The 144,179-nt window shown below is 40.0% G+C and overlaps 3 protein-coding genes, 2 long non-coding RNA genes, 1 other non-coding gene and 1 pseudogene across 11 annotated transcripts; 3 read left to right on the top strand and 4 right to left on the bottom strand.

Annotated features, from left to right (window-relative positions):
- Positions 1-20,010: 20,010 nt before the first annotated feature.
- Positions 20,011-24,639, top strand: C1GALT1C1 (C1GALT1 specific chaperone 1). The gene is made up of 2 exons (XM_003823133.5): positions 20,011-20,526; positions 23,267-24,639. Exon 2 carries the CDS (start codon positions 23,272-23,274, stop codon positions 24,226-24,228), a length of 957 nt encoding a protein of 318 aa, XP_003823181.1. The 5' UTR covers positions 20,011-20,526; positions 23,267-23,271; the 3' UTR covers positions 24,229-24,639.
- A 13,392-nt stretch (positions 24,640-38,031) lies between these two features.
- Positions 38,032-46,521, bottom strand: MCTS1 (MCTS1 re-initiation and release factor). Of its 2 annotated transcripts, none has more exons than XM_003823136.7 (6): positions 46,175-46,521; positions 44,863-45,015; positions 44,246-44,343; positions 42,063-42,196; positions 39,341-39,408; positions 38,032-38,236 (listed from the first exon to the last, which is right to left on the bottom strand). In XM_003823136.7, exons 1-6 carry the CDS (start codon positions 46,183-46,185, stop codon positions 38,155-38,157), a joined length of 546 nt encoding a protein of 181 aa, XP_003823184.1. In that variant the 5' UTR covers positions 46,186-46,521; the 3' UTR covers positions 38,032-38,154. The 2 variants fall into 2 exon arrangements, with proteins under 2 accessions (XP_003823184.1, XP_003823185.1); XM_003823137.8 differs by lacking the exon at positions 46,175-46,521 and adding an exon at positions 45,555-45,855.
- An 8,596-nt stretch (positions 46,522-55,117) lies between these two features.
- Positions 55,118-95,651, bottom strand: LOC117977718 (uncharacterized). Its single transcript, XR_004668886.3, has 3 exons — positions 95,588-95,651; positions 56,135-56,323; positions 55,118-55,456 (listed from the first exon to the last, which is right to left on the bottom strand). It is a non-coding gene; the product is annotated as an uncharacterized LOC117977718 (long non-coding RNA).
- LOC134729786 (uncharacterized) lies at positions 56,359-85,293 on the top strand. Its single transcript, XR_010111215.1, has 3 exons — positions 56,359-59,745; positions 81,808-81,887; positions 84,467-85,293. It is a non-coding gene; the product is annotated as an uncharacterized LOC134729786 (long non-coding RNA).
- Positions 60,866-60,955, bottom strand: LOC112438655 (small nucleolar RNA U3; annotated as a pseudogene).
- On the top strand, positions 94,969-130,504 carry CUL4B (cullin 4B). 5 transcript variants are annotated; one of them, XM_008976739.5, is made up of 21 exons: positions 94,969-95,100; positions 95,846-96,388; positions 98,430-98,545; positions 109,220-109,323; positions 109,842-109,911; positions 110,942-111,015; positions 111,816-111,978; positions 112,257-112,346; positions 112,651-112,733; positions 113,427-113,494; positions 114,739-114,857; positions 115,903-116,095; positions 117,093-117,197; positions 117,695-117,805; positions 118,259-118,344; positions 119,434-119,541; positions 120,526-120,639; positions 121,881-121,986; positions 123,872-124,044; positions 126,213-126,365; positions 129,602-130,504. In XM_008976739.5, exons 1-21 carry the CDS (start codon positions 95,073-95,075, stop codon positions 129,695-129,697), a joined length of 2,703 nt encoding a protein of 900 aa, XP_008974987.1. In that variant the 5' UTR covers positions 94,969-95,072; the 3' UTR covers positions 129,698-130,504. The 5 variants fall into 5 exon arrangements, with proteins under 5 accessions (XP_008974987.1, XP_063457731.1, XP_063457732.1 ...); XM_063601661.1 differs by having other exon boundaries at positions 118,259-118,350; XM_063601662.1 differs by lacking the exons at positions 94,969-95,100; positions 95,846-96,388 and adding an exon at positions 96,566-96,692 and having other exon boundaries at positions 118,259-118,350.
- Positions 112,042-112,145, bottom strand: LOC112438611 (small nucleolar RNA U13). Its single transcript, XR_003027013.1, has one exon. It is a non-coding gene; the product is annotated as a small nucleolar RNA U13 (small nucleolar RNA).
- Positions 130,505-144,179: the final 13,675 nt, after the last annotated feature.

Below are 144,179 nucleotides of genomic sequence, written 5' to 3'. Positions count from 1 at the left end.
AGCTGATTTGATCTTGGTGGAAAAGCTTGTTAATGTGCTGCTGGATTCGGTTTGCCAGTATTTTATTGAGGGTTTTTGCATCAATCTTATCAGGGATATTGGCCTGAAATTTTCTTTTTTTTTTTTTTTTTTTGTTGTGTCTCTGCCAGGTTTTGGTGTCAGGATGATGCTGGCCTTATAAAATGAGTTAGGGAGGAGTTCTTCTTTTTCTATTGTTTAGAATAGTTTTAGAAGGAATGGTATCATCTCCTCTTTGTACCTCTTGTAGAATTCAGCTGTGAATCTGCCTGGTCCTGGACTTTTTTTTGGTTGGTAGGCTATTAATTACTGCCTCAATATCAGAACTTGTTATTGGCCTATTCAGGTATTTGGCTTCTTCCTGGTTTATAAAAAATAAAAGTAATTCATGGCTCAAGAAGAGTTTAATGTAATCAACTCAGAGATTTCACTGTGCATTCCTTCAGCTCTTTTATAGAAATACATTTATTAAAAAATGTTGCTCCACCCAATCCTATCCCTAAGGAATCATGCTTTTGAAATGTCAAAACAATCCTTTAACCTCCTTTATCTTTATCTTTGTTTCCTACTTCTCAGGCAATATCTACTCAGAGGAAAGTGGGTTACAATCCTATGGTGACTTAATTCCCTTAAAAACAGATGTTATGCACAGCTGGGAGTGGTGGCTCATGCCTGTAATCCCAACACTTTGGGAAGCCAAGGTGGGAGGGATCACCGGGGTTTGAAATCAGCCTGGGCAACATAGTGAGACCCCATTCTACAAAAATAAAATAAAACATATTTACTAGGTATGGTGGCTTGTGCTTGGTGCCTGTAGTTCCAACTACTCAGGATGTTGAGGCAGGAGAATCCTTTGGGTCCAAGAGGTTGAAGCAGCAGTTAGCCATGATCATGCCACTGCATTCCAGCCTGGGTGACAGAGCAAGACACTGTCTCCTAAAAAAAAAAAAAAAACAGAACCAGTGGTTGTGACATCCTGTCAGAAGCCTTTTGGTGACCTGCAAATCCCGTCTGAATTAAAACAAAAACAAAAACACCCTTTTTTTTTGAGGCAGAGTCTCCCTCTGTTGCCCAGGCTGGAGTGCAGTGGCATGATCTCAGCTCACTGCAACCTCTGCCTCCCGGGTTCAAGCAATTCTCCTGCCTCAGCCACCCAAGTAGCTGGGACTACAGGTGCACGGCACCATGCGTGGCTGATTTTTTTTGTATTTTTAGTAGAGATGGGGTTTCACCATGTTGGCCAGGCTGCTCTTGAACTCCTGGCTTCAAGTGATCTGCCCACAACCTCCCAAGGTGCTGGGATTACAGGCATGAGCCACAGCACCAGGCCAAAAAAAAAAAAGAACTTTTTTGAGATCAATTTATATTATATCCACTGAATGTTTTATCTGTTTGCCATATGCTATATAATCTTTCAAGTAAATCCAGTTAACTAAATAAGCATTACAGAAATCACCATAATTTCCTTTAACAAATTATACTGGTTCAGATATGCTCTACTAGCTTTTCTGACATGACAGTCAAACTCCTCAGTTCTTGACCTCTATTGTCACATAAAAATCTTTTAATTATGGATATTTTCAAACACACACACAAAAGTATAGAGAATCACACAATGAAGTTCCAGATATCCATGACTCAGCTTCAGCAATTACATTCTGCCAATATTAATCATCATTTTTTTATTTTGTTTCTTGGTTTCAAGGAAATTTTGAGCATTAGGCTCTAACTAGGAAGACGGCCATATTCACATTCTCACTTGAAATAAAGCTGTAACCTACATAACAGTTATCTAGAGTCTAAAAACATCCCTATTCCCATATTTTCCATCTCTAACCAACCTACTCTTCACTCCCTCTCCTCCCCACCCCTGAGCTGCAACCAAGATTTGTCCCAACCAACTAATCTAACCCTTTCAACTATGTAAATATAGGAGAGGAGGACTTTGAGAATAGATTTGCTCAGCACACTACATAAAAGGCAAAATTGCCTTCTGACAAGTTTATATCAGGGTAATCCCAATTTCAATTCGTTACTTCCTAGAAAAGTGAACAAATAACAGGATTAGAACAAAACTTATTTTTTAGCCCTTTACTTCAAAGATCTGTTTAAAAGCATGCCTAGGCCTGACATGGTGGCTCACGCCTGTAATCCTAGCACTTTGGGAGGCTGAGACAGGTGGATCACCTGAGCTCAGGAGTTCGAGGCCAGCCTGGCCAACATAGCGAAACCTCATCTCTACTAAAAATACAAAAATTAGCCAGGTGTGGTGGCTCACGCCTGTAATCCCAGCTACTCGGGAGGCTGAGGCAGGAGAATCGCTTGAACCCAGGAGGTGGAGGTTGCAGTGAGCTGAGATCGTGCCATTGCACTCCAGCCTGGGTGACAGAGTGAGACTGCATCTCAAAAAATAAATAAATAAATAAATAAAAGAAAAAGAAAAGCATGCCTAGTGTCTATGTATGTAAAAGTGGATGTTAGGCAAACAAGGCCAGAATAGCAAGACTCAGAGTGAATACAATGAAGGAGGATTAAGTTATAGATATTGGGAAGGGGACCAATAGCTCTAGGGTCCCTCTGGGAGCGTATGTCTCCTCTAATCTTCCAAACAACTTCAGGTATAATCTAATTCCCATATTACATATGAGGAAACCGAGAAAACTCAAACCTCAGGAGTCCTGTGGCTCAAAGCACCCAGCTTGGGAGAGTTGAAGGAGAGAACTGAATCTTATCTGACTCCAAAGTCATGTTCTTTCTACCTAAGTGGTAGGATCAGGAGCGCTAGACCCTCACACAGGGAATTGGTTGGGGTCTTCAGGACAATCCCTTTTGAGGTCTGAGCCTGAAAACAAATGCCACTTTGTAATGAGACTTTCTGTCTCTCTTACCAGATGGTCCCCTAAATTAGTTGAAGCCTGTGGGCCTTAAATATAAAACGGGAGGATGCATTTTGGTTATAATACAGCAGTTTGATTTAGTTACAAGTGTTATGCTTAAAATGGTAGAATGTGATTGACTTATGGCATTTTCTTTTTGAAGGATAGGACGGTTCTTTGTGCATGGTCAGCCCAACCCCTGATGGCTTGGCTGCTGTCCATAACAAACAGAACTACACCAGACAGACCTCAAAAAACAAGGGTTCTATAGTCATTTCCCTGAGACATCCCTGGGCCACAGCACCTTCACCCAATCTACACTGCTGATGTTGATTCTATGAGACCCACTGGTGGCAGCTCTTGCTGTTCATCGCTAGGCAAGAAATATTTCCTCAAGAAGCCCCCAGCTTACTGGAATAACATCCGCTCATTTCCTTCTTCAACATTAGCATTTACCCTATCCTGCCTGGATCTAGAAGCTGATCCCTCTGAACTAAAGATCTTCCCTTTTCTTCCCAACCGAGTGGGGGGACAAGAAGGAGATTTAAAACTTGCTTCTCTTTTACTCACATTCAGTATGACTATTTTCTCAAAATGTAAAGGCCCGTTCATCCAGAGCTAGGAAAAATACTGCTCTCACATCTAACTTTGGAACTGAGAAGTCAGTCTTTATTCAAACACACACGTTTCCTCCACAAAGCATGGCAGTTAGGGTGGAATGAAGGCAGCAGTGAAGCCTACTGAGGATCAAGCAAGGACAGAGAGAAAAGCAATGCTGAAAGGAAGTGAAGGGCAGTCTCTCTCAGAGAAGGCTGATGTGAATGGATCAACTGAGCCCAGGAGTTCGAGACCAGCCTGGCCAAGGTAGTGAAACCCTGTCTCTACTAAAAATACAAAAATTAGCCAGGAGTGGTGGCTCACGCCTGTAATCCCAGCTACTCGGGAGGCTGAAGCAGGAGAATTTCTTGAACCCGGGAGGCGGAGGTTGCAGTGAGCTGAGATTGTGCCATTGCACTCCAGCCTGGGTGACAGAGTGAGACTGTGTCTCAATAAATAAATAAATAAATAAATAAATAAATAAATAAATAAATAAAAATGAAAAATGAAAGCATACCTAGTGTCTATGTATGTCTCTCAGGGAACACAGAAGGTGCAATCAGAGGGTTAAGCAGGCACTAGTGAGAAAGATAAATTCATGGTTGAGGAGAAAGGGAGAAAGAACTAAGTATTGGCCAGGCGCGGTGGCTCATGCCTGTAATCCCAGCACTTTGGGAGGCAGAGATGGGCAGATTGCCTGAGCTCAGGAGTTCGAGACCAACCTGGGCAACATGGTGAACCCCATCTCTACTAAAATACAAAAAATTAGCCAGGCGTGGTGGCGCATGCCTGTAGTCCCAGCTACTTGGGAGGCTGAGGCACGAGAATCACTTGAGCCCAGGAGGTGGAGGTTGTAGTGACCCGAGATGGCACCACAGCACTCCAAAAAAAAAACTAAGTACCAAGCACTATGCTAGATGTTTGATATGCATAAAGTAAGGAGGGACTGGAAATGGGGAGGAATGTATGTATGCTATTACACTATTTAAGGCAAGAAGTGATGAAGGACTTAATAAAGTGGTGGCAGTTTGAAAAGAAAAAAAATGGATGCAAGATTCACTGTGAAGGGAGCATTGACCTGACAGCAACTGACTGGATGTAGAAGTTAGGGAGAAGGAGAAAACCAAGAGAACTTTGCATGTTCACAATAAGTAACTGGGAAGATAAGAGGACATTAATGAGAAAACAATTGTCAGGAGATGGATGTAGGTGAGGTTGATCAATTTGATTTTGGATCTATTTAATATTTTTAAATCTTTATTATGCAAGTTTTCAAACAGAGAGAAAAATAGAGAGAATAGGATATTGAAGCCCTATATACCCATTACCTAGCTCAACAATTATCACCTCAAGGTCAATTTTGTTTTATCAATCTTACCTATTCCTCCCCTTCCTGAATTAAACTTGGAACTTTTTTTTATTTTTTCAAATGTATGGTTTTTTTTGTTTTGTTTTGTTTTATGAGAGGGAGTCTTGCTCTTTCACCCAGGCTGGAGTGCAGTGGTGCGATCTCAGCTCACTGCAACCTCCGCCTTCCGGGTTCAAGCGATTCTCCTGCCTCAGCCTCCCGAGTTGCTGGGATTACAGGTGCACGCCACAACACCTGGCTAATTTTTTTTTTTTTTTTTTTTGAGATGAATCTCGCTCTGTCGCCCAGGCTGGAGTGCAGTGGCGCGATCTCGGCTCACTACAGGCTCCACCTACCAGGTTCATGCCATTCTCCTGCCTCAGCCTCCCAAGTAGCTGGGACCACAGGCGCACACTGCCACGCCCGGCTAATTTTTTGTATTTTTAGTAGAGACGGGGTTTCACCGTGTTAGCCAGGATGGTCTCGATCTCCTGACCTCGTGATTCGCCCACCTCGGCCTCCCAAAGTGCTGGGATTACAGGCGTGAGCCACCGTGCCCAGCCACACCTGGCTAATTTTTTGTATTTTTAGTAGAGACAGGGTTCCACCATGTTGGCCAGGCTGGTCTGGAACTCCTGACCTCGTGATCCACCGGCCTCAGTCTCCCAAAGTGCTGAGATTACAGGCGTGAGCCACAGCGTCTGGCCTCAAATTTATTTATTTTTTAAATTGACATGTAAAATTATTTATATTTATCATGTACAACATGATGTTTTTGAAGTATATATACATTGTAGAATGGTTAAATCCAGCTAATTAACAACTACAGTATCTCACGGTTAATCATTTTTTTTTGCAGTGAAAGCACATAACTTCAACTCTCTTTACGCTTTTCAAGGATACAATATATCCTTATTAACTATAGTAACCTTGCTGTATCATAGATCTCGTGAACTTATTCCTCCTATCTAACTGTAAATATGTATCCTTTGACCGACCACCCCCCAACCCTTCTCCCTGTTAATCCCCCCAGCCCTGGCAACCACTGTTCTACTCTACTTCTAAGGGATCCATTTGTCTTCCTGTGCCTGGATTATTTCACTTAATATAATGTCCTCCAGATTCATCCATACTGTCACAAATAACAGAATTGCCTTCTTTTTGGTGGCTGAATAGTATTCCATTGTGTATACATACTACACTTGACCCATTCATTCACTGTTGGACACTTAGATTGGTTCCATATCTTGGCTATTGTGAATAGTACTGAAATGGACATGGATGTTCAAATATCTCCTCAACATACTAATTTGATTTTTCTTGGATAAATACCCAGTAGTGGGATTGCTAGATCCTATAGTAACTCTATTTTTAATTTCTTGAAGGACTTCCATACTGTTTTCTGAATTGAATTATTTTGAAGTAAATCCCAGACATCATATGATATAATCCACAAACAATTCACTATATATTTCTAATTACAATTACATACAATTATCTCAACTAAAAACATTTTTTTTGAGACACAGTGTCACTTTGATGCCCAGACTGGAGTGCAGTGGCAAAAACACAGCTCACTGCAGCCCCGACCTCCTAAGCTCAAGTGATCCTCTCGCTTCAGCCTATTGAGTAGCTGGGATCTCAGGTGCATGCTAATTTTTTAAATTTTCTGCAGAGACAGAGTCTTGCCATGTTGCCCAGGCTGGCCTCAAACTCCTAGGCTCAGGCAATCCTCCTGCCATGGCCTCCCAAAATGCTGAGATTACAGGCATGAGCCACCATGCTTGGCCACCTAAAAAATCAACATTAAGCCTGTAATGTAATCAAATATCCATTAAGCATTTAAATGTTCTCAATCATTTACTTGTTTGTTTACAGTTGATTGTTTGAAATCAGGATCCAAATAAGCAGATTCACTGAACGTTGGATTCTATCTGAAACAGTCATATGGAGATATCAAGCAGGCAGTTGAAATTTCAGGTCCAAAACTCAAGGAAGACATAGAGGCCAGAAATATGGATTTGGAAATCATCCTCCCAGAGGGAGTAGTTGAAGCTATTTGACTAGATGAAGCTATTGAGTAGATATCATAGGGGGAGAATATAGCAATTAAAATGACCCAAGGAAAGAAATTTAGAATGACTGTATTTGGGAAGAAGAGAAAGAGACACCAAGAATGGGGATAAGGAGGGAATAATTTGAAAGAAATGAGAAGTTGAAAGGTTGGATTGGGTGCAGTGGCTCACGCCGGTTAATTCCAGCACTTTGGGAGGCCATGGTGGGAGGATGGCTTGAGGCCAGGAGTTTGAGACCAGCCTGGACAACATAGTGTCTCTACCAAAAAAAAAAACTATAAACAAACAAGTAAATGATTGAGGAAGAAAAGAAAAGAAGAAAAGTCGAAAAAGAAAACAAGACATTGGTGTTGTAACTGAAACCAAGAAATGAAATCTTTGCAGGAGGGAAGACCTGTTTTCCATCTAAAGAGCCTTGGGCTAGGACTTACTCCCTGCTCTATTGTGTGACTTTCTGGATGTGTTGTGTGTAGCAAATTGCCTCCCTAAGGCCAAGATTCTTCAGATGTAAAAAATGAATAAAACCAGTCTTTCTGGTTAAAATGCAGCTATGAGGATCAAGTAAGAATGCATGTGAAGAAGGCCCTTGTTGGCTATAAAGCACTGGACAAATATGAGAGACTGTTCATTCGTTAATCTTTATTATTATTTTTATAAACAATGTGAAAATGTAATTTAACTGTTGAATGGAGGATTTGAATATTGGAAAATTCTGAATTTGAGAGGCCGTAATTCTTCAAGAATCTCATGAGATACAATAGTTGGCTTTTATTGAGCATCTACCATGTGCTAGGCACTGTTTTAAACCCCCTACATACCCTACCTTATTTAATCCTCACGAAAACTTTATGAGTAATAATAGGTACTATTATTAATCTTGTTTTACAGATGAGGAAGCTGCGGTTGAGAGAAGCGAACTGATTTGTCCCAGGTCACACAGCTAGGAAGTGGTAGGACCAAATCTCAAAACCAAGTCTTTCCCATCTCAGAGCAGGATCTCTTAATCACAACACTAAGTTTCCTCTTTAAAATATGCCTTGGAAAATTAGATCACCATATTGCAACTCTAGTGAATTACCAATCTAGATATTGAGCATCAAAGACAGCTATCATCACAAAGAGAGACAACCAGACATTATGTGTCTCCTGAGTGAAACACGCACCACCCCCTATGAAGCAGTTTTGCCTTAAAAAAAAAAAAAAAAAAAGACCATGCGCGGTGGCTCACGCCAGTAATCCCAGCACTTTGGGAGTCCTAGGCCGGTGGATCACTTGAGGTCAGGAGTTCAAGACCAGCCTGGCCAACATGGTGAAACCCCATCTCTACTAAAAATACAAAAAATTAGCCCAGCATGATGGCGGGCACCTGTAATCCCAGCTACTCAGGAGACTGAGGCAGGAGAATCATCACTTGAACCTGGGAGGCAGAGGTCGCAGTGAGCCAAGATCATGCCACTGCACTCCAGCCTGGGAGACAGAGCAAGACTCCATCTCAAAAAAAAAAAAACCTGGGCCAAGCTCGGTGGCTCACGCCTGTAATCCCAGCACTTTGGAATGCTGAGGCAGGAGGATCCCTTGAGCCCAGGAGTTCGAGACCAGTCTGGGCAGTATAGCGAGACCAGGGAGACTTCGTCTCTACAAAAAATAAAAGTAAAAAAATAGGCGGGTGTGTTGGCACATACTTGTAGTTACAGCCACTTGGGAGGCTGAGGCGGGAGGATTGCTTGAGCCCAGGAATTTGAGGCTTCAGTGAGCCATGATTGTGCCACTGTACTCCAGCATGGGCAGCAAAGTGAGACTCTGTCTCAAAAAAATATTGATCTTGAATCTAGCATAGCCTTGAGATTAAGCTTAGTGTTGCCAGGTAAAATTCAGGATGCCCAGTGAAAAGTGAATTTCAAATAAACAACTATATATAGGCCGGGCGCAGTGGCTCACGCCTGTAATCCCAGCACTTTGGGAGGCCGAGGCGGGCGGATCACGAAGTCAGGAGATTGAGACCACCCTGGCTAGCATGGTGAAACCCCGTCTCTACTAAAAATACAAAAAATTAGCCGGGCATCGTGGTGGGCACCTGTAGTCCCAGCTACTCGGGAGGCTGAGGCAGGAGAATGGCATGAACCCGGGAGGCGGAGCTTGCAGTGAGCAGAGATGGCGCCACTGCACTCCAGCCTGGGCGAAAGAGCGAGACTCCACCTAAAAAAAAAAAAACAACTATATATATACATATATATATAGTTTATTTATTTGTATATATTATATATATAAATTATATGTTTATATGTGAACTATATATGTGAAATTTATATAAATATATATTTATATAAATATATATATATATTCATGTAAGCACGTCCCATGCAATATTTAGTATGTCCCATACATTATATTTGGGACATGCTTATACTACAAAACCATTCATTGTTTATCTGAAATTAAATTTAACTGGGAGTCCTGCATTTATCTTTGCTGAATCTGGCAACCCTACTTTACTTTTTATTTTATTTTTGTTTTTTTGAAATGGGGTCTCACTCTGTCGCCACAATGGAGTGCAGTGGCGCGATCATAGGCTGAAGTTAGCTCACTGCAGCCTCCACCTCCTGGGCTCAGGCAACCCTCCCACCTCAGGCTCCCAAAGTGTTGGGATTCCAGGCGTGAGCCACCATCACACCCAGCCCAGCCCTACTTAAGATCCAACTACCTGTTTATGAGGAACACAAAAGACAGAGAAATATATTAAAGGAACCAGGATGAGGCAATCAGCACCAGACTAGGTAAAGGTACAAGAAAATAAGGCTGGGTGCAGTGGCTCATGACTGTAATCCCAGCACTTTGGGATGCCAAGGCAGGAAGATCACTTCAAGCCAGGAGTTCAAGACCACTCTGGGCAACAAAGTGCATTTTTACAAAAAATTAAAAAAAAACATCTGGGTGCAGTGGCATGAGCCTGTAGTCCCAGTTACTTGGGATGCTGAGGCAGGAGAATCACTTGAGCCCAGGAGTTTGAAGCTGCAATGAGCTATGATTGCACCACTGCACTCCCGACTGGGTGACAGAGTGAAACCCTGTCTCTAAAACAAACAAAAAAGACAAACAACCAGATTTCTTCAATAAATAAATATCAAGGGGAGAAAGAGAGAGAAGAAATCTATAGACAACAGAGAACTAAGAGACACATAAACAATCACAATGTGAAGACTATTTGGATTCTGATTCAGACTATTAAAAAATCACATTTGTGATATTGGTAATTTGAACACAGACTGGATGTTTGATCATATTAAGGAAGTTTTTAGTTGTTCTAGTGGTATTGTGGGTTTTTCTTAAGAACTCCTTATGTCTTATAGAGATATACAGAAATGTTTGTGGATGAAATTATATAAATTTTTTTTTTTTTTTTTGAGACCGAATCTCGCTGTCGCCCAGGCTAGAGTGCAGTGGCGCGATCTCGGCTCACTGCAGGCTCCGCCCCCCGGGGTTCATGCCATTCTCCTGCCTCAGCCTCCCGAGTAGCTGGGATTACAGGCGCCCGCCACCACGCCCGGATAATTTTTTGTATTTTTAGTAGAGATGAGGTTTCACCGTGTTAGCCAGGATGGTCTCGATCCCCTGACCTCGTGATCCGCCCGCCTCGGCCTCCCAAAGTGCTGGGATTACAGGCGTGAGCCACCGTGCCCGGGGAAATTATATAAAATTATATAATGTCCAGGAGACACTTTTGAATAATCTAGAAAGGAATGAAATATGGGTACAGGTATAACTAGACTGGCTTTGAGTTGATGATGTTAAATCTACATAAAAAGTGATTTCATTATAATTTTTTTTCTACTTTTGTATATGTTTGAAATTACCCATAATAAAAAAGTTTAAATAATGATTAACACAATGCCGGATGTATTGCAAACACTTAATATATGTTTGCTGGAGGGTGAATGGGTTTGTTAATTAAAAAAAAAGAAAGCTCTGGTTGGGCGCTGTGGCTCACGCTTGTAATCCTAGCACTTTGGGAGGCCGAGGAGGGTGGATCACTTGAGGTCAGGAGTTTGAGACCAGCCTGGCCAATATGGTGCAACCCTGTCTCTACTCAAAATACAAAAAAATTAGCCAGGCGTGGTAGTGTGCACCTGTAATCCCAGCTACTTGGGAGGCTGAGGTTCAAGAATCGCTTGAATCCAGGAGGCAGAGGTTGCAGTGAGCTGAGATGGCACCACTGCACTCCAGACTGGGCAACAGAGTGAGACTCTGACTCAAGAAAAAAAAAAAAACCCTCAGATGGCCATCAAATAAAAAAAAAATTTTGAAATGAAATTACAAGCATGAATATGCCTGAACACACAAATGAGATTCATTTAAAGATTACACTATACACAAATGGAAACAATAATACATTCGTTCAGACAGGAGAGTTTGTTTATTGAACATGAACAGTTGAGAAACTCTGGGCAGAAGAGATACATATATTATAGGCACTTTATTAAAGTAATCACAGAAAACATTTTTAACCCTTCAAAAAGATGTTATGCAGAAAATTCACTGTAGATGTCCTTCAATATTTTTTATTCCAGTGAACTCTTGTGGAAAGCTGTCTTAATTTCCCAAAGGCATTTGGGCAGATTTGAGTGCTCACGTGCAAGTGAATCACTAATTACTAGAAATTAATGACCTCTCATGCTGAATAATGCATGCGTTTGATAGAAGAGCCTTACCCAAAATGCAGTGTCGTCAGTTTTTAATGCATTCTTGCCTTGCGTGCTGTGTACATGAAAGCAACCAAATTCAAAGCAACTCTCCCACACAAGGTGTAGCTTACTGTGTTTAAGGAAGTGTTTAGTATAGGTTAGTGAAATAAGCTCTCTATTTTATGCTTAATGTTCCATTATATGGATGTACCATAATGAACTCAAACATTCCCTTATTAATGGCTATTTCCCACTTTTGCTATTATAAACAAGAATATCCAGTTTCAATTTTCTGCATATGGCTAGCCAGTTATCCCAGCACCATTTATTGAATAGGGAGTCCTTTCCCCATTGCTTTTTTTTTTTAACTTTGTCAAAAATCAGATGGTTGTAGGTGTGAAGCATTATTTCTGAGCTCTCTATTCTATTTCATTTGTCTATGTGCCTGTTTTTGTACCAGTACCATGCTGTTTTGGTCACTGTAGGCCTGTAGTATCGTTTGAAGTCAGGTAACTTGGTGCCTGCAGCTTTGTTCTTTTGCTTAGGATTGCCTTGGCTATTCAGGCTCTCTTTCGGTTCCATATGAATTTTTAAATTGTTTTTTCTAATTATCTGAAGAATGTCACTGGTAGTTTGATAGGAATGACATTGAATCTGTAAATTTCTTTGGGCAGTATGGCCATTTTAACAATATTGACTCTTCCTATCTATGAGCATGGAATGTTTTTCCATTTGTTTGTGTCATCTCTGATGTCTTTGAGCAGTGTTTTGTAGTTCTCTTTGTAGAGTTCTTTCACCTCCCTGGTTGCTGTATTCCTAGGTATTTCATTCTTTTGTGGCTATTGTGAATGAGACTGTGTTCCTGATTTGGCTCTCAATTGGATGTTGTTGGCATATAGGAATACTACTGATTTTTGTACATTGATTTTGTATCCTGAAACTCTGCTGAAGTTATCAGATCAAGGAGCTTTTGGGCAGAGACTATGGGGTTTCCTAGATGTAGAATCATATCATCCACAAACAGGGACAGTTTGACTTCCTCTCTTCCTATTTGGATGTCATTTATTTCTTTCTCTTGCCTGATTGCCCTGCCCAGGACTTCCAATACTATGTTGAATAGGAGCAATGAGAGAAGGCATCCTTGTCTTGTGCCAGTTTTCAAGGGCGAATGCTTCCAGCTTCTGCCCATTCAGTATGATGTTGGCTGTGGGGCTGTCACATATGGCTCTTATTATTTTGAAGTATGTTCCTCTTCCTTACACCATACACAAAAATCAACTCAATGTAATCCCAGCACTGTGGGAGACCAAGGCAGGCAGATCACAATGTCAGGAGTCTGAGGCCAGCCTGACCAACATGGTGAAACCCCGTCTCTACTAAAAATACAAAATTCAGCCGGGCATGCTGGTGCATGCCTGTAATCCCAGCTACTCAGGAGGCTGAGGCAGGAGAATCGCTTGAACCCGGGAGGCGGAGGTTGCAGTGAGCCAAGATTGCACCACTGCACTCCAGCCTGGGCGACAGAGCGAGACTCCGTCTCAAAAAATAAAAATAAAAAATAAAAAAATAAACTCCAGATAAATTAAAGACTTAAATGTAAAACCTAAAACTATAAAAACCCTGAAAGATAACCTAGAAAATACTAAATGGCATAGGCCCTGGCAAACATTTCATGACAAAGATGCCAAAAGCAATTGCAACAAAAACAAAAATTGACAAATGGGACCTAATTATCCAAAGAGCTTCTGCACAGCAAAAGAAACTCTCAACAGAGTAAACAGACAACCTACAAAATGGGAGAAAATATTTGCAAACTATGTATCCAACAAAGGTCTAATATCCAGAAACTATAAGGAACTTAAATGAATGTACAAGCAAAAAACAACACCATTAAAAAGTGGGCAAAGGACAATGATATTGTTTGGCTTTGTGTCTCCACCCAAATCTCATCTCGAATTGTAATCCCCACGTGTCCAGGGAGAGACCCAGTGAAAGGTGAATGGATCATGAGGACGGTTTCTCCCAAGCTGCTCTCATGATAGTGAGGGACTTCTCACTAGAGCTGATTGTTTTAAGTGTAGCACTTCCTCACTCTTCCTCTCTCTCTCTCCTGCCACCATGAGGAGACATGCCTTGCTTCCCCTTCACCTTCCACTATGATTGTACGTTTCCTGAGGCTTCTCTAGCCATGCAGAACTGTGAGTCAGTTCCGGCACAGTGGCTCAAGCCTGTAACCCCAGCACTTTGGGAGGCCGAGGTGGGCGGATCACCTGACGTCAGGGGTTCAAGACCATCTGGGCCAACATGGTGAAACCCTGTCTCTACTAAAAATACAAAAATTAGCTGGGTGTGGTTGCATGCGGCTGTAGTCCAAGCTACTCGGGAGGCTGAGGTGGGAGAATTGCTTGAACCTGGCAGGCAGATGTTGCAGTGAGCCGAGATTGTGCCACTGCACTGCAGCCTGGGCAACAGAGTGAGACTGTCTCAAAAAAAAAAAAAAAAAAGAAGAAGGAAAAGAAGAAGTGTGAGTCAATTAAACCTCTTTCCTTTATAAATTATTCAGTCTCAGGTAGTATCTTTATAGCAGTGTGAAAACAGACTAATACAGACATGAACAGGCACTTCTCAAAAGAAGACATACATGTGGCCAACAAATATATGAAAAAATGCTCATCATCACTAATCTTTAGAGAAATGTAGATCGCAACCACAGTGGGATACCATCTTGTGCCAGTCAGAATGGCTATTATTAAAAAGTCAAAAATAGCAGATGCTGGTAAGGTTGTGGAGAAAAGGTAATGTTTATACACTTCTGGTGAAAATGTAATTAGTTCAGCAATTGTGGAAAGCAGTGTGGTGATTCCACAAAGGGCTTAAAACAGAATTATCATTTGACATAGCCATCCCATTATTGAGAATATACCCAAAGGAATATAAGTCATTCTACCATAAAGACATATGCATGCATATGTTTATTGCAGCACTATTCACAATACCAAAAACATAGTATCAACCTAAATGCCCATCAATGGTAGACTGGCTAAAGAAAATGTGGCATGTATGTACCATGGAATACTATGCAGCCATAAAAAAGAATGAGACCATGTCCTTTGCAGCAACATGGATGGAGCTGAAGTCATTCTCATAAGCAAACTAACATAGGAACAAAGAAAAAAATACCACATGTTCTGTTTTTTATTTTTTGAGACAGAGTCTTGCTCTGTCACCCAGGCTGGAGTGCAGTGGTGTGATCTCGGCTCACTGCAACCTCTGCCTCCCAGGCTCAAGCGATTCTCTTGCCTCAGCCTCCCAAGTAGCTGGGACTACACTTGTGTGCCACCATGCCTGGCTAATTTTTTTTATTTTTAGTAGAGACGGGGTTTCACCATGTTGGCCAGGTTGGTCTCAAACTCCTGACCTCAGGCAATCTGCCTGCCTTGGCCTCCCAAAGTGCTGGGATTACAGGCGTGAGCCACTGCACCATGCCTTTTTTTTTCTTTTTTTGAGACAGAGTTTTGCTCTTGTCGCCCAGGCTGGAATGCAATGGTGTGATCTTGGCTCACTGCAACCTCTGCCTCCCAGGTTCAAGCAATTCTCCTGCTTCAGCCTCCCGGGTAGCTGTGATTACAGGTGTGCGCCACCACACCCAGCTAATTTTGTATTTTTAGTAGAGACGGGGTTTCACCATGTTGGTCAGGCTGGTTTCGAACTCTTGACCTCAGGTGATCTGCCTGCTTTGGCCTCCCAAAGTGCTGGGATTACAGGCGTGAGCCACCACACCCGCACTCTCATTTATAAATGAGAGTTAAACAATGAGAACACATGACACGAAGAGGGGAACAACAGACACCAGAGATTACTTGAGGGTGGAGGGTGGGAGAAGGAGAAGATTAAAAAACTAACTATTGGGAACTATGCTTATTACCTGGGTGACAAAATAATTTGTATGCCAAACCCCCAAGACATGCAGTTTACCTATATAACAAACCTGCACATTACCCCTTAACCTAAAATGAAAGTTAAAAAAAAAAAAATACTGCTGGCTTGACACAGTGGTGCACGCCTGTAATCTCAGCACTTTGTGAGTCCGAGGCTGGAGAATTACTTGAGGCCAGAGCTCAAGACCAGCCTGGGCAACACAGCAAGCCCGTCTCTACAAAACATTATCCAGGGTGGTGGTGCCTGCCTGTAGGCCCCATATTTGGAAGGCTGAGGCAGGAGGATTGCTTGAGCCTAGGAGTTGGAGGCTGTAGTGAGCCATGATTGCACCACTACACTCCAGCCTGGGTGTCAGAGTGAGACCCTGACTCTAAACAAAAACAAAAAAAAAACAAAAACAAAAACAAAAAAACAATAATGCATTTGCCCCTATTTCTGTGGGAGAGATTACTAGAATGGGTTTGCTGGGCCAAAAAGTATGAACATCTTAATTTTAATAGATACTAATTGCACATGTTTTTTAAATTAGGGCTGAGATATGGAATGTTGTCTTAAAAAAACGCCATTACTGGCTGGGCGTGGTGGTTCACGCCTGTAATCTCAGCACTTTGGGAGGCCGAGGCAGGTGGATCACCTGAGGTTGAGAGTTCGAGACCAGCCTGACCAATGTAGTGAAACCCTGTTTCTACTAAAAATACAAAAATTAGCCAGGCGTGGTGGCATGCGCCTGTAGTCCCAGCTGCTCGAGAGGCTGAGACAGGAGAATTACTTGAACCTGGGAGATGGAGGTTGCAGTGAGCCAAGATCACATCACTGCACTCCAGCCTGAGTGACAGAGTGAGACTCTGTCTCAAAAAAAAAAAGCCATAAGTCAATCATCTCACTAACTTTATTTAAAATGCTAAGTATATGTAAGTTATTTGTCAAGTAAAGAGCTGGGTTCTTAGACAATTTCTTATTACCAGCGCTTTTGGTGTTGAAAATCCCATGGTTTATTCTGTTTCAGAGCATCTTGTGTCAATTTTGCGTGTGTGTGTGTGAGACGGAGTCTCGCTCTGTCACCCAAGCTGCAGTGCAATGGCATGATCTCGGCTCACTACAATCTCCGCTTCCCAGTTTCAAGCGCTTCTCCTGCCTCAGCCTTCCAAGTAGCTGGGATTACAGGCGCGCGCCACCACGCCTGGCTAATTTTTTGTATTTTTAGTAGAGACGGAGTTTCACCGTGTTAGCCAGGATGGTCTCGATCTCCTGACCTCAGGTGATCCGCCTGCCTCGGCCTCCCAAAGTGCTGGGATTACAGGTGTGAGCCACCATGCCTGGTCTCTTGTGTCATTTTTTAAATAATATTTTTTAAAATTACCAACCACTATAAGAAGCGCTGCTCTTATATTATTAATACTTCCAGTTTGGTATACAGTACTTTTCTATACTAAAAGAAGAATCATTTTATTTTTTTCCAGCTTTATTGAGGTATGTTTGACAAATAAATGTATACAATTAAAGTGCACAATGTGATGATTTGCTATATGTATACACTGTGAAATGATTACCACAATCAAGCTAATGAACATATTCATCGTCTCAAATAGGTGCCCTTATTTTCTAGGAGAAACATTTTATATTGCCTCTTCATCACAGTCTGAATTCTGAGTGTCATTTCTGTCCTTCCTGGTCCCTTTTTGCGAGGACAGACTGGTTCTCTGCATTCTTTGAAAGATATTTTTATTGGTATCTTTTCTTTTTTTTCTTTTTGTCCCTGTAATTTTAAGGTCCCTTTATTTGCTGGTCTTCAAATTCAAAATAGGTGCTGTTTATAACCAGTGAAACAATGCAATACAAGGATGTATAAAGACAAAGCTAATCATCCCCACCTCAACCTCCTGATGTAATCAATATTAAGAGCTTGCTAAGTATTCTTCCATAACTCTCTTTGTTCATACGAACAGATCAAACCTATGTGCACATGTTTGTTTCCACCAAAACATAATCATATAATATGCAGTATTCTGCAATTTGTTTCACTTAACTATATAGGTATATATACATACATACATATATATTTTATATAATATGTGAAATAGACTATATTACTTAACAAAATATAATGAAAATATTCCACGGTCTTAAATTCTTTTCCAGTTCTAAAATTCATTTTTTCTTTTCCAGGGTGCCCACTGTCAGAAATAAAATTCATTTTGGTATTCCTTTAGAAAACATACCACCATTATAATTATTAGTAATAAATTGTTTAATGTCTTTCTTCCCCACTTGACTGACAGCTCCATGAAGTCAGGGTACTTATTTTGCTCACCACTGTATCTCCAGATTTTAAGATAGTGTTGCCAGGATAGTAACTACCTACAATATATTTGTTCATTGTTTCAGAGTTCCCTGAAACCTTCAGTCTACTTAAACTAGGTCACTGACAACACTCAAATACATGTGTGTCTTTAGGAACTCAGGCCCGAGTAAGTCACCACTCAATTTTATCTTAATGGAACCTAGTAACAATACACTTTAAATAATTGTAAAAATTTGGGCTTTTTAGCAAAAAGCCTTCTGCCACAAAAATGAATTTTTTTTTTTTTTTGAGATGGAGTCTTGCTCACTCTCCCAGGCTGGAGTGCAGTGGCACGATCTCGGCTCACTGCAACCTCCACCTTCCAGGTTCAAGCAATTCTTCTGCCTCAGCCTCCCGAGTAGCTGGGATTACAAGCGTGAGCCACCACGCCCAACTAATTTTTATTTTATTTTATTTATTTTATTTTATTTTTATTTTTATTTTTTTGAGATGGAGTCTCGCTCTGTCGCCCAGGCTGGAGTGCAGTGGTGCTATCTGGGCTCACTGCAGGCTCTGCCCCGGGGTTCACGCCATTCTCCTGCCTCAGCCTCCCGAGTAGCTGGGACTACAGGCGCCCGCCACCTCGCCCGGCTAATTTTTTGTATTTTTAGTAGAGACGGGGTTTCACCGTGTTAGCCAGGATGGTCTCGATCTCCTGACCTCGTGATCCGCCCGCCTCGGAGTCTCGCTCTTTCGCCCAGGCCAGACTGCAGTGGCGCTATCTCGGCTCACTGCAAGCTCCGCCTCCCGGGTTCACGGCATTCTCCTGCCTCAGCCTCCCGAGTAGCTGGGACTACAGGCGCATGCCACCGCGCCCGGCTAATTTTTTGTATTTTTAGTAGAGACAGGGTTTCACCGTGTTAGCCAGGATGGTCTTGATCTCCTGACCTCAGGTGATCCACCTGCGTCGGCCTCCCACAGTGTTGGGATTACAGGCGTGAGCCACTGCGCCTGGCCAAAAATGAATTTTAAAAGACAGATCAGTGGCTCACAGCTGTAATCCCAGCACTGTGGAAGGCCGAGGCGGGTGGAACACCTGAGGTCAGGAGTTCGAGACCAGCCTGGCCAACACGGCGAAACCCCGTCTCTACTAAAAAAAAAAATAATAATAACCAGACGTGGTGGCGCACACCTGTAATCCTAGCCACTAGGGAGGCTGAGGCAGGAGAATCACTTGAACCCGGGAGGCAGAGGCTGCAGTGAACCGAGATCCCGCCATTGCACTCCAGCCTGGGCAAAAAGAACGAAACTCGGTCTCAAGAAAAAAAAAAAAAAGAGACACATCAAATATTTCGTGGAAAGAGAGCTCTGCACTCTTAATTAGAAGACCTGGGGGCCGTGCGCAGTGGCTCAAGCCTGTAATCCCAGCACTTTGGGAGGCCGAGGCGGGTGGATCACCTGAAGTCAGGAATTCAAGACCAGCCTGGCCAACCCCGTCTCTACTAATAATACAAAAATTAGCCGGGTGTGGTGGCGGGCGTCTGTAATCCCAGCTACTAGGGAGGCTGAGGTAGAAGAATCGCTTGAACCCGGGAGGCAGAGGTTGCAGTGAGCCGAGATCGTGCCATTGCACTCCAGCCTGGGCAACAAGAGTGAAACCCCGTCTCAAAAAAAAAAAAAAAAAAAAAAAGACCTGGATTCCAGTCCCACCTCTGCCATTAACTTGCTGTGTGGACTTTTGAAATTTCCTTATCCTTTTTAGGCCTGGTTCCTCAGCTGTAGTTCTAATATTCATTAATTCCACTAATATTTACTGTCCACTGCGTGCTGGCACTGTGGTTAAGTACTAGAAATACTGGGGTGAATAATAACAGCCAGTACTTTTTAGTAAATGCTTACTCTAGGCTTGAAATTTTGCTAAGGGAGTCATATGCACTATCTCATCTAATTTTCTATGAAATAGGCACTACTGTGACATTTTCTGTACTTTACAAATGAGGGAACTGAGGCACAGCGAGGTGAAGTAACTTTCCTGGGATATCAAAAGGTGTGGTGAAGACAGGATTGGATTCCAGGCAGTGGGGCTTCAGATCTCATTCCAGTAATAATAGGAAACCGTTGGTGTCATAATTACGTGACTATTTCAGTGGCTTGCGTTTTGGTCTCAGCCCAGGAGTACTGGGGGGGTGGGCAATATGAGGGTTCAAGGACGCAGGGGTACATCAGAGAAACCATCAAGAGGTCTGATAAAAAGCGACACCGGGAGCAAGAATCTCTCGCTCTCGCAATTTCCATGCCAGGAAGGTGAAATGGGAGGTGTCAGCGAGTCGTACGCACGGCCTCTTCTCTGGGCGCCCGTTGGGTAAAGGAGAGCGCCCGGGTCACGCAGGCCTATAGCAAGTCTCTGAACTCGGCAGGGGGCGGGGAGAAAGGGCACGCAGTGTGCGCGCAGCGGGCGCGCCGGCCCTTCCGACGCCTGCGCGGGCGGGCAAACGGACGGCTCCGCCCAGCCGCCGGCTCCTTTGCCCCGCCCCACTACCCCCGCCTTCACGGCGCTCGTTTCCTGGCCCTCCCCACCTTTAGCGAGACCAACGAGAGGACACCGCCTGCAGCTAGAACAGCCTGGCCAGGAGCGTAACGGAGTGGTGCGCCAACGTGAGAGGAAACCCGTGCGCGGCTGCGCTTTCTCGTCCCCAAGCCGTTCTAGACGCGGGTGAGTGGCGGGGCCTCGACCCCCACCCCAAGCGCACCCTGACTCCCCTCCCTCTCTTGGGGGAGGCCTGGGCCCCAGCCCTTTCCCAGCATGCTCCACGCGGGATGCTTGGGCAGGTGCAGCGGGAGGATTGTCAGGACAGGAGACCGAGAGTCTTCTTCCTGGGGGCGCTCTCTTGGTCCCTCAGAGGGATATCGAGGTTACCATGTCCTCCCTCTCACTTCTCTTCCCTATTTCGTCTTCGTTTTCCGTACTTCACCCCAACTACCTTCACCCAAAAAGGTTCATCTAAAAACCATTGGGGTAGTTTCTGTTTCATTTGTGCTCGTGTGCAGTTTTAAGTTTCCTTCTGCACAAAGTATCCTATCATATGCATCCCTAGTGTTATATTTTTTGCCTCTGTGATGGGGAAGAAATCTCCTTAGAATAATTTTTGCAAATTATTTTATTTAAAATGTGTAGACTTACTGAGTTTTGATCACTATTTTTGCAGCCAGGAGTAGGATCACCATCAGGAAGAATTCTGACACATATGCCATAATTGAGCAAAGAAACGTGTGAATTATGTATTGGCCAGAAATAATGAAAACTGCGTGACATGAAATACAAAAATCCTATATAAATTAATCTTAGAGTGCACCTGACAATTCTTTTTCTTTTTTCTTTCTTTCTTTTTTTTTTAAACAGAGTCTCGCTCTTGTTGCCCAGGCCGGAGTGCTGTGGTGCGATCTTGGCTCACTGCCTGCAACCTCCGCCTCCCGGGTTCAAGCAATTCTCCTGCCTCAGCCTCCTGAGTAGCTGGGATTACAGTCATATGCCACCATGCCCGGCTAATTTTTGTATTTTTAGTCGAGACAGGGTCTCACCATGTTGGCCAGGCTGGTCTTGAACTCCCTACCTCAGGTGATCCACCCGCCTCGGCCTCCCAAAGTGCTGGGATTACAGGCGTGAGCCACTGCACACAGCCGACAATTCTAATATTATGCCGAGCTTGTTTTCTGTCACTTCTCTTCTTGGAACTGTGTTTATTGACCAAGTTCTGTGAGTGACACAGGAAAGTCTTCCTGCCTCTTGCCCCACCCACCGCTCAGAAATTACATCTGCCAAGCTATTCCACACCTTGTCTTTCTGGTAGAAGTCAAAATTCCATTTCCTCTAGCAGAAAACCACAGGAGTGGTTTCCTTGTAGCAATATGGTGCTGTTGGGTGCAAAATATCAGTTATGGTCAACAGATCCCACTTTTTTTCCATTTGTATGAAAACAAGGATATTCAGTAACCCATTTATTAAACTCTAATGTAGTAGAAGCACTATGGCAATTATTCTTCTGTAATGGAAAAAAACCATTAAACTGATATTGAGAAATGTGGTTTCTAGTCCACTTATACCACTGTCTAACTGTGTGACTGAGTCAGTTATTTAACCTCTGTGGACTTCCATTTCCTCTCTGTAAAATGAGAGAAGTGACTGACATTGGGTAGTTTTCTAAGGCTCCTTTCAACCATAAGAGAAAACTGGGAAGTCTAAGTAGCTCAATAGATTGCTTTTTTCTGAAGATGGAGGGAAGATTGGAAAATTCAGCCTTTACTAGAATAAATGGTTAACATACAATTTTTTTCAACAAGTTTATTTAATGTCAGCTTTTAATTTCTTTTATTTATTTATTTTTTCTGAGACAGAGTCTCACTCTGATGCCCTGGCTGGAGTGCCGTGGTGAGATCACAGCTCACTACAGCCTCCGCTTCCCAAGTTCAAGAGACTCTTGTGCCTCAGCCTCCCGAGTAGCTGGGATTACAGGCACCCACCACCACGTCTGGCTAATTTTTTGGATTTTGGGTAGAGACAAGGTTTCACCATGTTGCCCAGGCTGGTCTCGAACTCCTGAACTCAAGGAATCCACCCACCTCAGCCTCCCAAAATGCTGAGATAACAGCCATGAGCCACTGCACCTGCCTCTTAATTTCTAATTGAAATAAAAGTGTAAATTTTTCCATTTTTACTTCCCCAAAGAAGAAGAAAATTCCTTTTGAGGAAATGAAAATGTTTATTAATGGGCCCCAGATATATCTATCAATATTCCTTTTTGATCCAAAAAATGTAACTTTTTATTATGGGCTTCTATTACATCAATAGTTGGGATACTGTATTGGAAACCATTTAGTTTTAGGAACAAAAGGGTAAATATTAACCTATATGGTGTTATTCTCAAGAAACTTGGTTTAGATTTACTCAAAACACTTAAGGACAGCAGCCATCAGTTAAAGAAAGCACTATGTTGAGAACAGAAATGTCAGCACAATACCATTGGTGATTTGCCATTTATAGGTGGTTTTATCTGTTCAACCCAAGGTTTTGGTGTAAAAGTTCACTGTATTTTTAGAGGTATTTAAATAATGCAAGCTTGTGATGTGAAATTCTTTAAAGAGAATGGTGGATGGATAACCTCTGTAACACTGGTTTCAAGGGTTTATTAAATCCCCATAGATGAAGTGCAAAACAAACTTCTCCATAGAGGAGTTGTTGTAAAGTTCCAGTTTATACCAAACAGTCATCAGATTCCATTGGAAGCTAAAGATTTTGAGAGCCTTTTGTACTATATGCAACTAACTTGATTTCAAGCTTGGGAACCTTTTTAAAAAAACATTAAAAGCAAAATGTAAGTATATAAGGAATACCAAATCAAATTTATAGACTAATCTTTTTCTATTAAGTATTTTAAGAGTCTTTTTCTTCTTTATAGGAAAAATGCTTTCTGAAAGCAGCTCCTTTTTGAAGGGTGTGATGCTTGGAAGCATTTTCTGTGCTTTGATCACTATGCTAGGACACATTAGGATTGGTCATGGAAATAGAATGCACCACCATGAGCATCATCACCTACAAGCTCCTAACAAAGAAGATATCTTGAAAATTTCAGAGGATGAACGCATGGAGCTCAGTAAGAGCTTTCGAGTATACTGTATTATCCTTGTAAAACCCAAAGATGTGAGTCTTTGGGCTGCAGTAAAGGAGACTTGGACCAAACACTGTGACAAAGCAGAGTTCTTCAGTTCTGAAAATGTTAAAGTGTTTGAGTCAATTAATATGGACACAAATGACATGTGGTTAATGATGAGAAAAGCTTACAAATACGCCTTTGATAAGTATAGAGACCAATACAACTGGTTCTTCCTTGCACGCCCCACTACGTTTGCTATCATTGAAAACCTAAAGTATTTTTTGTTAAAAAAGGATCCATCACAGCCTTTCTATCTAGGCCACACTATAAAATCTGGAGACCTTGAATATGTGGGTATGGAAGGAGGAATTGTCTTAAGTGTAGAATCAATGAAAAGACTTAACAGCCTTCTCAATATCCCAGAAAAGTGTCCTGAACAGGGAGGGATGATTTGGAAGATATCTGAAGATAAACAGCTAGCAGTTTGCCTGAAATATGCTGGAGTATTTGCAGAAAATGCAGAAGATGCTGATGGAAAAGATGTATTTAATACCAAATCTGTTGGGCTTTCTATTAAAGAGGCAATGACTTATCACCCCAACCAGGTAGTAGAAGGCTGTTGTTCAGATATGGCTGTTACTTTTAATGGACTGACTCCAAATCAGATGCATGTGATGATGTATGGGGTATACCGCCTTAGGGCATTTGGGCATATTTTCAATGATGCATTGGTTTTCTTACCTCCAAATGGTTCTGACAATGACTGAGAAGTGGTAGAAAAGCGTGAATATGATCTTTGTATAGGACATGTGTTGTCATTATTTGTAGTAGTAACTACATATCCAATACAGCTGTATGTTTCTTTTTCTTTTCTAATTTGGTGGCACTGGTATAACCACACATTAAAGTCAGTAGTACATTTTTAAATGAGGGTGGTTTTTTTCTTTAAAACACATGAACATTGTAAATGTGTTGGAAAGAAGTGTTTTAAGAATAATAATTTTGCAAATAAACTATTAATAAATATTATATGTGATAAATTCTAAATTATGAACATTAGAAATCTGTGGGGCACATATTTTTGCTGATTGGTTAAAAAATTTTAACAGGTCTTTAGCGTTCTAAGATATGCAAATGATATCTCTAGTTGTGAATTTGTGATTAAAGTAAAACTTTTAGCTGTGTGTTCCCTTTACTTCTAATACTGATTTATGTTCTAAGCCTCCCCAAGTTCCAATGGATTTGCCTTCTCAAAATGTACAACTAAGCAACTAAAGAAAATTAAAGTGAAAGTTGAAAAATATCCCTGAGAAAAAAAACTGAAAATTACTTACAAAATTGAGTAATTTTCCTGGAAGCGAATTTAGTGTCATTCCTCAGAGCATACGCAATTTCAGTGTAACTGTCTGTACTTCAGCCTGCAGATACTGACATTGGATTGGTGCCTATGAAGAATGTCATGTCATTTAATTGTGTTGTTTCTCAGTTAATCAAGCTCCCAGCTGCAATTTGGATAAAAATATAGTCCTGCTGGGTCAATGAGTTCTGTGGAAATTTGAAGAACTTGTTTTGGCCATCTGGCAGTTTCACTTACCTGAGTTGAATCTGTTCTGTATTTTGTTTTGTTTTGTTTTTTTGACACAGAGTTTTGCTCTGTCGCCCAGACTGGAGTGCAATGGCACAATCTCGGCTCACTGCAACCTCTGCCTCCTGGTTTCAAGCAGTTCTCTTGCCTCAGCTTTCCAAGTAGCTGGGATTACAGGTGCCCACCACCACACCTGGCTAATTTTTTGTATTTTTAGTAGAGATGGGGTTTTGCCATGTTGGCCAGGCTGGTCTCGAACTCCTGACCTCAGGTGATCCACCCGCCTCGGCCTCCCAAAGTTCTGAGATTACAGGCATGAGTCCCTGCGCCCAGCCTGTTCTGGATTTTGTTTCCTTGTACAAGTTCAGGGAATTTTCCCATGTTCACAGCTGTACCATATCTGTTTTCAGTGTGGAGGTCCTAACCTATCTACTTTGCATTACCATACCTTTTCCCAAATTTCAATGGCTACTCAGAAACTTAATCCAGTGGTAAATGCAATAGCTCCTCTACTGATAAATGTGTGAAATACTTAGAGCTGACTTGTTCTGCAATCTGGCCAGCACATGCTGTGAGTCCGCATAGAGTGTTAGAGCATGACATTTTAGAGATCAATATTTCTTGTAACTGGCCTCATGATGGTAATGGTCTCCCACAGCTTTAGCAAACCAGAAAGAAAATTTCCTTAAGATGGCCTTGGGCTTGAAGTTATTGATCCTCAGGGTAGTGTGTAAAACTTTGCTTTATTTCTGATTATTCTCATTGAGGGTTTTGGTTAAGATGAAGCGTTATTAGTTTTGAAGAATAACAAAACCCCTTTATGAAGCCCCCTAATATGTGGTCTCAGATGCAATTACTACAATCAAATCATGTTCAATGTGAGTACAGTAATAAACAGTATCTCTCAGAGTGTGACACAGCTTATGTGTCACCTTGCCCCCAACACCAGTATATTTAAAATTTTTCTATTGCATTTATCATCTTCACTTACATTAGTACATCAGAGTATCATCATAAACATGTCAGAATGCATTGCATTGTGTGTTTTGCTAATGAGTACTAAGGTAACATTGCCTTTCAAGCCAAATTGATGCTCTTGATTGTATCTTTATACATATTTTTTTTTTTTGAGACGGAGTTTCGCTCTTGTTGCCCAGGTTGGAGTGCAATGGCGTGATCTCGGCTCATCCCAACCTCCACCTCCCGGGTTCAAGCGATTCTCCTGCCTCAGCCTCCCAAGTAGCTGGGATTACAGGTATGTGCCACCACGCCCAGCTAATTTTGTATTTTTAGTAGAGACAGGGTTTCTCCACGTTGATCAGGCTGTTCTCAAGCTCCTGACCTCAGGTGATCCGCCCGCCTCGGCCTCCCAAAGTACTGGGATTACAGGCATGAGTCACTGCGCCCGGCCGATACTGAGTATTTTTTTAACGAAATGTTAGGTGTCTCAAATAATATGCTGTCTCTCTGAACTTACTTGCAGCCAGTCTTGCAGATAAAATCTGAATCAATAACAGAAAATAGTACTACTGAGGTTGTGGTTACAGATTTGATCACCATATATGTCTGTTAGCTTTACATAGAAAAATAATATATTCAGTAACCGAAAACAATAACCCTAACCCCACTCATGATGAGAGAGTTGGAAAAAATGGAGGTCTGATGGAAATTGATCGGGATTGTGAATATACTCTACATACGGCTAGTGGCTGTCATATTGGACAGCACAGGTCTAGGCAATTCTAAGTGTAAGATCCCACTCCTGGCTGAGATGTGAATAAGAGAAAACTTGAAGTTTCCTCTAAAAGTTGTATTTGTTTGTCTGGTTGTCTCAAATGCAATGGAAACCACAGCATGACTTTTAGCAGGCCCCAGACCATTGCCTTGTGTGAGTTCAATCACTGAATCTTCCTTTTCAAAAGTAAAACATTGGATCTGGAGCAAAATATAGATTTAGACCCCTTGGCTATTTTCTGGGGGCGGTGGGCTGGCAGGGGAGTAAGCTAAAAGGTTGCTTGTGTATCAAATCTGATTCATAATGCCCAGATTTTTCTATAATGCATTTAAACAAACTCAGTTATTGGGTGTTCTTAAAGCAGGGCATACCTGTAATAGAAAAGTTGCTGAAAATAGAGTCTAATGATGATGTACCGCTAATTTCCCTTTCATTTGTTAAGAATATTGTGTTCTGGCTGGGCACAGTGGCTCATGCCTGTAATCCCAGCACTTTGGGAGGCTGAGGCGGGCAGATCACCTGAGGTCAGGAATTCAAGACCAGCCTGGCCAACATGGTGAAACCCTGTGTCTACTAAAAATAGAAAAACTAGCTGGGCATGGTGGCGGGCACCTGTAATCCCAGCTACTCGGGAGGCTGAGGCAGAAGAATTGCTTGAACCTGGGAGGTGGAGGTTGCAGTGAGCCAAAATCGTGCCATTGCACTGCAGCCTGGGGGACAAGAGCGAGACTCCATCTCAAAAAAAAAAAAAAACCAATATTGTGTTCCTTTTGGTATGGGCTGACTTTGATGCACTCAGTACTTGCCTGAGTGGTTATGTGAAAAGCATATGTTTATAGAAGTTAGCTTTCTTTTGGCACACAAAGACATTCAGCAATGTTTATCAACTCCCCCCCAAAAAAATATTGCCCCAAATTTTAAAAATAACTATACTTGACAGTTTTTACAAGTTTGAAAAAAATGACAAAAAATAACTATAGTCAATAATTCTAATATAACCAAAAATAGAATACTATAAAGCATTTAAAGGGTAATGGGAAAATGACTTGTTTGGAAAGTATAAAATGATGACATAGTGTATCTCTAGGGTCTCTACCATAATAAAAAAAAATCCAGCTTTACTAGTGTGGCATCCATACACTATAATTTTCTTTGTATATATTGGGTATCTATGAGGTCAACAGTAGGCAGTAGGCCTGGTACTTTATGGAAAGCAGAAAGAGCCCAAACTCATAATTCATCATAGTCAAATAATCATTTCACATAAGCTTTGCATGAGCAATAAGACAAACTGTAATTTAATAATGTAGTACTAGAATATAGTGGTCAGCCCTTTTGTCTTAAAATTCCTGGATTTGATCAATGCTTTTTTTTTTTTTTTTTTTTTTTTTTGCCCAGGCTGGAGTGCAGTGGCACGGTCTTGGCTCACCGCAACCTCTGCCTCCCGAGTTCAAGCGTTTCTCCTGCCTCAGCCTCCCAAATAGCTGGGATTACAGGCATACACCACCACACTCGGCTAATTTTTGTATTTTTAGTAGAGACGGGATTTCACCATGTTGGCCAGGCTGGTCTCAAACTCCTGACCTCAAGTAATCCACCCGTCTTGGCCTCCCAAAGTGCTGGGAATACAGGCATGAGCCACTGCGCCCTGCCTGATAAATGCTATTTCTTCTAACCCACATAGTTCCCATTTCTTTAGGTTTCTACTGATTACATGCAAGAATAGCCACATTGGTTATGCCATTGCTTTGGAAATTTGGCAAAAACCCTAGCAGAAAGAGCAGGACTTAAAAATAAGACTCAGGTTTTAGAGAGATAAATAGGATAACTGCCTTTAATGAGTGACAGACTTCCATTAGAAAAAAAAATGCTTTGATCTAGTGAGTGAATGATACAGACATCCACCTAGTTACCCAAAGTGTTGAATTAATGGAAATATTCTAATAGTCAAAATACCACCCCTGTACCATCTGAGGGGAAGAGGGAAAAACTTCCTGGCTTGATGGAAGACTGAATGCTGGCACTGAGAATCTTTTTCATACTTACCACTTTAAAGCACGTGCCTCTAGCACGAAGCTTCAGGGAATACTGCCTTTTCTCCAACCCATCGCCGTCCAATAGATAAAATATGAGCCATATATAATTTCACATATTCTTTCTTTCTTTTGAGATGGAGTCTCACTCTGTCGCCCAGGCTGGAGTGCAGTGGCGCAATCTCGGCTCACTGCAAGCTCCGCCTCCCGGGTTCACGCCATTCTCCTGCCTCAGCCTCCCGAGTAGCTGGGACTACAGGCACCCACCACCGCGCCCGGCTCATTTTTTGTATTTTTAGTAGAGACGGGGTTTCACCGTGTTAGCCAGGATGGTCTCGATCCCCTGACCTCGTGATCTGCCCGCCTCGGCCTCCCAAAGTGCTGGGATTACAGGCGTGAGCCACCGTGCCCAGCCTTTAATTTCACATTTTCTAATAGTCACATTTAAAAAGTAAAGACACAGGTGAAATTACTTTTAGTAATATATTTTATTTAACCCAAACATATCCAAAATATTATCATTTCAATATATAATCAACAGGAAAGAATAGATAATTTACATTATTTATTAAGTCTTTGAAATCCAGGGTGTATTTTACAGTTACAGCACATCTTAATTCAAACTAGTCACATTTCAAGTTCTCAGTGGCCACATATGGATGGGCAGAGGCTACCATATTAGATAGCATAGGTCTAAGCAAGTCCAGAAGTATGAGACCCCCCAATGGCTAAACATGAATGGGAGAAAACTTAGTTTCTTCTAAAAGTTGTATTTATTTTTCTGATTTTCTTGAATGCAATGGAAACTGCAACCTGACTTTTAGCAAGCCCCAGGCCATCTCCTTGCATGACTTTAATCACTGGATTTTTCTTCCCAAAAATTAAATCATTGGATCTGGAGCAAAATGTAGATTAGGCCCCTCAATGTTTTTTCCCTTAAATTATAACTGAACCCAAACTCTTCCTGTCATTAATTTTAATATCTTTTTTTTTTTTTAGACGGAGTCTTGCTCTGTCGTCCAGGCTGGAGTGCAGTGGCACAATCTCGGCTCACTGCAACCTCCGCCTCCCAGGTTCAAGCAAATCTCCTGCCTCAGCCTCCTGTGTAGCTGGGATTACAGGCACGCGCCACCACGCCCGGCTAATTTTTTTTTTTTTTTTTTTTTTTTGTATTTTTAGTAGAGACAGGATTTCACCATGTTGGCCAGGGTGGTCTCAATCTTCTGACCTCATGATCCACCCACCTTGGCCTCCCAAAGTGCTGGGATTACAGGCGCGCGCCACCATGCCCAGCTAATTTTTGTTTTTTGTTTGGTTGGTTTTTGAGACGGAGTTTCACTCTGTTGTCCAGGCTGGAATGCAGTGGTGCGATCTCAGCTCACTGCAAGCTCCGCCTCCCGGGTTCATGCCACTCTCCTGCCTCAGCCTCCCGAGTAGCTGGGACTACAGGCGCCCACCACTGCGTCCGGCTAATTTTTTGTATTTTTAGTATAGACGGGGTTTCACGTTAGCCAGGATGATCTCGATCTCCTGACCTCGTGATCCGCCCACCTTGGCCTCCCAAAGTACTGGGATTACAGGCGTGAACCACCATGCCCGGCCTTCCCCAGATATCTTCAAAGCAACTGCTAGTCCTGCTTTTGCACATTACACTCTACATTCTCATTGCCCCACTTAACTAACCCTCCCTCATGTCCTTTTCTAAAGATGTAGAAGACTTTGAAATAGCGTAACATTTAAGTGGTCACAAATCACCTGGCTTGAAAGTGACTAATAATAGGAAAATCAGACCTCAGGACTGAGTTCAATTTCAAGATTCTCCCACTCCACTTTGCAGTCTAAGAGGGAAACAGAAAAACATTACTCCAGCCACACAAATATGATACTGTGCAAGTATCCCACTCTTACTCATTCAAATCCTACCCATATTTTCCCATTGTGGAACAGAGTCTTGCCAACTTATACCTCTCTCCAATAACCCATAAAGATGGTGATTTGAATTTGGGCCAAGATTTAACATTTTATGAAATACAAGAGGAGAGTTTTCTGCAAAACACAGGATTTGCAGACAAGGAGACTTAGGTTCAAATTCCAGTTCTGCCATTTATTACCTCAGAGAGGTCATACAACTTTCCTGAAGTTGTATGACCTCTCTGAGCCTTAGTTTCCTCTATTGTAAAATGAGAGTTAAAATCTACCTCATGGAATCATTGCTAAGATTAAGCAAGATATATAAGTAGAGCTTGTGCACATGGTAGGTACTTGGAGAATGTTATTTCTCCTTCCCTCTTACTCATCTGGACAAGTTTAACTAGAATTCTAAACAGTTAAATATGTATCAATCCTTTGTATTAAATATCTTGATGGTAAAATGTTAAAATATTGATGTGAATAACAGCTGGTATTGAATATTCAAATTAGGGGAACTCTTTCATTGTTTTAAGATAACATCTGTACATTTAATCTGTGCCATGCAATAAAACAGCTTTTCCTGAAACAGCTTTTTAAAAACTATTTTTAAGAAATTCATAAGTTACTTTTAAGAACATTAGCTTAGAACATCTTCCCCTTTCACAACAAATTAGACATTAGAGCCAAAATTGCCCAAATTGGTATAGTTTCTATCTCCCTACACTTTAATCAAGATGTTTGTCTTTATATCAGCAAAAACCGCTGCTTAAGTGAGATTCCTACATCCCAATAAATATATCTGGGCATTTGGTACTTGAGAGAGGATTGGGTTTGACAACACCCAGAAGCTAATGAGGATGTGCCTTCTCTCAGACCTTTGCATTCAGGAGCAAGAAAGCAGAAATACTTTGTGGACTCCTTTTCAGACACTTTACAAAATACAAAATTTTAACCTTGTGAAACACAAAATAAATGCAGGATAAATGTCCAAACATTTTAGCCCCTACTGTTTTTGAAACTGAATAAAGCCATGCTAGTGAAAAATATTTTCCAGTCAGTGCTTTTTGGAAGCTATTTAGTAGATATTAATTTGATGGGTTAGAGATTGCTATTATCCCATTAAATGAAGCTGTTTCTACTTTATATTCAAATATATTTCAAGTTGAACTTGCTTAAATCTAAAATGCTTACACAAGCAAACTGTGGAAAGAATTTAGTCACGCAAAAGAAAACTTTTTCTTAATCCTGGATAAGTCAACTCTAAGAAAGCTGTCCAGAGCCTACCGAGCAAAAAGGACTTTCCTTCCAGCCTCCTCACCATGTCCAATCTAGTCCAGATGTGAAGAGTCAATTTTGGTTTTAAACAAAATTTGCATGCAGCAGCATTAGAACTAATGAAAACAGTATCCAGACTAAGACGTGCATACAAAAATCTTTCACATCATGAGAAACTAAAAATTTGTTAAAACATCAGTCGGCAGGAACAGACATCTCAAGCTCCACTGATAAGGGAAGCAAAACTGGAACTACATGCTGCTTTTAAAAGTGTCTCAAATTTAAGCTCACTCAAGGACTATTAATAGACAGTGTCAAACTGACATGCAGTTTCATCATTAAATCATCTTATTGGTTTGCAAGTTTCCAAGCCTCAGGGCTTCATTATGCATCAGCATAGGACAACACCAGAATTTGGGGACAAAGACAACATCCCTTTTTGAAAGAGGTGGTAAGAATAAAAACAGGTTGGCCAACCTTGGAAGCCACCGCAGTATGGCTTCCCATGAACCAAAAAGGCAATTGAATTGTATTTGTTTTCAAGGCATACGTTTGGAAAAATAGCACTTTTTCCAAGCATGTGCTTAGTTAGAACAAATGATTTATTGCTTAAAACCCAGTCTTTTACTCACACGCTTGTGAAAATAAGAAGAAATTACCTATTTCACCATAGATTATTAAATGGACGTTAACAGTTATTGACAATCGAGTCTCGTGATAAGAAATTAAAATTATAAAGTAAATCTTCCCGTCTTTAAATTCTAGGTGGTAGAGTTCTGAGAACACTTATAATGAACTTTAAGGGAGTAATTGATTATGCCTTTGAAGTCTCCTATATTCACATATTGGCTGAAAGTAAAGCATTTTAAAATTGGAGAATGAAATGAAGAGCAATAACATTTGTTATATGAAAACTGTGGTTTTACTTTTAAAATGGGATTTTAAAAATGTATTAGTTGGGTCGGGTGTGGTGGTTCACACCTGTAATCCCAGCACTTTGGGAGGCCAAGGCGGGTGCATCCCCTGAGGTCAGGAGTTTGAGACCAGCCTGGCCAACATGGTGAAACCCTGTCTCTACTAAAAATACAAAAATTAGCTAGGTGTGGTGGCACACGCATGGGATCCCAGCTACTCGGGAGGCTGAGGCAGGAGAATCGCTTGAACCGGAAGACAGAGGTTGCAGGGAGCCGAGATCGTGCCATTGCACTCCAGCCTGGGCAATGAAGCAAGACTCCATCTCAAAAACAACAACAACAACAACAACAACAAATGTATGAGTTGGATGAGTTTAATTTTTTGCTTTCTGTTTCTGCCTAAAGATAAACCAATTTAGCATATATTGATATTAAGATGTCTGCCATATTTTGAACGTTAGCCTGTTGATTTACAGTCTTCCAAATAAGACTGATGCCTGAAGCTCATTTTTTGGTTAACTGCTTCTGTTAGTTGCACACCTTTTCCTACCTTCCTCTAATCTTAAGTCTATTTAGTCATTTGAAATATCAGTTTTCACCTGTTAGTATGACTAGCTATGTTTGCTATATTTCACAAATACATTTCTAAAACAATCCATTTAATTAGAATTGGACATTAATAGTGAGGCATGTCATTCTCTGTAACAACTAAGATTTTAAGTAGAAATTATTTCACTAACTCATCTTTTATTTCTCAAAGTATTCAAGGCTAAAATTTGGAGTTCTTTAATTTTCATTCTAAGAGGCAAGTATTAATTATACTAATGAGTTCAGATGTTATTTATTTTTCCTCCCAATGACCTATTCTTAATGAACATGGTATTATTAAGAGAAATTCCAGTGAATCATCTCCTGTATTTTTTTACATGCATAAATTATATTCCCTAAGGCCAGACTCTTAAACAGACAGATGAACCTAATAGTCTCAACAATGATTTAAAAACTGGCCCTCAATTTTCTTCATTCATTCCTGATCTCGTGGAGTTGTGGTCCTTTACTTGGTTTTAACACAGTATTCAACAAATTGTTGTTATAGTTGATAACATCTACTCATTCTTTTACCTGCCTTAAAAAGTGTAATAAAAGTATTCATACAAAGTATAAAATACATACAAGTATAAAAATGTATAATATATTTAATTTACATGCATCAATCTCTACAATGACAAGTATGATTTCTTTAGAAACTGATGCATACATTTTCACTGTTTTTCTTTCATTATATATCAGTTTTAGTGCATACTCCTTAGAAATTAGAATCATTTTGAGTTTCTTGAAGAGCCTTGATAATTATAGTCTCAAAATTAAGGAACCTAGATAAACAAAGTTAAAATATTTATGACATTTTGCTTGGGCATACATTCATATTTCCATTAATATATAATTGCTACATTATTAATAAGTGACATATTTATTATAATGAAACACCTCCACGAATTTAGTGAATTGTAATTCTTATCTCTTCCTCTGAAGTATTATACTTAGAAATACTGTATCTTCAGTTACTGATTTGTGTACGACGGGGAACCTGGCTGGATATCATTATTATTTGATATATGCCATATAACCTTCTGTTTGGGGAATATAAAATCCCTCAAATTGGAAATGTTCATGACTACCCATGGGATAAATCCAGCTGTTTTTGTTTGGGGTCCAGAGCATAAAAACAGAAAAGGAAAAATGCAGCTTCCCAACAGACCACTACCAAACCACCATAACAGACAGTCTGCTAGAAGAGAACTGATCAGGCCATTATGTCACTGGACAACAGGACAATCATCTGAGTTGGGATGCTGAATCACGGCAACTCCAAGACATCTGGGATTTTTTTTTACCCTCACATTGGATACAATCTATGGAATATTACTACATTTAGTTCATTTGTAATTTACAATTTTTGATGACTAAAATTGGAAAAGGATTAGTACATTCCTACTGGCTTTACATATTAGTATTGGGCTGTCACCATTACCCAGATTATTTAAAATGTAAATTTTCTTTACTCAATAGATTGGAAGCTCCTTAAAAGCAAGGGCTACTTCTGTATTATTCATCTTCATGCCACGTCACTTAGAACCTAGTAGATACTCAATAAATACCTATTGAGCTGAACTGACCTTGTCTGAGTAAAAGTGAGTCCAATACACAAGTTACTAGATTGTAGGTTGGTTTGACACAAACTTAATTTTGAAACTAAAAATGAACTAAAGACACACTGCCTGAGAGAAGCAGGCTCTCTATCCCTGTATTCCTATTCTCACGAATATAGGTAAACTAAGTTTCCATTAAGCACAGTATCTAAAGATGCTGACACATCTGCTAGTTTAATCTCTTTGAATTGCCTTTCATGTATGACCTAATGTTTAGAAAATGACAAGGATCACACATGTAGAGTGACATCCCTGATTAACAGTGATGAGCAGAGGCCTCAGACCCAGGGGAAGCAGAGAACATACATATTTAGTCCATATCACCAAGGCAACACAGTGTACCTCAGCACAGTAGAAAAACAAGCACAGATGTTGATGTTGAATATTTAAAAAGTGTTCCTTACACCCACTGTAACAGTGGTTAGACACAAAGATGAATTATTTCAAAAACCAAGCTATTAAAAGTTTTTACTTCTCTAATGTATGTATATGTGTGCTTTGCTAATACTCCATAGGCAGTCTTGGTCAAAAAACATTCTCTTAGCAACAAAAATAAAGGTTCAAAGTTTGATTCTGACATAAATGACTTGTATATTCTTTTTAAGAACATAAGGAGCTACAGGCCTCAAATAGGGTGCCTCCTCCCCCAAATAGGGAGACATCTGAATTTGAAGCCAGTAAGTCAGCAAAAAATGAAACTATCTGTTGAAGAAACCTCCCTGGGAGATGACTTACAAATGAGTTCCTGATGAGACTATTTATACTTTCGTGGACCAGGAATAAATAATATGGTAAGCTGCAGAATAAAACTGTCATAACATAAGGAAAACTACATGGAACTTGAAAAGGATATAGGAAATAAAATATCAGGGCACCTCTATGGGCTAGGAAAGAGATGAGATTTTGGCAGAGATAAGCATTCTAATTAATGATGAAGCAGGAAAAATTCTCCAAGTCTTACCTCAGCACAACTGAAATATTACCCCAATTTATCAATCTTCCTTTGCTCATACCTGTGTTTACCAAGTAACTTCCTGTTTCCTAATTGTTTACCATAGGCAGACCTATCACTATGAATTAATACATTTATATTCTAACTGGGGAATCTCCAAGTCTCTCAAGTTTCATCAGTGGGAAATGGTTTCTCAAGCTGAGGGTCAGACCCTGGATCTATGTCCACCTATGTTACATCCTGGGAGACCCAGCTGGAACAGCCAGCCAAATGATCTCTCTCTTTTTGCTATCCACCCTCACCTTTCTCACCAACTTCTAACTGTAACACAGGTCACCACAATCTTGTATATGTCTGTATCCATCTGAAAAATAAAATCACATGTCATATATTGGTAAACAACCAAATGAAGATGGCTAAGACACTAGAATAACAGCAAGGTTATTAGGAAGAAAAATGGTCTTTATCAATAAATAAATCCACAACTGCTCTTTTAACTCCCCAAACAGATTACTGTTCTTACTAAAGCAGGTCCATGTCCCTTATATTCCACTTATAGAAGATATACATTATTTAAGGAGTCTAGTAGGGACCCAAATCCAGATGTTCTGGGCATCTGTTTGGTATGACTTTACTCAAAAGAAGGCACTAAAAAAACTGAACCTGAATCTGATCAATCTTATTTGTTTACAGGATATACAGGAGGCATAAAAACAAGTTAATGACTTCACAGTGATACAATCAACAAAATCCAGAATATGTGTGGAAACTTTAAAGACAAAACAACTAGATTTCTTAAATAATTTAAGGGGGAAAAGAAAAGGTAACTTATAAATTAAACAGACTTCAATAAATAACAACCAAATGCAATGTATGAACCTTGTGTGGTACCTATTTCAAGCAAACCAACAGTTAAAGAGAATTAACAGTCTAGACAGTTGATCATATTAAGAAACAGTTCAACTTTTTAGGTGTGATAATGGTATTGTGGGGTTTTTCTAATTTTTAAAGATACATACTAAAGTAGTTATGACGCCAGGCATGGTGACTCATGCCTATAATCCCAGCACTTTGGGAGGCTGATCACTTGAGGCCAGGAGTTCAAGACCAGCCTGGCCAACTATAAAATATATAAAAATTAGCTGGGCACGGTGGCTCATGCCTGTAATCCCAGCACTTTGGGAGGCAGAGGGGGACGGATCACTTGAGGCCAAGAGTTCAAGACTAGTCTGGCCAACATAGCGAAACCCCATCTCTACCAAAAATACAAAATTAGCCGGGCATGGTGGCACGTGCCTGTAATCCCAGCTACTCAGGAGGCTGAGGCACAAGAATCGCTTGAACCCGGGAGGTGGAGGTTACAGTGAGCCAAGATCATACCACTGCACTCCAGCCTGGGCAACAGAGCAAGACCCTGTTTCAAAAAAAAAAAAAAAGAATAAAGTAGTTATGGATGAAATGATAGGATGTCTGGGATTTGCTTCAAAATAATTGGGGGGTGGGGAGAAATAATTGAGGTATAGATGAAATAAGACTGACCATAAACTGAAACTGGGTGATGGATATGGAGAGGTCCATTATACTATTCTCCAGACTTCTTAATATGTTTAGAATTTTCCATTGAAGTTTTTTTTAAAAAAGCAATCAACAAAACACACACACACAAACACACACACACACACGAGAATGAGCACTGCTGGGTCCCCTGGAGTAATAGAATAAAATTCCTAGTCTAGTTTCTAGCCCCATTTAACTAGACAGTTTCTCTAGAGGTCTACCATAAAATGGCAATCCATTGACCAAGTCCTGCTCTTCACTCTTATATCATTAGCCTAAGAAAGGACATTAGTTGTATGAGTTTGCTTACTTACCAGATACCTTTTAATGTCCAAGTTTGCTACCCAATTTTAACTTGAGTTTAAGAAAACTTAAAATAATTTCTGAAGCTAACAGAATTTTAGCATCTGGTGAATTTATTCAGCATAACCACAGGCATTATCTTCATGCTGTCACACACAGACACAAACACAGATACAGCACAATATCCATATTTAGCCCAAGTGCATTCCTTCTGAGGCTCATTTATATGTCTTCATATGCCACAGCCCATCATTTAAATAATGGATATTTTCAATGCCAATTCCTTTGTTGACTTTCTCACTGTAGAAGGAAAAAAAACACATAAACATACTTTTATGCATTTTATAGTCTTACTCGTGATAAATATAATTCAAAGTATATTGTTATTTTTTAATTATTAAGCCACAAGTAAAGAACTTATTGACATCACAATTACATTGTTGTTTATATTAAACTACATTACTCTGTGGCAGCTCATATCTAAAAGTGATTTTAGTGATCTAACTAGTGGGTCTATAGAACCAGAGTAACAATGTCACAAGACTAGGGGAATATCAAAGTGCTACATTAACCCTGAAACAAAATTAATACCACTAATTTGGTCATCAAATGGGTTCTAAAATTTTTAAATATACTGCCTATGTTTTGATAATATATCTTTACTAGTTCTCTAAATATTCTACATTTCTTGTACTACCAGGTCAGAATATAAGATACTGTGTGGTGGTGAGATATATCACTGTTTTTAAAACTAGCAGTAATGACCAGGTGCAGTGGCTCACACCTGTAATCCCAACACTTTGGGAGGCCGAGGTGGGTGGATCACTTGAGGTCCGGAGTTCGAGACTGGCCTGGCCAACATGGTGAAACCCCATCTCTACTAAAAATACAAAAATTAGCTGGACATTATGGCGCACACCTGTAATCCCAACTACTTGGAAGGCTGAGGCACAAGAATCGCTTGAACCTGGGAGGCAGAGGTTGCAGTGAGGCGGGATCACGCCACTGCACTCCAGCCTGGGCAACAGAGTGAGACTCCATCTCAAAAAAAACTTAAAAAAATAAAAATAAAAATAAATAAAATGAAGCTAGCAGTAAAACATCTTCCCTCCTCCCCCAATTTAAATGATACTAAATAAGATTCCTAAAGTACCACGTACACACATATAAAACAGCTGTGTTGGCACATGGGTTCTTTTCAGTGCTTAAGAAAGACTACAATCCTGAAGACAAAATAGGTTTCGTTGGCTTCCTAAGTGTTAGGAAATATCAGAAATGAAGCTTCTGTGCTTGGATATTTGTGTAATGTGGTATGCATGATAGCAAATTTCGCCTGTAATTCTGATGCTTCCTGGGTTGGTTACCCATATATCAAAAGTTAAGGGGGCCTAAAGTAAGACTTACATGTCTTCTGCAGACATCTTCATGACTCCAACACATAGAGCATGCTGTTTTCCTTCTGCCATGATAGCCTGAAAGAACACAGCTAAGAAAACTATTTATCAAAATGCCTTGGGGCCTCCCCATCAAGGAAAGGGTGTCAAATAATGATCATGTTACTAGTTAAGCCACTTGGAACCCCTCTTGTGTCTTCTCCTAGACCATTAACTCCTTGAGAGCAGAGACCTAGCAGAGTCTGTGGGTACACTGTAAATACTCAGTAAATGCTAAATGAATAAATCTAATAACCCCTTTTCTTTCAAGTCAAATGTTAATACTATAACCCCATGCTAACAAAACCAGAATAAGTCACACAAAAAAAGGAGTAAAATTTCTTGCACATAAATACTAAAAACTGTGAAATCAATAAATATTAATTGTTCTGATTAATTATTCTGATCACTGACTAGTGGGGATTTTTGTTTGTTCTTGAGACAGAGTCTCACTCTGTTGCCCAGGCTGGAGTGCAATGGCAGTCTTGGCTCACTGCAACCTCTGCCTCCCAGGTTCAAGCAATTCTCCTGCCTCAGCCTCCCGAGTAGCTGGTGCTACAGGCGTGTGCCACCACACCCAGCTAATTTTTGTATTTTTAGTAGAGACGGGATTTCACCATGTTGGCCAGGCTGGTCTTGAACTCCTGACCTCATGATCCGCCTGCCTCAGCCTCCCAAAGTGGTGGCATTATAGGCGTGAGCCACCATAGCCGGCTGTTTGTTTTTTTGAGATGGAGTCTTGCTTTGTCACCCGGCTGGAGTGCAGTGGCATGATCTCAGCTCACTGCAACCTCCGCCTCCTGAGTTCAAGCAATTCTCCTGCCTCAACCTCCCTAGTAGATGGGATTACAGGCACATGCCACCCCACCCGGCTAATTTTTGTATTTTTAGTATAGACAGGGTTTCGCCATGTTGGCCAGGCTTGTCTCGAACTCCTGACCTCAGGTGATCTGCCCGCCTCAGCCTCCTAAAGTGCTGGGATTACAGGCATGAGCCACCACACCCGGCCTGAATGGTGGTTTTATGTAAAGGCTGTTTTAAAATAATAGGTAAATTCCCAGTCTATCTTTAAGAGCCTGATATAACAGTTTCAACCTTTCTAGAAAAACCAGAGTGGTCTTGGTTAACATTTGAAGTTTCTGGAATGTTAAACACTGCAGTACATATTTTAAAAAGTCAAGATTCAGGGTACACAAGACCTCTCTGTACCATTTTTTTGTTTTACAACTTTCTCTAAATCTGTAACTGTTTCAAAATAAAAATTATTTTTAAAAGTAAAGACTAGGTACTAAGGAAATTTTCCATTCAAGGTTAACTCCAGAACTATAAATTTACCAACACTTAATAAATATTAAAAACAAACAACAACAACAAAAAACCCGTCCTCACTTTTCTCCCTTGATTTTCAATTCACTCAGTGTTCCAAATATGTGAGCACCTATTAGGTAAAAAGCATGTCAACATAAGCTGTTCCTAGAATATAAACATACTACTTATACTACCTCTTCGCTATAACTGCCCCAACAGAGAATATCATTTTTTTTTCTTATTCTTCTTAAACACACCCCTGGCCAGGTGTGGTGGCTCACACCTGTAATCCCAGCACTTTGGGAGGCCAAAGGGGGTGGATCACCTGAGGTCAGGAGTTTGAGACCAGCCTGACCAACATGGTGAAACCCTGTCTCTACTAAAAACACAAAAATGAGCTGGGCGTGGTAGTGGGTGCCTGTAACCTCAGCTACTCGAGGGGCTGAGGCAGGAGAATTGCTTGAACCCAGGAGGCAGATGTTGCAGTGAGACAAGATCGTGCCACTGCACTCCAGCTTGGGCAACAGAGCGAGACTCCATCTCAAAAACTAAAATAAGATAAACACACTCTAAAAGTAGTTTCCCTATTCCCACCAAGTACCATTCCTTTTCTATACCCGAGGCAAATGGCTACTTTAGCTATGATAAAGGAGAAGATGTTCTCCTGTCCAGAATAGTCACAAAAATCTATTTAATCCAGAAAATAGCTGAAACAGCATGGTAGAAATGGAAATAATGCCGAATTATTCAGCTATGTCATGAGTTGAATCGATCTTTAAGGACCATCTGGGACTCTGACATTTCTCTTTGAGAAAACGTGCTCTGAGGCCCCCAAACTCAACTTTTCAAATAGTTAATTTTCAAAATAAAAGTTGGAGGTTGCCAATATTTCCCACTATTCACTCCTAACACAAAATTGTTGCTTGGTAAGAGATACCTATACCTGGTGCCTAAATTCTTTTCCCTTTTGAGAGCTTTCACTCCAACGTATGTCAGTAAGTCAAAATGAACATTACAGTGGCAAGTTGATATCCAAAAAGCTGATCCAATTATATCATCTATATCCTTTCCCCTAGTAATCAAGAATTCCCTATTGTGTCCTAAGTCTGATAACAGTAGGCCCTGACTGGGCTGAAATGCAGCTGAGACTCTTCTGTAACTTGTTCTCATTTAACTTCTAAGAAACGACCTAAGATGAGATAATTTAGTAGCAACAAATAAAATTACTTTGTACAACTTCAAATGTAACCAGAAAGGCATGAGATAAGAGTAACAGTAACCTTCAAAAAAGTACATCTAATGTTCTCTTGGATGGTACACCTTTCACAGTAATGATAAGAGCACAATGAATACATTTTTCAGCAGTTTTAGCCTGGGAAGGATACAACAATGGTATCTACTGCAGCAGGGTAAAGCTTAGCTCCAGGAGAAGTTAAGCCTGGACACATGATATTTGCTCCACTGAGTACAAATTTGATGGCTCCTTTATCAACCTGCTGGTGTGGCAGGATAAAAGGATCTATAAGAAAAGAAATACAATATATTAATAATAAGACTAATGACTCAACAGAAAAAGGCAAAGGATCTGAACAGTATTTCCCCAAATTAATCTGACAGATACAAAAGAAAACTCTGAAACACTATCATTTGTTTACCAAATTGGTAATCTTTTTTGTTTGTTTTTTTGAGACAGGGTCTTGCTCTGCCACCCAGGCTGGAGTACAGTGGAGCAATCAATACCTCACAATAACCTTGAACTCTTGGACTCATGCAATCTTCCCGCCTCAGCCTCCCAAGTATTCTCCAAAAACCGTAATTTCAAAACTATGGTTTTTGGAGACTACTTAATATGCCCTGGGAAATTTTTGTGATATAATGTTAAGTGAAAAACGCAGAGTAAAAAAACGATTAAAAAGATCAGTGGTTACCTGGGGTTGGGGAAGTGGGGGGAGGAAGGATGAATAGGTGGAGCACAAAGGATGTTAGGGCAGTAAAACCATTCTGTATGATACTTTAACAGTAGATACTTGACATTATGTATTTGGGAAAAACCATAAAACTGTAGAATACAAAGAGTAAACCCTAATGTAAACTAAGGACTTGCGTTAATAATAATGTATCAATGCTGGTTCAATTGTTACAAATGTATCATTCCAAAACAAGATGTTATTCATAGGGGAATCTGAACTGGGGAGAGGGAACTCTGTTCTTTCTGCTTACTTCTTCTGGAAACCTAAAACTGCTCTAAAAAATAAAAGCCTGTTAATTTAAAAAAAAACTACAAGGGGATGAGGAGAAGTTGGTTAAGGGGTATAAAAATACAGGTCGATAAGTTCTAGTATTCGAGAGTACAATAAGGAAATTATATTTAGCAATGATTTACTCTATATTTCAAAATAGCTAGAAGAATTGTAATCTTCTCAACACAAAGATAAATGTTTGAGGTGACAGATACCCTAATTACCCTGATTTGATCATTACACGCTGTATAAAGGTATCAAATATCACATGTACCCCTAAAATATGTACAACTATTATAAATATATACAGGTGGTGGGGGATACAGGCACCACAACAGCAGACAATGTACAGCTATGACGTATCAATTTTTAAAAACTATGTAACAGAGAGCCCAATTTAAAAAAAAAATGCATTTACACACATCACAGGAAATACCTGGATGGAAGGACACTTAGTCAATGCTTTCCCATATATAGACTTTTCTCTATTAGGCAAATAGATACAAATATAAAAGATGAAAATGCTCACAATGCTTATCACAGTTTGTAAATACATATTTGTGTAATTATCTAATTGTTGTTTATTCTCCAAACTAGACTATTAGTTTCTTAAGGACAGAGACAATGTCTTTGCTTCCCATTGTATTCTCAGCACCTAGCTGAGTGCCTAGCACATAGTAAGTTCAATAAATATTTGTCTTTTTTTTTTTTTTTTTTTTTGAGACTAAGTCTCGCTCTTGTTCCCCAGGCTAGAGTGCAATGGCGTGATCTCTGCTCACTGCAACCTCCGCCTCGCGGGTTGAAGTGATTCTCCTGCCTCAGCCTCCTGAGTAGCTGGGATTACAGGCACCTGTGACCACGCCCGGCTAACTTTTGTATGTTTAGTAGAGACGGGGTTTCACCATGTTGGCCAGGCTGGTCTCGAACTCCTGACCTCAGGTGATCCACCCGCCTTGGCCTCCCAAAGTGCTGGGATTACAGGCGTGAGCCTCCGTGCCCGGCAATAAATATTTGTTGAATGAATGAATAAATGATCTTTCTTGGGCTTTCTGGAATGCATGAGAGAATCTGCATTTTTCAGATTTACCACAAGATGGGCATTCGTTTTAGTTTTACATCCATTATTACCTAGTACTAATAAATAATGAGTCAATTATCAGAAGTCACTCTAAACTCTTTTTGTGTCTTTCAATATTCCCAAATGCATATTTCTGTTTTTCTCCCCCAGCAGTGTCTTATCTGATTAAATGCATATTTCTTACAAGACTTTACATTTGAATATTGCAATAGGAGTAAAATTTCAAAAAATAAAAATAAAAAAACCTTACATTTGTGAAGTAATCTTAGGGTTGGATAAAAAGGCCCTTCTCTTTGTCTAAAAAAGAGTAATTCTCCATTTACTGTAAGGATTTCTATATGTTCATGGCTGTAAGACAAATGTCACAAAGTACCAAGTTAGATATTTCCTTTCAAAAATTCACAATATAAAACACGCATATACAGTGATAAACTTTCTTAAAAAGTCAGTAAAAATCCTGGCCAAAAAATATTGTTTACATTGTTTTTACTATCATGCAAGTCCAGTAGAGAAAAAAAGAAAAATATTACCTGCTACAACCAATTTTATTTCACATTTTATTAATTCCATTGTTAGGTAATTCAATAAAACAATTCTCTAAACAACAAACTGAAATAAATTAAATCCAACTCTGAACTAAAACATTTAACTCTTTACTAGAACAATCAATACACAAAGCCACATTTTTTCAGGGACATAGAAAATCTTTGAAAATACAAATATTGGAGTTTTAGAGTTATTCTGTGTCTACCCCATTATTAATCTATCAATAGTTAATCTGAAAATAATTCCATTTAGTATGAGTGCAATCTAATCATTAAATATTCAGCTACACCGAGCTTTACACAGACAAAAACAAAGACTTACCATCGGACTATTTTGACAGGATCTTTCTTAGGCATGATTTGATTAAGCCATGGTTCAATACCTGGAAATTGCTCTATCAATTGATTCTTAATACCCTTAATAACTGAAGTTTTCAACTGGATGCAGTTGGACACATTTTCTTTTTCATCAAATCTGCCAAGTAATTTTTGCAAGAAAAGAAAAGGCATTTCTAAGTAGAGGTATCAGAATACCTAAAGGTACTGTTCTAATTAGTCATTTATTCCCAACCAAGTATTTAGATACTTAATTATGAAATAAATTGTTCTTTTAAAAAAAAATACCATCTCCCTTTTACTCTGTCCAGCACAAAACCAATGTCTTAATACAATATTGAAATAAACTGTCAAGTATACAGCAATTAGCTGGGGTTAGGGGGAGGAATATGAGACATACTTTGCACCATAATCTGTAATTAGCTACACAAATGCCTTTCCTGGAAAATCTTATTCAATTCTACCCAGGAAGAAACACAGGCTCCCACCAATAATAAAACCTGAGATCAGAAAACAAAACCCTCAATTCTTGAGATACAGAAGACCAACCCAAGCATAACATAGAAAATCGGCCCCTGCTAGGCTATGTAATCTGCTGAGATTTTTTTTAAGTGATGATAATAATGATTTCTAAGATCCCTATTCGTTTTTGCTCAAAATTTCATGCACAAAACCCACCTTCCTTTGCCCATGTTCCCCCTTTGCTTTTTGCGTCTACCAAATCTGGAAGGCAAACCCACTAGTAGGTTCCCAAGGAATTTTTGTCTTCCTTACACTGAATAGCCTATGGGGCAATCGTTATTTTCAAGGCAAGGTTAATCTGGCAGCTAGGCAATAGACATGACAGGCCGCTTGCTTCCTGTCACCCAGACTCCTTCACTCCCATGACCCAGGAAGTCAAGCCTTCCTTTATTCAGTTCATAACTAATAAACATATGGCAGTGAGCGCAGGGCTCCCCTCTCAGCTACAGAGAATATGCCTCTAAATCACAGTGCACGGATGTGATTGGTAGAACCCTAGGAATGGAGACAGAATTGGGGGAGGGGGCAAAAGAGAAAGAGGGGTAAGGAGAAAAAACAATGGGAGTGGAGGGACTGAAACCCAATTAAGGACTACGGATGGAAAGCTTAAAGAAGTGTTCAAGTTGGGAGTGAGAGCATAGTACTATAGAAAACCTTAGGGAGTCAGGATGGCAGGGGCGGGGGAGAGAGAAAGAGGATCTTAGCTCTCGCCCTCTTCCCCACCCCCACCCCACCGCCTTTGTGAGCAGCCGATGGAGGCCACAGCATGTCCTTACTTCTTGAACATGATCCAAGGTGAAGGGGGCGACGATAGGGAAGGGCCCGGAATGGGAAAGAAATTGAATTTGCAGGGGTCCGGCAGATCCCCTCACACGAGGAAGGCCGGCACTGACAGTCGGAGCTGTAGTCGTTATCCGGAAAACGAGAGCCAGCCGCGCTTTACGGCTCTCAGTCAAATCTGACTACTTCCGCTCCTCTGGACTCCACGTAGGCGCTTTTGCCGGCTCCTTTTAGGCAACCGGTTCCTCAGCAGTTGGAGGTAGCTGAAAGGGCGGGACTTGAGAGGGAAGAAGTGATAGAGCAATTGCAGGAAGAGAAGAATGGAGGGGGCGGGGAATCAATCAAAGTAGCATTTATGGCACTTGCGTCAGTTACGGGTTCCTCAAAGGGTCAAGATTCTTCCGTGCTTCGTTGCTACCTATTGTCAAAGTAAACGATTTTTTTAGAGGGAATGGTTTCTGTCCTGTCTGAGGCAACCGAATGGATTGGTGCTTACCTACCAGCATGATCCAGGCAACCCTCATGGCTTCATGTTAAAGTGCTGGTAGGATTGCCAGGTTTAGCAAATGAAAATACAGGATGCCTATTTAAATTTGCATTTCAGGTAAACAACGAATATTTGTTTTCGTGTAAGTATACCTCATTAATATTTTGGATATACTTACACTAAAAATATACAGCGCTTGTTTAGCTGAATTTAATTGAGCATCCTGTTTTTTATCTTATAACCTTATTCACTTGCAACCGTACGATGCTCCCAAAGTTTTTTGCGGGTTTTTATTGAGACAGGGCCTCACTCTTGCCCAGGCTTGAATGCGGTGGTGCTATCATGGCTCACTGCAGCCTCTACCTCCTTGGCTCAAGGGATCTTCCCACTTCAGCCTCCCAAGTAGCATGGACTACAGGCACACACCATCATGCCCGGTTAATTTTTTTATTTTTATTATTATTATTATTTTTGTAGAGACGGGGTCTATGTTGCCCAGGCTGGTTGCAAAGTCCTGGGCTCAAGCAGTCCTCCCACCTTGGCATCCCAAAGTGCTGGGGTTACAGGCGTGAATGACTGTGCTCCCGTAGAATAATTCCCATAGAATTATTACAGAAGGTAATCTGATTTAAGAGATAATAGCTAAAGAGACATGTTTTACTTATGTAATTTTTTAAAAAAGAAAGCTGATAGAGAAACAAAATTATGCCAATCAAGAGTTTCACTTTGTTTTTTGTTTTAGAGACAGCATCTCACTCTGTCACCTAGGCTGGAGTGCAGTGGCATGATCATGGTTCATTGGAGTTGCAACTTCCCAGGCTCAAGTGACCCTCCCTCCTCAGCCTCCGGAGTAGTTGGTACTACAGGCATGCACTACCACACCTGGCGAATTTTAATTTTTTGTAGAGACAGGCAGGGTCTCACTAAGTTGCCCAGACTGATCTTGAACTCCTGGCCTCAAGCAATTCCCCGAACTCAGCCTCCCAAAGTGTTGGGATTACAGCCATGAGCTACTGTGCCTGGCCTAATCAAGGGTTTTGATCAGCCAAGAAATCATGGAAAAATTTAAAAACCTGAAAAGGCCCTACTCAGGAGGTGGGGTGGGTAGGCACTGACATCCAAAACAAATACACCAGTCTCCCCAGGGAGTAAATACTCTAGTCCATATTGAGGAGACGGGCCATTAGAGCAATTATAGCAAACAGTACTATGCATTTAAATGATCCAACTAACACCTTGTCTTAATTCTATGGTATGAACAATATTCTGATTATAATTTGGCTTCCCATGAAGATCTGCCCACAGGGAAAGAATTAGCTACGTTCCAATCAAATCTGCATGAACAATTATGTTTGCATTTGTAAATTAATAAATTGGCATTCTGGTTTATACAACACTCTCTTGTGAACATACTTAGTGAGAATCCACATTCCCAGCATCCATCAACTCTGCAACATTTAGAATATTAACATTATGAACATGTGAAACTGATGTCCAGACCCCAAGCTGTGGTGAGTGCCACACTGGCAGGATTATTTTTTTTTTATTTTTATGGGTACCTAGTAGGTGTATAAATTTATGGGGTACACGAGTTGTACAGGCATGCAATGTGAAATAAGCACATCATAGAGAACGGGGTGTCCATCCCCTCAAGTATTTATCCTTTGAGTTACAAACAATTCAATTATGCTCTTTAACTTATTTTAAAATATACAATTAGGTTATTATTGACTATAGTCACAGTACTAGTTCATTCTCACACTGCTAGAATACCTGAGTCTGTGTAATTTATAAAGTAAAGAGGTTTAATTGACTCACAGTTCTGCATGGCTGGAGAGGGCTCAGGAAACTTACAATCATGGCAGAAGGGGAAGCAAACACATCCTTCTTCACAAGGTGGCAGGAGAAAGAAGTGTATGGAGCAAAGGGTGAAGAGCCCCTTATAAAACTATTAGATCTCGTGAGCACTCACTCACTATCACAAGAACAGCATGCAGAAAGCCACCCCCATGATCCAATCACCTCCCACCAGCTCTCTCCCCAGACATGTGGGGATTATGCGGATTACAATTCAAGATGAGATTTGGCGGGGGGACACAAATCCAAACCATGTAAGTCACCCTATTTTGCTATCACATAGAAGGTCTTAGTCATTCTTTCTATTTTTAATACCTATTAGCCAACCCCACCTCCACTACCCAACCCCCCACTACCCTTCCCAGCACCTGGTAACCATCCTTCTATTCTGTGTGTCCATGAGTTCAATTGATTTGATTTTTAGATCCCACAAATAAGTAAGAACATGTGACGTTAGTCTTTCAGGGCCTGGGTTATTTCACTTAACATAGTCAACTCCAGTTCCATCCATGTTATTGCAAATGACAGGATCTCATTTTTTTATGGCTGAATAGTACTCCATTGTGTATCTGTACCACATTTTCTTTATCCAAACATCTGTTGATGGACACTTAGGTTACTTCCAAATCTTAGCTGTTGTAAACACCGCTGTAAGAAACATAGGAGTGCAGATATTTTCTGATATACTCATTTCCTTTCTTTTTAGGTAGATACCCAGGAGTAGGATTGCTGGATCATATGGTAGCTCAATTTTTAGCTTTCTGAGGAACCTCCAAACTGTGCTCCATAGTGGTTGTACTAATTTACATTCCCACCAACAGTGTACAAGTGTTCCCTTTTGTCCACATCCTCACCAGCATTTGTTATTACCTGTCTTTGGATATAAGCCATTTTAACTGGGGTGAGATGATATCTTGTAGTTTTGATTTGCATTTCTCTGATGACCAATGATGCTGAGCAACTTTTCTTTTGCCTGTTTGCCATTTGTGTGTCATCTTTTGAGAAATGTCTATTCAAATATTTTGCCAATTTCTTGATTGTATTATTAGATTTTTTCCTATAGAGTTGTTTGAACTCTTTATATATTCTGGTTGTTAATCACTGGTCAGAGGGGTAGTTTGCAAATATTTTCTCCCATTCCATGGGTTGTCTTTTCACTTTGGTGATTGTATCCTTTGCTGTGCAGAAGCTTTTTAACTTTATGCAATGCAGTTTGCCCATGTTTGCTTTGGTTGTCTGTACTTGTTGGGTATTGCTCAAGAAGTCGTTGCCCAGACCAATGTTGTGGAGATTTTCCCCAATGTTTTCTTGCAGTAGTTTCATGGTTTGAGGTCTTAGATTTAAGTCTTTAATCCATTTTGAATTGACTTTTTTATATGTCAAGAGAGAGTCTCGCTCTGTCGCCCAGGCTGGAGTGCAGTGGCGCGATCTAAGCTCCCTGCACCCTCTGCTTCCCGGGTTCAAGAAATTCTCCTGCCTCAGCCTCCTGAGTAGCTAGGATTACAGGCGTGTGCCACCATGCCCAGCTAATTTTTTTTTGTATTTTTAATAGAGATGGTGTTTCACCATATTGGCCAGGCTGGTCTCAAACTCCTGACCTAGTGATCTGCCCACCTTGAACTCCCAATGTGCTCAGATTATAGGTGTGAGCCACCGTGCCCGGCCAGTGTATTTTACTTTTCATTATAGAGACCTTTCACTTCTTATAGTTCAGTCAATTCCTAGGTATTTAATTTTACATGTGGCTATTGTAAATGAGATTATTTTTTAAATTTCTTTTTCAGATTGTTCACTGTTGGCATATAGAAATGCTACTAATTTTTGCATTTTGATTGTGTATCCTACAATTCTAATTAATTTATCAGTTCTAATAGTTTTCTCATGGAGTCTAGTTTATTCTAAATATAAGATCATATCATCAACAAACAAGGATAATTTGACTTCTTCTTTTCCAAATTGGATGCCCTTTGTATCTCTCTCTTGTCTTACTGCTCTAACTAGCACTTTCAGAATAACAGTGATGACAGTGGGCATCCTGTCATGTTCTGAATCTTAGAGGAAAGGCTTTAAGTTTTTCCCCCTTCAGTATAATACTAGGTGCAGGTCTATCGTATATGACTTTTGTTATGTTAAGGTATGTTTTTTCTATCCCCAGATATTGAGGGTTTCTATCATGAGGAAATGTTGAATTTTATCAAATGCTTTTTCAGCATCAACTGAAATGAAAGGTTTTTATTTCAAACTGAAACGGAAGGTTTTTATCCTTCATTCTGTTGACAGGCTGTATCACATTGATTGGTTTGTGTATATTGAGCCATCCTTGAATCCCAGGGATAAATCCCAGTTGGTCATGATGAATGATCTTTCTAATGTATTGTTGAATTTAGTTTGCTAGTATTTTGTTGAGGATTTTTTTTTTCTTTGAGACGGAGTCTCACTCTGTCACCCTGGCTGGAGTGCAGTGGTGCGATCTCGGCTCACTGCAAGCTCTGCCTCCCAGGTTCATGCCATTCTCCTTCCTCAGCCTCCCGAGTAGCTGGGACCACAGGTGCATGCCACCATGCCCAGCTAATTTTTTTGTATTTTTAGTAGAGACAGGGTTTCACCGTGTTAGCCAGGATGGTCTCGATCTCCTGACCTTGTGATTCACCCACCTCAACCTCGGAAAGTGCTGGGATTACAGGCATGAGCTACCGTGCCCGGCCGAGGATTTTTGCATCAGTGGTCATCAGAGATATTGGCCTGAGACTGAGTCTTGCTCTGTCACCCAGGCTGGAGTGCAGTGACACGATCTCAGCTCACTGCAACCTCCGCCTCCCAGGATCGAGTGATTCTCCTGCCTCAGCCTCCCGAGTAGCTGGGATTACAGGCACATGTCACCACGCCCAGCTTTTTTTTGTATTCTTAGTAGAGACAGGGTTTCACCATGTTGGTCAGGCTGTTCTTGAACTCCTGACCTCGTGATCTGCCCGCCTCTGCCTCCCAAAGTGCTGGGATTACAGGTGTGAGCCACCACGCCCGGCCGTGGTTTTCTTTTATTGTGTCTTTGTCTGGTTTTGGTATCAGAGTAATGCCAGTCTCATAGAGTAAATTTAGAAGTATTCCCTCCTCCTCTATTTTTTGGAATGGTTTGAGTAGGATCAGTATTAGTTCTTCTTTAAATGTTTGGTAGAATTCAGCAATGAAGCCTTTGGGTCCTGGGCTTTTCTTTACTGGGAGAATTTTTATTACAGCTTTGATCTCATTACTTGCTTTTGTGCTGTTCAGGTTTTGGATTTCTTCCTGATTCAATCTTAGTAGGCTGTGTGTGTCTAGGAATTTGGCCATTTCTTCCAGATTTTCCAATTCATTGGCATATAGTTGCTGATAGTAGCCTCTAATGATCCTTTGAATTTCTGTAGTATCAGTTTTAATACCTCCTTTTTCATTTCTGGCTTTATTTGGATCTTCTCTCTTTTTTTCTTAGTTAATCAGGCTAAATGTTTGTCAATTTTCTTTAACTTTTCAAAAAATATCTTTTTGTTTCATTGATCTTTTGTATTGTTCTCTTCATCTCAATTTCATTTATTTCTGCTCTGAACTTCACTATTTCTTTTCTTCTACTAATTTTAGGTTTGATTTGCTCTTGCTTTTCTAGTTCTTTAAGATGCATCATTAGATTGTTTATTTGGAGTTTTTCTTCTTTTTTGGATGTAGGCACTTAGAGCTATAAACTTTCCTCTGAGTACTGCTTTTGCTGTATCCCATGGGATTTGATAGGTTGTGTTTCCATTATCATTTGTTTCAAGACATTTTTCAGTTTCCTTCTTAACTTCTTCACTGATCCACTGGTCATTCAGGAGCATATTGTTTAATTTCCCTGTGTTTGTATAGTTTCCAAAATTCCCCTTGTTATTAATTTCTAGTCTTATTCCATTGTGGTCAAAGAAGATGCTTGATATTATTTCAATTTTTGAATTTTTTAAGACTTGTTTTGTAACCTAAGATATAGTCTATCCTTGAGAATGATCCATGTGCTCAGGAAAAGAATGTGTATTCTGCAGCTCTTAAATGACATGTTCTGTAAATATCTATTAGATCCATTTGGTCTACAGTGCAGATTAAGTTTGATGATTCTTTGTTGATTTTCTGTCTGAAAGGTCTGTCCAATGCTGAAAATGGGGTGTTGAGGTCTCCAGCTATTATTGTTTTGGGACCTATCTCTTTCTTTAGCTCTAATAATATTTGATTTATATGTCTGGGTGCTCCAGTGTTGGGTGCATATATATTTAGAATTGTTATATCCTCTTGCTGAATTGACCCCTTTGTCACTACACGGTGACCTTCTTTGTCTCTTCTTCTGGTTCTTATCTTGAAATCTATTTTGACTGATGTAAGTATGGCAAATCCTGCTCTTTTTTGGTTTCCATTAGCATGGAACATCTTTTTCCATTCCTTTATTTTCAGTCCATGTGTGTTTTTATAGATGAAGTGTGTTTCTTGTAGCAACAGATCAATGGGTCTTGTTTATTCATCCATTCAGCTACTCTATGTCTTTTGATTGGAGAATTTAGCCTATTTACATTCAATGTTATTATTGATAAGTAAGGACTTATTCCTGCCATTTTGTTATTTGTTCTCTGATTGTTTTGTGGTCTACTCTTCCTTGTTTCATTCCTGTATTCCTCTAGTGAAGGTGATTTTCTCTGGTGATATGACATAATGTCTTTCTATGTTTTTTTATCCATTGTATGTTCTTCAGTTTGAGGTTACCATGAGGCTTGCAAATCATAACTTATAACCCATTATTTTAACCTGACAACAACTTGACACTATACACATAAAGGAACAAACAAGCAAAAAAAAAAAAAACTAATAAAAACTCCACACGTTAACTTCATCCCCACCGCTTTTTAACTTTTTATTGTTTCTATTTACCTCTTATTGTATTGACTATGTCTTGATGAGTTTTTGTAGTTGTTATTTTTGATTGGTTCATCATTTTGTCTTTCTACCTAGTATAAGAATAGTTTACACACCACAGTTACAGTGTTATAATATTCTGTGTTTTTCTGTGTACTATTACCAGTCAGTTTTGTACTTTCAGGTTATTATTGCTCATTAATGCCCTTTTCTTCCTGATTGAAGTACTCCCTTTAGCATTTCTTGTAGGACAGGTCTGGTGTTGATGAAATCCCTCAGCTTTTGTTTGCCTGGGAAAGTCTTTATTTCTCCTTCATGTTTGAAGGATATTTTCATCAAATATACTATTCTAGGGTTACAGTGTTTTTCCTTCAGCACTTTAAATATGTCACACCACTCTCCTAATCTGTAAGGTTTCCACTGCTGCCAGATGTATTGAAGCTCCATTCAATGTTATTTGTTTCTTTTATCTTGCTGTTTTTAGGATCCTTTCTTTATCCATGACCTTTGGGAGTTTGATTATTAAATGCCTTGAGGTAGTCTTCTTTGGGTTAAATCTGTTTGGTGTTCCACAACCTTCTTGTACTTGGGTATTGATATCTTTCTCTAGGTTTGGCAAGTTCTCTTGTTATCATCCCGCTAAATAAACTTTCTACCCCTATATCTTTCTCTACCTCCTCCTTAAGGCCAATAACTCTTAGATTTGCTCTTTTGAGGCTATGTTCTAGATCCTGTAGGTATGCTTCCTTGTTTTTTATTTCTTCTTTTGTCTCCTCTGACTGTGTATTTTCAGTTAGCCTGTCTTCAAGCTCACTAATTTTTTTGTCTGCTTGATCAATTCTGCTATTAAAGGACTGTGATGCATTCTGTAGTATGCCAATTGGATTTTTTTAGCTCCAGAATTTCAGCTCGATGCTTTCAAATTATTTCAGCCTCTTTTTAAAATTTATCTGATAGAATTCTGAATTCCTTTTCTGTGGTACCTTAAATTTCTTTGTGGTTCTTGCAGACTCGTAGGGGTACTGCCTCGATGGTCTTGGACAAGATCTGGGAGAATTCTCTGCATTACCAGGCGGAGAATCTTGTTCCCTTCACTTACTTTCTCCCAAACATAGTCTCTCTGTTCTGAGCCACCTAAATTTGGGGTGGGGTGACACAAGCACCCCTGTGGCCACCACCACTATGACTGCACTGGGTCAGACCTGAAGCTAGCACAGCGCTGGGTCTCACCCAAGTCCTATTGTAACCTGTCCCTGGCTACTGCCTATGTTCGCTCAAGGTCCTGGGGCTCCACAATCAGCAGGTGGCAAAGCCAGCCAAGCCTGTGTCCTTCCCTTCAGGGCAGTGAGGTCCCCAAAGCCCCAGGTGGGTCCAGAAGTTCCATCTGGGAGTCAGGGACTAGAGTCAAAAACCTTAGATGTTTACCTGGTGTTCTATTGTATTGTAGCTGAGCCAGCACTCAAACCACACCATTCAGTCCTTCCCACTCTTCTCTACCCTTTCCAAAGGGAAAGGAGGTTCACCCCATAGCCATTGCCACCCCAGGCCACAAGGAGTACTGCCAGATTATGGCAGATGTTACCTTAAAGCCCAACGTCTCTTAAGTCAGCTTGTCATGCATGCTGCCTGGCCTGGGATTCACCCTTCAGGCCAGTGGGCTTCCCTCTGGCCCAGGGCAGGTCCAGAAATACCATCCAAGAATCAAGTCCTAGAATTGGGGATCCCAAGAGCCCACTTGGTGCTCTACCCCCTGTGGCAGTGTGTAAGGTACAACACAAAGTCCCCTTTACTTTTCCCTCTGCTTTTCTCAAGCAAAAGGAGTTTTGTCCCATAGCCACCACAGCTGGTAATGTGCTGAGTCTCACCTAAAGCCAGGAAGTCTCAGAGGTTCACCCAAAGACTTCGATGTAGTACCTGGGTATTGCTGCTGGTATTCAAGGCCCAAGGGATCTTCAGTTAGCAGGCAATGAGTGCTGCCAGGACTGGATCCTTTCCTTCAAGGAAGTGGGTTCTCTTCTGGCCCAGGGTGTGTCTAGAAATGTCATCTGGGAGGTAGAACCTGGAACAGGGACCTCACAACTCTGACCAGTGCCCTATCCTGCCATGGCTGAGCTGTTATCCTAGATGCAAGACACAAGTCCTACCCACTCTTCCCTCTCCTCTCCTCAAGTGGAAAGAAGGGGTCTCTTTTGGAGCCACAAACCATGCAGCCTAGGATTGGGGGAGGGGTGATGCCAGCACTCCCTTAGCCACTGCAGCTGGTGTCTCAGTATGGCGCATGCCCCCACAGTCCACTGTCTCTGGGCTTAATTCAACACTAGGACTCACGACAAGTTGCAGTCCTAATGGCCTAGAATGTTCTTTAAGTTTACTTGGAGACGCAGAGTGCTATAGTCCTCATTGGTGAGGTTTGTGAAAACTCAAGTTCCGAACACCGAGACTGGTGATTCCCCTCTGGCTAGGGCTACTTCAAATGCTCCCTCCAAGGGCAGGCATCAGCTGAGTTTGGTCTGGGTTTCCTTTCTGCTCTAACAGGACAGCACTGAGTTCAGTGCCTCACAATTGCTGTGTTCTCCCTCCCCCAGCACCCAGAGATGCTCTCCCCACCACGCCATTGCTGCCGGGGGTGGGGAGAGGTGGTGTAGGCAATCCCAAGCTGTTTTTTAATCTCTTCAGTGCCTCTTTTAGCAGTATGAACATGAGGGCTCACCTGATTTTTGATTCTTATGAAGGTATTTCTTCTGTGTAGGTAGTTAACTTGGTGTCCTTGTGGGGGCGGAGTATGATCGGTGGCGCTTTCTATTCTGCCATCTTGCTCTACCCTCCTCCAGCTTTTGTCTGTCAGGATTCTTGCCAAATGGCCTTCCTCTCCTGGCAACTCTCAAATCACCCTGGGAGCCTGCCATTTAACAATAAATACATTATAAACAGCAATAGGCCAGGCACATGGGCTCACACCTATATTCCCAGCACTTTGGGAGACTGAGGCAGGAAAATTGCTTGAGCCCAGGAGTTTGAGACCAGCCTGGGCACCATAGTGAGACCCCACCTGTAAAAAAATTTAAAGATTAGTCAGGCCTGGTGGTGTGTGCCTATAGTCCCAGCTACTCTGGAGGCTGAGGTGGGAGGATCACTTGAATTCAGGAGGTAGATTGCAGTGAGCCAGGATCACGCCACTGCACTCCAGCCTGGGCAACAGAGTAAGATCTTGTCTTGGGAAAAAAAAAAAAAATGGCCGGGCACGGTGGCTCACACCTGTAATCCCAGCACTTTGGGAGTCCCAGGAGGGTGGATCACGAGGTCAGGAGATCAAGACCATCCTGGCTAACACGGTGAAACCCCGTCTCTACTAAAAATACAAAAAATTAGCCAGGCGTGGTGGCGGGCGCCTGTGGTCCCAACTACGTGGGAGGCTGAGGCAGGAGAATGGTATGAACCCAGGAGGCAGAGCTTGAAGTGAGCTGAGATCGCGTCACTGCACTCCAGCCTGGGCGACAGAGCGAGACTCTGTCTCAAAAAAAAAAAAAAAAAAAAAAAATGACAAAAGTATTACACTGAAAATCTGTGGTGCTAGAAATAATAGTAAGAGTTAACTTTTTTGTTTGTTTGTTTTTTAGACAGCCTCGCTCTGTCACCCAGGCTGGAGTGTAGTGGTGCGATCTCAGCTCACTACAACCTCCATCTCCTGGGTTCAAGAGATTCTCATGCCTCAGACTCCCGAGTACGTGGGATTTCAGGTGTGTGCCAGCCCGGCTAATTTTTTTTTTTTTTTTTTTTTTGTATTTTTAGTAGAGACAGGGTTTCACCATGTTGACCAGGCTGGTCTCGAATCCCTGACCTCAAGTGATCTGCCCGCCTTGGCCTCCCAGAGTGCTGGGATTATAGGCTTGAGCCACCATACCCAGCCAAGAAATAATAAATTTTATTTATTTATTTATTTATTGTGAAGGAGCTTTGCTCTTGTTGCCCAGGCTGGAGTGCAATGGCACAATCTCAGCTCACTGCAACCTCTGCTTCCCAGGTTCAAGCGATTCTCCTGTCTCAGTCTCCCGAGTAGCTGGAATTACAGGCGCCTGCCACCACGCCCGGCTAATTTTTTGTAATTTTAGTAGAGATGGGGTTTCACCATGTCAGCCAGGCTGGTCTCAAACTTCTGACCTCAGGTGATCCACCCGCCTGGGCTTCCCAAAGTGCTGGGATTACAGGCATGAGCCACCACACCGGGCCCATAAATTTTAATTTTATAAAAATTACACATATGCTATCTAAGTTATGACGGATCTTACATGCATGGGAATTGATATATAACCACATGTACATATATATTTTAATCTACTTTCATACACTCTGACAATCACAGAAACTAAATCTGAATGATGACAAATACCACGTTTGGTCATTAGTATTAACGTGCTATTCAGATCTGTACGTGTGCATAAGTACCTTCATTCATAACCCATCTATACAGGTACATAAGCAGGGCCCACTTTTCACTGCAATGCATTTCTGGATATTGTGTTGTAAATGGTATCATCATAAAGTGGATTCTGTTTTTCCAAGGCTGTAACTGAGGGTTTGCTCCTGACTAATAACTTGTCTTCAAATAAATACTTGCTACAACCATATGTCATTAAAAAAGAAATGCTTCAAAATAAACTTCTTCAAAAATTAAAACAATGAACTTCATTTAGTCATGTAATAAAGGACCTTTATGTTTTAGACATACATTTTCTCTGTCCTGTAACTTGTGCATAAATATTCTGTGAAATTTATCTTACAAGGGTCCTTGAGGTACATGTAGCACAGGACACAGAAAACCCAAGTCTATCATACATTATACTAAAATAAGTAATGTAGCTGTAATAAGCATTAAATATTCAACAACTGTGTTTACCTTCTTAGAATCCTGAAAGGATTTTATAGGGTCATCTTGACACAAGGCTCTAAAATGCTGCCCAAGGAAGTTTGCAATAAGGCCTCCTGTTCTTTTTTACAAATTTCCTTGAGCACCAAGCATGTCACCCAAACCTTTCAGTAAAGAAAGGTTTCTTTAGGAGCTAGGCCAAAGCTTTGAACACTGGAGGAGATGCTTTCACTGCAAGAAAGAATTGGGCTACTGCCAGACCCCTGCTGGGCCTCACATCTCTCAGAATCTACAGCCTGTGAAGTCCTCCAGTAGGTTCCCATTTCCCACAAACTGCCTCTCAGCCTTATACCTTAGAGGCAGCTGCAGCCTGGCCTTATATATCCAACTAGGGCAAGACGCATCTAAGAACCACACCACTGCCGCTACCACCAATTGCTCTGCAGAGCACAGGTGAGAAAATATACTGGTCATGCCACTGCCTGGATCCTTCCACACCTAGCAATGTAAGGAACACCAATAAAACAGCAACTCCTGCCTCCAGGTCCAAATACAGCTAAATTTGGGGAGACCTGAGAGCCCCCGTTTATCACAAAATAGCAGGACTAACCATCTAACCAAATTTGTGATGAGCGAAACCCACCATACCTCATTCACATCCCTGTTTTCCTCTGTCATCATTCAACATGTAAGCATCCAGTTTGACATACCTGCTTTGTGACCTTGGGCAAATCACTTGAGCTCTGTGCCTGTCTTCTCATCTGTAAAATTAAGGTCTACTCTTCATGAGGTTTTATGAGGATTAAATGAAATAATCTATGCAAAGCCCTGTTAGATTATTATTGTTATTATTGTTATGTTTTATTATTATTGTTGTTCTTATCCTCTAACTGCATTCCCATATTGCCTGTGCTTCTTCTCCCTGAACCTGACCTTCCACTTTTTTTTTTTTTTTTTTTTTGAGATGGAGTTTTGTTGTTGTTGCCCTGGCTGGAGTACACTGGCAGGATCTCGGCTCACCGTAACCTCCACCTCCCGGGTTCAAGCGATTCTTCTGCCTCAGCCTCCCAAGTAGCTGGAATTACAGACATGTGCCGCCATGCCTGGCTAATTTTGTACTTTAGTAGAGACGGGGTTTCTCCATGTTGGTCAGGCTGGTCTCGAACTCCCGACCTCAGGTGATCTACCTGCCTTGGCCTCCCAAAGTGCTGGGATTACAGGTGTGAGCCACCGTGCCCGGCCCTGACCTCCCACTTCTACCTTCACTCCTTACATGCTTCGGCTGTGCCTCCTGGAACACTATTCCATGATTAACAAACTCTTCTGCCATCCACAAACTCATCCCTGAATATCCACGTTCCTGGGTTTCCCATGAGGATGGAGCTTCCTTTACAGCCCTTTCCAGTGAAAGTGATCTATACCAACACACCGCATGTACTGCATATGGAGGAGGTAAGGTGGGTATCCTCTTCCAACCACACTGCACCTTTCAAACCATTCCTCCTCCACCCTCAGGCAAAACCCCCTGATCCTTCTTCCTCTGAGTTTCATGATATTTGGTTACACCTTGACTCCACCTCTTTGCTGTCCTGTACTCATTCATCAAAGATGCTGGCATCTGGTTCACAGCCTTTCTTCTCACTCCTACCCCCAGGGGTGTTAAGCACTGCAAGAGAAAGTCACATAGATGAACAGGTTGTTACCACTCTGAATTCGTAGTCACCAACGTCAAGTGGACCTTCAATATTTCTGGGGATTCCTGTCATATTTTCAACTCACTCTCTTATTTTCCCAAATGATACTTCTCAATCTTCTTCATTTTCCTCAAAACTCCAACTACTCAGCTGCCCCAAAGATAAGATAGAAGTCTCCAGATGGAAACCAACTTCCTACTACCAAACTAGAAACATATTCACAGGCATCCTTTTCTACTGTTAAAATGAAAGATATCCCTCTTCCAATCTAGGTGTAATTCCTCCATGTGCATTGTAGAGCCCATTCATGTACAGGTCTCCTCACTAGCCATACTCAACCTATTATTACCTCTTTCCTATTTTCAACCTCTCACTCTCTACTGGCCCCTTTCTCTTGGCTTTTTCAAAGGACGTACATGAATATTCCAACATTATATAACATCCAAACAACACAGAAGCCGACAATCATAATAGCTAACATTTATTGAGGACTTACCATGTACCAGGCACTGTTGCAAATGCGTTCAGGTATTAACACATTTAATTCTCAGAATTACTTATCAAGTAGATACTATTAGTATTTTCTCTTTTCTTGAATTAAGAACCTGAGGAAAAAGAAGTAACTTGCCGAAGATTACCCAGATATGAAATACCAGAATCTGGATTTGAACTCAAGTGGTCACAACACTATGCTCTCTAAATTACCACATTTAAAGTGTCCCTGCTGTGTGCTGCCCTGTCCTGCCCCACTCCACCTCGTTCTCCCTCCCCTCCTTAACTCTTCCCTTCCTTCCCCATAGGTAATGACTGGCAATAATTTTGTGTGTATATTGTGTGTACATTTGTGTGTATATCCTTCCAGAAATTTTTGGCTCATTTATATACACAGTACATATGTGCTTTTTATCTTTACCTGTTCAGAGAAACTTCCCTAGTAACAAACTATAGAAGTGACCCCTGAAAATATAGTCTTACACACATGCTTTTAAACTGATACATAATATTTGCATAAATTTATAGGGTATATGTAGTATTTCATTGTATGCATCGAATGTGTATTAATGAAGTCAGGGTATTTAGAGTATCCATCACCTCGTGTCTTTATCATTTCTATGTGTTGGGAATATTTAAAGTCCTTTCTTCTTGTTATTTTGAAATGTACAATGCATTGTTGCAAACTATGGTCACCCTACTCTGCTATCAAACATTGTAACTTATTTCTTCTATGTAATTGTATTATTGTACCCATTAACCAATCTTTCTTCATCAACCCCCCCCACCCACATACACTTCCCACCCCCTCTGGTTTCTATCATTCTACTCTCTACCCCCATGAGATCAGCTTTTTTAGTTCCCACAGATGAGTAAAAACATGTGATATTTGTCGTTTTGTCCCTGGCTTATTTCACTTAACATAATGACCAGACATGTTGCTGCAAATGACAGGATTTCATTTTTATGGCTGAATAGTATTCCATTATGTATAAATACCACATTTTCTTTATTCATTTGCCTGTTAATGAACATTTAGGTTGATTCTGCATCCTGGCTATTATGAATACTGCTACAATAAACACAGGGGTGCAAATATCTTTTGGTTATACTGATTTCTTTACTTTTGGATAAATACTCAGTCGTGAGATTGCTGGATCATATGGTGGTTCTATGTTTAGTTTTTTGAGAAACCTCCATGCTGTGTTCCATAGTGGCTGTACTAATTTACATTCCCACCAACAGTGCATATGAGTTCCCTTTACTCTGCATCCTCACCAGCATCCGTTGTTTGCTTTTTAATAACAGCCATCCTAACTGGGGTCAGACAATATCTAATTGTGGTTTTGATTTGCATTTCCCTGATAATTAGCGACATTGAGCATTTTTTATATATCTTTTGGCCATTTGTGTGTCTTCTTTGGAGAGATGTCTATTCATGCCCTTTGACCACTTTTTTAATAGAATTACTTTGTTGTTGTTTTTGTCATTGTTTTTACTATGGTGTTGAGTTCCTTATATATTTTGAATATTAACCCCTTATCAGATACCTAGTTTGCAAATGTTTTTCTCATTCCGTAGGTTGCCTTTTTATTTTGTGTTTCCTTTGCCATGCAAAAGCTTTTTGTTTAATTAAGTCACATTTGTCCTTTTTGTTTGTTTGTTTTTGTTGCCTGTGCTTTTGAGGTCTTAGCCATAAAATATTTGCCTAGATAAATGTCCAGAAGTGTTCCTCCCATTTTCCTCTAGTAGTTTTATAGTTTTGGATCTTATGTTTAAGTCTTTAATCCATCTTAAATTGATTTTTGTATATGGTGAGAGATAGGGGTCGGATTTCATTCTTCTGAATATAAATATCCAATTTTTGCAGGACCATTTATTTGTGGTGTGTGTGTGTGTGTGTGTGTGTGTGTGTCCCAATGTATCCATGTAACAACACCAGCACCATTTATTGAAGGCAGTGTCTTTTCTCCAATGTATGTTCTTGGTGCCTTTGTCTATAATCAGTTGGCTATAAATACATGGATTTATTTCTGGATTATCTATTCTGTTCAATTGGTCTATGTGTCTGTTTTTATAACAATACCATGCTGTTTTGGTCACTATAGCCTTGTAATATAATTTGAAGTCACATAGTATGATGCCTCCAGCTTTGTTCAGAAGGCTGCTCCTTCTGAGACTCTTTCACTGATTCCTTCTTCTCTCCCAGAATGCTATTCTTGGTATTCTCTTCTCTGTCCACACTTCCTCTCTTGATAATCTCATCTTGTCTCCTGGCTTTAAACACCATTTATATCTCCATCCTAGACTTCTCCCTTAAACTCTAGACTTGTATATCCAAGTACCTATTTGACTTCTCTGCTTGAATATCTAAAAGACATCTCATAGCACATGTCTAAAACTACCACCTGTTTCCTAAAAACTACTGAAATAAAATAAAAAAATAAACAAAACAGTACTTCTAGTCTCTCCCCATTCTGCCTCCCCACACACATCCGAAAACTTATATTACTGACAACCTTCAGTTGATGACAGTTGCTTCCTTTCACATGGATGGCACTGCATCCTTTGCTTAGATCCAAACTCTTTGGTATTTCTTTGACTCCTCTCTTTCTCTCACATTCTATCTTCAAATAATAAAAAAATCCTATTTACTCTTCAAAATATATCAATAATTCACCCACTTCTCACAGCTCTCACAGCTACCATCCTGGTTCAAGTCATCATTATCTGTTGCCTGGATTATTTCAATAGCCTCTTAACTGGTGTTATACCTCTGCCCCCTACCACAATCTACTCTCAACACGAGTCAGATTTTCCTATTAAAAATGAAAGTTAAATTAAAGTCTCTCCTCTGCTCAAACATCTCCAATGGTTCCCCATCTCATTTAGAAGAAAACATTGTAAGCAATGTCTGTACAATAGCTTACAAGGTCTTTAATTGTCTGGATTTCTGTTATCTCTTTAACATCATTTCCTACTAGTCTCCCCTACTTTCTCTGACTCTTCTCTAGTCACACTAACCTACTTGCTATTTTTCTTTTCTTTCTTTCTTTCTTTGTTTTTGTTTTTGTTTGACAGAGTTTCGCTCTTGTCGCTCAGGCTGGAGTGCAATGGCACGATCTTGGCTCACTGCAACCTCTACCTCCCGGATTCAAGCAATTCTCCTGTCTCAGTCTCCTGAGTAGCTGGGATTACAGGCGCCTGCCACCACACTGGGCTAATTTTTTTGTATTTTTAGTAGAGACGGGGTTTCACCATGTTGGCCAGGCTGGTCCTGAACTCCTGACCTCAGGTAATCCACCCGCCTCGGCCTCCCAAAGCACTGGGATTACAGGCGTAAGCCACTGTGCCCCGCCTCCTCCTTCCTATTTTTCAAACACACTAGCCATGTTCATACCTTAGGGTCTTTGCACTGGCTGTTCCTTCTACCTGGAAGGCTCTACCCTAGATCTCCAATGACTACATCCCTCCCTTCCTTCAAGTCTTTGCTCAAATGTCACCTTCTCAATGAGGCATTGCCCTAGTCACTCCACTAATAACGTCATTTGCCCTCCCATCCCTTTTGCTCAGGGATGTAATTTTTCCATAGCATGCATTACCTTCTAACATACTGTAAAATTTGTTATATTATTATTTATTGTGTCTCTTCTCAACCAGATTGTACGCTCAATGAAGGCAAGGATTTGCCTGTTTTAGTTCACTGTTTTATCCAAGATCCTGGCGCATGGTACACATTCAATAAATATTTGTTGAATGAATAAATGGAATACCACATTAACTACCATTAAAGTTTCCTATTCCCCATTATAGCAACAATCCTGGAAATAGTTTTCTATATTCACAATCAAGGTTAACATCATCGGTGATAGGTCATGTACCTTTGATATAATGTGATAATGGCACTTTACCTTCCTGATCTTCCTTCCAGAAATCCATAACCCCTAACTATGAAACAAGCATCAGACAAACCCAAATTCTATAAAATACCTCAACAGACTTTTAAAAATTGTCCACATCATCAAAAACAAGGAATGTTTAAGAAACTTTCACAGCCAAGAGAATCTAAGGAGACATAATAACTAAATATGATATAGTATCCTGGATGAGATCCTGGAACAGAAAAAGGAACATTAGGTAAAAAACTAAAGAAATCTGAATAAAACATAGACTTTAGTTAACAATAATCAATATTGGTTCATTAGTTGAGGCACATGGCCTTTCCACTTTCTCTTTCTGTTTAGCCTAATCCCTCTCTTCTTAAATCTGGGCTGATCTTAGAGACTTGCTTAACCAAAAGAATGCAGCAGAAATGACATTCTGGGATTTACAAGGCTAGTTCATAAGAAGCCTTGCAGCTTCCACCTGGGCTTATTGGGACACTCCCCCTTGGACCCTTGAGGCATGATGTAACAAGTCTGTCTACCCTGAGTCTGTCATTCTGTGAGGAGACCCTAGCTAGCCACATGAAAGGATGTCTGGAGAGAGAGAGATGACCAACTTGCCCCCAACTGGTCTAGTCCTTCTTCCTCCTTTCCCCCAAACCAAAACCAAAACAAGAATTTGGTCCTCTTGCAGTATTCTGTAACTCAGTAAATGGCACCATCATCCATCCATTTGCACAAGCCAGAAACTAGGAAGTCATCCTTGTTATGTGCTGTTCCTCATCTTGCCCACTAAATGTCTCTTAAAAGCTTGCTTGGGCCAGGCACAGTGGCTCATGCCTGTAATTCCAGCACTTTGGGAGGCCGAGGTGGGTGGATCACTTGAGGTCAGGAGTTCGTGAACAGCCTGGCAAACATGGTGAAACCCCGTTTCTCCTAAAAATACAAAAAAAAAAAAAATTAGCCAGGCATGGTGGCACGCGTCTGTAATCCCAGCTACTCGGGAGGTGGAGGTTGCAGTGAGCCAAGATCACTCCACTGCACTCCAGCCTAGGCGACAGAGCAAGACTCCATCTCAAAGAAAAAAAAAAAAAAGCTTACTCGTTCTTTCTCAATGTCTACCACTCCTCTACCACTTCTACCTAAGATATCTTCTTTTCTCAGCAATAGCTTTTTAATTGATCACCCTGCTTTGACTTTTGCCCCTCATCCAATACTTTTTACAGTTAGTGTGGTCTTTTTCACTTTTAAACTTTTTTTTTTTTTTTTGAGACAGGGTCTCACTCTGTCACCCAGGCTGAAGTGCAGTGGTGTGATCATGGCTTACTGCAGCCTTGACCTCTTGAGCTCAGGTGATCCTTCCACCACAGCCTCCCAAGTAACTGGGACCACAGGCATGCACCAACATGCCTGGCTAATTTATTATTATTATTATTATTTGTAGAGATGGGGTCTCCCTATGTTGCCCAGGCTGTAAACTTTTCAATGATTCCTATTTCTCTTAGCATTAAAAACAAAATAATTAATATAGCCTCTGAGGCCCTGCATAGCATGGCCAATATCTACCTCTTCAGCCTCATAAAATTCTCCACTTGATGTCTGAGCCCCAGCTACACTGGCTTTCTTTTGTCCTCCATATGCACTGGGCTTCCTCCTGCCAGAGGGTCTTTGCACATGTTTTCCCCTTTGCTTGCAATGCTTTTTTTCCTGCTTCATCTGGTTAACTCCTGTGCAGTCTTCAAATCTCTGAGGAAGTTTTGCTTGGTCAGGAAAACCTCCCTGACCTCATATTCTGTGTGCCTCTCCTACAGAATAATTAATTGAGTAATTAATAGAGAACTCATCGCAGTTGTAATTTTACATGTATTTGCATGAATATTTGAATAATGTCTATCTCCCTCACTAGACTGTCAGCTTCATGTGGCAGGCGCCAAGATTGTTTTGCTTGGTACTCTGCCCACAATATCTAACACAATGCCTAATACATACAAGGTGCTAAATATCTATTTGTTGGAGAAAGGAAGAGGAGAAAGCAAGAAAAAGATAAGGAGAGAAGTAGGGAAGGAGAGAAGGGAGAGCAAGAGAGGGGACTCTCCCCCCGTGACTGACTATTTGTAAATGTTTATTCTCCTTGTATTTCTAACAGACTTTGCTTTATATTTCTTATTCATGTCATTATGTGCATAAAGGTCCATGACAGTCACATGTTATTGGTGGAGTGCGCCTTTTATCAATATTAAATATCCCTTTGCCAGGCATGGTGGCTCATATCTGTAATCCCAGCTACTCGGGGGGCTGAGGTGGGAGGATCACCTGAGGCCAGGAGTTCAAGACCAGCCTAGGCAACACAGTGAGACCCCCGTCTCTACAGAAAATACAAAAGTTAGCTGGGTGTAGTGGCATGCACCTATTGTCCCAGCTACTCAGGAGGCTGAGGTGGGAGGATCACTTGGTCCCAGGAGTTCAAGGCTGCAGTGAGCTATGATTGCACTCCAGCCTGGGTGATAGAGCAAGACTCCAACTCTTAATTTTTGAGACAGAGTCTCACTCTGTCACCCAGGCTGGAGTGTAGTGGTGCAATTTTGGCTCAACGCAACCTCTACCTCCTGGGTTCAAGCGATTCTCCTGCCTCAGCCTCCCGAGCAGCTGGGACTACAGGCACATGCCACCACACCCAGCTAAGTTTTCATATTTTTAGTAGAGATGGGGTTTCGCCATGTTGGCCAGGCTGGTCTCAAACTCCTGACCTCAGAAGATCTGCCCGCCTCGGCCTCCCACCTCAGCCTCCCAATGTGCTGGGATTACAGGCATGAGCCACTGTGCCTAGCCCCCTTTGTCTCTTTTAATACTGTTGGCTCTAAATTTATTTTTGTCTAATTCAAATGTTACTGCTTTTTGCTAGCATCTGGAAAACTCAAAGCTTCACTGTTTCTTTGCTCATCACTATTTCTTATATTCCACATGTTCCTCTTTTTTTGGATTCATTTCTCATTTTGCTGTACTACATACTTGAGTAATTAATAGAGGCTCTGAATATGTGTGAATATTATAATCTGAAAATTGGAGTTGTTCCTTATATTATTTCCCCCCCACCACACCCATGCAGGGTCAATTGTGCTATTTATTCATTTTGGTTCTTCTCTTTTATGCTATATTTTTTCTCCAAATATTTCTGGTAATCCTTTGATATCTATGCACACTAGTGAATAAGGGATAAATCAGTTAGCAAAGATAGCTTACCTTGGTCTCCTCTGCAGTTACATTGGTCTGTGTCCCCTGACTGGCCTGTCTCCTGAGATAGAGGGCTTTGTGTAAGTGGGTTGAGTGTCTTGACCTATCAGACTTCACTTTAAGGTGGGTGGGTACAGAGGAGATAGAAAGGCTGGTCTCTTCCCTCCCTACAAATTGTCAAAATAATTTTGCTCTAGTGTAATCACCCAGTGGGCTCTTCCTGCACACTGCACAGACAAAATCAATTCACTGAGACCAAGGTATTACAGTAAAGATAGATTAATTGACACTAGGCTAGCAATATGGGAGACAGAGTTCTAACTCAAATCAGCCTCCTTTAGAATTCTGAGGCTAGGGTTTTCATGGTCAACTTGGTGGACAGTGGGCTAGGGAATGGGTGCTGCTGATTGGTCGGGGATGAAATCACAGGGGTGTGGCAAACGGTCCTCATGGGCTGAGTCCGCCTCTGGGTGGGGCCACAGGACCAGTTGAGACATAAGTTATGGGTCCAGGCAGAGTCAGTTCATTGCCAGAAAATCTGAAAAAAAAATCTTAAAACACCAATTTTAGGCTCTACAATAGTGATGTTACTCATAGGAGCAATTGGGGAAGTCACAAATCCTTTGGCCTCTGACCACATGACTCCTGAGCAGTAAGGGTTTATACAAACTACACCTACATTTTTGCAGTATTCAAGTTACTTCCATAATCCTAATCTTGTCACCTTTCATTAGTCTTACAAAGGCAGTTTTCAGGCCCTAAGCAAGGAGTGAGTTAGTTTTAGTGAGGGACTATTATCATCCTTAATTTTAAGTTAAGCTATAAACTAAATTCCTCCCGTGGTTAGCTTGGCCTGTGCCCAGTAGTGAGCAAAGACAGCTTAGAGGTTAGGAGCAAGATGGAGTTATCCATGTCAGACTTCTTTTACTGTCATAATTTTGTAAAGTCAGTTTCAATCCCCCCTTTGGATTTCAGCACACTTCAGTCCTGAGGTGTGAGTTACAGAGATGGGAAAAGGCGGATGACTACTCCAACTTCTTCCTGCTGATGGGGCATAGTTGGAGTAGGGTTTGCCCCAGGGTAAGAGGAGTGAAACTGTCTTGCAGTTGTTTGTGTATTCACAAGTGCCTAGTTAGGATCCCAAGGTCTGTATAACAAAACATTAGCACTCTTATCTACAGCTTTGGTATAGTACTTAAGTGAACAGCAGACTTAAAATAAATAATAAGCCCTAACATAAGGGGTAAAAATCCTAGCTTCAGGTGTCGCTGTAGAAATGATATGAAGCTTTGAGGGACCTAGGTGAATGACCTTGAGAACCAATCATATATTGGGTCATCAGCAGAGACTCAAAAACAATGGACTGGAATCCAAAAACAATTAGCTGGACTCTAGTAACAGGTATACCATGTTTTTCCAAAACATAATTTTTCTCTCTCCAGTTTTTCAATTCTACCAAAGACAAATCATAGTAGGACCAATTTATTTGCAAAATAAGTATGAGTCTTATTATGCTTAGCTTAATTATTTGCATAAAGTGCAACAAGAAAAATTATTTGCCATAAAGGCATTAAAAAAAACAAACAAACCTGGTGTTGCTGGAACTTCTCATAAGGAATCTCAGATTAGACCTTTTAACAGCCTCTTGAGCCCAGCCAGGGATTTATTTGTACCTGCAGATAACTGTGTGAATTGGGTGAATTGCTCTCTTCTCAAGGTACCAAAACAACTTGGGGTTCCTGGGCCTGTCAGAAAGTAACATTCTTTACTTGCCACAGGTTCGGAACCCTGTAAAGGACAAAGTATGAGGCCAGTTTTCTAAGGGGCTCTTATCAGCTCTATAGGTAAACCTCAATTTGCCAATACAGTCTGAAAACATGTCATTACAGTAAAAGCCTTGGTAATGTAACCAGTGTCCTGAATTGTGTTCTGTTACAAAAGAAAATGGATTCTTATTGAACTTATACAAATAACTATATTGCCATAAGTTAAGAATAATCACAAATAGTCTGCAAATTCTGGAGAAATCAGGTAGAGAGAAAGAAATATGCTCCAAATTTTGTTCACAGGAGTATACTCTACTCAATTGTTAAAAGCTGTCGAATAGCTCAAAAGAAAAAAAAAGTTGGCCAGGCATGGTGGCTCTCACCTGTAATCCCAGCACTTTGGGAGGCTGAAGTGGATGGATCAGTTGGGGACAGGAGTTTGAGACCAGCCTGGGCAACATGGCAAAACCCCGTTTCTACTAAAAATACAAAAATTAGCTGGGTGTGGTCATGAGTGCCTGTAATCCCAGCACTTTGGGAGGCTGAGGTAGGTGGACCACTTGGGGACAGGAGCTTGAGACCAGCCTAGGCAACATGGCAAAACCCCGCTTCTACTAAAAATATAAAAATTAGCTGGGCATGGTCATGTGTGCATGTAATCCCAGCTACTTGGGAGGCTGAGACAGGAGAATTGCTTGAACCAGGAGGTAGAGGTTGCAGTGAGCCAAGATCACACCACTGTACTCCAGCCTGGGTGACAGAGCGAGACTGTCTCAAAAGAATTTTAAAATGTTTAAAAAGAAAAAAAGTTTTCTTAACTCTGAAAAGCAAACCAAAAAGGATCAGCAACATTTTAAGCAAAAAGTCGTAAAAAGATAATTTCAGTCTTCTATTAGTTCAGTCCATGTGATTAACTCCTGCTTTATTTGATATTGGGCCAACAATCCTTATGGACACATAAGCCCTCCACGAGAGTCCTGGAAGTTTTTTTCTTTATTCCAGTGACACAATTTCTAAAGTTATCAGGAAACTGCATTCAAGAGCCCCTGTCGAGTCCCATAGCTGAATATAAAACCACCTTTTGAAAAGGATTAAAGCAAATCAATTGTAGATGACAAGAGAATCAGAACACCCATGGTTAAAGACACAATTAACAAAGAAATGTGGTTATTTTGTGGCATACAACAATCTAACATAATAATCATAATTATTACTGATAACATACATAAGTCATATTAAAATTATAGGAGTCTCACATAATTCTAGAACACACATTAATAACACATTCATAAAAATACATCCCAAAGAAAGCCAAATGCCATTTCACACATGACAATGCTCCCTGTATGATTGTAACATACCAAATAAGCCAAATATGTCTCTTTTGGACATCAGGGGACCCAATATCTTTAAAAAAATTAATGAGGACAAAAGGACTGAATTTAGAACTTGAAATTTTTATTTTGGAAGATCTGCCAAATATCAACGATTAAAAACACTTGATATCACAAAATAGGATCACAGGTCATTCAATTAGCCAAAGTGATAACTGAAAAAATTTCAAAAAGGCAAAAATCTTTACTCATTGGGAGACCCAGCTTTCCAAACAACAAGACCCAATAAAGACAGCATGGGACCAACTGAATCTGTCTCTTCTCTCTCCTTTCTTTTTTCCTTTTGTCCTACAGTTTACCCAAAAGGCAAACACAAATCTTTATTATTTTAATATTACATGAAAATCTTGATCAAAAGAGAAAACCAAATTTTGCCTTTGCATTAGTATACTATTAATGTTAAACCTATTTTAATAAAACTTTATAAACAAATCTGTCCAATCTTAATCAGTTTGACCATAAGTTAAAATTTTTGTAAACCTTTTATAACTCTTTACAATTTTCTATTAAAGAGCAGATCGATGCTCCAAAGAAACCCTGTTATTCTGGCACATGGACCCAGATGTGCTTTTTATTTTTATGTTTAATTTATAGAAAAACTAAATAATCCCCTTCAAATTGTGTCCAACTTGTTCACACACAGAACTTCCTTTATAAGATCAATATTTTACAAACTTCTACAACTTGCTTAAGGCTTCAGTTTTGTCCTATCATTCTTTTAACTTAGGACATTCCATAAAAACCTCTAAACTAGACAAAATTACTTTCCTTTTAACAAAAAAAAACATGTTTCCATGCCTTCTTATAACCTCTTACCAAAACACATTCTACTTTCTTTATATGCCTTACATGTAACTATTTTGCCAGTAATCTCAATTACATATGTTACAATGTTAACTCTCAGCAATTTTTATTCTAGTGAGAAACTTAGTAAGTAAGCAACTTTGACAGTGTATCAGATTTCAGAGCCCAGGACAAGGACAGAGCTGTAGACAATGTCTGACTCTTTCCAGACTAGCTAGGGGACACAGTTAACTCCATATGTCCCCAGGCCTTACCTAGAATCTAATGGCTGTAAAACAGACAAGTCAAACAATTATCAAAAATGTCATAGTAGCAGTTTATGACCTTAAAACATCTGACAAAGACTGTCTGACCTGCCTGATTCAGACTAAATATCTAAATTCTGAAGACATCTTTATTTTATTTTACCAAAAATCTTAAAACTATATTTACCAAAGATTACTAATGCCACATGAACTAAAAAGCATTAAAGTTTCTATTTTTTCAAGTGTTTATATTTATTGAAGCCAATTAATTAGAGCTCTTTCATATATTTTGGTTATTGAAACATCACACACAGGACACATACAAATGTATAGACAGACAAAAGCAGATCTGGTAGAGTTATAAGATTCTTCATTTGCCAGTTTTAAAATTTCTTTTCTCCATTTGAGACCACTCTCTTAATTACTTGTTCCCTGCCCTGAACAATTGTCAGCTAGGCAACTCTAAATTTGCATTTCTAAAGGGACAATTCTTAGGTGAAACAAGATAGAGGATTCATATTTTACTCAAACCAAGGAAAAAATGGTGTGAGTAAAAGTTCAGTTAAGACAGCCAGGAAAAGCAGACACCCTTACATGTGGACATTTCCTTAAAGATGTAAGTTTCTTCATTGGACTACTGGCTTTAAGATGGAGTCTTTTAAGGAACAGGGTCAAGGAGGCATGCAGCTTCTAGGGCCTAATAGGCAGTCACAGCTGGAAGGCAGAACAAATCCCCAAAAATCAAGGATCCCATTTTCACACCAAAGTCTGGGTCCCCCAGAAAAACTAAATACTGTGGGATGACACAACACAATGCTTTTACCTGAATCCCACTGCAAGGGCATTCCTCTGAGGCTGGTGGCCAAACCAAAGCCAATCAACCCATTCTATAATCAGGCCATCCCCCATGGGAGCCTGTATTAGTCCGTTCTCACGCTGCTGTAAGGACATACCTGAGACTGGGTAATTTATAAAGGGAAGAGGTTTAATTGACTCACAGTTCCACATGGATGGGAAGGCCTCAGGAAACTTACAACTCACAGCAGAAATGGAAGCAAACACGTCCTTCTTCACAGAGCGCAGGAGAGAGAAGTGCAGAGCAAAGTGGGGAGAATCCCCTTAGAAAACCATCAGATCTCATGATAATTCACTCACTCTCATAAGAACAGCATGAGGGAACCACCTCCAAGATCTAATCACCTCCCACGAGGACCTTCCCCCAATACGTGGGGATTACAATTTTGATTACAATTCAAGATGAGATTTTGGATAGGGACACAGCAAAACCATATCAGAGCCTTACCTCTCAGTGCGGGCTGGGAATGTTTCCATACCTTCCAGGTGACCAAAAGCATTATTTTATTATCTAAACATGCAAAGAACCGAGTATCCCCCCATAACTGCCATTAACCATCCCTAAAAGTATATCTCCTACCTAGCTATTACATACCAAGGCTAAAAGCTATCTCAATACGCAAAGTAAAAAGGTCAGGTATTACAATGCAAAACAGAGTAGAGCCTTATATCTAATCTGTTTGCTTACGACTCCTGGGGTTCCATGAGGAAAACAGAGGTTCCACCCAAAACAGAGTCTGTGATGCCTTCTGTTTTTCCTGAGGGGTCCCATGCTGTTAGGAATCATCTTAGGTCCTCTCATGTGGGCATCAAGGGTGGCAAGAGGGCAGACAGAAGTAAATGGAGAAACATAATTCAGTCAACTGGGAAGAAAAAAAACCTTTTCCTCAAAAAACAAGATCCAAGAAGGGAAAAAGCATAAAGGCCTTTTACTGTCATAATTTTGCAAAGGCAGTTTCACTGGTATTACTCAGGAGTGTATTTCTCTCACGATCAAAACTGCTTCTGTTTTTTTCCCTATATTTCCTGAAAGTCCAGATTACACAAAGGTCTGTTCTGTTGTTTTCGTTTTTCTAGGATCCTACACTCACATTAGCAAACCTTTGGAAGCAAGTAGTTCACTTTCTTTAGTGTGAAATTCTAGGTTTTAACCTTGGAATAAGTTGGGGGGAAGGAAGGACAGAAACAGCCACAGAAGTGACCCTTCTTTTCTGAATATAGTTCTCGTTTGTTTTTTTTTTTAACTGCTCCATTCCAATTGTAGTGAATGCAATTCTTTAATTAACTGGAAGTTCCCCCTTCCCATGCGTTCACATTTATTTATTCTGAAATTTGATTTTCTCTGGATTTACTCCCGTAATCTTCTCTTGCAGGTTTTGGACCAGGCTTCTCTTCCTCTCTTATCAATATGATTCTAACTGATTTCTATCCTCAGGGGATTCTTCACAATTTCTGGACTGCTGATGGTACACTTTCCTTTAATTATACTGCTCTTGTTTATTTTGCCATTGTAATATTTTAAGGGATTTGAAGCGGGGAGGATGAGAACAAAGTTACAGGTGTGTAGGCTGCCATCTTGATTTAATCTGACCAGAGTCATTTTCTTATGTCAATTTGCCTGAGGTGAGGAGACTGGCCAGGGCTCACTCAGAGAGGCAAGGAGAAAGGGCCTCTTCCAGGGAAGGCTTCTGATTACTCAGGATTTCTTCCTCTTCTTCTTCTTCTTCTTCTTCTTCTTCTTCTTCTTCTTCTTCTTCTTCTTCTTCTTCTTCTTCTCTTCTTCTTCTTCTCCTTCTTCTTCTTCTCCTCTTCTTCTCTTCTTCTTCTCTTCTTCTTCTCTTCTTCTTCTCTTCTTCTTCTTCTTCTTCTCTTTCTTACTATTGTACAATATTTATATTATGATTACTCATGACCTCTGATAAAGGACCATTAGGACTTAAGGACCTACAATCTGCATATCAGTGTTTTAGAAAGAGCAAAGGCTACAGCTAGCACATAAGACCCCTTAGGGCAAATTAGAAAAGGGTATGACCTTCGGAGCAGAAACATTGCAAAAAATAGTCTCCCCTTGGGGTAGATTAATTGGAAAAAGGCACCTCTTTGGATAGGCCAGTCATAAGAAAGTTTGCCTTTCTCTGCTGACCATGGCACCCCTGAATGAGTACACGAGGCTTGGTTACTAGTACAGTATAGGCTAGATTTCATTTCCCCACACATAGCTGTGTGGGGGGCATAGGCTGCAGAACCATATTACCAATTATGGTGGCCTCTGCTGGTGCTAATCACAATGCCCAGAGACAAGGCCTCTGCCGGTGCTAATCACAATGCCCAGAGACAAGGCCTCTGCCTTCTGGAGTATCTCCCAATTCCACGCACAGGTCTGAAAGGTCAGTTGAAACTCAGAGAGACTTTGCTAAAGTAGGCCTTCTATGACAGCAGTCTTTGCTCCCCACTTTCCACTGCACCAAGAGACAGCCCTGAATCCCTGAGTCCTAGCGGAGCCAACATTGCAGAGCAGCCCAGAGATCATCCTTCTAACAACCAGGGAACTCTGGTTTTAAAGACTAGGCTCTCCTCACTTAGGCTTGTAATAGAGTCACTCTCAGCACCAAGAAGAGAGTTTGTTTTGTTTTGTTTTGTTTGTTTTTTGAGACAGAGTCTCAATCTGTCGCTCACGTTGGAGTGCAGTGGCGCGATCTCGGCTCACTGCGATCTCTGCCTCCCAGGTTCAAGCGATTCTCCTGCCTCAGCCTTCTGAGTACCTGGGATTGCAGGCACACACCACCATGCATGGCTAATTTTTGTATTTTTAGTAGAGACAGGGTTTCACCATGTTGGTCAGGCTGGTCTCGAACTCCTGACCTCATGATCTGCCCGCCTGGGCCTCCCAAAGTGCTGGGATTACAGGCGTGAGCCACCGCACCCGGCCGAGGAGAGGTCTTCAATGCAAATGCCACCAACAACTCTTAGAGACCATCAACCACCACTAGGACTCCCTAGGAGTTGTCCTTAGGAATTAGAGACGAGGCCTCTATTGGACATGCTACAACCTCTCTCCCACAATTTACTTCACTCACTCACCAGGGCCATCAGCAGATACACCAGAATGCATATACCTTTATTTATATATTTAAAACAAAAATAGGATTAGTCAATAGACATTGGGCTACAACTGGTTTTATGCCTCACTTAATGTATCACAGACTCCTTTCAGATGGATACATACAGCGCCATCATTTTCTTTGTAATGGCTGCAGTGTTCTACTACATGGATGTACCATAATCTATTTAGGCTTTCTTATCTTCCCCCCAGTTCTCTCCTCCTCATCCTCTCAACAGAGTTATAGCAACTTTTGGATAAACTATTATGTGTAAATAATTAACTGATGAGCCACGTAATATATTATAATTACATTTCCTTTCTTAAACATTTGCTTTTCCTGGATTTAACAATTGCCTCTCCTTTTCATTTGCTTCATTTTTCTATGGTGCTCTGTGGAGTTGTGCAGTGCATAACTTATGCAGTTATATATGGCAGCCCTGCCTGTACCTATGGCTAAGTCATCCCGAACTATGAAACAGAGCTTCTTTATTTTTCCTCTAGGGTGAATGAGGGGTGAGGGGGCTGGGTTTCTGAGAAGAGAGCCAGACTTTCAATATAATTTTATAGACAGTTAAATTAATAGATGATCTATCCATTCCATTTTATTTTCTTAGATGCCTCTGTCTTCCTATTTCAATATCCTGTGTCAGATCATCTGTTTCCTGGATGCCATGTCTTCCTCTTTCTTGGTTTGCCCTTTAGTTTTAGTGGAGCATGTCTTCTAGTCACTTCTTGTGAGTGTGTGCATGGGAGGAAAATTATTTAAGCACTGCATGACTGAAAATGTATTTATTCTACCTTAAAACTCAATTGATATGTTGACTGAATATAGAATTCTATATTGGAAATCATATTCACTAATAATTTTGAAGTATGGTTCTGCTGTCTTTCAGCTTTACTGATTTCTATTGAGAAGCCAAATGCCATTCTTATTCTTGATCCTTTGTATGGAAACTTTTACTTCTTCCTACTTCTGGAAGCTTTTAAGGTCTGCTTTAATACTTTGAAATTTTACAATGGTATGCCTCCATGTGGGGCTCTTTCTCGCTCATGCTTCATGTTTTATGAATATAACACTTTTATCTTTCTGCATATACTGGAGTAGAAGCTTAGTAGGGCTTTTTTTAACGTTTTTTATTTATTTATTTATTTATTTATTTATTTATTTATTTATTTATTTGGAGACAGTGTTGCTGGAGTGCAGTGGTGTGATCTCGGCTCACTGCAACCTCTGCCTCCTGGGTTCAAGTGATTCTCCTGCCTGAGCCTCCGGAGCAGCTGGGATTACAGGCGTGCGCCACCACGCCCAGCTAATCTTTTTTATTTTTGTAGAGACGGGGTTTCACCATGTTGGCCAGGCTGGTCTTGATCTCCTGACCTCAAGTAATCTGCCCACCACAGCCTCCCAAAGTGTTGGGACTACAGGCGTGAGCCACTGCACCCAGCTTTTTAAAATGTTTTTATTTGTTCTTGTCATTGTTTATATTTTCTCCCACCTTCCCTTTTCTGTTTTTTGGCTTTTGTTTCACTTCTGGTTTTCACGTTGGTACTTTCCTTGAGTTGTTTGAAATCTTTAGTGATTTGTTCATATTTAAGAGTGAGGCACTAAAAAGCTGGCTGGAAGTTCTGAATGCCTGGGAGAAGGGGTGGGCTTTGATGTATGGCAATTGGATAGCAGGATGCTTTTTGGTTGAGGTACCTGTACCAGTAGACTATTCTTTGATGTGGCTCAATTCTTCAGAGAAGGATCCTTTAAATCTCCTATCTGGGATATAAGACTGCCTGCTTATATTCCAGGAACTAGATATGAGAAATAGAATCCCAGACTTTATTCCTCCTATTTTCAGTCTAGCATACTCTACTTTCCCTACTTGTCTCTAAGTCTATAACCTCTGTGGTTCATTTTCACTTATTTGCATTTTAGTCTATTTTAAAAATGTTTTGTTGATAAATAACATACAGAAATGCACAAATCATTGGCTGGGCACAGTGGTTCACGCCTGTAATCCCAGCATTTTGGGAGGCTGAGGCAGGCGGATCACCTGAGGTCGGGAGTTCAAGACCAGCCATGACCGACATGGAGAAACCCCGTCTCTACTAAGAATACAAAATTAGCCGGGTGTGTTGGCACATGGCTATAATCCCAGCTACTCAGGAAGGCTGAGGCAGATGAATCGCTTGAACCTGGAAGGTGGAGGTTACAGTGAGCTGAGATTGCATCATTGCACTCCAGCCTGGGCAACAAGAGTGAAACTCTGTCTCAAAAAAAAAAAAAAAAAGAAATTCACAAATTATAAGTGTACTGCTCAATGAACTTTTACAAATAAAGCTACATAATGAGCATCCAGATGTCTCTTGTTTAGTTTCTACAAATAATAGACCTCTTTTGCTGGAGTAACATATGTAAAGCACTTAGAACGTCCATGGGATTATGATGAGTGCTTCTACTGGAGCTAGCTAAAATAATTTAGTCACCTATCCATCTGCTTTCCATCTGCCTTTCTTTCTTTCTTTTCTTTTTCTTTCCTTTTTTTTTGAAACGGGGTGTCACTTTGGCCGAGGCTGGAGTGCAGTGGCACACTCACGGCTCACTGCATCTTTGACCTCCTGGGCTCAAGCAATCCTCCCGCCTCAGCCTCCCTAGTAGCTGGGACTACAGGTGCGTGCCCACCATATTGAGCTACTTTTTGTATTTTTTGTAGAGATAGGGTTTCACCATGTTGCCCAGGCTGGTCTGAAACTCCTAGGCTCTAAGTGATCTTCCCTCCTCAGCCTCGCAAAGTGCTAGGATTATAGGCTTGAGTCACTACACCCAGCTCTAAGCAGTGTTTTCATGTAGCATTTACCACTCCTAGTTTCACGGAAGGTAAAGTCTACATTCCAGTTTCTCCATTTTCTTGTTTTCAGGTGATTTCTGTACTTTACTATCTTCCTTACAAAATTTTTAATTTTGATGTAGTCTTACCTGTTAATGGATGGCCAAAAGGCACTGGATAAAAATCAGCAGCTATTCCTTATAAATGAGTGCAATGAGTATAGAAAGTACAATGAGAATAGAAAAAAAACTTTTTTTTTTTTTTTTTTTTGGCCATGGTCTCGCTCTGTTGCCCAGGTTAGAGTACAGTGGCGTGATCTCTGCTCACTGCAACCTCTGCCTCCCCAGGCTCAGGTGATCCTCCCACTTCAGTCTTTGGAGTAGCTGGGACTACAGACATGCACCACCATACCCAGCTAATTTTTTGTATTCTTTGTAGAGACTGGTTTTACCATATTGCCCATGCTGCTGTCGCACTCCAGGGCTCAATCCACCTACCTCGGCCTCCCAAAGTGCTGGAATTACAGACATGAGCCACCACACCCAACTAGAAAAGAGCTTTCTAAACACAGTAAAGAGTATCGAAAAGCCAATAGAAAGCATCATAATCAAGTCACTTCCCCTGAAATTCAGGAATAAAGCATAGATGTCCACTACAGTGTTTTGAAGGCTCTGGAATGTGACAAAACAAGAAAACAAAATAAGCTGTATAAATCTAAAAGAAAGAGAAAAGAGGAAAAAGTATATTTATAGATATGATTATACACATTGAGAATCCAAGAAACGTAACTTAAAAACATTAAAACTAATAAGCCTATGTAGTGGATATCTGCTATTTTGCTTTGCCCAGCATTCCTTCCTCTCTGCTTCTAGCAACAGCATTCTTCTTCCTTTGGGTACCTGCTCCTACTTTATCCTTTCAATATAGTCCTGGTAGGACAGGCAATCACAATAGTCCCCTCTGCTGCCTGTGGCTGGGCACCTAACCCAGGATGGACTAATCATAGCATCATAATCATAATATCCAACCCCATTGGACTCAGTGGTAGCTCCAAGTGGTAGGCATGAGACCTGGCCCAGAGATACAAGATCTCCCTTGGAATTTTCCAAATCAAAGGTAAAGAAGTAATTTTCTCTTTTCCTTGGATATTGAACTGTAAGGATGTGACCCAGAGAAATTAGTAGCCATGTCGGGTCTCTACCATGTAAGAGTCTTAGAAAATTAGGCGATACAGAGAGAAGCAGAGATGAAAGATGAGACGGAGTGAGAGCCTAGATACCATTTGAGTCCCTCGATCTAGTTGGTTCTGAGATCTGCCCTATTCTTCCCAGCTACGTTAACCAATAAACTCAATTTTCCTCTTAAGATTATTCAAGTTGGGTTTCTGTCACTTGCAAACAAGAGTCCTAATACAAGCCAGATGCAAAATAAATATATAGAATCCCATCATTTCCATTTTTTTCCTTTTCAAAGTATTATTAAATAGCTCCCTTTTATTTTCCAATATTTGTTATAAAAATGTTCAAACATGCAGAAAAGTTTAAAGAATTTTTACAATGAACATCAATACACCCACCACCTAGATTTTAAAATTAACATTCTTTTGTTATATTCCAATAATTTTCTCTTATTCTAGTAATAACAGAACTAGACATTATGTGTGCATATATATATCCCATTCACAACAGTGTGAAACACCAACAGACACAGACTAAAGCCTTAACAAAACTTGTCTCTCAAGACAAAGGACCCAAAAAGGAGCAATCTAGCAATCGAGAAAATTTTAGATAGCTAATCTAGTCAAGCCAAATGCCATGGGAAAAAAGAAAAAAATGCAGACTCACCCTTACCCAAGCCAGCAATGGCGGAACAGGAGCCTAGACTTCGGCTCTTAGAAGGCTCCAGTTCCCATCTCCCATCCCCCACCTTTTCCCGCTCAGCAGAGACCACGTGGAGAGCCTGATGCCCCTCACCCTCCCCATGGAGGAGACGTCAGCACTACCCTGATGCGCCACCCCTCCCCATGAGGGTGACGTCAGCACTACCCAATTGTGAAGACACAATCCCTCCCCAGCAGTTCAGTTTAGAAACTGCCAGTCTTGGTATAGAACAACCTAGGCTTATCTGTTCAAGTCCCATAGGTAGTATTATTAGAGAATAACCCAGGCTTTGGGAACTGTATAACTCTGAGATCGTTTGAAATTTTCGTTTTGTTTTTCTTTTGGCTCCAACCAGGCCTCTGTTGTTAGACTAATGGGGTTTCCCCTGCAGAGATTGGTCAGCTCTGCAGTCTATCATCCCGGAAGGTGTTAAATACACAGGAAAGCCAGCCTCGGCGGGCAGAACCTAGCCCGAAAGGGCGGGCATGCTAAAGTGTTTTCAAAAGGTCTTCCCAATCCTCTGCTTTAGACAGCTCGGACCTTAGATAGAAGAACACAACGGATCCTCCAGTGACTGACGGTGAACTAAAATGCCCTTTTGAGATTTCGGAATGTGGGGAGGATCTTGTTTAGGAACTTATTGAAGGTGGACCTGGTTATGTACCTGGTTATGGGTCACAAGACCTAAGCAAAGCCACATTTTTAGGCAATTTTAAGTTATTCTCAATGTTGTGCTAGGTTTCGTTATTCCCAAATATTTATAAGAGGTATGTTAAAAGTTACAGCCTTTATTCACCTGTGATGCGGATAACTTAGGGAAAAGCTCGTTAGAGTCATAGTTATTTGTGGTGAAGATCCTACCCAGCAAAGTGGTGATCACAAGATGGCCTTCAACAACCATAGCACTGCAGCTTAAAGAAGAGGCAGGAACAGAAGAAAATTTGTGACTGATTCAGATCATAAGTGAGATAGTACTTTGAAGAACCTCCAGAAATAGCTGGAGGACACTTTGAGGGGAATCTGTTTTGTTGACATTCAAGCCCGTAGGAGTTCAAGCCATTGTAATTTAAAATGGCATGTCAGGCTTCCAATTTAAGAGAATCTTAGCAAATGTGTTTTCCCTGCCAAATCAGCTTGAAATGACAGAAGAAAAAAACAAGTAAAAGAATAGCACTAAAATTGCAAGGGTTAGCAAGGAAGGATGTGATTAGCAGACCAAAATTTTGATAATTTCCTTGAAGATATGGAACAAATAGGATAAAATTGGCTGGGAAACCAGAGTCAATGAATTCATAACACTATACAGATATGGGAGAGGACTGCTGGAAAAGTGAATTCTCTGTTTTCTATCGTAGACCCAAAGGACGGATGATGTCACAGTCATCTGGATCAGGAGATGAGAATGATGATGAGGCTACTACCTCTAAAGACGATGGTGAGTAAATGAACTAGTAAAACTCAAGAGTTAAGTCTAAATAATTGTTAACAGGCCGGGCGCGGTGGCTCACGCCTGTAATCCCAGCACTTTGGGAGGCCGAGGCGAGCAGATCACGAGGTCAGGAGATCGAGACCACGGTGAAACCCCGTCTCTACTAAAAATACAAAAAATTAGCCGGGCGTGGTTGTGGGCGCCTGTAGTCCCAGCTACTCAGGAGGCTTAGGCAGGAGAATGGCGTGAACCCGGGAGGCGGAGCTTGCAGTGAGCCGAGATCGCGCCACTGCACTCCAGCCTGGGTGACAGATCGAGACTCCGTCTCAAAAAAAAAAAAATTGTTAACAACATGTCTAGGAAGCTTGAGTAAATTCTTATGAAATTATACCTCAGGGCCGGGTGCGGTGGCTCACGCCTGTAATCTCAGCACTTTGGGAGGCTGGGGCAGCGGGGGGCAGGTGATGGGGGAGGAGGGGTTGGCGGGGAGGACCACCTGAGGTCAGGAATTCGAGAGCAGCCTGGCCAACATTATGAAACCCCGTCTCTACTAAAAATACACAAATTAACTGGGCGTGGTAACGGCACGCGCCTGGAATCCCAGCTACTAGGGAGGCTCAGGCTGGAGAATCGCTTGAATGTGGGAGGCGGAGCTTGCAGTGAGCAGAGATTGTGCCATTGCACTCCAGCCTGGGCAACAGCGGGACTCCGTCTCAAAAAAAAAAAAAAAAAGAAAAAAGAAAAAAGAAAAGGAAGGAAATTCCTCAGAACATCTAGCGTAATGAAACAATTAATAAAAAAATTAATAGCAAGGTAGAAACAAATTTTCCCAGAGAAAACTGGGATCAGGGGATGGTGGTCAAGAGAGCACTCCTGCTTTTACTTTGTTTTTGTTGCTTTACAGTGAGAATGAATTCATGTAATATTTTGGCAAAAACTTTAAGGTTTGATAAAATTTAGTGTTGCTAAGGATATGGGGCAGTTAATGGTCATTCAGAAGGTGGGGATCATATGTTGGCACAACATTTTTGAAGGGTAAATATGACAGTGTATCGAAATTTTAAATATACCTTCCCCTTGACCCAATTCTACTTTTTCAAATATATCCTCAGAAATACTTTTATACATGCACAGATTTATGTTACAAGGATGTTCATTGGAGCATGTTTGTAGTCACAAAAATTGGAAATAACCAAATGTCCAAAAATAGGGGAATGGTTTAATACAATATGGTATATTTTTACTGTAAAATAGTATACAGCCCTTAAAAAGAATGAGGTAGATCTCTATATACTGTCATGGACAGATCTCTAATATATATTAAGTGAAAAAAGCAAATTGTAGAGCTATATGTACAGTAATTATGCCATTTGAAAAAATACTAAAGCTTCCTATTTGTATATATACAAGTATATATGTACATAAATGCTGAGGAAGGTGATGCACCAAATTTAACAGGTAAAAGACACTTTTAATTTTATTTTATTTTTCTTTTTTGTATGCTTATCTGACCACCAACACTTACTTTTTATCCTATATTCTTCTATATTGTTTAAATTTTTTCTTACAAAAAGAATGTTTATATATCATTTGCATAACTAAACAGAACTGAAACGTGACCATTAATAGAATGTAAATAGTATGTAGAACTTCCAAAACACTAATAGTTGAAAAAAGAAACAAAGGAAATTGTCAGTCCAGCAACGTAAGGTAACAGAAAAAAGCAACAACAATAACGTGTGATAATTAGATTTTTTTAAGTGATAGGAATATGTATCCATATATAGTATACTATGTTGCCCTTAAAAATAGTGAGGTAGATCTGTGTGTAGTGACAAGGAAAGATGTTCATGATATAATATTAAGCAAAAAATAAAGTCACAGAAAAATTTATACTGTGTGATCCTTTTTTTAAAAAAAGCAAAAACTGCATGTTGGTTAAGTGTATAGAAAAAGATCTTTAATCAGTAAACTTAACTGAGGTTACCTTTGGGGGCTGGTTTTAGTTGGGGAACAGGGACTGAGTGGAGATTTCACCTTATTTTGTAGTCAAAGGTTGTTGAGACCTGGACATTTCTTTTCTTTTTCTTTTTCTTTTTCTTTTTCTTTTTTTTTTTTTTTGAGGAGTTTTGCTCTTGTTGCTCAGGCTGGAGTGCTATATGGCATGATTTCGGCTCACTGCAACCTCCGCCTCCTGGGTTCAAGCAATACTCCTGCCTCAGCCTCCCAAGTAGCTGGGATTATAGGCATGCACCACCACACCCGGCTAATTTTATATTTTTTAAGTAAAGACAGGGTTTCACCATGTTGGTCAGGCTGGTCTTGAACTCCTGACTTCAAGTGACCCACCTGCCTTGGCCTCCTAAAGTGCTGGGATTACAGGCATGAGCTACCACGCCTAGCCAAGACCTGGACATTTCTAACTGTACCTCTGGTTATATTACTCCCTTCCATATTTGATGCCCTTCAGTGGTTACCCATGACCTACTAGATAGAATCTAAACTCTGGAGGATGACATACAATATTCGCCATGATCTGAACCCACCCCACCTCTCTGTCTTCATCTCTCATCATTCCTCCACAGGCCTACTGAACATCAGTCACACAGCATGGTAATATGGTTGTTCCAACGTATCTGCAGGGAACTGGCTCCAGGAACCCTGCAGATACCAAAATTGGTGCATATTCAACTCCCACAGTCAGCTCTGCGGAACCCACAGATACAAAAAGTTGGCCTTCCCTTTACAGGTTTCCAATCCTGCAAATCCTGTATTTTCCATTCCTGCTTGATTGCTGATGTGGAACCCGCCCATGCAGAGGGCCGACTGTATTTATTGAAAAAATATGTGTATAAATGGACCATCACAGTTTAAACCCCAATTGTTCAAGGGTCACCTGTAAACAGTTGCCTAAATGGGCCATGATCTTTCTCATGCCTCCATGTCTTTGCACACACTGTTCCCCTTTTCAAGTAATCCATAGATCTCTAGATCTCACTGTCCTGATACTACAAATTAAGTTTGGATTTGTATGATTAATATACAGGTTACAACGTTAAGTCCCCATATTGTGGACCATAGAGAGTCCATTCTTCCACCAGGTTGGAGGGTGCATCCCCCGCCCTTGAGTAATTTCCAGAAATCCACAAGGTATACTTAAATGTTACAAAAATCAATCCTAGTTGTCATTTGTTATCTCTGCCAGCTATTCTTTCTGCATACTGTCATGGTCTGCCTTCAATAAGTCACCACTTCCTGTCTTGAAACTTTTTTTAAAAAAACCTTTTAGTTTTTTTAATTTTAAAAATTTCTGCAAACACTATGGCGACTTGTGTAATTTTAATACATACAAAAGATGTATGATGTGTAATTTATGGAGCATAATTATTAAATAAACATCCAGGAATCTATCATCTGTGTGTAAGAACTAGAACATTACTGATGCTTTTGAATCTACCTAAATTCCCCTTCCCTAAATTTTCCTCCCACACTTCCCCTAGAGCAATCTCCTATCCCAGATCTTATATTAATTATTCCCCCCACCCCACCCCACCCCCTTTTTTTTGTTATCTCCCTGTGTTGCTCAGGCTAGTCTCAAACTCCTGGGCTCAAGCGATCCTCCTGCCTCAGCCTCCCAAGTAGCTGGGACTACAGGTGCATGCCATATCACCCAGCTATTTTCCTTCTATACTTTAATACCTTTATCATATTATATAGCTGCAAGTTTTTCTTATTTTTGAGCTTTATTTAAAAAGTTATCAAATTGTAGGTATTATTTGGTGATTTGTGTTTTTCACATAACCTTGTTTGAGACTTATGCACATGGCTGTAATTTATTCATTGTTCAATGCTGTATAGTATTTCATTATGTGACTATACCACAATTTATTTAGCCATTTTCTTATCAAAGAATATTCTCTTGCCATCCTTTGAAGTCTGCATGCAGACTAGGAATAGAAAATCCTTAGCATGTTCTAAATCACTTTCTCCTTTGTGCCATGTCTCTGTTTTTAACAGTTAGTATATTCAAATGCAAGGACTGGCAATTTTTTTTTCTGTTAAAGAACTAGTAGGAACTATTTTAGACTCTGTGGGCCATACGGTCTCTGTCAAAACTCTAAACTCTGCTGTTTTAGCATAAAAGCAGCCACAGAAAATACATAGACAAATAAATATTGCAATGTTCCAATAAAACTTTATTTACAAAAACAGGTAAAGGACAGGGTTTGGTCCATGGGCTGTGGTTTCCAAACCCTGCTGTAGTTCATCTCAATTTTTGTAGTGTTGCCCAGTATTGTGGTTCTTATTATCAAGTCTGCCCTTGTCTTACTTTGCACGTGTCAAACCCTATTCTCCCCCTTTGTGATTCTCACCTCCTATATCTAAGAGTGAGCCTGACTTTTAAATCCAATTCCTGAACCAGTGTGGCTCAAGGCAAGAAGTGTTATCTGTAGCCACAGCTCCAACAGCAAGTAGGGTATTTGAGTAAGATTTGGTGCTAAGAGGCCTAAGATTGCTGTACCAGACTTGAGATTGGGATGCTGCCTTCATTTCCTTCATTAGCTCTTCAGAGTTTCTGGTTAGGACTGAAGTTACACTCTAATAACTAGTCTCCTTGCAATGTCCTGAATGTGCCTTACTCTCTCTTCCTTTAGGATTTAAATGTGCTTCCTATCTTCCTTCTTTATGCCCCCTGCTCCCTTTCACTCCCTTTGCCTGGCTAATTCCCACTCACTCTCGGGGATTTAAATTGGATTTCTTTCTCTGGAAGCTATTCTTAATTCCCTTCCTCCACTGCACCCCACCTCACCCTCCTAGGCTGGGCCAGGTGTCCCACCTCTGCGTTCTCATAGTGGCCTTTGTCACTCTGTCTTGTAATTGTCTGCCTTACCCACCAAATATATTACTTGGTAATAGAAACTTCCCGGCTGGGCGCGGTGGCTCACGCCTGTAATCCCAGCACTTTGGGAGGCCGAGGCGGTTGGATCACAAGGTCAGGAGATCGAGACCATCCTGGCTAACACGGTGAAACCCCGTCTCTACTAAAAATATAAAAAGTTAGCCGGGCGTGGTGGCAGGCGCCTGTAGTCCCAGCTACTCCGGAGGCTGGGGCAGGAGAATGGCGTGAACCAGGGAGTCGGAGCTTGCAGTGAGCCAAGATCGCACCACTGCACTCCAGCCTGGAAGACAGAGCGAGACTCCGTCTCAAAAAAAAAAAAAAAAAGAAACTTCCCTAAGGTGAGTGATAATTTAAAAGTTGGGCATTTAGGGATAGCTCTAAACCTACATTGCCAGTTGAGAATGGAGGGCAAGGGTTGTCTTTGTATACTAAGGGAGTAGATCATGATGGGTCTGCCGGCAGGGTTCCTTCACTGTTTCCCTGGATTTGACCAGGAGAAGCAGCCAGTTTCTACCTCTTGTGAAGATCAGCCACTGGCTGAGGGTCCAGCCAGAGAATAGACTGATTCTCTAGAACAAGATTGCCACCATATCCTTAAATGTGCATTGCCGGCTGTTTTGTCCTACCTGCTTGATGGTGGCCTGAACTGCATGCAAGCTTGGTCTCCTTTTGGGCATTTTGATTTGGCTTATCTCAATAAAGGAGTTATTTTCTTATTCTTCATTTTTTTCTCTTGGTGAGTGGAGAGTGAGAACGTCTTTTTCTAACATGTCTACTACTTGAGACTATTTTATGGCAAGTCTCCTTACGAAATTGTAAACTATGGGAAGTGCTGTATTTGGAGTCAGTGAAGAACTGGACCTAATTAGGTCTGTGTGCTTTGTGACTTTAGCAAATAATTTTAACTTCCTTTGCTGAGCCTATTTCTTATCTGTACAGTGGGGATGGTACTTGATCTATCTCACAGTGTGTTTATCAGGATAAAATAAGATTGTATGTGAAAGTGCTTTGAAAAACTGTGAAATCAACTACAAATTGAATTTTGTGTTATTCTGTATTCCCTCACGGCACCTAGCACCATGCGTTGCTGAGAGTATTTGCTCAATACATTTTTGTTGAATGACCAAAGGAATTGGAGAGAGAAATAATGCTGTTGGTGGGAATAAAGGACATTTAGTAATAGAAGCAGGAAAAATACATGACTTGGTAATAGAAACTTCCCTAAGGTGAGTGATAATTTAAAAGTTGGGCATTTAGGGATAGCTCTAAACCTACATACCCAATGTCTGCTCTCTGCTTTGCTTATAAAAAATATTTAAATTTTCTTTTAGTATGATTTTGGCAGCTTAGATAAGCTGTCAAACTTGATTAGGTTTTAAATATGCAGTCATCAAAAAGCAGGATTGGCCCTAGGCAATACTGTGAGGTCAGCAAAATGTACTCTCAGAAATCTTTCCTTCCTGGTTGGTAACCTCACCTCTCACCACTCCCTATTGCAGTGGCTTCTTCTAGTTCTGTTTACCTCCAGTCTCCTAGGACTTTCCTATTAGCTTTTTTCCTCCAAGAGGCATTCACCTTAAAGGGTTAGGAACTAAGACTCCTTGGCTAATTTGCACTTTAAAAAAGGATTCCTAGAGAAGGAGGCAATGTGTTATCCAAATGAGTGAATAAATAATCATGAAATTTCAGGCATTAAACGGAATACAAGTGCTTATCAGCCCCATTCAAATCACAAGACATACTTACTTCATCTACAACTATGGTTTCTCAAACTTGGAGGTATGTAGAATTTCCTGGAGAGCTGTTTTTTTTTTTTTTCTTCAGAGTCTTACTTTGTCACCCAGGCTGGAGTGCATTGGCACCATCATAGCTCACTGCAGCTGGAACTCCTGGGCTCAAGCAATCCTCCCACCTCAGCATCCCAAAGTGCTGGGATATGCCAGCACATACAGCTAATTTTTTTTTTTTTTTCGATAGAGATAGGGTCTCGCTTTGTTGACCAGGCTGGTCTTGAACTCCTGGCTTCAAGCAATACTCCTGCCTTGGCCTCCCAAAGTGCTGGGATTACAGGCACAGGCATGAGCCACCGCACCTGGCCAAGAGCTTCTTAAAAATACTGATAATTGAGGTCCTCCTCACAGAGATTCTGATTGAATTGGACTGACTAGGTTTGGACCTGGGTAAAGATTAAAAAACAAAAAAAACTCCCAGGTCATTCTATTGTACAGTGAGTTGGGAACCCTGGATTTAAATCTAAATTGGCACTGGGTGCAGTGGCTCATGCCTGTAATCCTACCACTTTGGGAGGCCGAGGTGGGCGGATCACCTGAGGTCAGGAGTTCAAGACCAGCCTGGCCAACATGGCAAAACCCCATTTCTACTAAAAATACCAAAAAATTTAGCTGGGCATGGTGGCGCACACCTGTAATCCCAGCTACTTGGGAGGCCAAGGCAGGAGAATCACTTGAACCTGGGAGATGGAGATTGCAGTGAGCCAACATTGTGCCACTGCACTCCAGCCTGGGTGACAGAGCCAGACTCTGTCTCAAAAAAAAAAAAAAAAAAAAAAATCTAAATTGGCCTTGTCTGTGAGAAAAAGAAAAGCTGAATGCCATTAGATCAAACATTGAGCAGGGTGGGGTTGGAGGGACTTTGAGAGACATCAATAAAGTAAACAGAATGTTAAAAATAGGCCCATGCCATGGCACATCAGCTCGCCAAATATATATATAGGCCCAGCAACTCCATAAGCAAGTCCTTGGCAGCACCCAAGGGAGAAGTCATCTGTGGCTGGTCTGGCTCCCCACTCCCAAACCCTCAGAGAAAACAGCCTATCTCTAACTTTTAGTCCTTAAATCTGCTTTCCAGATGGTTCACAGGTATGACAGATAAAATCTGTGAGCTAAGGAACGAAGTGCTTGAATGGTTGATGTACCAAGTCAGTAACTTCAGGTGATGTAAGATAAACAATTTCGCTAAAAATATGAAATTTGGCTAGGTGCGGTGGCTCACACCTGTAATCCCAGCACTTTGGGAAGCTGAGGCAGGCAGATCACCTGAGGTTGGGAGTTCGAGACCAGCCTGGCCAACATGGAGAAACCCCGTCTCTACTAAAAACACAAAATTAGCCAGGTGTGGTGCTGCATGCCTGTAATCCCAGCTACTTGGGAGGCTGAGGCAGGAGAATCGCTTGAACCCGGGAGGTGGAGGTTGTGGTGAGCCGAGGTAGTGCCATTGCACTCTAGCCTGGGCAACAAGAGCGAAACTCCCTCTCAAAAAAAAACCCAAATATATATATATATATATATATATATATATATATATATATATATACCTATACACACACACATACATATGAAATCTGTGTTATCTATTTACATTTTACTTAGCACATAGGTTCAGCACATGTTATTACTTTCCTTGCTTTTATATAGCAATCTCAGGATGGGAAACGGATGAATTCACATTGTGTAGTTGGATTATTTTTGCTTGAGCTTTGGCCTCCTCAGCAGCCCATTGGTGTTGATAGCATAACAAAGCCCTTATTATGATACAATCTTTACTATCTCAGCATTGCTTAGTTTGCCTTCTCTGTACTTTCCTGCTTCAAAGATGATCCTTCAGAAAAGTGGATGAAGAAAATGGACTGCCTGGGCCGGGCGCGGTGGCTCACGCCTATAATTCCAGCACTTTGGGAGGCCAAGGCGGGCGGATCATGAGGTCAGGAGATCAAGACCATCCTGGCTAACATAGTGAAACCTCATCTCTACTAAAAATACAAAAAAAATTAGCCGGGCGTGGTGGTAGGCGCCTGTAGTCCCAGCTACTTGGGAGGCTAAGGCAGGAGAATGGCATGAACCCGGGAGGCGGAGCTTGCAGTGAGCCGAGATGGCGCCGCTGCACTCCAGCCTGGGTGACAGAGCGAGACACTGTCTCAGACAAAAAAAAAAAAAAAAAAGTAAATGGACTGCCCTTTACCTAGCAGTTTTTTTTTGTTTTTTTTTTTTTTTTTTTTTTTTTGCACTCTGTCACCTAGGCTGGAGTGCAGTGGTGCAATCTCGGCTGACTGCAACCTCTGCCTCCCGGGTTCAAACAATTCTCCTACTTCAGCCTCCCAAGTAGCTGGGACCACAGATGTGCACCACCAGGCCTGGCTAATTTTTGTATTTTTAGTAGAGACAGGGTATCGCCATGTTGCCCAGGCTGGTCTCAAACTCCTGGCCAAGTGATCCACCCACTCTGGCCTCCCAAAGTGCTGGGATTACAGGTGTGAACCACTGTGCCCAGCCGTTTTTTCTGTTTTGTTTTGGTTTGGTTTTTGCTTTTTTTTGTTTTTTGTTTTTTTTTAATGCATTCTCAGAAACATCTTCAGATTCTCCTGGGCAAGCAGTCTCTCCCATTCCTAAGGAAAATCCCACCCATTGGATAGGAAGGCTTCCAGGAGTGTCTGTCTAGTGGCAAGCCACTGGTATGAGATATCTGGAGAGGACCTAAAGCACCCCAGATGGCTATAACTGTATGACGTCCTACATTACACATCTTGATTCCCCAAGCACCCTGGGGAATCCCTGTGATCAAAAAGGGGAAATGGGTTACACTCTGCCTTTTTAGGGAGATGTCCACAGAAATAAAGGAATTGACATTGTAAAAGCTAGCTCCCTGTCTTTGTTTGTATTTCTTCCTTTACACATATACTTACCTTTATAAACAGCTTGGTTAAAGGTGGCCAATAATAACTACACCTCATGTGGCAACATTGTAAAGTTTAATTAATGTTTCTAAGGTATGAGTTGAACTCACAAGATGAAAGATCCTAAATATGGAATATGTGTTAAGTGCTCAGTCTGGTTTAGTCTGATAATGGCTATAATTGTATGGTGTCCTACATTACACATCTTGATTAGTGTGGCTCCCGTGAGTTCAACCTTGAAAATGTATTTTAATGTTGAGAATGTGTTTAACGTTGATTGGCAAACATTTGGGTGTACAGAATATACGCTTATGTTCTTCAACTAGCCTCAATTAGTTGGTTCTTGATGTAAAAGATATTTTACAAACCAACTTGGAAGGTTTTTGGTTTTTTTTGAGACAGACTCTTTCTCTGTTGCCCAGGCAGGAGTGCAGTGGCACAATCTCGGCTCACTGCAACCTCCACCTCCTGAGTTCAAGCGATTCTTCTGCCTTATCCTCCCGAGTAGTTGGGATTACAGGCACCCGCCAACGTGCCCAGATAATTTTTGTGTTTTTAGTAGAGATAGGGTTTCACCATGTTGGCCAGGCTGGTCTTGAACCCCTGACCTCAGGTGATCTGCCCGCCTCAGCCTCCCAAAGTTTTGGGATTACAAGCCTGAGCCACCTAGCCTTGTTTTTTGTTTGTTTGTTTGTTTTTTGTAACAAGGTCTCACTCTGTCACCCAGGCTGGAGTGCAGCAGTGTGAGCTTGGCTCACTGCAACCTCTGCCTCAGGTTCAAGGGATTCTTTTGCCTCAGCCATTTGAGTAGCTGGGATTACAGGTGAACACCACCATGTCCGGCTCATTTTTGTATTTTTAGTGGAAACGGGGTTTCACTATATTGGCCAGGCTGGTCTGGAACTCCTGGTCTCATGTGATCCACCCATGTTGGCCTCCCAAAGTGCTGGGATTACAGGCATGAGCCACCACGCGTGGCCAGATCTGTGCTTTTTAAAACCAACATATAACTCAGAAGACTGAAGGGCTTAGATAACCATGTGAGATAGGGAACTATTATTACTAGAATGTAGTTAAATATTAACAGGACTCAGCTATCATTTAGGTTAGTAGAAAAGTTTATCTTTGTATGGCAAAAGCAGCTTTCTCTTATCTTTATGTCCATTCCCTTTCAGTTGCACTAATATTTGTAATTTTTTAAAATGGCTAGCACTTCATATACCCTCCTAAAGATTTTAACTACATGAATTAGAACAACCTTGTTCATTAAATCCTGAAAATGAGTCAGTTAATCCTCCCTTATAAAGACACAGCATTATTTTATTCACATGCAATGAAATACTCAATTCAATAAGCATTTACCCTGCATTTACAGTGGTTCAGCATTTTGTGAACTGTGAGACATGATAAAGGAAAGTTCAATGTATTAAGGTGTCTTTCCTGGCCTTAAGAGTTCACTGTTTCTATTTGGGCAGCAAGAACTATATGGTAGGCCCAGTACTTTGGGAGGCTGAGGCAGGCGGATCACTTGAGGCCAGGAGTTCGAGACCAGCCTGGCCAACATGGCAAAACCCTGACTCTACTAAAAATACAAAAAAAATTAGCAGGCGTAGTGATACATGCCTGTAGTCCCAGGTACTCAAGAAGGCTGACGCACAAGAATCGCTTGAACCCGGGAGGCAGAGGTTGCAGTGAGCCAAGATTACACCACTGCAGTCCAGCCTGGGCGACACAGCAAGATTCTGTCTTCAAAACAAAACAAAATGAAAAAAACTATGTGGTATATTCAAAACAGATAGGAGTGCTTCCATCTGTCTCCTTTCAGGCCCCTGTCTCCCTTCTCAGCGGTTCTAAGTTCCATTAGAGCCTTGCTTTCAGCAGGCTGTCATCAAATAGCAATGATATTGTCTAATAATGCCAAAGGTTGATTTGCATTTTAATCAGGGACTTTTCAAGACACAAAAACAAGTGGGCCTGTTTAAACAAAGTTAGAAAGTTGATTTATTTGCAGGGTTCTGATTCACCTATCACAAGGTATACCATACAAGCTGCTTTTACTCCACTCACAATCCTGTCACCCCTGGTTTGTAAAAGCTCTGCTTGCTGGATTGTCTCCCTGCTATCTATGATCGCCTACAGAGTAGACTCCAAATTCTAAGCTTGGTGTGCCAGGCACTTTTGAGCCTCATCTTCCTTACTCCCAGCCAGACATCCTACTTCCCAGCCTCACTGCACTTTCCATGTTTCCATAAACAGGCCTGGCCCTTTCACTCCTTGCTTTGCCCTTGTTTCCGTTCCCCAGAATGCCTTTCATCCTGTTCCCTCTTGTCTTTTTGGCAACTCCCACTTTGAGACACAGCATAAACATAATCTCTGTAGAACTCTTCCTATTCCAGATTTCTCCCAAATTTCTTGTTTTGCCTCTTCTGACAGCACTTTGTATATATGTCATATTATTGTTATGGAAATTAGTTTTGAAACTATCTTCCCCTACTGGCTTTTCAAGGGCAGAGACCTTGCATAGTCTTACCATACATGCTAACTGAATGCTTTTGCAGTTAGAATGATCAACAGGTTGGCAAATTTAGTTTTTGATATTGTGTTACCTCCCTCTGAGAATGCCCCAAGGTTAAGTAAAAACTCCCAACAGGGAATTTACAAGGTTTATTGTTGCTAATTTAACCAAATTTAAAGATTTTTTAAATCAGTAATCAATTGTAAAGCATGGGGTCATGAAACACATTAGTAGAAAACACTGACTTTTGCCGATATGGTTCTAAAATGTCTCCTTTGGGACAGCGTGTAAACTGAGATTTGGCAAAAGAAGGAAGTGGGTCTTAGCTTTGTTGGGTCTATAAATTACTGAGTTAAGGACTGATAGAGTGGGGGTTAGGACGATCCTGGGCATAGTGCTGGGTGGGTGAGGGGTTAGTTACCTTTCCATTTCTTCGCCTTAGAATACACCCTTAATTTGGCCAGCCAGCTTAGAAAATGCTCCTGGTAGTAAGATAAAAGGATTTACAGCTACATGAAAGAGAAAGGCATCAAAATTCAGGCCTTATTCAGCCTTGGGTCTGTGGTGCCTTGAAATAAAAGAGAAACAATTTATACCGGCACCGAATTAAAAAGTCCTTTTCTTCCTATCTTAGCTCGTTTTCTTCTCCTTTCCTATCTTAACATAGGGACATTCCTCTCCAGCAGCGGGCATAATGGCATGATTATGTTTTCCTCTATTTAGGGTTACTCCCCTAGCCTTGCAACCACTCCTTATTCTTTTATCTCTTTCAAAGTTTCTATTCTCCCGGACCCTTACGTTTTATTCCGTCCCTCCCTCTCTCCTCCTCTTCCTCCTCCTCCGTTTTCCCAGCTAGCTCACTCCGCCCCTCGCCGTCACTACCTTCCCTCCCCCGAGGCTCCTTCCCGCTCCTCCCGCCACCCCCCCACCCCCTCGCCTTCAGAAAGCTCCAATCAGGAGCTCCGAAGGTGTCTCGAAGGCCCGCCCCCTCCTCCTATCCACTTTTCTTCCCCCCAATTTCTCCCTCCCCCCTTCCCCCCCCCCACTCAAGTCCTGCGGACCTGGGGGCTTCGGGATCTGGGCGCTATGAAAAGTGTCTGCCCAGTCACTTCCGGTAAGGGCGCTGCGGCGCGAAGCTTCCCGCGGGACCGTTAAGGAGGGAGTGGGAGTTCCCGGTGGGCCAGGGAAGGAAGGCGCTGCCAGGAATGGGGATCGCGAAGGGGAGCGGGAGCAGGAGCGAACTAGCGCGAGCGTCTGGGGCACTTTAGCCGCCCCTTTCCAGCCGCCCCCTCACGCGCGAGCTCCCCCGCCCCCCGGGCGGCTGCAGCGCTTCCCTCACCCCCACTCCCTGAGGTTGACACCGCCCCTCCCTCGGCGCCGCGTGACCGGAAATGGCGCCATCTTTAGCCTCTTGTGCTATTGACAATAACAAGCCCTGGTTCTTTCCCCCTCCCCCTTTCCCCCAACCACAGCCTCTCCCCTCCCAGGGAGAGGGAGAAAAGGAGGAGGAGCTGCAGCCTCACAGACTCGCTGAGTCGCTCCTGCAGAAAGGGGGGGAGAGAGATCGAAAAGCAGGGGAGGGGGACGGCACGGCCGTTTACCTGTCTGCCTCCTCATTCGCTCTCCCCCCTCGTTCTGCTCACTCCTGGTGTCAGCCTATCCGCCTTCCCAAACCCTCCCATTCCCCCGGTGTAGCCCCCCCTTCACTTTCCTTCTCGTCCTCTGTGTTTCTCCTCTCTTCTTTCTTCCCTTCCCCCTCTAGCATTGCTACCTTCTCTCCTACACGCACGCAGGCATATAAACGTAGGTTTTTGATGCTCCTCTGCCTGTTGACCCCGCTATTTTCATGTTTCCAACAGGTTTTTCTTCCCCCAGTCCCTCAGCTGCTGCTGCTGCTCAGGAGGTCAGATCTGCCACTGATGGTAATACCAGCACCACTCCGCCCACCTCTGCCAAGAAGAGAAAGTTAAACAGCAGCAGCAGTAGCAGCAGTAACAGTAGTAACGAGAGAGAAGACTTTGATTCCACCTCTTCCTCCTCTTCCACTCCTCCTTTACAACCCAGGGATTCGGCATCCCCTTCAACCTCGTCCTTCTGCCTGGGGGTTTCAGTGGCTGCTTCCAGCCACGTACCGATACAGAAGAAGCTGCGTTTTGAAGACACCCTGGAGTTTGTAGGGTTTGATGCGAAGATGGCTGAGGAATCCTCCTCCTCCTCCTCCTCATCTTCACCAACTGCTGCAACATCTCAGCAGCAGCAACTTAAAAATAAGAGTATATTAATCTCTTCTGTGGCTTCGGTGCATCATGCAAACGGCCTAGCCAAATCTTCTACCACCGTCTCTAGCTTTGCTAACAGCAAACCTGGCTCTGCTAAGAAGTTAGTGATCAAGAACTTTAAAGGTAACCAAGGCCAAAATCCATAATCACCTAATAAGGATTTGACACTCGAGGGGTCACGTGCTCTATTTATGTTAATATATTAAACAGTTTGGAGGTGGCCTAATGTTTTATGCATAATCAATGAGGTGGAGGGGAGGTCCTTTTTTGGTGGAGGGTTCATTTTCCGGGGGTGGTTAGGATCCTTGTGCTGAAGCATACACCGGGTGTTTCTGTGCAGTATTTTGAGGTCTTTTTCAACCTATTGTATTTAATCTGTTATTCCTTATAACACTGACAATCGGTATGATTGATCCGGATTTTACAGGTGAGAAATTTGTATTCCAAAGAGATTTATTTATTTCAGGTGCATAGCGAGCCTTGGCATTGCTGGGATTTTTATTTTTATGCTTCAGTAGGCCACATTATCCAATGCCTAGAAATGCAGGTAGCAATAGTGATCTTTTTATGCTCAAATAAGATTTATAATTAGATTTATACTGTATTCATGAAACTCATTTGGAAGGAATATTTGAAGAAAAATTTATGTTCTCTGCATTTCTTTCCAAAGGTAGGGTTTGAAAGTGAAAAACATTGTGTATACACAGAAGTAGTAACTCTGTGTACCACTAGTCTAAAGATAGGAACAATTACTACATCTATTTTTTCCATCACTAAAATGGATTTTAAAGTATCGACCTGCAGCTTTTAGGAAAATTTGTTCAGACCGTGTTTGAGATATGTGAGGAGAGTATTATGAATACATTGAGGCAAATATAAACAGCAATCTTTAAAAATGTATTTGAGCTGAATTAATTTTTATTTGTTGAATGTGTTTCTGTTTTTCTGACTTACTTTTTCAACACCCTTAACTGCCAGGTAATCAGTGCTACAGTGTTTATTAAATAGAGAAGTAAATGAATGAACTTAAGTAATATATATGAGATAAGTGCTTTGTGGCTGAATATTAGTATTGAGAAGATTAGGTTCTCTATGCTTGTGTTTTTAACATTGTGTGGAAATCAGGAGTATGCTCTATTTTGTCTCAAGCAGAGGGCTATGGTGTTGTCTATTTTTAACCCTTTCTTTTTTATATCACTACCTTCCCATACCCAGGCTCTCAGTTTCTGATTTAATAGTAGAGCTTTCTGAAGTCAATATGAATTGTAATTGACTAACGTTTTCATTATTTCACTTAAAAATATATGGATTTTGTAGCTAAAGATTTTTAAATGAGTTATGATCCTGGTTGCATTTTCAAATTGGTTTCAGAGATTTTTTTCTCTCCCTCCTAAAATAAAAGCATATTATTAAGGCATTTGGATGTTCTAATTAAAACTTTTTTCCCCCTACTCATTGCTAGTCAGTGAAGTTTAAAGCCTAGAGTAAGATGTTTCTTTCTATTCTGAAAATGCAACATGGTTTCTGGAGTCATTTCTTTCAGTCTTTAAAAATTTCACTCTGCTCGTAAATGTAGTTTAAAACCTGAGTTAAGATGTTTCCATTTCTATAGATGCTGCATAAATTTGGGGGTCAAACAGACCTGAATTAGAATCCCAGCTTTGCCATTGACTAGCTATGATGACCTTGGGCAAGCTTACTAAATGAGTTCCAGCCTCAGTTTCCTCAGTTGTAAAATAGATTCCTCAGGGTATTGTTGGGAAGATTAAGAGGCTTATAAAGTACCTTGCACATAGACAGTACTTTAAATCTCAGGTTAAAAATTCATGTCGACTTAGGTTTTACACATGATGAAATAAGATCAGGATTGTTATTTTTTATGGTCATTCTTGAATTTTTATTTTTTTGAAGCAATACAATCAATAGGAGAAAAACCTCACCTTCAATTTTAATAGGTGAGTCAAAATGACTTAAACAGTATTATGGCATTTCAAATTTTATTCTTTATATTAAGCTTAAATACAGTGGTTACTTTAATGATTAGGTGTAATAGTTATAAAGATCACAATTTACCCTAAAAATAGTAATGCTATTATATTTTATGAATCTTTGGTTACTGTATCTGACATGGTATTCTGATACCAACCTTTTACATATCATCTAGATAAGCCTAAATTACCAGAAAACTACACAGATGAAACCTGGCAAAAACTGAAAGAAGCAGTGGAAGCTATTCAGAATAGTACTTCAATTAAGTACAATTTAGAAGAACTCTACCAGGTATGTATTAATATGCATAACCAGATTTGATTAACATAAATTGAGGTGGGATGTATATGGATTTTGCTTTCTGAAATAGGTTCTTAAGTAGACTTTTGGTTCCCTTCTAATTTTAGTTTCTCCATTAATTGATGAACTCTATAATTAGACCACGTATTCTCACATAAACCATGGGTACAGTCATACCGGTATAAGTTGTGCTTATATTTGACCCTCCTGATAAGAAATTACAGTTACGTGTACCTTGGTGTAATAGAAGTTCTACCTATAATGTAATCCTATAGCATGAATCCCAAAGATGATTTCTGGTGACATGTCATTCTATTGTGATAATTATTTCTTAGTTGTGTTACCTACCCATAGGAAAGGCCTCAAGACATGCAGATATTATTCATATCCTTTATTCTACCTCCTTCTTAATAGTAGACTTTGCCATTTCTTTTTCTTGCTCTTTACATTTTTCTAATACCTGGGCTACAAGACGCACCTTAGCCCAGAAATGAGTAGCAGTTTGTAGTCCAGCAGCTTAGTCTGAGGTTCAGATTCTTTACTTAGCAAATGGGTCCTTACACTTAAATATAATGTTAAGGGCAGTTCCTAAGGGCAATCCCTTGCTACCAAGAAATTTTTCCCTACTGTGTATTTGACACACAACCAATTCAAGAAGTTACTTTCATTAGAGTGTCAGGGATTTGGTGTTAAAAGATACTTCAGGCCGGGCACGGTGGCTCACACCTGTAATCCCAGCACTTTGGGAGGCCAAGGCTGGCAGATCACCTGAGGTCAGGAGTTCAAGACCAGCCTGACCAACATGGAGAAACCCCGTCTCTACTAAAAATACAAAATTAGCCAGGCAATGTGGTGCATGCCTGTAATCCCAGCTACTCAGGAGGCTGAGGCAGGAGAATCGCTTGAACCCAGGAGGTAGAGGTTGCGGTGAGCCGAGATTGCACCGTTGCACTCCAGCCTGGGCAACAAGAGTGAAACTCCATCTCAAAAAAAAAAAAAAAAGATACTTCAGAGTACAATAGCTTGAATTTTTGTATTGATGAGTACCTTGTAAGAAATTATGTTGGTTTTATTTATCAGTATTTGTATATTTTAGTTGCAGAGCTAGTATGGTGATGGGTAAATCCCGGATTAGGAGTCAGAAGATGGGTTTGGGATCTAGTTTTGACTGCTGTTACCCTCATAATCTTGGGCCAGGTGCTAAAGCCCTCTCAGTTTTTTTTCCTGTTTTTTTAAGAGATAGGGGTCTTGCTATGTTGCCCAGGCTGGTCTTGAACTCCAGGGCTACAGCAGTCTTGTCACCTCAACCTCCCAAGGTGCTGAGATTACAGGCATGAGCTACCAAACCCAGCCGTCACTCTCAATTTAAATTTCCTCCTCTCTAAAGTAGAGGAAATAATAGTTTGCCCTACCTATCTCACAAGGTTGCTGATAAGAATCAAATGAGATATTTGTGGAAAACGCCTCCAGGCACTATAATCTTACAAATATAAGATGGTATCACGAGTCAGACTTTTTTACAAGCCACATTATAGCTTCTTCACTTGTAGCATGTCAATTGAGATCACCAGTTTCTGTTACTGTGAAAATTAGTACACGCAAAATACTCAAATCAGTGCACAACACATAGTAATAATGCCGTGTAACATTATAAGCATTATAATGCTATGCAAATGTCGGCTAGTAGTTGTAGTACTAAGCTATTACTTAAGAATAAGCCCATTTCATATGGCTCTTTTGGCGTATTATGTATGCGTCTCTTAAAATGTACAACAATAAAAGCCAAAATATGAAACTGACTTGGAAAGGCCTTAAGAGAGCATGTGGTCCAATATTTTTTCTTTGTGGTGTCCGTGACAGCCTGCAAAGGGGATTCATCTCGTATTATCTCATATAAGCATTATGGAAACCCTTTCTGGGGTACGTAGGGTAGTAGTTACTATCCCCACTTTTTTTTTTTTTTTTTTTTGAGTTGGAGTCTTGCTATGTCACTCAGGCTGGAGTGCAGTGGCGTGATCTCGGCTCACTGCAACCTCCACCTCCCGGGCTCAAGTGATCTCTTGCCTCAGCTTCCCAAGTAGGTGGAATTACAGGCGCCTGCCACCACGCCCTGCTAGTTTTTGTATTTTTAGTAGAGACAGGGTTTCACCATGTTGGCCGGGCTGATCTCGAACTCCTGACCTCAAGTGATCCACCCGCCTCCACCTCCCAAGGTGCTGGGATTACAGGTGTGAGCCACCGCGCCTGGCCTATCCCCACTTTATTGATGAGGAGACTGAGTCTCAGAGAAGTTGAATAACCTGCCCAGAGTCACATATTGGCAGAGCAGGGGCAACTCAAACTGAGATGCTGGATTTCTAGTTCATTGCACTTTTACTCCTGTACCACCTCACTAATATACCCTGGTACTTTGAATACCACTGTAGTGCAGTGTTTGAAACAATTAAATTGTTTTACTTTAGGGAAAAAGCTCTTTATCATTTTAGTAGTATTTTTATCTGTGCATGCATAAGCGGTGTTTATTTGGATAGTATATGGTGTTTATTTGGATATGCTGGTATACAGCATATTTAATTTCAATAATATTTTATATATTCCATATTTGTAACAAATGTTTATTGTGGTTATTAATTAACCCTATTTACTTTACCTTGAATATTTTTCCAGAGCTTTTGATTTGAAAATACTTTTCCTGATACATTGATTCTGTTAAATCTTTTTCTTTCAAGAGCATAGAGCTTGCATCTCTTGTTTTTGTTTTCTTGTACTTCGTAAGTTTTACCTGCTGTTGTTCAGTTGCATTTCTTTAGCCTAGTCACAAGTCTTATAACTTCACTGTTTGCATTTTTCATAATACCTTACTGCTTTTGCTATAATGAATTCAAAAGCATTGGTTTTTAGCTCTTTTACTGTTTTTGACCTTAATTTTATAAATGTTCCTTTGGATTGTTCTCAGAAAGATTATTTTGAGATGTTCAAGTTCAAACAGGAGGATAAAGGAGGTAAAGCTATTTCATATAATCTGGACTTCAGGTGCTTGTTTGATTTTGACTCATTGAAACGTAATTAGAAGTACTCTCTCAATCTACCTGAGTGGGAAATAAAAACATAAGAAAAAGTACTCTTCTAAAATTGAAATAATGTGGAAATATGTAGTTATACAAAAGTTCTCCAAACCCCTGTCCCACCCTCTTTCTCTGAGGTAAACACTTACTGGCATATATCTGCTTAGAACTTACTTCTGCATGAAAAAACATTTTGCTTTAAAGCTTTAAGTATGGAAGTCCCTAGTGTGGGTTGCATGTACTGCCTACTAAGTTTTTAATTTCTATAAAAGAACATGCTGTTCTAAGTACACTTGCAGTAAGCAAACATTGTCTTTTTAAAGTAATTTTAAATTAGAATTGGACCTGAGTTTTAAAATTATCTTTCCTTGACAACCTTGAGATCCTGTGGGTGTGAGGCAGTGATTAATGTTTTCATTTGACTGTTTTGTTTGTTTGCGTGCTTGTTTTTAATTGACTGCAAATAAGACTGATTAAATGCACTGACTTTTGAGCTGTCCAGCCTGCCTTAGGTTACAAATCTGTCACTCATCATATAACTTTGGGCGAGTTACTTCTCTAAGTCTTGGTTTCCTCATTTACAAGATGGTGAGACTAACGGCTACCTATATGGTAGGGTTTTTTAGACGTAAATGAAATATTGCAAAAAAGTAATTATCACAGTTCCTACTATATATTGGTATGTGTCATCAATGATAGTAGATATTTGAGTCTTTAGAAAAGAAATCTTTATTTTAAAATTACATTTTATTTTAGAGCTCTGAAGCCACACGATTTTAAATTCTAAATCTACACTGGGCCAGAACAGCTGTCTGATAAATAGATTACATTCCAAATGTGCTTCAGTAGACACCATTAGCGAAATTGAAAAAATAATAGAAAAAGACAGGAACTCTCTAGGAACAGTGTCCCTCTACGCTTAAAAAGAATGTGTCTTGTTTTCACATGTGGTATCGTACAGTTGGAATTTTGGTTTTGGTGTGAGTTTTTTTACTATTAATAAGTAATATTTTAAATAGGATTATTTTCATAATCCTATTATGAGCTCATGTTCTCAACTTTTGTATGAGTAGCCGCAGTGCTTTGTTTTGTTTTGTTTTGTTTTGTTTTGTTTTGTTTAGAGATATGAGGGTCTTGCTATGTTGCCCAGGCTGTTCTCGAACTCCTGGCCTCAAGCAATCATCCCGCCTTGGCCTCCCAAAGTGCCAGGCTTACAGGCATGAGCCACCATGTCTGGCCTAGTACAGTGTTTAAGATCAGCTACCTTTTTTGGAGATGCTGGAAGTTTGTACAGGAGCGTGTAACATTTACCTTTCCTATAAAACTCTAGCTATTTTTAAAGTCAAGCCTAGTCCATACTTCAATTCTGATGAAAATAATTTTATTTATTATTAATAATGGGAACTGTAGTTACCTTTTTGCGAAATAAACCTTAAATGATGAACCTTTCTATTAACGATTCATTTATAGAGTAGATGACCACAGGACTAGAATCAAATAGTATAGGTTATTATCAATTGTAAAATCTGGTTGCTTAAGCAGTCAGTGATTATTAAGAAAGCAGTTAGATTCTTAGCATTGTTGATGACTAGCTGTTGGAGTCTGTGTAACTTTTGTCACCCTGTTGATGTCTTAAAGCTTAGTCTATTATGTATTATGTATTTCTCTTTTTACTGAATCGTTCATCAGTACTATTGTTGCTGTTTTTTAAAATGTACAACTAAAATTCTACTCTTTGTTATTTTGAAATATACAATAGATTATTAAATAATAAAAAATTTTAAAATGTGCACTTACAAATTCTTAGTCCTTGATAATTTTCAGTCTTATTTAAGTCCTGTTTACTGGAAGTAAAAAGAAAAGGAGTTTAGGTTTCATTGTATAGTTGGTTTCCTTTAAACAGATTCTTAGTTTTTGAATACTTAGAGTATCTTAGCCATATTTACTTGACATAAAAAGAGAGATAATGTAGATCTTATTGCTATATCAGTTGTTGAATTTTTGTTATGTGCTTTACTTACTATCTGTAAACATAGCTCGAAAGCTAAGACTCCACTCCTTAGACCAGTGACCAGAGTTCAACACCCTGGTGGAAATTCAGTATCTTTTTTATTGTCTGTTGTTCAGTAAATATTTGCATATGTCATTTGCTACACGTTTATATATTTTTTTTGACTGTGTTTTTTTTCAGACACTTTTTTTTAGCTCATCCTTGTGAAGAAAGACACATTTTTTATGTATCCTGTGGATTATGGAGGGGAAGGGCTGGGATTTGGAAGAATAAGGGTTAGAAGCTTGCTAGAATGCCTGTATTTTATACCTAAGTACCTTCAAAGGATTTAAGGCAGCATATTTACTGGTAATTAGTGGGAGCTTAAATAAAAAGATAGTTTTATTAAAAAGACTTGTAAGGCTGGGTGCGGTGGCTGACGCCTGAAATCCCAACACTCTGGGAGGCCAAGGTGGGCGGATCACCTGAGGTCAGGCATTCAAGACCAGCTTGGCCAACATGGTGAAACCCAGTCTCTACCAAAAATACAAAATTCAGCCAGGTGTGGTGGCACGTGTCTGTAATCCGAGCTACTGGGAAGGCTAAGGCATGAGAATCGGTTGAACCCAGGAGGCAGAGGTTGCAGTTATCTAGAATCTGTTTATTACAAATAGTTGTTTGTGAGGCAAGAGGTTACTTCCAGAGATTCCCAAAGTGTTTTATTAGTGTAAATAATAAATACGTAATGCATAATATGTAAAAATACATTAATAGTACATAATATTTAAATAAAACAATGCATAATATGTAAAAATACATAAATAATAAATACATAATATTTAAAAGAATATATTTCTAAAAGTGCTTTTCAAAGATCTAGAGTAAAATAGAGCTTATCTCAAACACCTTCTTATTCCTGTTTCCATCCCAGCATGTAATAGGATGAAGAGTACTTAGTAAACAGTCATTCCTTGTTCAATCCATGACTGCTTACTGTGTCCAAAACTGGACTGATACCTTGGGGTTATGGAAAGCACTTAGTACTAGTAAGAGAGCATAAGTACCTACCCTAAGTTACTTATGTTCTAATAGGTTCATGAAATTAATAGTTCGTGACCAGCATTTTTTAAAAAGAAATGAAATAGCAAATATCAGAATGCATCACATAGAGTAATGATGTGTAGGTTCGTGAAGATTTTATTTTAGTTACATAAATTTATGTATGATGGATTGTGACATTAGATTTCCTACTGTGGCTTTGGGTCAAAACATTTTGGAAGCCACTGTTTTACAGACACCACTCCAAATCTTGCCCAAAGGTGAGAAAAGTGGAGTACTTGGATCAAAGGATGTGTGAAAGGTTATAATCGGGTGGCCAAGGTGGCTCATGCATGTAATCCAGCACTTTGGGAGGCTGAGGTGAACAGTTCACTTGAAGTCAGGAGTTCGAGACTAGCCTGGCCAACATGGTAAAACCCCATCTCTACTAAAAATACAAAAAAACCTAGCTGAGTGTGGCGGTGCATGCTTGTAATCCCAGCTACTTGAGAGGCTGAAACAGGAGAACCACTGGAACCTGGAGGCAGAGGTTGCACTGAGCCAAGATTGCACCCCAATCTGAGCGACAGAGCAAGACTCCATCTAAAAAAAAAAGAAAAAAGAAAAGTTATAATCAGACATGAGATGAAAGTGGTAAGATTTGCCTTGAACACCATGCTTAAAAGTATGGTGGTGGGGAAGTTAGAAAGGCTTTTACTGGGGAAGGCAAGGATTTAAGTTTTTTGAATACCTGATATATTCCTCTGGTTCAAAGCCCCGAAAGTATTGCAGAGCATGTAGTGAAAAGTCTCACTTCCACCCCATCCTCCAGTCCCCTAGTTAGTTCTCTTTGTGACAGACATTATTAGTTTTTTGGGTATCTTTCCAGAGATGTTTTATATACGTAAAACGACTGTGTATGTTTTTATTTTGTCCCTTTTTTACATAAATGATAGCAGACCATGTACCGGATAGTTCTTTTTGTTTGTTTATTTATACCTATTATGAGATTGCTCCATCACAGTACAGGAAAAGCTTGATGGAAGGTTGTTGAGGAAGGAAAATGACTAGATCCGGTCTATAGGTTAAGCAGTCAAGGCTAAATTAGAAAAACAGAATGTTCCCTCCGAACTTGACCTCAAAACTCACCTTAGATGCTCCTGCCTTTCTTGCCTTAAAGTTCTTAAACCACCCTCCAGCCAAACACAGGTGAGACTCTGTGCTGTAAAGCCCAGCTTAATTCTCGATTTCTCACTATTTCCACTAACTTTTTATCTGTTTCCCTTTGGGTCTTTGGGACTCTGTCCCTTTACCTCTTCCCAGGAAGGCTTTTCTGACTTGCCCTCCCCTGAATGCTGGGTTAGGGGCCTCATCTCTCTGCTTATCCTCATCATAGCATCTAGCACACTCAATCGTAATTACACGTTTTCTGGCAACTTTTCTCATACTAGAAGCCCTTTCTATGTGCAGGACACATTGCTAGAGTTTTTTTTGAATACTTCATGTATTCACTTGGTTCAAAGCTCAAAAAGTATTAAAGAACTTATAGATAGATGAACACACAATGTCTTTCTGTCATTAAGGAGTCAGAGAGAGAAGATATACACATAAAAAGATAAGTAGTTTTGTGTAAGAAGTGTCCAGTGGTTGGGAGATAAATAGTGTTGACTCAATGACTAAGTCAGTGTGGTATGATGGGTGCGAGTGCCATGTGAGTCACTGGTAGCTGAGTCAATTAAGAAGAACTTATTGGAAGAAGTGGGACCTAATTGAGTAGTAAGGGAATATGGTATCTTGTGTGAGAAGATAAGTAGATGTGCCGAGAACTGTTTTATTTGAGAAGGGAACATAGCAGAAGGAAATGGGATAAATAGGACTTAGAGAAGTACCGGAAGTACGCAATGTGGAAAGATGAAGTACGCACTAAGTCATATGACAGAATCTAAGCAGAGCGATAAGAAATGCTGAGAAAACAGTCATTCAGAAGGAACGGTGAGATACAAGGAGAGGAATACTAAAGGTAGAAGGGGGACAGTCCACAAAGGACCTGTGTGAACAGAGAGGCACATGAAATAAATGTAAATTCCCTTAAGCATTTGTGGCCTAGCCCCAGGTCACGTGAAAAGTGGGCAGGCCAGCAGGGTCTCAGCCTTCTTATTCCTCCATAGCTGCTCAATCTAATTGGCCTGCTGTTTCCTGATGAGGTGTGGTGACTTGTCTCATGGTGTAAGAGGTTTCCTTTAAGCTCTGCTCTTCTCTTCTTTTCTCTTCTCTTCTCGAGACAGAGTCTCACACTGTTGCCTGGGCTGGAATGCAATGGCACATTCTCGGCTCACTGCAACCTCCACCGCCCGGGTTGATGAGATTCTCTTGCCTCAGCCTCCCGAGTAGCTGGTGCACACCACCACACCCGGCTAATTTTTGTGTTTTTAGTAGAGACAGGGTTTCACTATGTTGGTCAGACTGGTCTCAAACTCCAGACCTCATGATCTGCCCGCCTCGGCCTCCCAAAGTGCTGGGATTACAGGCGTGAGCCACCGCGCTCTGCCAAGCTTTCTTTTCATTTGCTAATTTATTTACTGGACCTGCATATTGGGAATGTGACTTCTAACTACATATTTTTAAAATTCCACTCCAACCCACAGAACCCCCTAGAGTTCATTTTAATGGAATTTTTTTCTTCTGTTGTGGTGAGAAAGGAATTCTGGTGTTACATTTAAGTCATTACCACTTGGAATTATAGATTATATCAGAGTTTTCCCAAAGAGTTTTACCATGCCTGTTGTTTTAAATTTGAAAGTCTTTTATATATGCATAACAGGAAACTTACTGAAATCTGAAGGTCATCCTTCTGGAATCTGAGTATAAAAGAAGACCAATTCAGTTATTAAAGTAAAGTAAAAATGCAGTTCTTTCTTTTGTAATTGGTGTTAATTCAGTTGTACAAATTTTATTTATTTTTTATTTTATTCCTTTTTGAGATGGAGTCTCTCTCTGTTGCCCAGGCTGGAGTGCACTGGTGTGATCTCGGCTCACTGCACCCTCCACCTCCTGGGTTCAAGCAATTCTCCTGCCTCAGCCTCCTGAGTAGCTGGGATTACAGGCGTGCACCACCATGTCCGGCTAATTTTTGTATTTTTAGTGGAGACGGGGTTTCACTATGTTGGCCAGGCTGATTTTGAACTCCTGACCTCAAGTGATCCACCCGCCTCAGCCTCCTAAACCGCTGGGATTACAGGCATGAGCCACTGCGCCCAGCCACAGATTTTAAAATCTATATTTAACTATTCTTAAACTGAAATGTTGGAGAAAATTCCTTGGTATTATATCATACTCATTATCATACTACTAGCAATAATTTCTGCTTTGTTCTGTTCTGGAAAATCCAAGAACGTTTAAGTAAATTTTAATTCAATTGTAGTAGGACTGCCCAACCCATCTGATACATAAACAACAGGTGAAATTCTTTTTTAAACCCAAAATGAAGCTCTGCTTGTGAAAATGATTAATATTTTAAACAAGACAGCTTTTTTATTTTTGAGACAAGGTGTCACTTTGTCCCCAGGCTAGAGTGCAGTGGCGTAGTCATGGTTCACTTCAACCTTGAACTCTTGGGCTCAAGGGATCCTCCTGCCTCAGCCTCCTAAATAGCTGGAACTACAGGTACACACCACTGGGCCCAGCTAATTTTTAAATTTTTTGTAGAGATGGTGTCTTGCTTTGTTTCTGTATTAGTCAGGGTTTTCTTAGAGGGACAGAACTACAGAACTAGTAGGAGATATATATAAAGGGGAGTTTATTAAGTGTTAACTTACACGATCACAAGGTCCCACAATAGGCTGTCTGCAAGCTGAGGAGTAAGGAGAGCCAGGTTGATTCCCAAAACTGAAGAACTTGGAGTCTGATGTTCGAGGGCAGGAAGCATCCAGCATGGGAGAAAGATGTAGGCTGGGAGGCTAGGCCCTTCTCTCCTTTTCACTTTTTTTGGCCTGCTTTATATTCACTGGAAGCTGATTAGATTGTGCCCACCAGGTTAAGGGTGGATCTGCCTTCCCCAGCCCCCTGACTCAAATGTTAATCTCTTTTGGCAACACCCTCACAGACACACCCAGGATCAATACTTTGTATCCTTCAGTCCAATCAAGTTGACACTCAGTAGTAACCATCACAGTTGCCTAGGCTGTTCTAGCCTGGCATCAAGCAATCCTCTCACCTTGGCCCCCCAAAATGTTGGGATTACAGGCATGAACCACTGTACCCAGCCCAAGTAGGATTTTCTTTGAGCAGCATGTTGGCACTCAAAAAGTTTCAGATTTTTGAGCTTTTTGGATTTCAGATTTTTAGATTAAAGATGCTAAACCTGTAATTTGTTCTTTTTTGATACAGTGCATTGGTTATGAGAAAGTTTGCCACCCACATTGATATATTTTGTTGTTTTACCTTGTGTCTTAAGTGGATGAATAACCCTTTTTAATAAGCTGATGTGGTAGAAATATCAAATTAATAAGAATCTGATGTAAATAGTTGAGAAATCCTTCATCCTCTCCTTAAGAAAGTATTTTAACCTTGCAGGCTGTAGAAAATCTCTGTTCTTACAAGATTTCTGCAAACTTGTACAAACAGCTGAGACAGATCTGCGAAGATCACATCAAAGCACAGATTCATCAATTCAGAGAATATCCTTTTTAAAACAAAAAATCGTGAATAATTTTGTCTTCCTCTCTGTCCCTACCCCTCACTGTTTAACCCAGCTTGAAGTAGAATGCCTGTATTTTGTAGGTTTGTCATTTTTTGTGCCTTGTGTTTCTTGAGAAACAAACACATTTTGACTTTTCAGCCTTAATTCGTGTCCAGGACTACATGTGGTATTCATGTAAATAAGATGTCCTTATGTCTTTACCCTTTTTGCCCTAACAGATTTCCACTTGAGGAAAAATAATCTCCTAAGGGAAATCGTAAACTGAAAACACGATGTTCAGTTATGTCTAAGACTTGTTTTTAAAGGTGTTTTTTAGTATAAACTATGTTTTTTTTTCTTTTACAAATTAGGAAATAGCACTTTGGTGCATAATCAAGTGCCATTTAGTTTCACTTAGTGTGCAAGGTATTCATGTTTAAGACTAATGTGCTGTCTGTCACATGGCACATATGACTTGTACCAAACGCTTTAAGATATCCTTAACATATGTTTCAGGGATTCATTGGATAGTGTTCTTTTTTTAAAGAAGATTGATAGATGCTGGCAAAACCATTGCAGACAAATGGTAAGCTGGAAAAAGTATTGTATTTTGGCTAAACATTGTATTAATAGTTAAAAACATTTCTTCAAATACAGGAATGTTAGTTTTTAAAACTTAGCAATAGGGAGATTGCTTCAATATCTATTCCTTTTCTTTTTTTTTCTTTTTTTAAAAATTTATTTATTTTTTATTTTCCCGTAAGTTATTGGGGTACAGGTGACATTTGGTTACATGAGTAAGTTCCTTAGTGGTGATTTGTAAGATTTTGGTGCACCCTTCACCAGAGCAGTATACATTGCACCACTGTAGTCTTTTATCCCTCGCCCCCCTCCCATTCTTCCTCCCAAGTTCCTTTTCTGAATTGGAAACTAGTTTTGGTTGAGTTTTCTATTTTAAAACCACAAGTTACAGGTAAACCTGCATTTCAGAATGTCTTGCACCTTGGGTTCATTTTTATTTTTGTCACACTTACCAAAAATGTATTTATCTCATTCATTAAAAAGCTACATTTCGTCTGTCACTCTTATTTTTTTTCTCTCTTGATGGTTATCCTGTCCACTATTTGATTACCTGTGAAGGTGCCTGATGGTCCTGTGTTTTAGTTTATTCAGATAACAACCTTTTCCATTTTTCTTAATCTGGTTTATACCTTATATTCTACAGATTAAAATCTTAAAATCCATCACCCCTCCCCACCCCCACCCCCTGCCAAAAAAACCCTCACATGTGCAATGTAAGGCAGCTTCATTCCCAAGCACTGTGGCGCAGGAAGAATTATATGAGTGTCCCCTTGATTTTTCAGTTACTTCTCAAGTAGTAAATCAGAGGGCCATTTTAAGTGTCTTTTTTCTAGAAAACACAAAAAGGATTGACTGTTGAGTAATAAAAACGATATGGGCATATTCTCAGATAGATGTGTTTATCTGCGTGTTTGATCTTAGTAATCTAATATTATATATACAGACAAACTCTTCAGTTTTATTCTTATTGAAAGCAAATATTTCAGCTTCACAACATACAAAACTTGTTTGATTTCTTTTTTTTTCATTGGCAGATCATGATCAGGAGCATTTTTTTGTTTCTGGATAGAACTTACGTTCTTCAGAATTCAATGCTACCCTCCATTTGGTAAGGATGCCAGAAAAATATGAAAAGATTGTTCCAAATCATACTCAAATCTTAATTACACTAATGAAAGAGTATAAGCTATACTGTGAATATTCTAAAAATTCACATTTGGTTCTAGACTTTCCTTTGTAGCAGTTTTATCTTCCTAATAATATGTTGCCTATGCTAATATTGAAGATAGCTAACATTCCCTGGGCATATATTAATTTATGAAGAAGTTTTTTGTTAGCCAAGGGGACTAAAGTTTGCTCTGGAATGTCTATGATTGTGATTCATTTTGCTGCTGACCATCAAGAGTTCACTCATTTAACATTATGCAAAAGTCCATGTATACACAAAAATAGAATAGTATCATGAACTCTTCCCCCTCCCATGTACCTATCATCTGCCTACAGCAATGATCAGAATTCACTGATTCTTCAGTATTGAAACCAGTTGATAAATAACCAAATAAGCTTTCAATACCAGTACAGTGAAAACTGTTTTATGTCTTTGAACTAATTTTGTCTGTTGATTTGAGCAAAGAAGAAATCCACAAAAAGAAATAATACAACAAAACTTAGTTATGGAGGAAAATAGGAATTTAGCTTCAATTCTCAGTAAAGACAAAATGAGTTTCCTGTGTTCTTTAATCTAATAATGTTATTCAAAATTAAATGTGTGGATTTTATTTTTTGACAATTGCTGCTTCAAAGCCCTGGAGCCCTAATTAGCATGGGAACATGTGGTAAGAAGTTAAGCAAACCTCTTCAGAAGTGGTATTGTCAATTAATTTAGGTTATATGTGTTTTTTATTTTAGGGACATGGGACTGGAGTTATTTAGGGCTCATATTATAAGTGATCAGAAAGTGCAGAATAAGACAATTGATGGCATTCTTCTCTTGATTGAGAGGGAAAGGAATGGTGAAGCAATTGATAGAAGTTTACTTCGAAGCCTTTTAAGCATGCTGTCTGATTTGCAAGTAAGTTAACTACTACACATACTATACAGAGCTGATTGCTATTCCTAGTTTTTTTTCCCCCCACATCAGACAGGTAATGTGCTGATGTCATAACAAGGTTTGAAGGAAGCACATCTCATATATGAGCATAAAAACCCAATCATCATGCTTCTAAACTACAAAAGGATCCTAGCTTCATGTTTAAAAACCAAATTCATAATGCTGTTTACATAGACATAGAGGACATTTAGTAAATATTTGCTAAATAAATGATCTCCTTCATTTTGTTCCCCCTCCAGATTTATCAAGATTCTTTTGAACAACGATTTTTGGAAGAAACTAACCGGCTCTATGCAGCTGAAGGCCAAAAATTAATGCAAGAAAGAGAGGTATTTAAAAATCATGACTAATAAATTCTCACTGTCTCTCACAATAGACCTTACTTTGTAGAATATAAGCTTCCCTTTGCATTTATCTTCCCAACATTGTGATGCTCTTCTCTCACTTAGGTGCTCCTTTCTTTTCTCTCTTCTTAAAGGCTAGAATTCTGGATCATAAACTCTACCTATAAATTTTTACATATGATTCTACCCTGTCACATTTGACAGGGCCACTTCCAGGATCTTTTGGACTTGACATTTTCTGAATGATTTATGGGGAGGAAAACAATAATATAAAAAACTATCTTTGTAGGTTCCTGAATATCTACATCATGTTAACAAACGTCTAGAAGAAGAAGCAGACAGACTTATTACTTACTTAGATCAGACCACCCAGTAAGTATTACATGCTGAATTTAATAGTCTTAAACTGTCGTTAAATCACTTGCAGCACTTTAGCCATCTTAAACATGTTAGTAACTGTTTTCAGGTGTGATTTGAAGTGTTAACAGTTGTTTTCATAATACAAACTTCAAGTTATTCTTTTCCCTAGTTAATTAGTTTTCATCCAAGGATTCGATTATTAGGGGTGTGTGTGTGTGTGTGTGTGTGTGTGTGTGTGTGTTTAGAAGGTAATTTAGAAATAATACTAGAGGCTGATGTGACCTTTAAACTCTTCAGGCCAATTAAAATTCAGTGGATTCCCCTATTTCTGTGCTTTCCTAAGTATTAATATTGCCAGTCGAGGGGCCTCTGTATGTAGTACTTCTTTACCTTCCTAATAAAAGTAGCAAAACTTGGAAAAAGCCGACTACAGCAAGGTCTTGGAGATATTCATTTCATTATGTAAACCAAATTCTAAAATATGCAGTGTTTTTTAAAAATTTTTGCCTGTCAGTTCCTTTATGTCTTTTTCTTTTAGGCATAAAGTATAGTAACTCTGAGCACCAATAAATTTATACATAGGATAGGAATCTTGAAATCAACATAAAATGAGCTATTTGATTTTTTTCCCCCCTCAGGAGAGGCTTTACATTTTCTGGAAGTCAAACGTCAATAATACTAACCTTTTTTTTTTTTTCCTTGTAGGAAGTCATTAATTGCTACTGTAGAAAAACAACTTCTAGGTGAACACTTAACAGCAATTCTTCAGAAAGGTAATTGGCAATTTGTAAATAAGAGATTGCTTTTTAAATGGTAGTGGCAAACTAGTAGGGAATTTTTAAAGATGTTGCCCTTTTAAAAGTTTGATAGCATGTGGCTGCATTTCTGAGGATGGACACAATCTTTATTAATCACAGTAAACTTCCTGGAGGTGCCAGTTTTCTTATCTGAAAGATACAGGAACTAGAAGAGAGGGATCCACAAATACCAATAAAAAAACAGTGGTTGATATGTGCCTGTAGTATCAGCTACTTGAGAGGCTGAGGCAGGAGGATTGCTTCAGCCCAGGAGTTTGAGGTCAGCCTGGGCAACATAGTGAGACTCTCGTCTCTTTAAATAAAATAAAAGAAAAAAAGTGGGAAATTCTTGACTAATATGTAAGCTTTCAGTAAGGAAAGGTATTCCTTTTTACACTAAAGCGGTGAGGGTTTTTTGTTGTTCATGGCATGTCAAACCAAGCACTTCTAATCCCAAGTGAATTTAGAGTATACCCTACATTTTACTTTGAGAATGCCGCAAATAGGTAAAAGCCTTACCTTTCTCCCCAACAATATTTTCTTTTGTATAAAAATTTATATATTTAGAAATTTAATGCAGTTATACTGTTATTTCATCCTGGAAATCAAATATTTATTAGAGCCTCATTTAAATTTGACCTATTTATGCATGGCTTTTGATATATCACAGGCTATATCCAGTATTCTGAAATATAACTATGTACATAATATGGCTACTACATATATGAGGTATTTATAATGTATATTTATGTAAGCCAGTTTTTATAAGTTTGTTTTTGCCTCTAATCTATCATGCTAAATGGCACAAACCATTATGGAGTTAACCATTTTTCTTTTTCTTTTTAATTTTTTTAACTTTTTGAATTAAAATAGAGAGGGGGAGGGGGTCTTACTGTTGTGCCCAGGCTGGTCTTGACCTCCTGGCTTCAATTGATCCTCCTGCCTCAGCCTCCCAAAGTGCTGGGATTACAGGTGTGAGCCACCGTGCCTGGCCTGTTTTTATTTTTATGGCGACTAAAGTCTCTATATTTAGTTTTTACCCAGAAAGATGGTTGGGTTTAATTCAAAGGAAATCTTACATTACAACTCACATACAGACTAGTCATAGTTCAAACCAGTATCACAATAATGATTATAACTCAAATTTTATTAAAATGTCTGATAATCTTGTTCACTTTTTTGTTCACTATATTTTAATGCCAAAATGTTTTAAAATACAGGTTTAAATAACCTCCTTGATGAAAACCGAATTCAAGATTTGTCTCTTCTGTATCAGCTCTTCAGTAGAGTTCGAGGTGGAGTTCAGGTTCTTTTGCAGCAGTGGATCGAATATATCAAGGTATTAACAATTTACCTGTGATTTTTCTCTCTTACGGCTTATCTACACATCAAGAGTGCATATTGGCAAGCATTTCTTGTTTGATCCAATTTTTTTTTTTTTTTTGAGACAGAGTTTTGCTCTTGTCACCCAGGCTGGAGTGCGGTGGCGCGATCTTAGCTCGCTGCAACCTCTGCCTCCCAGGTTCAAGTGATTCTCCTGCCTCAGCCTCCCAAGTAGCTAGGATTACAGGCATGCACCACCATGCCTGGCTAATTTTGTATTTTTAGTAGAGACGGGGTTTCACCATGTTGGTCAGGCTGGCCTTGAACTCCTGAACTCAAATGATCCACCCGCCTTGGCCTCCCAAAGTGCTGGGATTACAGGCGTGAGCCACCACACCCGGCCTTGATCCAATTCTTTTAAGGGAATTTTAAATTTGTTTAAAAAGTAATGGGAATTTTGAGAACAGTCAACCTGAGAATGGTAGCTGTGTGGCATATCAGCTATAAAACCTGATTGATGGCTGACATAATTTCTGTCTCTACCACTTAAAGCAGTAAATGTAGAAAAAGAAGACTTTGAACCCCAAATTTCTTTCCTTTCTTCAATCTTACACTAAAGCCAGATTGCCATTTTAAGGAAGTTGAAAGCTGACTTCTTTAAAAATAAGGAAAAGATCCCAGAGGCTTCTAATAATACCCTGTTATGATATCATATGCCCAGTGATCATTGCTTACTATTTTTGTGATTATAGATGAGTGGTTAACAGTGTGGATATTTAGCACTTTATTTTTTTGTCCTCATTTCACCATCAGCTTTATTTTGCCAGGTGCAGTGGTACATGCCTGTAACCCCAGCTACTTGGGAGGCTGAGGCAGGAGGATCCTTTCAGCCTAGGAGTTTCAGACTAGCCTGGGCAACATAGCAAGATTCCATCTTAAAAATAGCTTTATTTTACTTTTTAAAGATCTTTAAATATATATGCCACTTAAAATATGATTTGGGGATTGTTTTCATTGTAGACAATTCGATTACAGTAAAAAGTGGTAATTTTTTGTTTTAGGCATTTGGCAGCACTATTGTAATTAATCCTGAAAAAGATAAAACCATGGTTCAAGAATTGCTGGATTTTAAAGATAAGGTTGACCATATAATTGATATCTGCTTTCTGAAGAATGAGAAATTTATCAATGCCATGAAAGAAGCATTTGAAACGTTCATTAACAAAAGACCAAATAAACCAGCTGAACTTATAGGTATGTTTTCCAGTCCTTTTTCCAGTTGTTTAATGATGTTCTTTGAGTCATAAAATCTCAATCTGAAATTTTTACCAGGTTGTAGTATTACTAATTCCTGATTTGTTTGAGGTTGCTTAGCTGGTATATCAAGTTTGAAGAGTGTTTCTAAAAACCTGGATGTAAGTACTGAAAGCCCACATGTCAAACATAATGTGCTTTCTTTCAAAGACGGTACGTTGGACACTATTTACCTTTATTGATAATAAGCTAGTATGTTTTCCTAGCCTAATGATTTAGAAATGAGGCAGGGTGTTATTTCAAGCTACAAAAAAGGGCAGCATGAAATTACAGTTGTCAGTGAAAAAGAAAAAAGTCCAGGGCAAAAATAAACCTAATAATCTGGGCCCATTTAGCGTAAGGATGTGATATACACTACAGTGCTTCTCAGGTTTTTCCACCCAAGTACCCTTAGTGTCAGAGGAGGAGGTAACCTGAGAAGGTCTAGGGTCCTCTGCCAAAAGGATGAAATTTTGTTGCAACCTATCTACTATTTATCCGTAAACATGTAGCAAATTTTACCTTCTACTCTACGATGTATCTGGTTTATTTTAATAGAAAAGTAATGTTTAAGATTGCTTACTCTTCCTATAAAATGGATACTCCAGAAGATTCCTCATGTCTTTTCGTGGCTTTGATTACATTATGCCCTCACAGGGCTACATGAGACTTCCCCCACAGGATATCCGTATCCTATTTTCATAAACATCAGTATAGTGGAAAGTACATTTGATCTGGAGTCAGAACACTTGGGTTTGTGTTCAGGCCCTGATGTTATTAGCTCTATGGCACTGAACAAGTCAGTTGATCTTCCTGACTTTGGAGACTTTTAAAAATGCATATAAATTTCTGAAGTATTGAAAAACTCAGTGTATCGTACTCCTCTTTGGGTATATATAGTGCCCAGTACCTCGTGTATTCCCTGGTTATTAAACAACAAACTTTTCCCCCATTTTAGCTAAGTATGTAGATTCAAAACTTCGTGCAGGCAACAAAGAAGCTACAGATGAAGAACTTGAGAAAATGTTGGATAAAATTATGATCATATTTAGATTTATCTATGGTAAGTATTTACTAATGTTTTAATATTTTTCTTTTAAAATAGCACTCAACAGAGAAGCTAGCAAGTATATTCAAACTGGAGGGAATATTTATTTGGAAATTACAGATTTAAAATTGTGTTTAATTCATTGGGGGGATACGTGAGGAATGTTACCTGATTGTCCTATGCTTTGGCTCTTCTAGTATTAAGTGCCTTGATTTTTGCTACTTGGCTTAATCTCTTAAATATTGGCACCAAAGCTACCAGTCCACAAAAGCTTTTCTGAAGAAAAGTTAATGCAATCAAGACAGTTACATGCAAAAAAGTTTTACAATAAAGACTTCGAAATGTCTGGCACAAAAATGGATCTCTACTGTTTCTTGCATTTAACAAACTTAAATAAAATGTGTAAAGTAAAATAACTTGGAATAATGGTGTGCTTTATTAAAGCACTTTAAAGCAGTTTTGTCAGTACTTTTTATTGGAATATTATAAATTTTGCATTTCTTTTTACATAGGCAAGGATGTTTTTGAGGCCTTCTATAAGAAAGATTTAGCCAAGCGCCTGTTAGTCGGAAAGAGTGCATCTGTAGATGCTGAAAAATCAATGCTGTCCAAACTTAAACATGGTAGGTTTCTCATTCTTTCTGTTCCTTTTCTTTGATTCCTGAAGGAGAATGTTAGCTTTTTACCCTTTCAATCGATTTCCTCTTTTGTCACTCATGTCTATGTATATATGATGAAAACATAAATTGAGCAAGCACCTGAGGTTTCCAACTTATTGTACATAATATCCAGAGTTGTTGTTTTTTTTAAGATAAAGCATTGTTCTTGGTTTTATTATTTGTATAAAAATTTCCCATTTATTTTATACCTAAATAGTAGATAAGGTTACTACAGGATTAAAGAGTTTGACTCTGAATTAATGGGGCATACACTTTGGGGTAAGGATTTCTTTTTATTCTTATGAAAGTTACAGATCATACTTCATACTAAAGTTTTGTATTTCGTGTTTCCCACTTTTAAACCTCTTTTGTTTTTACCACTTTAAAATATTATACATGTACAAACATCTTTAATAGAATGCGGAGCTGCTTTCACCAGCAAACTTGAAGGAATGTTTAAAGACATGGAACTTTCTAAAGACATCATGATTCAGTTCAAACAGGTAAAAGTGAGTTAAACTCTTAATTCCTCAAACTTAGTTGTATTTAGTTATCTGCTTGCTATGATTTGTACTAAAGAGGATAAATAGAAACGTGTTTGTTGTAATTCATGGCAACTGAGGTGATATTCACAGTAGAAAAAAAAATTGGTGAAATATAAGTATATTTGACCTACTTTAGGATTTATTTTTAACAAACACCCAGAATAACACAAAAATAAAAATAAAATGTATTGAACTGAAGTCAGTACAAGAAGAGCTATAGTGGGAACAGGGCTTTCCTCAGCATCTTATCGTTCGGTAATTTGCATGTTCAGAGCTTGCAATGGGGAGAGAGGAGAAGTGATAATGCAGCTGTATAAAAGCCTTTGGGGACATTGGGGATAGAAATCTAGATCCACAGTTTTGAAGATGTAGGTAGAAAGTAGTTTTGAAATGTTTAAGAACATAGGTGATAATGATGGCAAATTAGATTTTCCTCTTTTGGGTTTTAGTAGTGACTTCTTTACCCCACAGTGTTGCTAAGGTGGGAAGTGGAAGTGAAAGAATTAAGAAAAAATCAGGGTCAGTAAGATTATGGATTCTATAGTAGCTACAGAATAGGGCTTATCTGCTTTGCCCTTTTCCCCTCTTTTTCCTTCCCTACTCCAGGTCACTCCCTGCAGACAGGCAGTGGAGCAAGTGAAAAACTGGAGACTTGGGCTGGCTGGGGGGTGAGGAATGGGGGTTGCTGCAAGGTGTTTAAGCCACATAGGGGTATTCAAAGGTGGGGACTGCAGGTGGTATTGGGGAAAAGAATGGAGAAGAGATCCTATAACGGCCCAGCTGTATGTGAGAAATTATTTAAGTTGATAACTCCTGTAATGAGGTCATGTGATCCTTGTATGCCTTTGTATCAAAATGTTAACCTCTGTACTTGCCTAGTGCATTTTGTGTAGGTTTCATTTAAAGTCTTCTTAATAGTTGCCTTTTATTTTAAGGATGGTCAGTGTTTGCATGTAATTTCATAACAGGGAACTTCTTAAATAGGTTATTATGATATGAAATGTATGCAGTTTTAAGATCTCAGTGTGTGTTTTGATCTTCTTATAGTATATGCAGAATCAGAATGTTCCGGGAAATATTGAGTTAACTGTGAATATCCTGACAATGGGCTATTGGCCGACATATGTGCCTATGGAAGTTCATTTACCACCAGAGGTAAGAGTTACTGTTTAGAACTGAGTTATAGGCATAGAAATCATAGCATTTCCATTTTGCTTGTCATTTAAAAATAGATACTTAGAAAAAAATAGAGACCCAGGGTCTCGCTGTATTGCTCAGGCTGGTCTTGAACTCTTGGGCTCAAGTGATCCCCCCCGCCTCAGCCTTCCAAAGTGCTGGGATTACAGGTGTAAGTCACCAGGCCTGGCATGGATACTTTTAAAAGTGTATGTCAGTAAACGCACCAACACCAAATACCAACTGCTTTAATGTTTTACTTTTGTACTTAGAAGTCCAGTTAAGCACATAGCTAATAATGCCAAATTTCTGGGTTCAGGGTCAATTTCCCTGGCTCTTCTTCCATCTTCCCAGGTTATACGCCTCACTCTACCTAGCTATTAAGAATTCTTGCACATATTTCACCCATAGGTGGGATTGCTAAATGATGGGTCCTTGATTAAATCTATCCTGACTCCTGGTAAACTGTCTAGTCCAGGACTGAAGCCCATAAAAGGGATTAAGGCTAGACAGATAGATATTGAGAATCCTCCATGGAGATGATTATGAAGGCCCAGGGAGTAGATTTCTCTCAAAGAGGAAGAAAAAACAGCAGAGGCAGAACTTTAGAAAAGGCTCACATTTGGCAGATGGTAGAAAGAGGAACCTGTGAAGGAAACCAATGCAGAAGCAACAGTGAAATAAAGGAACCAGCATAGTGCAGAGGCACAAAAGCTGCTGCAGGTGAATGTTTCAAAAGAGGGGATGATTAAATGTTCAGAGAGAGCAAAAGGTATAAATCCTAATAAATCCCATTTGATTTGGTGGTTGGGAGATCATTGCTTTTCATCAAAGTGATTGGTGGACCTACTGGATATAGTCTTAAAATTTTCCAGAAACTATATCACATGAGGTAAGTATAAAAAGTGGTAAATGTGGTATTGGATACAGAGCTTAAATAAAGCCTTATTTTATTTACTTTAGATGGTAAAACTTCAGGAGATTTTCAAGACATTTTACCTAGGCAAACATAGTGGCAGGAAACTTCAGTGGCAGTCAACCCTAGGACACTGTGTGTTAAAAGCAGAATTTAAAGAGGTAAGTGGATGTTCCCAAAACTTTTAGTTTTCATCTTTATCTTTAATGTTTAGGTCATCCTTCTTAACTGAAAGTTTAGGCTATTGTTTTTTGTTTTCTTCTTTTTTGTTTTGTTTTTTTTTTTGAGAGAGAGTCTCACTCTGTCACCAGAGTGGAGTGCAGTGGCGCTATCTTGGCTCACCGCAACCTCTGCCTCCTGGGTTCAAGTGATTCTCATGCCTCAGCCTCCCGAGTGGCTGGGACTACAGGCGCACGCCACCATACCCAGCTAATTTTTTTTGTATTTTTAGTGGAGACGGGGTTTCACCATGTTGGCCAGGATGGTCTCTGTCTCTTGACCTTGTGATCCACGCGCCTCGGCCTCCTAAAGTGCTGGGATTACAGGTGTGAACCACCGCATCTGGCCAGTTTAAGCTATTGTTTTATAATTGTATCCTAGATATCCGCATGATGACAGTGATAGTTTGTCATAGCTTTATGTATTTTTAAGTAATTTTAGGTGTGTGGTCTTTCCACGATTGATTTGGCCCTTCTGCAAAATGAAAAGCAGTGAACTTTCCCCCTACCCTTTCCTCACCTGTGGATGAAAACTGTACACTGCCACTTCCTATTTTTATTTATTTGTTTATTTTTAGAGATAGGGTCCCACTCTGTCACCCAGGCAGGAGTACAGTGGCACAATCATAGTTCACTGTAACCTCAAACTCATGGGCTCAAGCTATCCCCCTGCCTCTGCTTCCTAAAGTGCTGGGATTACAGGCATGAGCAACTACACTTAGTCTAACACTGCCACTTCTTGACAGAAATCTTGTTGCTGGGAGCTACGAATAGAGTGGGAGTTAAGGGAAACAGTGTGCAATATCTAATCTCAAAAAACTTTAGCTTTTCATGACTAATCTGAGCCAAACAAATCAAAAATACATTTGAAATAGTGATTTCTTGCTGCTTATGATGAATATCTAGAATGACACATAAGGCTGATTAATTTTCATTACTGTATTCTATTTATAAGGCTTAAAAAAAACTGTTAAAAGGTCAGCTAATCCTTCCCCCTATTTTAGGTAGGGTCACACCTAAACCTCACACTGAAATACTGTATTACCACGTCAAGTGGCTTTGCTGGATAATGCTAATCATGTTTCTAAATCCACTAATTGAAAAATGCTTTTCCTATAAGAGATGATTAATTTTTCATGTGTTTTTTAAAAAGTGATGACTAAACACTTTTATTTCTTCAACAGGGTAAAAAGGAACTCCAGGTCTCTCTTTTTCAAACACTGGTGCTGCTAATGTTTAATGAGGGAGAGGAGTTCAGTTTAGAAGAGATCAAGCAGGCAACTGGAATAGGTTTGTAGCAAACATTAAGTGTTCACTATGTGCACACCACTATGTTAAGAGGTCTGGGGGACATATTTATAGGAATAATTCCTTGCCTCAGAACTGTTTTGAGTTTTTTTTTTCTTTTTTTTAAATGAGACAGGGTCTCACTCTGTCACCCAGGCTGGGGTCCAGTGGTACAATCATGGCTCAGGCTCAAGTGATTCTCCTGCCTCAGCCTGCCAAGCAGATGGGACTACAAGTGCATGCCACCATGCCTGGCTAATTTTTAAAATTTTTTTTGTAGAGACAGGGTCTCACTATGTTGCTTAGCCTGGTCTCAAACTCCTGGGCTCAAGGGATCTTCCTGCCTCAGCCTCCCTAAGTACTGCAATTACAGGCATGAGCCCCTGCAGCCAGCCAGAACTCTTTTTTTTTCCCCTCAAGACGGAATCTTGCTCTGTCACCCAGGCTGGAGTGCAGTGGCGCGATCTCGGCTCACTGCAACCTCTGCCTCCTGTGTTCAAGCAATTCTCCTGCCTCAGCCTCCCGAGTAGCTGGGATTACAGGCGCCTGCCACCACACCTGGCTAATGTTTGTATTTTTAGTAGAGACGGGGTTTCACCATGTTGGCCAGGCTGGTCTCGAACTCCTGACCTCGTGATCCGCCTGCCTCGGCCTACCAAAGTGCTGGGATTACAGGTGTGAGCCACTGCGCCTGGCCAGAACTCTTTATATAACCATAGGGAAAGGGGGAAATGACACTTGAAATAATGTCAAAACCCATAAGTACTGGCTTGTGGTACTGACTATAAGTGTGGTAAGAGTGCAAGAAAGCAAGAGATCACTGTGGACTGGCACAATTGGGAAAGCTGTCATGAAGCAAGTGGCATTTGAGCTGGGCCTTCAAGTTTTGGTCAGGGAGAAGGCATATACAGCAAGGGGAAATATTTTGAAATGAGGTTTGGAGGTAGGAATGGGCACAGTATAGGCCCATGAAGAGCTTAATTGTAGCATAGAATCATGAAGAATCATGAAGAGCTTAATTGTAACATAGAATAGTGAGTTAAAAAATTAGGTAAGATGAGTAGGGCCTGATTGTGGAGAACCTGATAAGTCTAGCAAATGAAACCTACACTGTAGTGTCTCAACTATGTGGCATGGTGGAAGTAATTATTTGGACCACTTACTGAAATCAATCTACAGGGCAACTGGAAGGATCAAGGGATTCCAGTTTTGATGCTATTGGGATGATTCAGGCATAAAGTAGAAGGGACTTAGACTAGAATGAGACCATGAAAATGGAGAAAACTCATCTCTGCGGAAGCAGCGGCTAGCTATTATGTTGAGGATGAAGGAGAAGGAAAAGTTAAAAGATGATTTCAGGGTTTCCCAACTGAGAAGGTTAGTGGTATCACCACTGACAATTGGAAAGAGGACACAGTTATATGGAGATGATGAATCAAATTTTGGACGTAACTACAGTTGATAGTAAAACAGCCAGGCGGAATTGCCCTTTAAACGTGCAACTGGAGAGAAGTGAAATGTCATTTTGGAAGATTTGGTAGTTGCCCACATGGTATGATGATTGACGTCTTTAAAAGAGGACTAGGGGCCGGGCGTGGTGGCTCACATCTGTAATCCCAGCACTTTGGGAGGCCAAGGCGGGTGGATCACTTGAGCTCAGGAGTTTGAGACCAGCCTGGGCAACATGGTGAAACCCCGCCTCTATTTTTTTTAAAAAAGAAGAGGACTAGGAAAAAAGCCATTGGCTAGAACAAAGAAAAGTTGTTGGTGACCTTTGGGAAAAAATGAAACAGTTTTAATAGGGGGATGGAGTGGAAGCTAGATTGAGGTAGAATGTCGTAGTTGTTCATGCTGGTAACAAATAACTAAACCTCTGTTTCTTCTTCAGAGGATGGAGAGTTAAGGAGAACACTGCAGTCATTAGCCTGTGGCAAAGCTAGAGTTCTGGCGAAAAATCCAAAGGGCAAAGATATTGAAGATGGTGACAAGTTCATTTGTAATGATGATTTCAAACATAAACTTTTCAGGATAAAGATCAATCAAATCCAGATGAAAGAAACGGTATTTCTTTCACTTTCTCTTAGTCCTAACACACTGGAATTATACATGTTAATAATCAAAATATATAAAGATTTTTATACCTGTAATACTGCCAATACCATTAATATTTTTTGTGCCTATGTCCAGCTAAATATGTTTCCTTATTTGATTTTGGGTGTTTGGGAGAGTGGTTGTACAGGATTGAGATGATACTCAACATAGTTTCATATCTTACTTTGTTTATTTAGTATTCAATCTTTAGAATTTTTCCATGCCATTAAATAGCTTCGAAAAATGGCAGATGGCAGTGTAATATTTTTACATGGCTCTTATAGTTTGTTCAACCACTGTTCATTTTGGGGCAATTAAATTCATGACTTATTAGTATTATAAATAAGATTGCAAGAAACCTCTTTGAAACTAAATTTTAATCTCTGATATATGATAAATTTGTGGAAGTAGATTTTTTTGGGTTAAAGGGTATGAACATTTTAGGAGTCTTAGTACATAATGTCATATTGTGTTCTGGAAAGGCTGGACCAGTTTATACTCTGTCCAGCAGCATATGAGAGCCTGTCTTACTATGTCCCCCAGCACTAAAGATTATATTTTCTTTTGCCAACTTGCTTGGTGAAAAATCTGAATTGATTTATTCACTATTTATTTGATTAACAGTGAAGGTGGGCCAGGTACGGTGGTTCACACCTGTAATCCCAGTACCTTGGGAGGCCGAGGCGGGCAGATCACCTGAGGTCAGGAGTTCAAAACCAGCTTGGCCAACATGGTGATACCCTGTCTCTACTAAAAATACAAAAATCAGCTGGGCGTGGTGGTGCGTGCTTGTAGTCCCAGCTACTTGGGAGGCTGAGGCATGAGAATCACCTGAACCCGGGATGTGGAGGTTGCAGTGAGCTGAGATCGTGCCACTGCACTGCAGCCTGGGTGACAGTGAGACTCTGTTTAAAAAAAAGAAAAAAAAACAAAAACAGGGAAGGTGAATATTTTGTTTGTTTTTGCCATTCGAATTTGTAAGAGACTTCCAACTGCAGCATCCTGAAACTGATGGTTTCGGTTCCAATAAGGTTTAATGCAATATTTGGAAAAAAAAAAAATTTTTTTTTTTGAGGTGGAGTCTCAGTCTGTCACCCAGGCTGGAGTCAGTGGCACGATCTTGGCACACTGCAGCCTCCGCCTTCCGGGTTCAAGCGATTATCCTGCCTCAGCCTCCTGAGTAGCTGGGACTACATGCGTGAGCGACCACGCCCGGCTAATTTTTGTATTTTAAGTAGAGATGGGTTTTCACCATATTGGCCAGGCAGGTCTTGAACTCCTGACCTCATGATCCGCCCATCTCGGCCTCCCAAAGTGCTGGAATTACAGGTGTGAGCCACTGAGCCCGACTGAAAAAATTTTATTGTAGGACAGCGACCAGTATCTCCAAACAAGTTCCTGTCATTTTCACATACACATCAAAGACAGGATATTTTCTTAAAGGATTACCATGTCCTTACTTTTAAAACATTTATGCTGTACCAGGAAGAAACTGCTGCAAAAAGGCCAAACTGTGTTTTTGGTTTAATTACTAAAGATGAACATTTTTACTTTAGCATCAAGATTGGTAAACCGCCTCCTAAATACCTACATTTCTGTAAGTCTTGAAGGATTGTAAGCACTAATGGCATGCATGTCTGATTTATATATTACAAAATAAAAATTAATTTTCAAAGAGGTTGACTCTTAACTAGTTTGCTTAGCCAGTTAATACCATGCCTTGAGTCAGAGATCAGACAGAGTCACCTTATAGACAAGCTATTGTCATAGAGAAATCTGGTTAACAATCCATTGAAACTGATACACACATTTAGAAGATATATCAAAGACAGAGTAAAAAAACAAAATGGTAAATTCCACATCAGCTATCTCTACTTCTAGAAAAGCAATTCAAAGATGATGTTTTTCTGTTAACTAATATTAGCATTACTTCATTGGTATAGGGCAATATAATCAGAACAGAAAGGAGTTATGTTTGTAGGATTTTTCTCTGTCAGCATCTATATTTATAAGACCCCATTTAGATAATTCAGTACCTTTAAAGCAATAACAATGTCATGTCCCTAAAATGCACAATTTATGTAAATAGTCAGGTTTTGCTTCTGGTATAATTCCTAGGTTTAAAACTTTTTTGTTAGGTTGAAGAACAAGCAAGCACTACAGAAAGAGTATTTCAAGACAGACAGTATCAAATTGATGCTGCAATTGTTCGAATTATGAAGATGAGAAAGACACTTAGCCACAATCTCCTTGTTTCAGAAGTGTACAACCAGTTGAAATTTCCAGTAAAGGTAGGTACTTCTGTGTTTTCCTATTGAGCGTGTTATAAATAAAAGAAAGTACATTAGATTTTCAGACACAAATCTTGCAAACATAAAGCGTCATGACCATTTAGAGAGAGAAAAGTTTTAATTTCCCATGTTGATGCATATGATTTCCAAAAAAAAACTTTGTTGGCATATGTGGGCAGCAGTGACAAAAGGGAAAAATAACAGAAAAGCCTGGATACCTGAAAGTTTAACTGCTAAGTGAGTGTTTGAAATTTTCAAGTTTATTCACTATATTTCTTTTGAACTTCTTGGTTGGTTATTTACTTCTTTTCCTCTTGAAATACCATGGTATTTATTGAAATACCATGGTATTTGACAGATTTAGTTATTGTGGATTGAGTTAAATCTCCTGTTTAGTTAGCTTATATAAGAGATCATCTGTTAAAAACCATACAGATAACTAGTCATGATTAAGCATCTTTTTGAAAAGTGTAGTGATAGTTCTGGTAAACTGAAATTGGTCATTAAATGGAAACGTTCCATTGTGAATGACCAATAATAAAGTCACTTAATGTGATGTTGTACTGGCCTTTTTTCCAAGTTTTAGGAGGTAGATAGCCAAACCCTTGGATGATAAACATTGATAGAGTTTGAATAGACTGCTAGCTATTAGGGTTCTTATGAGCTTTGGACTTTCATAAATCACTTCACCATGCTGATCTTGTTTCCTCTTTTGTAAAACTGAGATAATAATAGTACTTACCTTGTAGGATTATTGTGAGGTTTAAGTGAGATCATGAATGTAAAAATCTTAGCACTGGACCTGGTACATAATAAGCACTCGGTAGCTCTTAGTTCTAATAAGGTAAGCATTTTCTTTTCTCCAAACCTAATATTGCACTCCTCATTACCACCCTCTCACCCTCATGCTCTGCTTAACAGTCATTTCACCTCAAGCCAGAGAGATCACTGATGCTGGGGAAATTAGGGGATCGCTGTAGTTAATATTGTGCTGATATTCTAGGTCTTTCACCATAATTAAGAGAAAGTCATCTGATTTCCCAACCTTGGGATTACTGGATAAAATTTTCACTGCTGTATCAGACTACCTCCCCTCTTTTCCCCTCTTGAACAAGTCATTTTACTTATCCTGAAAAACTTTCTATTAGCAAACAAGATGATATTATATTTACAGACTAGATACATAAGATATATAGTGGAATTTTGTCATCCAGGAGCTTAGAATGCAATCATGAAGATAAAGCTACAAGCTTTCTTGATTACTTTTAAATCACAGGATGCAGAAATCCAAGTCACTTAGATGCACTAAACCAGAAATATGAAGATCTAAATTATGAGGTACTTCATTTATCAAGCCATTTCATGTAGTTTTTTTTTTGAGATGGAGTCTCGCTCTGTCATCCAGGCTGGAGTGCAGTGGCATGATCTTGGCTCACTGCAGCCTCTGCCTCCCGGGTTCAAGCAATTCTTTTGCCTCAGCCTCTCGAGTAGCTGGGACCACAGGTGCGCACAATCACGCCTGGCTAATTTTTGTGTTTTTAGTAGAGACGGGGTTTTACCGTATTGGTCAGGCTGGTCTCGAACTCCTGACCTCATGATCTGCCCACAGCCTCCCAAAGTGCTGGGATTACAGGCATGAGCCACTGCACCTGGCCAGTATTCTTTTAAATAGTGATTTTTTTTTTTTTTTGAGATGGAGTCTTCTTGCTCTGTCACCCAGGTTGGAGTGCAGTGGCGTGATCACGTTTCACTACAACCTCCACCCCCCGGGTTCAAGCAATTCTCCTGCCTCAGTCTCCCTGGTAGCTGAGACTACAGGCGCCCACCACCACACCTGGCTAATTCTTGTATTTTTAGTACAGATGGGGTTTTGCCATGTTAGCCAGTCTGGTCTCAAACTCCTGACCTCAGGTGATCCACCCATCTTAGCCTCCCAAAGTGCTGGGATTACAGGCATGAGCCACCACACCTGGTCTAAATAGTGATTTCATCAGTATGTTTTAAATCTTAATTTATAAAAATGAAGCCAACTAACTCTTGCCCAAAGTAAAGGTGTGCTTCATGAACTATCTTGACAAAACTAGTATTCTGTGTCCTTAAACTACCTTACAGTGCTCATGTGAAGTTACAATAAATGTAGTCTTTTGTATTTAACCACGCGAAGGGTAGCTGCTTCTGGCATGACCTCTTTAAAATAGAAAACTAATAGAAAGTATTCCGTAACAATATGACAAGGATGTGACAGTTTAATGTATGTATAGTATATAGTACAGGTTGAACACCTTTAATGAGAATCCAAAATCTGAAATGCTCTAAAATTGGAAACTTTGAATGCCAACATGATGCCACAGGTGGAAAATTCCACACTTTACAGGTTGGAGTCAAAACTTTGTTTCATGCACAAAAGGTATAAAATTATCTTCAGGCTATGTAAGGTATGTATGAAACATAGATGAATTTTGTGTTTAGACTTGGGTCCCATCTCCATGGTATCTCACTATGTATATGCAAATATACCAAAATGAAAAAGTCAGGACCAGGCATGGTAGCTCACACCTGTGAGTACTGGGATTCCAGTACTTTGGGAGGCTGAGGCTGGGGGGATCACTCCAGAACAAGAGTTTAAGGTCAGCCTGGGCGACATAGCAAGACCCTGTCTATTAAAAAAAATTAAAAGCTCCAAAAAAAAATCAAAAATCAAAAACACTTTTGGCGTTAAAGAATCTTCAACATACCTGGGCACGGTGGCTCATGCCTGTAATCCCAGCACTTTGGGAGGCTGAGGCAGGTGGATCACCTGAGGTCAGGAGTTCGAGACCAGCCTGGCCAATATGGTGACACCCCATCTCTACCAAAAATACAAAAATTAGCCAGGCGTGGTGGCTTGTGTCTAGTCCCAGCTACTCGGGAAGCTGAGGCAGAAGAATCACTTGAACCCAGGAGGTGGAGGTTGCAGTGAGCCAAAGTGGTGCCACTGCAGTCCAGCCTGGGTGACAGAGCGAGACTCCGTCTCAAAAAAAAAAAAAAAAAGAATCTTCAACGTGTATAAAACATTTTTTAACCTGGTTTATTTTCATGATACTTTTCTCTAAAAAAGAGATTTAAATAAATAAAAATTTTAAAAAAGGAGATTAAATTCATGAGCCGAAACTGTTGTCTTTTTAATGGGGTATTAACTAAATGGGCTTGAGCCAATGATAATGAACTTTACATTGAAAATTTGCCTTCTCTTACAGCCTGCTGATCTTAAGAAGAGAATAGAATCTTTAATTGACCGGGACTACATGGAAAGAGATAAAGAAAATCCAAACCAGTACAACTATATTGCGTAGAATGTTGGCCTTGCAGCATTTGATGTCATATGCAGTAGCCAGTGGATAAACTAACCTGTTGATTCAATATTATTTGACTCCTTTTTTACTACCGATGACCAAATGAAGCAGTGTAATTAATGGAAATAGTTGAGTGGACTTTTTCTCAGTGGTTAACATGCCCATTTTAAAGAGTAATACTTACCTTTAAGAAGAATGTTGTTGAACTCTTTGCATGTTATTTAGTATGATGTGCAGAAAACACTTAAGAACGTACCTGGTCTTCATGAATTCCTCTTTGGAACTGGGAAAGAGATCCCTGTGGCTATTAAAAAGGGGGGAGGGTTCTTACACACCATTAATTATGAAGCAAAAGGTTTATTTGCTTAAAATGTCATTTAAAGATACTTAAACTGCATGCAAACTTTATTTACTGTACAGAGTTCTGGATGTATTTATCAAATAGAAAAACCACCCTTGACTTGGTTGTTCACCCGTTTTGTGATTTCCCTTGAAAAGAGAAATGAATTGTCATAGCTATTGATATTTTACTAGGTGATGTTCTGTTACACTGAAAGGGATGTTTTTTAAAAAAAATTATTTGGAAACAAGTTTTCAAGTAGGGGGACAGTTGCTTACATAATATCTTGTATATTCACATCCTAAAAATTTTCATTTATGAGTATGGGATGTGTATATATGGCTTAGCCCCAAGTTAACTGTGCTGATTAACAAGTACTTATAAAAATAGCTAAAGTAGAAAATTAATGATCAGTTGTACTAGAGGAACATCATAGAGGAGAAAAATCCAACTCTTTATATTAAAAATGAATACAATAAGAAAATTGCAAAAGAGACCAAAATGAACGTGTTTTGTAAATTGTTACAGGAGCAAAAACTTCGCAACTAGTTTTCAACATACTTTAGACTTTAAATGTTGTTTGGACAGTTTTGTCTTCAACTTGGACCAATTGTAGATTGTTACAGGCTTCCTAGGATTTAGCATTCCTATTTTCTCTACCAAAGTTTTTTTTAGAAGCATCCCAACTCTTCTCTTTGTTGATAAATAAGCCTTTCCTGTCATCTTCATTTTAACTTGCTAAAACCCTAGATACAAAGGTCCTCCCTCATTTTTCCCACAGAGCCCCTGTTTGGGAATTTGAGATTCTGTGTCATGCTGGTTTTCCTTTCAGAATTGCTTGAAATCGAGTTCTCTTAGCCACTGGACACCTAGTTTTCAGGAGAATGTCCCAAGATTGTTTATATATACAAAATGGCAAAAGTACTGTTTTTCGAATTGATAATTCAAGCAAAGGCTTCTCTTTACCATCACTGATTTTTTTTTGTTTTTATTTTGTTTCCTTGTTTCTATTTCCTTGAAGCTTTGAAGGGAGGAGAAGCAGAAAATTTTGTTTTTGTTTTTTAAAAATCAGAACTACTTAATGCTTTTTGCCACAGCATATTTCCTTGCCTGTTGGAGCCGTTAGGAAGATTACCTATGTCCTAATCTTCAACCTGAGAAGATTTTTGACTCTTGTGTCTACTGTTGATTGTTTGCTTGAGTTCTCAAAGACCTGTGGCCAGGTATTTTAAAAAGTCGTCTATTTCTTTCTAGTTGCATCAACTTGCACACTGGTGTCTAACTATATGTGGTATTCGGAACTTGTAATTCTTATTGAGCAGCCATTGCCTATATTTTCTCAGCTCCTCACTGATTTCTTTATATGAGCTCAGCTGACAAGCAAATGCAGCTATTTTGTTTACCCTCTCTTCATACCGGACCATCAACAACAGTGTTCTAACTCATCCCTGATGGTCTGTGAGACGTAGACTATTACACAAGATTCAAGTTACTCGTAAGCAACTTTTAGATAGAGTTGGTCCTGTTAGGAGGAGACTCTTGATGTCACCTTCAGTATCTTGAAAGCGGGTCCCCTCCCCGAGGCTCTTAATTCTTTGAAAACTTGATGCTGTTTCAGCTGAAAAATTAGCAAGACTGTTAAAAAAAAAGTTGAGGGGAGCTGTTTAAGAAACTGAAAAGTAATTGCAAACTACATTGGATAATTGTGACTTTCAGTTGTTGTTCTGTATCAGTTGAATTTTTGTGCTCTTTTCCCTGTGTACGTGGTGGTTCTATTTTTCTCCAATAAAACTTTTATTTAAAAAAAGTTTCTAGAGAAGATCTTTAAAATTCAAGTATTGTAAGAAAGTTATAAAATCACAGGACTTAAAATCTTCCTAACAACTTCTAATGAACTCACATTTGTTGATTTTGTTATTTTTAAACTTTTTAAAAATTTTGTAATGATTTTGTGGTAATGCTATAAGAGTATGGGGGAGGGCATGGTTAACAGGGTGAGGAAAATTCCCAGGAATCCTCAAGGTGGATAATTATTCTTAAACATGCGGATACAAGTATAAACATTGCTTCATTCAAATCCTCAGTGTCAAATTGTTTCATAAAGTCAATATGAAATGAGTCTAGATTTGAGTTCAGGGGAGAAGAAAAGATTACTCTTAGTTATGGCATTTGCTCTGCCTTTTCTGTTAATAGTTTTTTGAGTTCTGGGCCAGATACTCTCAGAGTAAGATGTTCCTCAAAGTTTTTGAACCCAGTTCCTGAGTCTGCTTGAATGGTCTTAATATGATGTCTAGCCATACTCTTGAAATTTTTGCTGTGTATGTGAGTGTACAGTTCAGAAAACCAGTTTTATCTAGGCATCTGGATCTAAAGATTTGAGAAGTTTGTTTTTTAATCTGGATATTCATAAATCTTTTAAAATGAGCTGGTCTTTGTTTTCATGACCACTCTGTTTAATGCTGTGAATGGCAGGAGTGTTGTGAGCATGTTCTATTCTCTTATTTACATAAAATTGCCAAAACAAATTGTTCATTAAAAAGAAAAGAGCAGTACTGATGAAAATTTGCATAATTATGCTTTGTAAAATGATATCTTGCTAATGCTTCATTAATGAATATTTTTCAGTGTCCTACAAAAAAAACACCTGCTTTACATTTGAATACTGAAGTTTGTTCACCTGCAAACACTTGGTTGAAATCAAACACTTTGCTCAATTATTTTCCTTTTTCCCCTTGCTATTATAAAAAAGGGTATTTCTTCTTTTGAATGGACACATAATGTACCTTTATGTTTAACAATCCTTAGAAGTCATCTCTAGCATAGTGAAAAAGACTCTGACCTTTCTTTTGTAAAACCGTTTCTATTGGATGTAAAATATAAGAATGTGCTGCACTGGCATGTTAGAACTTAATAGTTTTGCCAGCTATAACAACAACAGATCCTCTTCATTTGTTCTCTAATTTCAAAACTTTTCTTTAATTTTCAAATTTTTTATTGTGGTAAAGTACACACAAAATTTACCATTCTAACCATGATAAAGTATACAATTCTGACATTTAGTACATTCACAATATTGTGCAGTCACCATTATGTAGTTCCAGAACATTTTCATCAACTCTAAAGGAAACTTGGCACCAATAAGCAGTCATTTCCCATTCCCCATTTCACCCAGCCTCTGGAAACCACTGCTTTCTGTCTCTCTGGATTTGCCTATTCTGGATATTTCCTATCAATGGAATCATTATGTGACTTTTTGTATCTGGTTTCTTTCACTTAGCATGATGTTTTCAAGGTTCCTCCACGTCATATGTATTGATACTTCATTCCTTTTTATGGCTGAAAAATAGCACGTTGGACATTTGTGTTGTACAAGGTGTTGGACATTTGTACGGTTTCCACCTTCTGGCTGTTGTGCGTAGTGCTGCTATGAAGATTTGTTTACAATTATCTGTTCAAGTCCCTGTTTTAAAATCTTTTGGGAATATACCTAGGAGTGAAATTGCTGGATTATATGATAGTTCTGTGCTTAACTTCTCGACGAACCACTAAACTTTTCCACAGCAGCTACACCATTTTCTGTTCCCACCAGCAATGTATTTCTCCAATTTCTCCACATCCTCAACACTTACTGTTTTCTGGTTTTCAGGTATTATCTAATCATCTTAGTGTGAAGTGGTAGTTCATTGTGATTTTGAATCTCATTTCTTTAATGACTAATAATGTTGACCATCTTTTTATGTGGTTATTGGCCATTTGTATATTTTCTTTGGAGAAATGTCTATTCACATTTTTTGGCTGTTTTTTAAATAGGTTGTTTTTTTATTGAGTTGTAAGAATTCTTTCTATATTCTAATATTTTCTCCGGTTCTGTGAATTGCCTTCTCACTCACTTAGTGGCGACCTTTGCACATGAGTTTTTAATTTTAATGAAGTCTAGTTTATTTTTTATCTGTTGCTTGTGCTTTTAGTGTCATTTTTTTTTTTATTTTCACTTATAAGCTGTCTGTATGTCATGGTGTCATATTTAAGAAACCATTGCCAAATCAATGCTCATGGTTTTACCCCTGTGTTTTCTTATAAGAGTTTTACAGTTTTATTTCTTATGTTTAGGTCTTTGATCTCGAGTTAGTTTCTATATATGATATGAAGTAAATGTTTAACTTTATTCTTTTGCATGTGGTTATCTAGTTGTCGCAGCACCATTTGTCAAAGAGGCTATTTTTTCTCCCATTGAATAATCTTATCAACCCTTGTTGAAGATCAATTGGCCATAGCTGTATGGGTTTATTTCTATATATATATATATATATATATATATATATATACACATATATATATACTTTTAAGTTCTAGGGTACATGTGCACAACGTGCAGGTTTGTTACATATGTATACATGTGCCATGTTGGTGTGCTGGCACCCATTAACTCGTCATTTACATTAGGCATATCTCCTAATGCTGTCCCTACCCCCTACCCCCACCTCACTACAGGCCCCAGTGTGTGATGTTCCCCTTCCTGTGTCCAAGTGTTCTCGTTGTTCAGTTCCCACCTATGAGTGAGAACATACGGTGTTTGGTTTTCTGTCCTTGCGATAGTTTGCTGAGAATGATGGTTTCCAGCTTCATCCATGTCCCTACAAAGGACATGAACTCATCCTTTTTTATGGCTGCATAGTATTCCGTGGTGTATATGTGCCACATTTTCTTAATCCAGGCTATCATTGATAGACATTTGGATTGGTTCCAAGTCTTTGCTATTGTGAATAGTGCCACAATAAACATACGTGTGCATGTGTCTTTATAGCAGCATGATTTATAATCCTTTGGGTATATACCCAGTAATGGGATGGCTGGGTCAAATGATATTTCTAGTTCTAGATCCCTGAGGAATCGCCACACTGTCTTCCACAATGGTTGAACTAGTTTACAGTCTCACCAACAGTGTAAAACTGTTCCTATTTCTCCACATCCTCTCCAGCACCTGTTGCTTCCTGACTTTTTAATGATCGCCATTCTAACTGGTGTGAGATGGTATCTCATTGTGGTTTTGATTTGCATTTCTCTGATGGCCAGTGATGATGAGCATTTTTTCCTGTGTCTGTTGGCTGCATAAATGTCTTCTTTTTAGAAGTATCTGTTCATATCCTTCACCCACTTTTTGATGGGGTTGTTTGTTTTTTTCTTGTAAATTTGTTTGAGTTCTTTGTAGATTCTGGATATTAGCCCTTTGTCAGATGTGTAGCTTGCAAAAATTTTCTCCCATTCCGTAGGTTGCCTGTTCACTCTGATGGTAGTTTCTTTTGCTGTGCAGAAGCCCTTTAGTTTAATTAGATCCCATTTGTCAATTTTGGCTTTTGTTGCCATTGCTTTTGGTGTTTAGACATGAAGTCCTTGCCCATGCCTATGTCCTGAATGGTATTGCCTAAGTTTTCTTCTAGGGTTTTTATGGTTTTAGGTCTAACATTTAAGTCTTTAATCCATCTTGAATTAATTTTTGTATAAGGTGTAAGGAAGGGATCCAGTTTCAGCTTTCTCCATATGGCTAGCCAGTTTTCCCAGCACCATTTATTAAATAGGGAATCCTTTCACCATTTCTTGTTTTTTGTCAGGTTTGTCAAAGATCAGATGATTGTAGATGTGTGGTATTATTTCTGAGGGCTCTATTCTGTTCCCTTGGTCTATATGTCTGTTTTGGTACCAGTACCATGCTGTTTTGGTTACTGTAGCCTTGTAGCATAGTTTGAAGTCAGGTAGCGTGATGCCTCCAGCTTTGTTCTTTGGGCTTAGGATTGACTTGGCAATGCAGGCTCTTTTTTGGTTCCATATGAACTTTAGTTTTTTTCCAATTCTGTGAAGAAAGTCATTGGTAGCTTGATGGGGATGGCATTGAATGTATAAATTACCTTGGGCAGTATGGCCATTTTCACGATATTGATTCTTCCTATCTATGAGCATGGAATGTTCTTCCATTTGTTTGTGTCCTCTTTTATTTCGTTGAGCAGTGGTTTGTAGTTCTCCTTGAAGAGGTCTTTCACATCCCTTGTAAATTGGATTCCTAGGTATTTTATTATTTTTGAAGCAATAGTGAATGGGAGTGCACTCATGATTTGGCTCTCTGTCTGTTATTTGGTGTATAAGAATGCTTGTGATTTTTGCACATTGATTTTGTATCCTGAGACTTTGCTGAAGTTGCTTATCAGCTTAAGGAGATTTTGGGCTGAGACGATGGGGTTTTCTAAATATATACAATCATGTCATCTGCAAACAGGGACAATTTGACTTCCTCTTTTCCTAATTGAATACCCTTTATTTCTTTCTCCTGCCTGATTGCCCTGGCCAGAACTTCCAACACTGTGTTGAATAGGAGTAGTGAGAGAGGGCATCCCTGTCTTGTGCCAGTTTTCAAAGGGAATGCTTCCCGTTTTTGCCCATTCAATATGATATTGGCTGTGGGTTTGTCATAACTAGCTCTTATTATTTTGAGATATGTCCCATCAATACCTAATTTACTGAGAGTTTTTAGCATGAAAGGCTGTTGAATTTTGTCAAAGGCCTTTTCTGCATCTATTGAGATAATCATGTGGTTTTTGTCATTGGTTCTCTTTATATGCTGGATTATGTTTATTGATTTGCATATGTTGAACCAGCCTTGCATCCCAGGGATGAAGCCCACTTGATCATGGTGGATAAACTTTTTGATGTGCTGCTGGATTCGGTTTGCCAGTATTTTATTGAGGATTTTTGCATCGATGTTCACATGGCCGGGTACCCCTCTGAGACGAAGCTTCTAGAGGAACGATCAGGCAGCAACATTTGCTGTTCAGCAATATTCGCTGTTCTGCAGCCTCCGCTGCTGATACCCAGGCAAACAGGGTCTGGAGTGGACCTCCAGCAAACTCCAACAGACCTGCAGCTTAGGGTCCTGACTGTTAGAAGGAAAACTAACAAACAGAAAGGACGTCCATGCCAAAACCCCATCTGTATGTCACCATCATCAAAGACCAAAGGTAGATAAAACCACAGAGATGGGGTTTATTTCTTAATTCTATTCCATTCTTCTTATATGTCCATCTTACACTGATACTACACTGTTTTGATTACTATAGCTTTTTAGTAAATTTTGAAATCAGAAAATGTGGATGTTTCACCTTTCCTCTTTTTCAAGATTGTTTTAACTATTTAGGTGCCTTACATATAATTCCATATGGATTTTAGGATCAGCTTTTTCATTTCTGCAAAAAAGGCCATTGGGATTTTGATAGGGATTGCATTGAATCTATATATCACTTTGGGGAGTATTGTCATCTTAACAATATGAAGTCTTCTAATCCATGAACAAAAGATGTCTTTCTGTTTTTAGGTATTTAAAATTTTTTTTTCAGTAAAGTTTTATATATGTCAGTGTACTTTTCTTGTATCTCCCTAATTATGTTCCTAAATATTTTGTTCTTTTTGGTGCTATCATAAATGTAATTGTTTTCTAAATTTACTTTTCATGCTATTCATTGCCAGTGTATACAACTGTATACAGCTGATTTTTGCATGTTTATCTTGTATCTGGCATTTTTGCTGGATTCGTTTGCTAGCTCTTATGAATTTTTGTGGATTTTTAAGGAGTTTCTATTTATCGCATCTTTGCCATCTACAGTTTACTTCTTCCTTTCCATTTTGGGTGCCTTCAATTTCTTGCCTAATTTCTCTGAGTGGAGATTTCAACAATGTTAAATACGTAGCTAAAGTGAGCATTCTTGACTTGTTTCTGTTCTTAGGTGGGAAGCTTTCAGTCTTTCACCACTGAGTATGATGTTACCTGTGGGTGTTTTATAAATGCCCTTTATCTTATTGAAGAAGTTTTCTTTCTCTTTTATTTAGTTTTTTAGAGATGGAGTCTCGCTCTGTCACCCAGACTAGAGTGCTATGATACAGTCATGGCTCACTACAGCTTCTACCTCCTGGGCTCCAGCAATCCTCCCACCTCAGCCTCCCAAGTAGCTAGGACTACAGGCACCTGCCACCACACCTGGCTAATTAACATTTTTTAAATAGAGACAGGGGTCTCACTGTGTTGCCCAGACTGGTCTCGAACTCCTGGCCTCAATTGATCTGCCGTCTTCGCCTCCCAAATTGCTGGGACTACAGGAGTGAGCCACTGCCCGGCCGGAAGTTTTCTTTCATTCTTAGCTTTCTGAATGTTTTTGTCATTAAAGGGTGTTGAACTTTGTCAGATGCTTTTTCTGCATCAATTGAGATGATCATGTGGTTTATTTCCTTCATTCTATTCATGTGGTGTAATACATTGATTTGTTTTCATATGTAGAATCACCCTTGCATTCTTGGCATAAATCCCATTTGGTCATGTTGTCTAATCCTTTTGGTATGTTGTTGGATTTGATTTGCTATTATTTTTTGAAGATCGTTGCATCTATATTCATAAGGAATATTGATCTGTACTATTCTTGCAGTATCTTTATCCAGCTTTAGTATCAGGGTAATGCTAGTGTTATACAATGAACTATCAAGTATTTGGTCTTCTGTTTTTTGGAAGACTTTCAGAAGGATTGGTGTTCATTCTTCTTTAACAGAATTCACCAGTGTGAAAGTCAGAGGATGAAGAAAAAAAAAGAGAATTCACTAGTGAAGCTGTCTGGTACCAGGCTTTTCTTTTGGGGGATGTTTTCGATTATTTAGTATCTTACAGGTCTGTTCAGATTTTCTGTTTCTTTTTGCATCAGTTTTAGGTCATTTGTATATTTCTAGGAATTTGTATTTTTTTGTTTGTTTGTTTGTTTCGTGTCTTTTTTTTTTTTTTGAGATGGAGTTTCGCTCTTTTCGCCCAGGCTGGAGTGCAGTGGTGTGATCTCGGCTCACTGCAACCTCTGCCTCCTGGGTTTAAGCGATTCTCCTTCCTCAGCCTCCAGAGTAGCTGGGACTATAGGCGCACACCACCACGCCCAGCTAATTTTTGTATTTTTAGTAGAGACGGGGTTTTACCATGTTGGCCAAGATGTTCTCGATCTCCTGACCTTGTGATCCACTTGCCTCGATTTTCTCTTAGATATCTAATTTGTTGGCATACAATTGTCGATAGCAATCCTCTTTTCTTTTTTTGAGACAGGGTCTCACTCTTGTCACCCAGGCTGGAGTGCAGTGGCACGATGATAGCTGACTGCAGCCTAGATCTCCCAGGTTCAGGCAGTTCTCCTACTTCAGCATCCCAGGTAGCTGGGACCACAGGCATTCACTACCACACCTAACTAGTTTTTTTTTTAATTTTTTCGTAGAGATGGGGTCTTGTTGTGTTGCCCAGGCTGGTCTCAAACTCTTAAGCAATCCTCTCACCTCGGCCTCCCAAAGTGCTGGTATTACAGGCGTGAGCCATTGTGCCCAGCCTCATGGCAATCTTTGATCATCCTTTTTAATTCTGCGAGATCAGTAGTAATATCCCACTTTCATTTCTGATTTTAGTAACTTGAGTCTATTCTATGTTTTTCTTTTTCTTTTTCTTTTTTTTTTTTTGAGACAGGGTATCACCCTGTTGCCCAGGCTGGAGTGCAGTGGCACAGTCACAGCTCACTGCAGCCTAAACTCCTGGGCTTCAGCGATCTTTCTGAGTAGCTGGGACTACAGGTGCATGCCACCACATCCAGCTAATTTTTTAAAAATTTTTTGCAGAGATTGGGTCTCCCTATGTTGCCCAGGCTAGTCTTGAACTCCTGGCCTGAAGCAATCTTTCCATCTTGGTCTTCCGAATTGCTGGGATTACAGGCGAGAGCCATCATACCTGGTCTATTAGTGATTTCTAATTTTACTCCATGTGGCCAGAGAAGATAGTATATGATTTCAGTCTTGTTAAATCTATTGAGAGTTGTGTGGCCTAACATGATTTATCCTGGAGAATGTTTCATGTGGAGTTGAGAAGAATGTGTATTCTACTGTTTTGTGTGGAATGTTCTGTATATGTCTACCGAGCCAAGTAGGTTTGTAGTGTTGTTCAGTTTTTCTATTTCCTTATTGATCTTCTGTCTAGTGTTATCCATTATTGAAAGTGGGGTATTGAAGTCTTCAACCATTATTGTAGAACTGTCTATTTCTCCCTTCAATTCTACCAGTTTTTACTTCATATATAGTGGGACTGTTAGGTATGTCTGCTTATGATTATTAATACCTTACCCCTATATCAATATATATTATTGTTCTTTGTCTCTTGTAATAATACACTTTTTTACTTAAAAGTCTATTTTATCTGACATTAGTGGAGCAACCCTAGCCCTCTTTTGGTTTGGTTTGCTTGCAGTATCTTTTTCCATCCTTTCTCTTTCAACTTGTTTGTGTCTAGAACCTAAAGTGAGTTTCTTGTCGACAATTTATAGTTAGATCTTGGTTTTAAATCCATTCTGCCAATCTCTGACTTTTGAAATTGGAGAGTTTAATTTTTTTACATCTAAAATAATTACTGATGAGGAAGGACTTCTGTCATTTTGCTATTTGTTTTCTATGTATCATATTTTTTTGTTCCTTAATCCTTTATTACTGCCGTCTCTTGTGTGTGTTTCTTTTTAAATTCATGGGTTTTTTGTTTACTGCTGTACTTGATATATATGAAGTAACAAATACTGCATTTTTACTTATATATTTATTCTTGGTTGAATTAATTTTATAATCATAAACATCTAGTAGAAATAACATAAGCTTATTCGACTAGTAAACTCAGAATAAAAGTTGTGTGTCTACATTATATTTAATGCTGATGCTGACAACTCTGAAGGCATTTTCTTTTCTTTTTTTTTTTTTTTTAACTAAACCAACAGTATTATTTACCAAAGATTACCAGTCAAGTGAACTTGAAAAGCATTTGGGTTAGTTCTTCTGTTTTCTAAGAGAATACTTAATTTATGTAAGTTTCTCTTTCTGTCCTTTTTTTTTTTCTTGAGACAGTCTTGCTCTGTCGCCCAGGCTGGAGTGCAATGGCGCTATCTTGGTTCACTGCAACCTCCGCCTCCTGGGCTCAAGCATTTCTCCTGCCTCAGCCTCCCAAGTAGCTGAGATCATAGGCACATGCCACCATACCTGGCTAATATTTGTATTTTTTGTAGAGATGGGGTTTTGCCATGTTGCCCAGCCTGGTCTTGAACTCCTGAGCTCAGGTGATCTGCCTGCCTCGGCCTCTCAAACTGCTGGGATTACAGGCATGAGCCACCATGCCCGGCGTTTTTTTTTTTTTTTTTGGACACGTGGTCTCTGTTACTTATACTGGAGTGCGATGGCAGGATCATAGCTCACTGCAGCCTGGAACTCCTGGGCTCAAGCAATTCTCCTGCCTCAGCCTCCTAAGTAGCTAGGACTACATGCACAAGCCACTATGGCTAGCTAATTTTTAAATTTTCTTTTGTAGAGACGAGGATCTCGTTATGTTGCTGAGGGTGACCTTAAGCAATCCTCCTGCCTGGGCCTCCCAAAGTTCTAAGATTACAAGCCTAAGCACCACACTCAGCCAGGTTTATTTTTCTTAAAGCCAGTGAAGTAGACCTTGTTTACAAACTACATAATACCATGGGGATAGAAAAATGTCATATCTACAGAGACATACATAAACATACAGATACAAACAGATTTTACAGCTTTCATTTAAAAATTTTAGCCATGTATCAGGTACAATAATATGAAACTCACTCGTTTGTAAGAGAATAGCTGTATCTAAATTGTGTTTCTAGCAGATAGAGTAAGTTAAGGTTACCTACTCAGATGGCTAAAGGTTTTTACAAGTATTTGTGGAAAAGACAAGATTCTTCATTTGCCCAATTTCCAAACAGCGCCTTTTTTTTCCTTCAGGTGAGAGTCATCTCCTTGAGATTTTCATTTCAAAAGAGATAGCCCTCAGGCCCTAGAGAAGAAATTTTACATCTCAAAGACACAGAGAAAGGATGAAAGTTCTCTCCTAGGAGTTTTGTAGCATATTTGCCTATTTCCAGAGGTCAGTCTTATGAGGCTGTGGACTAAAATGTAGGTGACTGAGGAGACACCTAGTGGTTGTCTATCTCCAAAGCCCATCGGAGTGGATGAAATATCCAGTCTATTTCTAACTAGCCTTCCTTTTCTTTTTAGCCTCATGTAATTGCTTTTGGATGTCCCTAAGTCTCTTGAGAGCCAGAGTTCTACGGTTCAAGAGACTAAGGGGCTGGAGTGGGAAGGTAAAAGGTCTGACAGTAGTGGACAGAAGGATGGAGGAGGTAGGGGCTTGGAGGGGGAACAGATCAAGGTTCAAAGAAACTGAATTAAAGATCGAAAGTGGCAGAAGGAGGAGCAGAAGCAACGGGGAGGAAGAGGTCTTAGCACCAGTTTGGGGAGATCTTAAGTTTTCTGAAGAAGCCAATGAAGTTTCAAGTTATTAGCAAAATTGTGTCAACGAGAAGGAGGTGGCCAGAGTTGGCAGAGCATATAGTTTGCAGGATTTTGAGAAAGGAATTTCAGTTGACTGAGGTTTCCATGGAAGGAACAGGATCAAAAAGAATAGAGAATATTCCTGGCAGAATTGAACTCCTTTTTTTTTCTTTTAAACCAAAGGTGTAATCATAATATGTTTCTTGCCCAATGTACACAGCAAATCAATATGCTGAGATGCTGGGTTACAGCAGAGAAAGAGGTTTTTGTTTTTTGTTTTTGAGACGGAGTCTCGCTCCGTCACCCAGGCTGGAGTACAGTGGCACAATCTCGGCTTACTGCAGCCCATGCCTCCCAGGTTCAAGCAATTCTCCTGCCTCAGCCTCCCGAGTAGCTGGGATTACAGGCGCGTTACCACCACGCCCAGCTAATTTTTGTATTTTTAGTAGAGACGGGGTATCACCATGTTGGCCAGGCTGGTCTCAAACTCCTGACCTACAGTGATCTACCTGCCTCGGCCTCGCAAAGTGCTGGGATTACAAGCATGAGCCACTGCGCCCGGCCGAGAAAGAAGTTTAATGGTAGGATAATTAAACAAAGAGATGGGAGGAAACCTCAAATCTGTCTCCCCAAGGAATTTGAGGTTAGGGTTTTAAAGGGTTTTGGAGTGGGCCAAAGTGTGGAGATTGTTGATTGGTTGAAGAGTGCAGGATGAAGTCATAGGACTTGGAGATGAAGAAACTGTATTCTTGGCCAGGTTGATGCCTATAGTCCCAACACTTTGGGAGCCCAAGGCAGGAGGATTGCTTGAGGGAAGTAGTTCAAGACCAGCCTGGCTAACATAGGGAGACCCCATCTCTACAAAAAATTTTTTAAAATTAGCTGGGTGTAGTGGTATCTACCTGTAGCCCCAGCTACTAAGGAGGCTGAGGCTGGAGGATTACTTAAGCCCAGGAGTTTGAGGCTTTAGTGAGCTATGATTGTGCCACTTCACTCCAGCCTGGCTGACGGAGCAAGACTCTATCTTAAAAAAAGAAACAAGTATATTCTTGTGCTGATTTGGTTCCTCTCTGAGGGTCTTGAAACTGGTTGGCTTCAGCCTTTCCACTGGAATTCAGGATCCTAAGAATATCTTAAGCAGTCTTTAAATGAAAGCCTTATAATTCCAATGTCAGAGATCCTATCTATAGGAACAATGGGAATGCAAATAGTCAGTATCTAGTACTACATGACTTTCAGCAAAAGGAAAGTGGGCCAAAGGGCAGCCTGATTAATTTTTAACTATATTTCTGTCCAGAACCTGGCATGCAATTCATGTCACCCCACTGGGGACATTTTCAGAGTTATATTTATCGAGTGACTTGACCAAAACCAATAAGCCCTTAATGGCTTAACTGTGGGTATAAGGGGTGTCTTCATAGAGGGTGCAAAGATACAGCCCTCCCCCCAACCGCCAAGATCCAGAACCACTCCCAGAGATAGCCAAAAGACAGAGAATCCTCTGAGAGCTGGCAACAGTTGGTAGGACCCTAGATACAAGTAGGGTGCAACCCCCATTTCTGTCCGGCCATATTATTGGGGGCTGCCAACCTTTCAGTTGGCTGCCTGCAAATACAGGCTTGATAACCGGTGTGCCCGGACAGGTAGAAAGCCAAGCTAAGCTTTCAGGACACGAGACCAACAGGAAAGCAAAAGCTGTCTCTGAGAGGGAAAGGATCAAGCCAGAGTCATAATCCAAAAAAATCAATTGGTACAGATGTTTTC

Source organism: Pan paniscus, chromosome X, assembly GCF_029289425.2.
Source record: "Pan paniscus chromosome X, NHGRI_mPanPan1-v2.0_pri, whole genome shotgun sequence".
Classification (NCBI taxonomy): Eukaryota; Metazoa; Chordata; class Mammalia; order Primates; family Hominidae; genus Pan; species Pan paniscus.
This window is presented reverse-complemented; position numbering and strand designations above follow the sequence as displayed.

What these genes read in the sequence shown, in the direction of transcription:
- C1GALT1C1 (XM_003823133.5), top strand. Translation starts at nt 23,272, where the DNA reads ATGCTTTCTGAAAGCAGCTCCTTTTTGAAGGGTGTGATGCTTGGAAGC.
- MCTS1 (XM_003823137.8), bottom strand. An exon ending in CTGCAGTAGATACCATTGTT is followed by an intron (nt 39,409 to 42,062) that starts GTATCCTTCCCA and finishes GTGTTCTTTCAG; the next exon opens with GCTATCATGGCAGAAGGAAA. An exon ending in AAGATGTCTGCAGAAGACAT is followed by an intron (nt 38,237 to 39,340) that starts GTAAGTCTTACT and finishes TTCCTTCTACAG; the next exon opens with TGAGAAAGTCAACAAAGGAA.
- CUL4B (XM_063601661.1), top strand. Translation starts at nt 95,073, where the DNA reads ATGAAAAGTGTCTGCCCAGTCACTTCCG. An exon ending in GCATGCTGTCTGATTTGCAA is followed by an intron (nt 111,979 to 112,256) that starts GTAAGTTAACTA and finishes TTCCCCCTCCAG; the next exon opens with ATTTATCAAGATTCTTTTGA. An exon ending in TAAAAGCAGAATTTAAAGAG is followed by an intron (nt 120,640 to 121,880) that starts GTAAGTGGATGT and finishes TTTCTTCAACAG; the next exon opens with GGTAAAAAGGAACTCCAGGT.